Source organism: Desmodus rotundus, chromosome 4 (assembly GCF_022682495.2).
Source record: "Desmodus rotundus isolate HL8 chromosome 4, HLdesRot8A.1, whole genome shotgun sequence".
Lineage (NCBI taxonomy): Eukaryota > Metazoa > Chordata > Mammalia > Chiroptera > Phyllostomidae > Desmodus > Desmodus rotundus.
In genome coordinates, this window is record NC_071390.1 from 21974885 (window position 1) to 22117626 (window position 142742).

At 50.4% G+C, this 142742-nt stretch overlaps 1 protein-coding gene across 15 annotated transcripts; it reads right to left on the minus strand.

Moving 5' to 3' along the window:
- Positions 1 to 18431: 18431 nt before the first annotated feature.
- PAX2 (paired box 2) lies at positions 18432 to 106521 on the minus strand. 15 transcript variants are annotated; one of them, XM_045191623.2, is made up of 12 exons: positions 106200 to 106281; positions 95592 to 95702; positions 91915 to 92083; positions 90932 to 91129; positions 65696 to 65781; positions 64077 to 64196; positions 58549 to 58617; positions 40541 to 40716; positions 38303 to 38429; positions 23671 to 23772; positions 21306 to 21392; positions 18432 to 20815 (listed from the first exon to the last, which is right to left on the minus strand). In XM_045191623.2, exons 1-12 carry the CDS (start codon positions 106222 to 106224, stop codon positions 20694 to 20696), a joined length of 1392 nt encoding a protein of 463 aa, XP_045047558.2. In that variant the 5' UTR covers positions 106225 to 106281; the 3' UTR covers positions 18432 to 20693. The 15 variants fall into 15 exon arrangements, with proteins under 15 accessions (XP_045047558.2, XP_045047561.2, XP_045047564.2 ...); XM_045191626.2 differs by having other exon boundaries at positions 18432 to 20834; XM_045191629.3 differs by lacking the exon at positions 106200 to 106281 and adding an exon at positions 105937 to 106034.
- Positions 106522 to 142742: the final 36221 nt, after the last annotated feature.

The window sequence follows — 142742 nt, forward strand, 5'->3', positions numbered from 1 at the left end:
GCCTGGCAGGGCAATGGCCCAACAAAGCCCAGGTACTTGCATACAGCAGCGAGTTTCAACCGGTGTGCCATGAGAATTTCTGAAACACGCAATACCTGACTATTTATTTAGTCAGGTGCACTGACCTCTTCTCCCTTAGATTGTCAAATAAAAAATGACAACAGCCAACACAATAGTTGTCCAGTGTGAATGAATCAAAATTACACCTATGTTTTTTGTCAGATCGGCAAAAATATATTGTATTTTTTGGTGTGCTGCAGATTTTAATAATAAGCTTCTATGTGCTGTGAGATGAAAAAGGTTGAACGTCGCTGCTATGGAGGACTCGGCGACAATCACAGAGTTGGGCGCTGCCAGGTACCGACATTCGGGGGCTCTCCGATGTATATTGAAGAAGAAAAGCAAGTTACAGAAGAAAATCTTCACCATTTGTGTATGTATGGACATCTTACTTTCTCTCTCTTTTTTCAAAAAAAAATTAAGGACTTTACTAAGGTAAAAACAAGACTCTCCCTGAATTTTTTCATATATATGCTAATCTTTGTAGGACTCAATGTAAATAAGAATCTCAGTCCTAAAAGTTTTTTTAATACATAGAACTTTTCCTTTTTATTGTGGCATATATATATATAAATAACACATTTTGCCATTTAAACCATATTAAAGTGGACACTTTGGTGGCATTAATGATATTCACAATGTTGTACAGCTGTCACCACTATTTCTAAAACAGAAATTCTATATCCATTAAGCAATGACTTCCCACTCCCCCATCCCATAAGCTCCTGGTAACCAATAATCTACTTTGCATCTCTGTGAATTTGCCTATAAGATATTTCATACATGGAATCATACAATATTTGTCTTTTTGTGTCTGGCTCCTTTCACTTAGCATAACGCTTTTAAAATCCATCCAATGTTGTAGTGTGTATCAGAACTTGATTCCTTTTTATGACCAAGTAAGAGTCCATCATATATATATGCCATAGTTTTTTATCCCTTCACCTGACAGGCATTTTCTCTCTTAATGTCAGAAGCCCGTTCCTTCAAATCAAATGTTCTGTGTGGAAACACCACCTGGGAGCCTGTCTTCCATGGTTCTAAATGGCAAAAGTGGTACCAGGTCGCATCAACTCAAATCCCTCCACAGATTTCCTAAAATGTAACTAGATCCCAGTAAAAGGCCAACACTATACAAATAACAAATTATTGTGTTAGGATGTAAAATGCTCAAAAACTGCTTTCTGGTTACTAAATAAGGAATAAGCTTGTCACAAAAGGTTGCTTTGTTAGCCATAATAAGGCCTCTGAGTGTCCGCCACACTCCAGACTCACGCCCCCTTTGGTGGCATGTTGTGAGACCTCTACCCATGAATCTGACACCCTACCAGTTCTATTCGAACTGTAAATTGGAACTTTTCCTGTACGTCATTACGTTTAGAATGTCATATTGAGTTTGGGGGATGCAAATACTGTATATGTTTTCCTTATATAAACAAGTGAAAAATATTATTGCGTGATCCAGGTGTCCTATCAAGTTCTGTTCCTAAAAACCTAGGGATGTCCTGCCACGAAAGTGTTAATGGGGGAAATGTTCTGCAGGATGTGTCAGCACAGATACACAAAAAGCCAAAGCATGTGTGTTTTTATGTGAATACTGGTGTGAAATGCACAGAAGAAAGTACACCAAGCTAGTAACAGTGAAGAATGGACTAGAATTAGAAGGACTGGTCAATGAGAGCTTTAACTTTATCCATAATATGTGTGTTTTAATTTGGCTTGTGTGATTAAATGTAAATAAATGAATGGATGGATGGATGAATGAATGAATAAGTAAATAAATAAAATGTGTTTAATATCTTTGGGGTTGAAGGTCATCCTGTGTTATTAACCAAAGACAGAGAGAAGACCTGCTACCTTTTCCTTTCTTTTTGAGTGTTGAGGAGAATGATTTCAAGTCAGAAACAGTAAGAAAATATGAGAAAGCCCTGGCTGGTGTGGCTCAGTGGATTGAGTGCCAGCCTGCGAATCAAAGGGTCCCAGGTTCAATTCCCAGTCAGGGCACATGCCTAGGTTGCATCCCAGGTCTCCAGTGGGGGCCACTCAAGAGGCAACCACACATCGATGTTTCTCTCCTCTTTCTCCCTCCCTGCCTCTTTCTAAAAATAAATAAATAAAATATTAAAAAAAGAAAATATGATAAAAAGGCCCAGGCCCAGATAGGTGTCAAGATCACATGTGATCAGGAATCTGCTTTCAGTGACATTTGGGGAATCATGGAGGGTGGGAGGAATGCTATGGGATGGAAATGAACAAGCGATGCCTACATTCAGCAAGGAGTAGACAATGGATTTGGAAATTAAAGATTGTCAAAGTCGATGTTGATTCCTGGCAAAAATCTAGAAATTATTATTATGTATGGGGTCTGGCAATGCCTAGCAAGGAGAATGTGTCTGCCTTTCGTGGAACACATACCAAAAGGGAGAATGTCGTGCTTCTTTTGTTGATAAGGATAGGAGAATGGTGAAGATGCTGTTTCTGCTTTCAACAGGGCATTAAGCAGTTAGTCAGATTATGCTGTGGATACAACGAGGGAATGTGAGCTGTATAATGGCCCTGCTTAGAGGGTTCATAACTGGTGAATCACTGTACCCAGAGGAGTGTGATGATGATAGGGTTTATGTCTTGCCAGTGGGGGGTCTTTGAGCCCGTGACTCAGCTCTGGTCATGCAATGTTTCTATAAGTAGCTGATGAAGATGTAGGTGTCCAGCTCATCACACTTCCAGAGGATGCAAAGAGGAGCAGGATCACTAATAGGCTGGATGACAATTGAGGTTCGAAATGATCTTGACAGGCTGGAACGATGAACATACATGAACAAATGACATTTGGAGGAAGGTGGGTGTGGAGTCCTGCAGGCAGGTTACAATAGAGCAGAAAAGCCCTGGTTTAAGAATGAATCACTCGAAAAAGACCTAGTTTATCTGACAGTCAATTCCCTGTGAATCAGGTATGTGGCACTGTGAGGGGTATGGTGACATACTCCCTGGCTCCCACACTTCCTTCGTAGATGCAGAAAGCTTGGAATAAGACAGGCCAGTTGTCCCACAGGTTCCATATTTTGCTGGGTTTAGAGCTGAGGACCCTTTTTAAGAGTGATGTCTAGGGAAGGCAACCCCCATAGTAAAAGGATCTAAACTCCAAGTTCTATGAGTAGAGTTACTACGAAATTTGTTACCTAAACCAGGACACATTTGAGAGTAAGAGAAAGTTATTAATAATGGCAATGTATAATAATTGTACATTTGAGGTGTCATGGGAGGAACTGGGACTTTTTATACCAGAGAAGAAAGAATTCAAATAATCAAATGGTTGTCATATGAAAAGGAGAATAGATTTCTATAGCCCATTATTTAAAAAAAAAAATCATTATTTAACCCTGGCTGGTGTGGCTCAGTGGTTGAGTGCTAGCCTGCAAATCAAGGGGTTGCCGGTTCAATTCCCAGTTTAGGGCACATGCCTGGGTTGCGGGCCAAGTCTCCAGTGGGAGGCGCGCAAGAGGCAACCACATGTTGATGTTTTTCTCCCTCCCTTCCCCTCTCTCTAAATAAATAAATAAAATCTTTTTAAAAAATCATTATTTAAAAAGGAACCCCTGCTCACTGAAAAACTTCAAGTGATAGCCAACTCTTCTCTGTAAAATGGATAGGATACTAGTATCTACCTTGAATTGTTGAGGGTTAAATGAGTGTTTAGGACAGTACATAGCAGAAGAATTTGTAAGATAAAAATAAAGCTGTTTAAAAGAAAAAGAAGTTTCCCCCTTTCCCCACTTCCTCCTATCCGTATATCAGTCATGGGCCTCAGAGGGAGCTGCATTATTAATTTGTTGTGTGTATTTCTAAATATTTTAGTGACACAATTAAACTAATATGCTTACATGAAGCAAGTGTAGGAAAGTCTTCATGAAGGCTAATTCTGACTGATTAGACAGACTATAGGAAATCAGTGTACTATTTTCTCAATTTTTAGATATCTTTGAATTTTTCATTAAAAAATTAGTTACATAGCTCAAACAGCCAACTAATAGAAGTTTATAGTTATCCCCTATTAGCTGCTCATAGGCTTATGTTTTAAAATTGTTTAGCTATATCTTTTGATACTTACACACCTATTTCTATTGAAATATTCCATTTATATTGCTATATTTGACTTTTCACTTTTTAGTTATCTGTTGACTATCTATTATGGAAGATGAAGATGGGGCTCTCTTATACCAACATCTATATTTACTTTATCTTTTTGAATTCTCTCAATATACATATGTCACAATTTGGAGTAAAACCACTATTTTGTATTTATGTATATGAAAGTATAATTTTGAACACTTTGATACAGTTCAGATCACCAGGTCTGATTCATTTAAGCTCCTTCAATGCCAAATCTTGGACAGGAACTGCTTCAGTTTCTCTACCTTCTCTTTGTGATGCTGCATCGAGCTTTACACTTCACATTATCCGTATTTGTCTTGTTCCATTATCTAATAGTCTCCATTGCTGCTGTTGAGAAGTTTGCCGCCATTCTTATTTCTAAACCATTGTACTTTAAACCTTGTTTCCCCTTGTTCTCTCATTCCGAAATCTTCTCTTTATCCCTTGATGGTCTATAATTTTATGATTATGTGCTTTGGTGTGGGAATTTGTAAATCTACTGTGCTGAGTCCTTGGTAGGCTCTTTCCATCTAGAAATTCATGTCCTTAATTTTGGAGAAATTTATTAGATTATTTATTGATAATTTTCTCACCTCTATTTTGTCTTCTTTTTCTGAGACTTTTTAGTCAGACATTTAGTCTTTCTATATTTATCCTCTAGTTTGTTATTTTTTTCTTTTCTAGTTTCATTTCTGTGGCCATTCATTATATTTTTTAGATATTTCCTCAACTTTACCTTGAAAACCTTCTACTGAATATTTTTACTTCTGATATTATATATATGCACACACATATATATTAATTTCCAGGAATTTAAGAATTATTATTATTCTCTGAATGTACCTTAAAATACATTCAGAGAATGTATTTATTTCATGGGTATATTTCTTTTACCATTTTTTCCCTTTTATTCTTTATGCTATTACAGTTGTCCCAATTTTTTTCACCTTTGCCCCCTTTCATTTACTGCTTTGAGGTTATTAATTATAGACAGTTTTTGTTTTGTTTTGCTTTTAGTTTTCTTCTTTTTCCTGAATTGTCTTTGATTTTTTAAGAAAAAATCAAAGACAATTCAGGAAAAAGAAGAAAACTTAACTGGTCTTTTAAGACCAGTTAATTCTGTTCTCTTTCTCTCATGTGAGAGGCATATTTTAAATCATTAATATCCTTTCCTGTCCATCAATACACAAAAGTAAAGCAGTAGAAGACTGCCTGGAAACTCTGTGTGCATGTTTGGGCCCTGTTGATTGGTTGGCATCACTGAAGAGTAATAAGGTGGAGGCCCAGATGTTTTGTGGGAGGCCCCAATTGCCAGAACCTGAAGGTATTTTCTTTTAGGCTGGTCAGTTTCTTCAGAATCTCCAGGTTGGACAGCTGACCAATTGAAGACAGTCGTCAGCTTTCTGAAATTCGAGATAGGGGAGATGGCTACTGCCAACTTTAAGTAGTTTGATTTAATATAACAAAGGTTTAAAACTTTTTACTATTGAAACTGTCAAACATATGTAAACATAGAGAGAACAGTATCATGAACCCAGCTCCAAGAATTAGCAATTTATAGCTAGTTCTGTTCCTACCAGTTTGCCCCAGTATTATTTTATAGAAAAATCCCAGACATTATATTATTCAATCTCTAAATATTTCAATTAAACAATTCTAAAATAAAAGGACTTTTTAAATGACCACACTAACACTAGCTCATCTAAAAATTCCATAATGTGCAATTAGTGCAGTGTTTACATGTCACTGAGTACTTCATAGCTTCTCCTGCTCCTCTTCCTCTTCCTGCCCCTCCTCCTCTTTTTAACTACTTGCAAGATTCAAATATATTGCAATCAGTTGATATGTCTCTTTTGTCCATCCACTCCCCCCTTGCAATTTCTTTATTGAAGAAGTCAGATTATGTGCCCTATAGAGTCTCACAGTCTGTGGAAAATATATAAGCAAAAGCCAAATCAGATTTCATCCTTGTAGTTGCTCTGTCCATAGTATTCTCTGTAAAATGGTAGTTACATTGAGAGGCTTGATCAGATTCAGGTTTGAGTTTTTGGAAATATTACCTAATAGGTTTTTTGTTTTTGTTTTGTGTGTGTGTTCTGTATTTTCATCAAGAGGTATATAATGTTCTGTTGTTTCTCTTTTTTGTGAAATTAACAGCCATTGATGATCATTTCCTAGGTCTATTATTCCACCAGGGGTTGCAAAATGGTAATATTCTAATTCTATCCATCTCTTCTTCATTTACTAGCTGTAAGACATTTATAAAGAGAAACTTCCCCTTACCTACTGTATAAGATACAGTTCTTATAAGAAAGGGGGTAAAATGCTTGATTCTTTCTCTTCATTTATTAATTTCTCAAATAACGAGTTGGTTTCCTGGTGTCTTACAAAGAAGATCAATAAGATATTTCTTTTAATTATACATTCATGGATTTAAACATATTTGATCAGTTTAAATCAATTGTACTTATTATTCTCACTGATGCTCAATTATGTCATTGTTGGTCAATGGCAGCCTCTAAACGACACCTAAGTCCTCGTGACCTGACCCTCACAGTAGTTTTTGATAACTTTCTTGCTTTCTGTCATGGCAAGATTTCCAGAATCATCTTCCATTTCCCCAAAGAGTCCTGGTTCCTTTTAGTGTAACATGGTATTTAAAGACCACAATCTGGGGACTAGAGGTGCTTATTGTTATGGAGTTGATTAACTTCGTGTCTTTTTCAGTGAGTAGAGCGAGGAAATACAGTTTTTGAAAAGGTAAAATGCATTGAGTTATTACTAATGCATCCAATTGACATCCAGGACTACAGGGATTTTACTTACTGTCATTGATCTTCCTTTTGGTTTTGTCTGTTTTTTTGTCTCACACCAAAATCTCCAAGAACGTCAGTATCATTACTTATTTGCTTTATCAGTGCATGGCCCACTAAGGAATGTACTCGAGTCAATTACTAGGTTTTAAATTACTTGAAATAGTTTCTCTCTATGTGGTTATGATTCCAACTCAGTGGATGGTTATGTTCATTTATTTAATTTTGCTTCTGCCTTTTGGGGGATTGCTTATTTATTTACTTAATTTTGTTGGGTTATTACATAAAATATGTACATGGTTCTAAAGTCAAATCTACAAAATAAGATATGATCAGTGATGTCTACCTTCTATCTTGTCCTCTCCATTTCGTTTCTCCCTTCTTTAATAGCTGAACATTAAAAAAACTTTTTGGTTCATCTTTCCATTTTGTAAAGTGTAAGCAAATAAGTATATGTATTCATATATCTCTTTTCTTTTTTTAGATAAATGGTTGCTTATTATACAAATTTTTCTTCACCTTAACATTGGTCTTTTAGTAAAATTTGTGTTTAGGAATGTTACCTGTTTATGTTGTGGCTCAGCCTGCTCCCCGGTTGGCCTCTTATTATTGTGTGACATTATCACCACACTCTGCCAGTATATCATGGCATCATTATGTCAGTACATCATTACTGAGTTGACATGGTTACACTGTCAGGTTGTCATTTGGTTGCTGGATTGTGTGCCTTGTTGCAGTGTCACTGACTACACGGTTATTTCATTACCACAGTACAGCCCCATATTGTTAACTAGTGCACTGACCCATCATTTCCCGGGTCATATTAGTAAATTGTCATATGGTTATCCTGTGTCTGGATTGCATCATCACACAACATTACAAGTGCTACACTATCACTTGTACTATGTGACACATTTTACTGCATTATATTATTTAGGGTCATTTGTTTCCATATTACAGTATCACCTTGTCACAAAATTATATTAACCCATTGTAACTAAATGCAAATTTGGAAGATAGGAGAGTGAGGGCAAGAAGGTATCTCCCAATTCTATACTCCAAGGCCAATTTGCCCCCCAGCTAATACTCTGTAATTCTGTCTATTGGACATCATGCCAAGCGTGTCAAATCAGACACGTGTACTCTGTATACAAAGTCATGCTCATTGTTTCTAGTCTCAAGTCGGCCTCTCTTCTTACCTCTACTGATGGCCCCACCAGCCACCCAGCCTCTTGGGACACAAACCTTGGAGGCAGTCATCTTTTCCCTCTTTCTCTACCTTGCCTTTAGATCCAATTGGCAGCCAGTTCAGATATGTCGTCTTAGTGAGGCTGCGAACAGGCCTTTTGTGCTTCTTAGAGAGAGAGCCCACTCAGCTCACCTCTGCCCTTCGTGGGAGACTTCTCCATCACCGACCTTCCTTCCACAGGCCAGTCTCTCTTTCTCTCTCCCTCCTCCTTTTTTATAACTGCACCAACCTTCTAATGGCCTTCCTGCCTCAATCTTTCCTTCAGACACCCTGTCTAGCAGCCAGAATTAACTTGGCAAATAAAACTGTACCTGGCCATTTTTAGAAGCAGTCAATGACCATGCTCTGCCATCAAGGGCAGGAAAAAGGGCAAACTCAGCCTGACCTTCATTGTCCTGCCAAACTGGACTCTCTCTTTCTCTGATCAGTAACCAAGTCCTGTCAGTCCAACTTCTGGTAAATATATTACAGTCTGTTTTGAACTTGGACTTTCCAGCTGTTTATTCCCCACCTCCTATGATCAGTTCAGGCTTCAGCTAACCCCCATATATGTCCAGAGCATGCTTCTGCCAGACTCTGGCCTTTGCTTTTGTAGGAATTCCTCCCCAAAATTATCTCTACCATTCCAACCTCCAGCTCTCAGGATGTTCTCTTAACACAGCTGGTTTGGGTCCATCAGATGGGCTCACAAGCTGTTTTCTGAGGGTTTCTCTTCTCTCCAGCCATGCCACCCTGTCTTGGCTACTAGGAGAGGTCTGATTCTGGGGAGCTTGGCCCCAGAGTCAGGCCAGGGAGAGAGCCTAGAAACAGTTGGGCCTTTATTCGTTCATTTATCTATTCAACAAATATTTTCTGGTATCCATTAAGTGCCAGGCCCTAAGGATAAAGACATGGACTCCATTCTTGTGAAATTTAACATTTTGGTGGAAGGACAGACAATGAACAGGTAGGGTGACAATGTTGATAAATGAAGAAGTTTGGGAGCTGCAAAAGCCCAAGAAGGGGTCAGGGAAGACTTCCTGGAGGGAGTGAGATTTAATCTGAGTTTTCAAGGGTGAATAGGAGTTAGCCAAATGAATGGTGGGGGTTGTAAGGTAGAAAGAGTTTTTCAGGGTAAGAGAAAAACAGCATGTGCAGAGGCCAAAAGGGAAGGTCAATGGAGCTGGAGCAGAGAGAGCAGGGAAGGCATGTTGGAGGTGAGGCTGGATTGCTGGCAGAGGCTGGGGCATTGTGCCCTCTCAGTCAAGTTAAAAGTTTGAACTTGATCCCCTGCAGGCTCATGGTGGTCCATCAAAGAATGCTAAACTGGATTTTGTGTATGTGTGTCAGGGCACAGCAGAGTATCATTTGTATTTTTAAAGATAACTTTAACTGCAAGTAAGGACCTGAATCAGGGGAGCAGGTAGAGCTGCTGGTAGCCCAGCTTTGGGTGATGGGGGAAACTGGAAGCAAGTGGCCCAGACTTGAAATGTTTATAGAGGTTGAACTGACAGGACTTGGATTCTGACTGGTTGAGAGGGATGAAGGAGAGGGAGAAGTCAGCGATAACCGGTGGGATTCTGGCTTGAGCATTTGAGTGGAAAATGGTGCCATTACCTCATCTTAGGGTCAACGGGTGGGACAATCATATTTTGGGCTCCACACAAAGAGTCACCCAAGATGGTTGGGGGTAATGATAATGAAGTACAGGGAGTTACAGGTTCTAACCCAGTCAAGGGGTCAAAGAAGCCTTACTGCCAGGGGTAGCTAATGGCAAGACCATGACTAAACATCGCTTAGGGCCCAAGATAAGAAGTTGGGCCTAAGATTGGGATCTGGGGGAAGCCTGAAGCTGAGGGGGCAGGAGGCCTGAAGACTTCGAAGTGGACTCAGGGTGGCCCAAGTCCTGGGTGACTCTAGCCTCAGTTGGTGACAGACGGCTTGGCTGGACTGGGCTGCCCTCTCCTCCTCTGATAATTAATCCCGCGCGGGGGCCGCGGGCGATGACAGGGCTGTCTAGCGTGCACTTAAGCATTAAATGACCAATTTCTGTCAGACTAACTTCCCCAGCCTCCCCATCCCCTCCTCTGCTGCCCACTCCCCCCCTTCATCTGCACCCCCTCCTTCCACTCCCTGCACTCTGAGTTTTTCAGCAACTGATGGCTCCTGGTTCATTTCTGTGGAATTAATTGGTCCCTGAATGAATTCTGTTGACAGGGCAATTTATCATGTGTTTGGGCTGACAGTGCGGGTGTCGGGGGGTAGGGGGTGGAGAGATGAATGGGGGGCCTGAGATGAATGGGGGAGGGGTCTGGGTTGGGGTGAATATTGGCCATAGATGGGAGCCTGAGAGACATCAGCCCTAGGGCTTAGGGGGCCATAGAGTGCCCCCAATCATGGCTTCATCCTTTGCTACACATCATTGATCCCACAAGTTTGAGAGAAAACCCCAAACTGGGAGGACCCACCAAACTTCGGCCCCTCCCCAACTCTTCAATCATCTCAAATGGGGGTGTCTTCACTGGGGAACTCAACATCACCCTACATTAACTCTCTAAAGGCTGGAACAGGGCCTGGAGCTCTGGGAAAGAATAAGCCTATGTGTGTGTGCGTGCACACTCATGCACTCAAGGAGTGAAGGACTGATTAGTCTGGGGGGTAAGGGGCTGGTCCCTAGGGAGATGGGCGCTCAGCCGGCCTTGCTAACAGGGGCCTAAGGGACTGGCTAATTAGGGTATTGGGATGGTTGGGCAGGTGGGGGTGTTGGGGGGAGGCAGGAAATATAGTTGGACCCAAATAGCTGCTTCCTTTGTCTTCCTCCCCTAGTCTCCTGCTCTGTACCCTCAATGGTCCCCACTATTCTTATGTCTCCATGCTCAAAGCCCCTACCTCTGGAAACCTTTGGGCAGACACTGGGAAGAGATAGATAAGACAGTACTAACTCTCTAACCCCCAGATGGGAGAGATACAACAAACAAATAAATCGATGCCTCCTCCTTCTCTAGCTTAAAAAAGCACCCCCATCCCTTTCCCCATCTGAATATACCCACCCCACCTCCATAAAACTTTCTTAAACTTCTCCTGGCCACAGAGATTGCCTGAGCACCCACAGAATACAACTACAGAAGAACAGAGGGTCAAATGAGAATGAGTCCTAGAGACCATCTGGTTTTACACCTGAGGAAACTGAGGCACAGAGGGGGGTGCTTGTTGAAGGTTCCACAGTGACCTTGTGAGCCAACTTCTGGGTTCCTTCTATTGGCTTGGAGATGCCTCCATAAACATGTGCTTTCTGTTCTGCCTCTAGGTTGCGTATGGGGACTGGGAGTTCCTGGGGAAGTTGGGTCTTCTACAGGCCTCTCCTACAAGGTAGTTGAGGCCACACTTGGGCACTTGGAGAAGGACAAAGGTCAGACCACGAAAACGGGCCCAAGTTGCTACTGGGGCTCATCAAGTAGGGTGGCCACATGGAGGAGAGAAATGTGGATGAGGTGGGAGAGGGGAGAGCAGTGTAATCTTGGGGGGCCAGGATGCTATATCCTGAGAGATGGAGCCAGGCAGGGCGAGGGGAGCTAAGGACCTTCCACCCTTGTGTGCTCACCCTGCTGCCTCCTGGCAACGAGGTCCTTCTGTTCTCACAGACTTCCTTCTGAATCCCCAGGAAAAATGCTCCCCTTGAGATATCCTCCTCAAGGCTAGACCCAGCCCTGCTGCCCCCAACCTTCAGCAGACAGCAACTGTGTCTCCTGCAGTCTCTCTGTGCAACCTTAGCAGCCCCCTTTCCCTCATGACCTTCCTGTCCCCAGAAGAATTCTCGGTTACTTCCCACCCATCCCTCCACAATATTATTTCAGGCCTCCTTTCATAAGCCTCCTCATGTTCATCTCTAAACAGCCTCCCTTCACCCCGGCTGCCTTGCACCCTCTGCCTCAGCCAGCAGGCTGTCCACAGTCCTTAACATGAAAGAGTCTTCCCTGACACTCACTGATGACGTCATCTTCTGGCCCTTCTCATGTTCCCCTCTCTTCCAAACACTTCGAAAGAATTATTTACACCCTGCCTCCTTCTATTTCCTCAGGTCTTAGCCGCCCTTCCCCTCCAACTCCCAGCAGCCCTGCCTGCACCCTCAGAAAACACTAGCTCTCAGACCACCAGGGATCCCCGCGTCACCAAATCCAATGGCCATCCCCTCAGTCGTACAAAAAAAAAAACACAACATTTAGTTTACTCTTTAAATAATTGTGCTTTATATGCTTTATGGTTGTCTCTGGTCTCTTGTTTTTTTTTTTAAATTTAAATTTTATTTTTCAACAAACTCAAAATTACATTAAAAAGTATACTCACAGAAATCTCACTCTTACCCAGTTCCCATCCGCTCTCTTCCCTCCTTAGAGACAGCCATTTTCGTTAGGTTGTTGTTTATGGTTCAATGTTTATGTACACATAAGCTAATGTGATAAAATTCTCATTTTTCTTCTTTCTTGCACAATGTGTCCACTGTTCTGCATTTTTCTTTTGTTTTTCCAAGATTTTATTTATTTTTTAAAGAGAGGGTAAGGGATGGAGAAAGAGAGGGAAAGAAACATTGATGTGAGAGAGAAACATCTATCAGTTGCCTTTTGTATGTGCCCCAACCGGGACCGAACCTGCAATCCAGGCCTGTGCCCTGAGCAGGAATTGAACCAGTGACTTTTTGCTTTGTGGGACAATGCCCAACCAACTGAGCCACACATGTCAGGGCTTTGTTTCTTTTTTACTTAAAAGCATAGCCTTGTCCTGTCAGCATTCTTCCTGAGGTACTCCTCAGTGTAGACCCACCCCATCATCTCTTGCCTGGCCTACTGTATTGGGCTCCTACAGGTTTTCCCGGTACCCACTGTCTCTCCTTCAACTCCACTCCTCACATTATGGACAGAGAGTTCCTCCAAAAATGCAACTTTGTTACCCTGTTCTCTCACTCAAAAATCTTCCATTGCTCTCATTGCCTATAGAAAAAAAAAAAAAATCCAAAGCCCTTAATAGGGCATTCATGCCCTCCAGAACTGTTTAAGTCAGAAACTTTTTGGTTGCAATTAACAGCTATTCAACACATTTGCTTAAGTGAAAAAAAGAATGTGCTGGCATATGATCCTGGAGGTCTACAAGTGGTCATACTTCAGGCCTAGCGGGCTCCAGGGGCTTTAATGTAACTACCAAAGTTCTTTATCTCTCTTGTGTCCATGTCCCTGCCTGACTTAGCGTATGACTGCACTCTCCACGTGGTGAGAGGGAGTCCTTATCATTGCAGCTCATGGTCCAAAAGAAGAGAAGATTCTCCACTTCTCCTTTTCTGTACCACATAAAAAGCCTTCTGAAAGGACTCAGATTGTTCCTAACTTGAGGCCTATGTGCTTTGGACAGGGACATGGGGTCCCTGTTGGCCAGATGTGGTCTCAGGCCCACATCGCGGTCAGGAGCTGATGGCTCCTCTGATTGAATAGCACTCTGACGGACAGTCGCACAAGAGCTACACAGGACGGTGGAGGACAGTGTCCCAATGGAAGGAGGCTGCAGTCTTGATGCCCCGCCATGGGGACTATGATAGATGCTTTGGGGTGTAAGGGATAGAGAGTTACCCCAGATAATGGTGCAAGTTTTTCACGGAGGTCGATGCTCATGATTCTCAAACCACTGGGCTTCAAAAGAAGTAGGAATAGCATCTGCCCTCCTTCTCTTCCTCCTTGGCTACTCAGCTACTCTTTGGGGGTCATCCCGCTCCTCCACGTGATTGTAGGGCCCTACACTCACTTTTCTTCTCCTCTCCCTTGCCTCCGCCTCCTGCTCTTGCATGAGTTCTTCTACCTCACCACTCCATTTGTTTCTGTGTCCACTGCTTATTTGTTGAATATCTCTTGTGTGCCAACCACTGACCCAGGTACTGGGGATATAGGAGCAAACAGAACAGCCAAAAATCTGTCCTCATGGAGTTAACATTCTAATGGGAGAGGCCAGGACCTAAATCAATAAAACATAATCTTTCAGGAGGAGGTAAAGAATGTGGAGAAGCAAGGGAAGGTAACAGAGAGTGATGCTGGGGTGTACGCTATTTTATTTAAGTTAATGAGGGAAGGCCTTGTTGGAAAGGTAACATTGGAGCAGAGACCTTAAGGAAGTGGGGAGAGTCTGTCTGGGGGTAAAAGCAGATGAAGTACAAATGTCTTGGGAAAGCTTGTGTTTGGTATAATTGAAGCATAGAGGCCAATGGGCTCAGAGCACACTGAGTTGGGGGAGGTAATGGGAAGTGAGTTAGTGGTGGTGGGGATCAGGACAGTGAGGGTGGGAGGGCAGACGGCCAAAACATCTTGGGCCTTGTAGATCAGCTGTAGGATTCTGACTTTGATGGAAAAGGAGAGCTAGCAGAGGCAGGTCATGATCTGCTATACCTGTTGGAGAATCACTCTGCTGCTGGGGGAAGAATAGACTGGGGTGAGTGGGGTAAAGATGGAAAATAGAAAGACCAATTAGAACTTTTTTACTTTTATTTTTTGCAAATCCAGGTGAAGGGACATGGTGGATTGGACTGGGACAGTATAGTGCAAATCATCAGAAATGGTCAAATTCTCAATCTATTGGGTTGGCCAAAAAGTCCTTTTATTTTTTTCCATAAAATAAAAGACACTTTTTCATTTTCACCAATAACTATTGATTTGGATATTTTGAGTATGTTGGCTATCTTCCACTATTGGCTTCTAGTGGGTGGAGGCCAGGGGCACCGCTAAACATCTTCCAGTGCATAAGACCGCCCCACAGCAAAGAACTGTTTGGCAAAAATGTCAATAGTACCAAGAGACTTCGCAAACCAGTTTTGACATGTTCGATCAGTCACAGGACCTTTTTCATGCCCTGCACAAATCTTTTTTTGCATTTTTCAGTTGCATTTTTATCTTTTTTGAAATAAGAAAGCATAATATGCCAAAAAATGTTGTATATCTGCTTTCATCTTCAATATTAAAATGGCTGCACAAAAATTCACCAATTTTGATTTTTTAATGCATGCTGTTATGACAGCTGTCATAAGACAATCTAACAAAATTGTTTTGAATGAAGTTGAAGACAACTAAGCACTACTAGAGCCATTGTATGGAAAAAACTAAACAAATTTTTGGCCAACACAATATTTGAAAGGCAGAGCTGTCTAGTTTTGATGGTGGATCAGATATGGATGGGAAAGACAGAAGCAGTCAGGGAAGACCTGGGGTAGAATGAAGCTGTCCTTGACTGAGATGAGGAAGACTGGGGAAGCCCCTTAGGATCTCCATTGGGCTTTGCTGCTAATGGTTAATGGCCTCATTCTCCCCATACTTCCTCATGCTGTGTCCTGAGAAAAAGGGACTGATGGGCTCCGCTTGGAGTCATTGGCACAAATATGGTGGTTACATGGGCAGGAGGGGGCTGTGTGGGGCAGCTTCCTTAAAGAAGCCATGTAAGTGATGAAAACTATTTTGACATTTCTATCACAGTGCCCTTGCTCTCAACTATTTTAAGCTTCATCTCCTGCCACCTCCTGCATCCCCTCTGTCTCTTCCCAGGCCCCTGATTCTCCAGCCATGTTCTATTTGATATATTTTGATGCCCCCATGTGATTGTTCCTGCTATTCCTTCAATCCAGGGCACCTTTCTTTACGTGTTTCTAACTGTCATACATGGTGTACCTCAGCTATGAGGGTGAGATCAGGACAGGAGTAGGAGAGTCGGAATTGGGGGAGTTATGGAGAACGGGCTCTGTTTACATTTGGGGTATGCTTATGGGGCTGCAGTTAGCACAGGCAGCTGCTCAAGGACTATAGAACATGTTTTGGGGACTCTCAGGCTGATTCCAAGGAGAAACCAGAACCCCGAGAGAAACATAGCATGAAAGCTTCTGAATAGAGGCGGTCACTGTCAACAGTGGGATTCTCACCATCCAATTTGGCATGAGGAGACCAGAAATAGAACAGAAGGTAAGGAGTACCAGTGGGAACCAGGCAAGAGGCTCTGACTCCCAATTCGATGTGTTAGGCAAAGCAGCACTCCCAGTCTGGGGGCACCTGGAGGCAAAGCCAGGCACTCGGGGCCAGGTAGCCTGCTACATATGACGAGGGCACCATTGACTGGGCCAGCCCAGGGTCCTGACAGCTTCCAGGAACTTATCTGCTGGGCCCCCGGCGATAGTCAGGAGATTTGCCATTCTGGGTTTTGCTGGGCTCTGAGCAGGATCTCCAAAGTGGGGTGTAATTTCCCGGGTCAGGGGTTGGGGGGGTGGATACAAGTTAATCCATTTATTTTAGAGAACATAGAACTTCTATGTCTATGTATTCTAATCTCACCCTTTTACTATTTTATGTCTTATAAAATTCATAATATATTAGTTCAGTAGTACATTCATGGAATTTATAAATAAGTAAATATTTAAATAAATATATAATTATATTAGGCATACATGTTAAGAATTCTTTTTACTAACGGAATGAATGATTAAAAAAAAAAAACCTCTGAAGACCATCCTTCTAGAAGAATGATATTTAAGAGGGGCAGTGCCAAGCAGGGTACAAAGTGGGATTGTCATTTGCTGAGATGAGGACTAGGGAGGGGCACAGGTTGGGAAGGAGGAAGAAAGGGGACGGACTAATTAGGGGCTTGCTGCTTTGTTGGGGATTCTGCGTATCCTCCTGAAGGGTCACAGAGGGTAGGGCTGGGCAGACAGGCTTGGGGAAAGAAAGGCCTGTGGGATCCTGGAGGGAAGGAGGTGTCTGTGACACACTGTCCCCAGCCAAGAGGGAAAGTCATTCCTTAGTCTGCCTGCAGGTCCTGCTTGCAGCCCCCACCCCCAGCCGTCCTTGGCACCTCAGTGCATCAAGAACCCTCCAGGCCTCACTGGTGTGGCCCAATGGATTGGGCCTTCTCCTGCAACCTGAAGCCGCAGGCTGGATTCCCTGTCAGGGCACATGCCCGGGTTACAGGCTGGGAGTGTGCCAGAGGCAACTGATCCGTGTTTCTCTCACACATTGATGTTTCTCTCCCTCTCCCCCTCTCTCTAACAATAAATAAATAAAATCTTAAAAAAAAAAAAAAAAAAGGAACCTTCCAAGTGGAAGGAGGCGCAGCAAAGAACTGAGTTGGGAAGGTTTCCCTGGGCAAAGAATGAAAGTTTCCAAGGGTGGAGACCAGGTGAAGGTTGCAACATTTGTGGGAGGGCTGGAGTTAAGAGGCTGCTGAAGCGATAGAGAGGGGACCCCTTCCAAGTAGCTCAGATGCCACCTGGATAATCCTGGATAATCCTGGGCAATCACTCCATCTTTTCCCCAAAACAGGAAGAGAGACACAGGGCAGCCACAGATCCATCACTGGCCCCTCTGGGCTCAACAACAGTAAGAGTGTCTGAAAAACCAAACAGTTCTCCCATTTCCCCATGCCCAGGCCTACCCAGGGACATACAGACCCATAAGGTCGAACAGAAATGTCGAACAGAAATGGAAACCCTGACCTACCAACAGACTCTGGTGCTCCCTCTCAGGGACTCATCCAAACCACACCAATCCTAATTGCTGCTCGCCAGCGCCCGGGGCCCTGCAAGATACAGGGGGCGCGCGAGGTCCCGTGGGCCCGCAGGGTCTCCCCGAGTCTATGCGGAGCTGGGCACTGTGCGCGCGCGGCACTACATGAGCGGCGAGGAAATTTGTGACAAACGCCTGCGGTCTCCGCGGTCTCCGTGAAGACTGGTGGGATAAAATTGCGACTCCGCGGACGTGCAGAGAAAGACAGGACAGCACACAAGCGTCCCCCGTCCTTCCACCCCATCTCGAAAGGGCCTCTGACGTCGCATTTTGAGAGTCTACACGCTAAATCTGGGCGCGGGTGGAGAGGCCGGGCAACCTCATTGGCCTGGTGTAGATGTGTATGTAACTCGAAGTTATTCTGAACTTTTGGAAACCTCCTTGCCCCAAGGGCGGGGCAGGTCGGGGAAGGTGGCTACTGAAGGGCCCACTGGTCTGGGTCTTTGCCTGCTTTCAGCTGCCTCCAAGAGCTTTCTTGGCAAAGGGGCGGGAGGGGGTGGCAGAAGGAGTGTAGTTGGGAGGATCATTGAGGGGGTTATTTGGGACCCACCAGTGTGAGAGAAGGCCTGTCCCAGAGACAGGGAGAGACAAACCTGGAGCCATGGGGAGTGCCATACAAAATTTTATTATTATTTATTTATTATTATTTATTATTATTTATTTCTCATGTGCACAATAAAAAAAGAAAAAAAGAAAGAAAAAGAAAAGAATCAAAACGAACCGACGCGCTTAAAGTGGCCAAGGAGACCAGAGCTGTCAGGGGCTCTCTCGAGGGTTCGGCTGGGTCCTGGCTCTGGTGCCCCTGGCCCGCCAGCCTCGCGAAGACTGGGGTGGGCCTGGGAGTTCGCACCTCGGCGCCCTCACCACCCCGCTCGGGCCACTGGAGCCTGGCTAGGCGCCGGCAGTTCCCTTAAACTATTCTCTTTTCTCGTTTTCCTTTTCAAATAAAAAGGCTGGAAGGGGAGAGAGATCTGGGCGAGGACTCCAAGCCTTTTCGTATTTGTTCAAGGATTTTATTTATTTATTTTCACTTTTATTGACTTTGTTTCTGTTATTTCGAGTCATCACGATCCACGGGTGAGGAGACATGCAAGGCGCATCGCCGCTACCGAGAGAGCAACTACGGGGCGGGGCGGGGCGGTCCGGCCGCCGGAGGCCCAGGGTGCACGGGGCACAGCCGAGAGGGGGCGAGCCCGGGGGTGGAGCTGCCACCTCTGATCTAGCCTGCGAGGGAAAGGCGGCCGGGGCAGGGCTGGGGAGAGAGGCCAGGGACAGAGACAGAGACAGACAAAGGCAGAGAGAGAGAGAGATTGAGGAGTAGAGAGAGATGGAGAGAGGGGAGAGATGGGCAGGAGAGAGAGAATGAAAGAGCGAAAACACGGAATTACAGAGAAATAGCCAACAAAACAGAGAGGAGTCCACAGGACCATGTTCGTCGTTTTGCATAGAGATTTCTTTTCTTTCGTAATTTTTTTGTAACATAAAAAATGCCCCCCTCCCCCCCAGGACGTGCTGTGCTTTAGTGGGCGTGTAGCTGTGTCCCCCCTCCCCCCCAGCGAGCGGCGACTCTCACAGCACAGAGAGCGGGGCGTATCTACAGGCAGGGCGGGCGGGCGTCTGGGACTCTACCGGGCGGGGCGGGGCAGACAGGGCGGGGTTATATACAGAGAGGTTCGCCTTCACACGACACACACCATCTTTCTACAAAGCAGCAGCCTGTTGGGTTTTTGTTGTTTTTTTCCTGTTTGCAAAGACCATCATATTAAATAAATGTAGACCTTTTGCGGTTCTGTTCAGTTCCTGCCGGAGGAGGAGGCTAGGGGTGGAGTGGACAGCCCCCCACTTCCACCCCGCCCGCAGCTCAGATGCCAGCTCAGAACCTGCTCCTGCCACCAGCAGATCGAGAGTCTGTGTCGGGGGAGGGACGTCAAGTGACTGCTGGGGAAGACCAGCGCACATGGCCTACGGAAACTGGTCCTACGCAGGCACCAGAGAGCCTCCCACGGGGTAGCGAGATAGGGAGGAGCGATGCAGAGAGACGTGGGGTGGGACAAGGACTGGCAGGAAGGACGACTGGGAGGTCACAGATGGCAGAGGCGCTGAGGTAGGGGCAAGGTGGGGCTGAGAGTCTCGTCACTAGTAGAAGGCGCCTGGGCCCTGGGGAACTGGGCAGTTCTGGCGGAGCAGGGAAGAGCCGAGAGCCTGGCTCGGTGGGTGCTGGCTGCTGGGGCCTGTGTCTCTTGGGTTCCAAGTTTGGAAAAACTTAACGACCCCAACCTTTGTCCCTAGAGCCCAGTCCCCATGCCCCCATTCCATTCCATCTTCTGGGGCAGGGCACACTCCGCTCGGCGCGGGGGTAAGGACTTTTCCCCCGAGGTTTCGAGGGTTCAGCGGGAGGCTCTTCTCCCTTCTGCAGAAAATCATTTTGTTCTTGATTTCCTTTGCCCAGTCCCTCCAGCGAGGCCTCCTGGCGCCGGGGCATCCGAGTCGGGCTGCTCCAGGGCTGGGCCGCGCTGCGGTCGTCGCTGATTGTGTGTCACAGAATCGTGTCCCCGCGCGCAGCAGCCGCCCGGCCCAAGGCCGGTGATGTGGCCGGTCCACTCCGTTCGCTCGGCGAGGCCAGGGCTAGCTGGGTAGGGTCCTCTCAGCGCACCGCACCTCGAAGTCCAGGCAGGCAGGGAGGGGCAGCGGGCGGGATCCGGGCAGCGGGCTGGGGCCTGAGGGCCCCGCCCGCAGCTCCACTAGTCCTGTCCAGCCTTCGATGGGGTTGACGTGAAGGGCTGCAGGTGTCCTGGGGTGGGGCGGGGCTGGGGCGGTGGCCAGGAAGCTTCGAGTGGAGTCGGTCCTCCCTCCCTCCGGGGTGGGCTGTCAGACAGGGACGATGTGGAGGCCGAAGCTGTCGGCCTGAAGCTTGATGTGGTCCCCGCGGTAACTAGTGGCGGTCATAGGCAGCGGCAGCAGCGGCAGGGGCGGAGCCCCGGGGGGCGGCACTATAATAATAAGGGGAACCTGGAAGTTAACACAGGAGAAGAATGGGCTGGGTGAGAGGACAAACAGGAGAACAAAAAAAGGAAAGAAAAGCAAAGACCTCCCGGGGCTCGGGTCTGGCAGGACCGGGCAGGAAGACCTTGGCTGGGCTTCGGGGGCTGGTTGCCCCCAGGAGAGCTGCATTCACCGGGTGGGAGAGGGACCCAATCGGCGACCACCGCTGCCTGAATATGGATCTTCTAGGGATGCTGAGGGTGGGGGTGGCGCAGGGCCTTTCAGCGACAGGGAGGGAGAAGAGAGGAAGGACGGGCAGGAGGCGCGGGTGTCCTCAAGGGATCCCGGGCCTCAGTGCTGCACTAAACGTCTTGCCCGGCTGGCACCCAAAAGTCAGGTGGCTGGGAGTCGGACGCATCCAGAAGCAGCCAGCGCGAGCGGGGCGAGCAGGGCCGAGCTGACGCACTGAGCCGCCGGCCAGCCAGGTGGCGTACTCACTTAGTAAGGCGGGGTTGCTGAATCTCCAAGCCTCGTTGTAGGCCGTGTACTGGGGGTGGCTGTACGGGTTGCCGGAGAACTCACTCCCTGCGGGAGGGTGGGGATCAGATACATGCAACTCCGAGATGGACGTGACGTGCCAGACCAGCAGCCTCCGCTGCTGCCCGCCCCGCCCCCCCCCCCCCCCCCCCCCCCCCCGCCGCGTCGAGGTGCAGGTGGGGCGGGCAGGGCAATGCCCGCTGCAGGCTGTGGGCCAGGCGAAGGCGGAGTGATCCACGGAGTCAGGGTGGGGAGAGCCGGTGATGTGTGTGTATCGGGGGATGCAGAAGCACCCACGAGCCTCTCACAGGAGTGTGGAGGGACTTGTGGTGTAGTGCCTGCCTCGAGCTCCCCCGCGGAGGTGCCTGGGCCACCCAGGAAGGGTTTGTTCCGGGTCCAGCCACGACTACCTCGCTGCGTTGGCGGACAGGGTCGTTTTAGTGGAGACTCTGGTTCTGGGAGCCGTAGCCCCACAGGATGGAAGCGGGGGAGGGTGGCGAAGAAAGGCTCTCGGGACACTTTGTCCCAGAAAGTCCTAAGAATGGCATCTCAGCACTGTGCCAAAGCAAAGGGGTTGGGGCTGTGCTGGGGAACCCCCCCTCCCACCTTTCCCTGGAGGGATTCCACTCATGCACCATGCAGCAGGTGAGGGAGGTGGCAAGGAGCAGGTGGACTGCCCCTGGGTCAGTAAGCGGAGGTCCCCCATGGGCTGGGAGCTCTCGGAAGCTGCTTCATTCCCTCCGCGGGAGAAAGGCCAAGCCTCCGGGTTTCCCCCTCACCCTTTCTCCTGTGTGATGACCCCAGACTGTTTACAGTGATCCCTAACCGCGGGTTAAGTAGAGGAGAAGGGGCCCCTCTCGGAGAGGGAGCTGGGGTGGGGGTGGGGGATGCAGCCACTGGAAAGCCTGTTTATTGACGAGGAGGGAAAGCATGCGTGCAGCAGGATAATGAGCTTCTGAGCTCAACTGTGACCAAGAGGAACTGAGCTATCTCCTTCTCCATCGCTAATGAAACAAGTGTAATTTCCTCATCAGCACTAGATTCTGTTTAACGACTCCCCCCTTGCCACCATGAGCTCTCTGCGCTCCCCTCATCCCCACCTCCTTACAGACTTCCCCCTCCCTCACCCCATCTCTTCAAGACCTTCTCCAGCCTCCACCAGCTCACTGCTGGGACCTTCCTGGAAAAAATCTCCTCACCCCCAACACTTCTACTCCCCTACCCCACATTTGGGTAGACGCCCTCACTTACGCCTCTTCTCTCTCCTTCCCCAGTTTCTCTCACTCCCTTCAGCCCCTGTTCTACCACACCCTGCAGCAACACCCTCTTCACCATACCCCTCCCCCAGCTCTGCTTATGGGGGCAGTCCCTGGATGGACCCTCCAGGAATGGCGCCAGGCACCGTTTTCTATCCACCCTCCTCCCATGAGAGTTGAGCTTCAGGAAAGGGGCACCCAAGAAGGAGGCCACAGGAGTGGTGCAGGCTCAGTGAGTCCCACTGTCTCTGAGACAAGAGGTTTTTTGGTGTTTATGCAAGTAGGAGTTTCACCTCTCTTTGGCTTCAAGTCTGGCTCCCAATCAGAGGTGAGGGGTTGGGAAGAGCGCAAGCTCAAGCTGCCCTATGAGACCCTAAATGCAGCCTCTGCCTCTTTAATCCACACAGCCTAACCCAGCTGCTCTCAGACGGGATGGGTCTGAGCTCTGAGGAGCAAGGAGAGTCTGGTTCCTCTGAGGAGATATGGGGGTGCTGTAGCTTATCTCTCTGAAGCTAGCCTCTCTGGCTCCTGCCATAGCCTGTCCTCCTCTTCCTCTTTCCTTAGGGATGAGCTCCCTCCTCTCTCTGGGGTGAGGTAGGTTCTTAGTACTGGTCTTCTCTGTGGGTTGGTGTGGACCAGAGTGGCTTTGTCTGAGTGACTGACATGTCCCTGGAAATGGTTCTGGGCTCCAAGTTTCCATGGAAACCAGGGCAGGCTCTTCCAAGCAGTGTCAGCTGGTTGGGGGTGGGCTGGGGGACTGAGGGCGGCGCTGAGGCTGAGTGCTTCCCTGGGCATAGGCTCGGGTGGGTGGGCCTTGTGGAGGGGCCATGACATATAGTGGGGTGTACACAAGGAACACTTTTGCAAGCTCTCTCCCTAGGTTGCTTATGAAGGAGGATTAGGGACCAACTGCAGCTCTAGGGGGAGAGAGGGATAGAATAGCAGTGGTTTGGAGGGAGGGGATGTTGGATCTCTTCCCACCCCCAGCCTCAAACTAAAGACCACTCAGCAGCTCACCCACAATTTAGTTACCCCCACATGAATTAGGCAGCTGCACCATTGTCACCTACCAGGCACCATTCCTGCCAGGGTGGAGGTGGGGTAGCTTCCCTGGCCAGTGGGGGGCACGTGAGGGGGGTAACCAGGCAGAGTGGTGCTCGCCATGTCACGACCTGGAAAAACACAAAGGGGAAGGTGTGAGGCCTGGAAGAGAGGGGCCTGCCTCTACTCACACCAGGGTACTCCATGGAAAGAGAACCCTTGGAGAAGAAAGAACTGTGTGTAGACACACAGGGACGCACGTGATGAGCAGGTCTGAGTGTGCCTTTACAAGTGTGCGAGCTTGTTACCTAAATGTCTGTCCTGTGATCAGCTGTGTGTATGCTCCTTGTCTTTCTCTGTGCATGTGTGCGTGCATTGGCCTTTGCTTGGTATCTCTTTGTAGCCCAAAGCCAGATAGAGAAGGGAGGGAGGATGACCTGGTTCACTCCCCCTTCCCAGCAAGATATTCAGCTGTGGTCTCTCCAATAGCCAAATGGACCTCTATGATCTTGCTCACCTCTCTCCTCTGTTAACACCCCATCTTTCCTACGGGCTTGGAGAACAACCTCCTCCACCCCTCACATGGGCTGATGGGTCTTTCTTGTCCTCTCCAAGTGGTGCTGCAGGTGCTGGGTCTGGCAGGTGTGGAGAGCAGGGACCCAGCCAGTGAGCTATTTTGCTGTTAGTGTTTATGGCATTTAAATGATAGAAAACCACCTCTGATGCGAATCAGGAGCTTTTGAGCCAATAGTGCAAGTGGATCAGATCAAGTTCCAAAATCTGCTCCCCCCCCCCCCACCAACTGCTGGACATTTGTCATGGGAATCCTCTATTAACTAGAAGAGTGGGAGGCAGGGCTTCCCTTAGTGACCTGGAGTGAAGACAAAGCGAGTCAATAGTAGGGAAATACCCATGGCCCACAGACATCTCTGGAACACAGCTGCACCTGAGTGGCCTCCCCTCCTTGCCTGTCCCCTCCATCACCATGAAGGGGTCACCGCTTCCCTTTGAATTTTAGCATGCTCCAATGACAATAATTTGCCCTCTTTCCCCTCCTATGCTTTCATGCCCTCAAGACTACTTCATGCTCTCCTGGGCCTTCTGGATCCCATTCATCCTCTCCAGATTCCCTCTATCCTCCTCTTCACCCAGTGCCACTCTCCCACTCTAGTGCCTCATCCAACCCTGGGAAGGCAAGGCGTGGCTGGAGGAAGTCACAGAACTCTGCATATCTGGCCTAGTGCACTTTCTGTTCATCAGTTGCACCACTCTTCATCCTCCTAATGGCTATTCCAAGTGCCTCTCTCTTTCTCTCTCTCTCCCCCTACATTCCTTCCTTCCTCCCTTCCTCCCTCCTTGCCACTGGACCCTTGAAATTAACCTCACCTCTGACTTTTTTGAAACCTGCGAGTTTCCTCATCCCCACCTTAACATGTGAGTGATTTGCCTTTCCTACCCTCAGCGTAACAGAGGTGCAGTTCAGATTTTGTATTTCTAGCTTCCTGCTGAACATTTTCATTAACTGTCCCACTGTCGCCTCAAACTTGACAAGAATAAAAGCTGATTCATCGTCCCCATAATCAGTTCTACCAACAACCTACTTGAAGACCCTCAGACCAAAAACATTGGAGTCCTTCTAGACATGGTCTTTTTCCTCCCTCTCTATATGGAGTCAGTCACTAAGTGTGGTCGATTCCCCTTAGCAATGGCCCGTCCGTCCCTTCTCCATTTCTTCCACCACCTCCATAGCTCAGCTCCTAAGAGCTGTCCTTGGTTTGCCACAACATTCTTCTTGCTTGTATTCCCTGCCAATCCATTCTTCCCCCTCAGTTCTCTCCCAAATGTGGATGCTTGGCTTGTCCTCTTGAAACATTGCTCTCATCACTTCCCTTGTAAAAACCATCATTGATTCTCTGTAGGCTACAGTTTGCCGCTAAACTCTGCCAGGCTTTCACAGCCTCCCAAGGACTCCTCCCTACCAGCTCCCTCAGCTCCGACTTGCACCTCTCCTGGTTTAGTTTGAGTGTTTTCGCTGGCCTGTGTGCAGTGAAACCTCTGTGCTTTTGCCACACCATTTTCGTCTTCTTACTCATAGTTTCCTCCTCCTTCTAGCTCAAGCCTTAAAATCCCTACTGTTCCCACCCATCAGAGAAGTTTCCTCTCCCAAACTCCTAGAGCGTCTGTGCTCCATGGGTTAGCACGTCGTTATACTTCACTACACACCGGCCCTGTAGTTTCATGTCACGGCCTGCTTCTTCAAGCAGGTCATAATCAAACCGACGGCCCTGTCTTCTGCGCTCTCTTGCACAGCTGAGAAATGGTAGATGCTCCATAAATATTTTTTGATTACTTTTCTATCATTCTATGCATTTATTGACAACAAAAACAATAGAGTGGGTTATATTGTTTTTTAATTGTTTCAAATGTGTTGGTCTCCTTTGAAGAGGTAAAGCCTGGGACAAATGTAAATGTTCGAATCTGCCTTTTCTCTAAAAATAGTTTCAACAATGGATTATGACTTTTTATAGGTTGATGAGAGTTACAGTAAGGGACTCACATATTGTGACTCAGCTTTATCATATAATAGAATGATTCCCTCTAACCTATCTACTATAGCTAGGACCCTACATTTTAAAACTCAAGAATAAATGACAGAGTAGAACTGTCAGACAAGAGATCACTTCAGACTCCCAGAGAGACAGCAGAAAGATTCTGTGTTTACTTTGTTGTGGGTTTTCTTTCATTGAGTTCTACTGTCAATGAATGGTCCACTCCTTCTGACTACCTCTCAGAGGGGCGGGCCTGAAGTGGGCAATGCCGTATTATGAATCTCTCACTTCCTAGAGAGATTCATAATACGGCATTTATTGTTCCAAAGGGCCCAAGACAGAGGGGAGTTAAAGAGGATACAGAAGTTTTGAAATTAGAAAGACATTGAAACCCAATTCCTCTTGGTTTTGCGATCTTAACATCTACAAAGCAGCCAGGAAAGGAAGTATGCTTCTTTTTTAATAAACAGGAATTTAAATTCATCTGAATTCTGATTTTCAGCTGCACAGTTTCTACGACCAGTCACACACGAATTCCTTGTAATCCAAGGTCTTGTCACATGACATCATACTTAGCTTCGAGTCTGGATGACAGGAAAGGTGTTTCCAGCTAACCTGGGAGTGACCCCACTGCACTGTTTATTTCCACTGGCTTTTCCTCTTGCCAACTGCCAACAGATAGCAACTTTTGCATGCTGAAAGTCACACAGAATAATTGATTGGAAGACATAGTCCCAAATTCTGTTTTAAACACGGAATCTGTGAAATGCGGTTCAGACTCTTTTTTATGGTCAAGGTGCCCATCTAGTTATTTTTTTTCTCAAAATGGATTTTTTAATTGAGGTAACATTAGCTGGTAACACTACATGAGTTTCACATATATGTATATGAAATTTAGGTATATGTAAGTTTCAGGTATACGACATTATAATTCGATGCCTGTACTTATCCAAAAAACACCTATTTGAAAAGATCTATTCACTTCTATGTTCATTGCAGCATCATTTACAATAGCCAGGACGTGGAAACAACCTAAGTGTTCATCGACTGATGAATGGATAAAGGAGATGAGATACACGTGCAATGGAACACTACTCAGCCATATGCACAGATGCAATATTGCCATTTATGACCACATGGATACACCTTAAGGGCATTATGCTAAGTGAAGTCAGACAGAAAAGGAAAAAAATTGTATATTTTCACTCATACGTGGCATATAAAGCAAAAGAAGACAAGAAACAAATGAACAAACAAACCAAAAACCAGCTCATAAGCACGGACTGATCGGTGGTTATTAGACATTTTTTAAATGTGAGAGAAGAAAGCCACGACGAGGAAAAAGCACGCAAGCTTCCTGACGTCCAGCATACAGCTGTGCTTCTGCTGCGCCAGAGTCTGGAGCACAGGATCGCCGCCAAGAGGGGCCCGTTCAGGGTGCCTGGGCCCACAAAGGTGCAAGCTGCTGCATACGAAGCACTCTCACTGGCTTCATTAGTACACAGGTGACACCTGAAGAGCAGGAAAAAATTGACCAAACTCTTGCCAGAGCTATATATCCTTCTGGAACACCATTGTCAATAATGGAAAACACATACTGCAGGAAGTTTTCAAATTACTCAGACCGTCATACCATTTGCCCAGCAGCACTCTCTGAGCAAGCCTCTTTCAGTGAGGGGATATGAATGGGTAATGGAATCTGTGCAAGGAAGAATCGACAGAGCACTGGGTCTTCTGTTACTACAGATAGATGGACAAATGGGAGTGGAGACGAACTCTAAAACTGAGAGACAGCACAGCCACCTCCTTAAGCAAAAGCTCAGAAAGAGAAAGAAACAGCTACACAGCAAAATACATCAGTTATAGACTATGTGCCACCTAACAGGAGATAGGAAGCAGTAAAGTTTTTGCTCTGCTCACTGACAATGCCAGTAACATTAAAATAGCACCAAGAATCACAAACGGATAAAAACTCCACGTATTACAAGAGATGGGCATTTCATGTTGGGTACTTGCTGCCTAAGATTACAAAGTTTTAAAGATGGAAGGGCCTTTGAGATGATCAGCCTAACTTGCTTGTTTTAAAGTTGAGAAAGTGGACGCGCGCAGAGTCGCCACGACTTTCCTGTGGTTACACAGCTAGTAGATGACAGAGCCAAAGTCTGAAGCCACGTCTGTACCACACTATGTGTTCGTGGTTACAGGAAGCCAGACACTCCCAAACGAGCCAAAGAAAAGGAAAAGAAGTCTTCCAACAAGCAACATCTCACTTTGTCACTGCCGTCATTAAGATAAGGCAAGAAAAATGGGACACAAAGAATAGCATACTGACACTGAAAGCCTATAGTGAAACTCCACGGCGTGGAGATTATCCTTCGAGAGTTTTCTAAAAAACAAAGAGGCTCTTCAAGAAACAGTAGTAGTTGAGATTCCTAAAGTACCCAGAAGTGTTAGAAGCACTGTACTTGATGAGGACGTCTTCTCAGTTCAACGGCAGAAGTCCCTGAAGATTCTAAAGCCAATTTCTACAGCAATCACTACGTCTGAATCAGACAGTGCACTTTTGTCAGACATTCCCGACCAAATGGGCCAGATCGAATCAACTGTTTTGGAGAATCGAAGTGAAGTGGCTTTTACAAGGACAGAGAAAAGTGAAGTGAAAGGCTATTAAGAAATTGGAAATTTTCAGTCACCAGATAATTTATGCTGTTTTGTCAAGATTGAAGGGCAGACTCGTGCTTCTACTTGCACCTAGACTAGCTAGCTGTCGCTGAGCCCCTCCTATACACTGGGCACTGTCCTAAATATTTTCTGTGTATTATCTCATTTAATCCTCATATCAAGCTATGATGCTCACCTGTTTGTAATCACCATTTTCTAGATGAGAAACTGAAAATCAGAGGCACAAGGTATTATGTCCAAGATTTCACAGCTAGGACATGGCAGAATCCGGACTACAGAACAAGCAGTATACTTGGGTGATTCTAGAGTGACAATCTCAAATATCGTAGACCCAGAAAATAGAGAGGTGTTTGGGTTCAGGAAAGTAGCCTGGGATTATGCTAAGCAAACCCTTCCTGTAACAAACATCTTGTCATATCTTGTTTCTTGCATGTTTCGGGTGCTTCCATCTTCCACAGCAAAGGTTCGCTGATCCTGTCGGGCTCCACAGATGTGCTTCAGGGAGTCCGTTCAAAACCACACATCAAATGTGATAGACATACACGTATTCTATCAAGGTGTCTTTTTATCATAGTCTCAAAAGTATTCATGATCCAAAGACTAATCAGTAGTATTTATAAAAGACCAAACAAACCTCTGTTCTTTGGTGTAGAAAAGACACTGATTTGTTTGAAGCCACTTGAATTGTACTGATACACAAGGTCATACAAAGAACAGCAGAATAACACGTGAAGGAGCAGAGAGGCTTATCTCAAGTCAGGAAAATGTCAGCATTCGGAAGACCAAGGAAATAATAAAAAGGTAGCTGCCAGAGCAGCCGAGATGCTTTGGCTCAGTGATGGCTCAGACAGCAAGACTTATCAGACGTCGGTTTATACAGAAGTCATATTCAATGAGTTTAGAGAGGCTCTCCCTCAGCATCTTTCTCCGAAAATGAGCACGTTTGCTATCCACTTGACACTGTAGAGGACCCTAAGGCCAGAAAACATAACTCTTGTTTTACTATCCTATCCTCAAGTTTGCCTGCTTCTCATAAGGTACCGGAAATGAAGACGTAGGATTGCTGCAAGGTTGTCAGCCTGTGGCTGCATTTGACACAAGCATTTATACGACTTCCAAGAATATACAGTTATTACATTTGTAATTACTGCCTAAACATACCATACACTTACATTTACTATACCAATTATGATCACTTTATGACCAACCCAAGTTACAGAATACACTAAAGTAACAAACTTTAAGTCTGTAAAAGACCACTTAAAATGACAGGGAGAGTTTCTCTTTGATCATTTCATTTCGTTTCTTACTTCCCAGGTTTCCAAATGTTTCCTAAGGTTTCCCCTGGAAGGCAGAAGTGCCCGTGCGCGTTCCCCCAGCCCTAGCCATTGTCCTGGCCCCACAGCTCCTCATCCTGAAGCTTGTCTTCTCCGGGTTCCAGCAGAGGGGGCTGTGCCTGCAGCTCAGGGTGGCTGCTCTCCTATCTGTTCTGGCTTCCCACCAACAGTTGGACCTTTAATTTAGTCCCTGGTGTATCCTAGGCAGATCTGTGTGGGCTCAATGAGGTCTTTGCCTCCACAGCCAACTGGCTGGACACAACCAGGCATGCTGTTCACACCCCTTCTCCTCACAGCACAGGGCCTTCGCCTGGGCCATGGCAGTCTGCTGGTCTAGAGAAGGCTTCCTTCTAACTCAGCAGGACTATGGATGGAGCTGCAGCCTCACCATCCCGGGATAAGGCTAGGGAGCATTGGGGAGAATCACATTTTCAGAAAGCTAATAGGGAGCTTGGTTAACTTCTCGTCTAACTCCCTCATTTTACAGAGCAAGAAACTAAGGCTCAGAGAAGGGGGAGTCGTTCTAGCCCTTTCCTCATTTCACTTCCTCACACTGCCTTCTCTGGCTCTATCAGAGGCATCGCAACTGAAGATTGAAGTTGGGCAGGTGCTGGCTCTCTCGAAGGCTGGGGCACAGGCTCACTGATGGGCTCAGAGCAAGAGAGACCCTCGTGCTGGGTGGGCAGAGGTTAAGCCTGTTTGCACAGTCTCCCGATACTCCAGCTCTCCCAGTTCCTCTCTGGCTTTATTTTGTTCTCTGAGAGCACTGAATTGTCAGCTCTAATCCTTCCGAAAGCGCAGCGTTTTTCAGGCGCTCTGTGTAAGTGAAACCCTAATCCCAAGGAAAACGGCCACTTAAGCTGCTGGAGCATTAGGCTGCTCTCTGAGCCTGCCCAGGATTTCCTCCCTCCTCGCCTGCCAGCCCAGCCGCCACTGGGAGGAGAGGGAAGGATTCCACTCTGAAGGCGTGCAAAGCCCTCTCAGAAGTAACAATAGTGGCAGGGCTTGCCTCCCAAAGCTCAGGGCTGAAAAAGTGCTGGCATGTGTGTCCTGAGGCTACAGCTAAGGTGGGGGAAGGAAGGATTCTGGTCACCCTGGGGAGGGAGTGGAGGGTCTTCCTGTCACCTTGGGGGATGGCTGGCTCTTTGGGGGAAACAGGCTTTCAGATGCTGCTGAGGGGGCTTTGAGGCCACCGGGACATTTCTAAGCCTTTGGTCCCCATACACACCTGTAACGTTCATTGGAGCGCCACAGTTTAGGCGTTCTGGTCATTTAGAACACGCCGGGTTGACTGACTTTACTTTTACTTAGCCAACCTTTTCTTTGTACAAAGTGCCGGATAACGGAGTAAACGAGCTTAGTGCTGGGAGATCCCCTTTTGGAGAACTCTCCTTTGGGACACCCCAAGTGTCCCTCAGCATCTACAGCAGCCTAAACATTCCTTATAACCTAGCTAATCACAAAAGCAGTGCCTGGTGTTTTCTACTAGGTAACCCTGTGTTGGCCTGAGTTGGCTACTACATGCACTTGGAACAAAGATCATTGACTTCTTGAAAGTATTTTGACTCAAATTTAAATGGGGCCTCTCTCCCTGATCTCTAAATGAATTGGTGAGACCACGCTGTGGAGGACCAAGCACAGTCCACTTGGTGTGCTGAGCTTTTGGGTCTCATGGATGGAGGGAAGAGGTGAAGGGAGCAGTTAAAAAAAAAAAAAAAATAAAAAGTATCACCAACAGCAGCTCATTAGTAATCGGGAGATATGCAACAAAGTTAATAGGAGACAGTTAAAACACAGTAAAATCATTATTTCTACCAATGTCATTAAAAACTCCATTTACTTTAAAAAAAAAAAAAAAAAAAAAAAAAAAGAAGAAAGGTCCAAGGTAATAGGCCACATCTGAACTCAGCTTAGAAGACCATAGAATTACAATCTTTGCTAAGATGACTGGGAACCCTTCATACTTCCCCACAAGTCTCCTCCACTCGGCAGCTCCATTAGCAGCCCCAGGTGTTTCTGCCCAAGGCACTTTGCTGGGAAAGGCAGGCATATGGGAAGGCTGGTGGGCACAGACATGGAGCTGGAGATTGGGGTGGTACAGCTTTTATTCTGCTCAAATTTGACCTGACTTGCCCAGTCCTAGAGTAGATTAATGCCTCTTCTTTTCAATATCCTTTCCCTCCAGAGGTGGGTGGGATAAAGGAGGAAGAAAAAGAGCCCTGATCCAATGACTCCCTAGGCTGCAGGCCCAGGGTACCTGCATTATCTGTCACTGTCTCATTGCTATGGAAATGCCCCCATAATTAAATCAGAGCTGAGGTCTGGTGGCTGGAGGTCCTTGGGGATGTGGCTGGAGGCCTTAGGGATGTTTGGAGGAAGCTAGCTTCTTTCCATTGGGCCTTCTCAGCTTAAATGAAGGGTCTAGGGCCTGGGGGCGCCGAGGAGAAACCCTCTGGCTTGCTTCGACCTCCACAGTAAAGGGCTCTCTGACTTACTGCATGTTGATGTTGCCCTAGTCCTCTCTCCTTTCAAGGTTGGAGAGGAACTCTGATGTCTGTGCCCTAAATTCCTCTAGCTAATCAGGGGCTTTGAGCAGACAGACAAGACGAGGAGACTCCCAGCCTCCTTCAGAAACATTTCTCAGCCTTTATTGCCCTCTCCTCCCTCGAGGGGCTGGCCAAGGGCTAAGCTGTTTGTTTTATGGAGGGAAATGCAGTCGCATTGGAAGGGAGTTGTTAACTACAGGAAAAAGGCAGTTCCTGGAGGTCCTCAGGACTCCCTGAGTGGGAGGGGGAAGGTTTCCCAGGGTCCATGCTTCTATCTGCTAAAAGGCCACTTTGCTGACCGTCCCAGACATGGGCAAGGACTCTGAGCTCCCAAGGGCTCACAACCCCTTCTCAGAAGCTGTGCCCACACCATTCCCCCAGGACTCCAGGTCCTGGCGGCCAGCCCTTGATTTTCTTTGAACTTTACCTTACTGGCCTTCCCACCTCTGCTCAAACTGGCATCTTCTGCTCCCTAGCCCTGTCTTGGGCACCTCCCTCCTGGGCAGCAACCACATCTCCTGCTGGTTCTTAGCTCTAGATTCCTTTAGAGAGGCACTCTCTCTCGAGGCATCAAGAGAAGTTCCTCTCAAGCTCTTGAATAAAACTACTTTCTTCCCACTGGGGCAGGAAAGCTAACAAGGCCCTCCCCCCCGCCCACTGGGAGAAACACGCTGCCCTTGTCATGATTCTCCAATGTTCAGAAAAAAAGAAGATTCTCTGCTGAGACCTAGCTGTCTGGGAGCTTGGATAAGCAGGAGAGAGGCTCTACTTCAAGGGCTGCTCATGGTTCATCCCTTTCCATGGCTCCTGAACCCCAAAACAATAAGCTATAGGTGTGGCCTTCTTTTTACCCTTTATTTTCCCCATTCTGTCACAATTTGCTGAGCAGTGGTGGGGGAGGGCAAGTTTGATCTAGATCTGTGATAATCATAAAACTATACTTCTCTTTTATCCTTTTTAGAATAGGAAACATACTTATTTTATAGCGGCTTTGGATTGTTCTGTGATCCCCAGGGCTTGGGGGTGTTAACTGCCCTATTTATTGCTTTTGCAAACTCTCCCTCATGATAGTTTGTGTTGATGTGAGGTGTGTAATTTTTTTATAGGGAGCTTATCTTTAGTGGTGGATTTTTTTTCCCCCGTGGGAGTCCCAGGTGCCCCAGAGTGGGGAATATCTCTGCAGAGGTTTGTCCTTGTTCCTGCTGGGGTTTCTGAGTTGGTTACTATCCTGGACAAATTTGTATGTAAGTTCTTGGCTGGGAGTCTCTGCCACATACTCATGGGATAAATTTGGACTGTGAACCAGGGTCAGTATCAGGGCCTTCATTTCTCTTGGACACTTCTTCCCCTCACTTGCTTCCCGGGGCCAGCAGGGTGAGTTTCTGTACTTCCCTTTAGTGAATAGCGGAGTCCCGCTCTGTTCCTCACTTTACGCAGGGTGACACTCCCTTCTAGCTTCCTGCTTCCCTTGGTCTCAGGGTCATACCTCCCGTCTGGTGTGTTACAAAGCCAGCCTCCCTCTGTTAGGGTTTATGTCCAGTGGGACACCAGCAGCCTCTCGCATACTGCTCTGGCTTTGGGCTTCCCTCTATTTCTGGTACCAGAGAGTGAGATTTGGTTGTGTATTAAGGATTCTTGTTGCTATATTTTACCCAGCTGCATTTGGTGAGTTTCACCTGCCTTGTTTCCGGCCTCAGTCTCATTCCTCCATTCCGTCTCTGGGACTAAAATGACGTGGCAAGAACCACACGGGCACAGAGTTCTCCCGTGCGTGGCAGCGATGCCCACTAGAGGCCAGTGAAGCCCACTCAGTGCAGCAGCTCCGGGGACCGGTGAATTCCTCGGCTTCTAGAGTGAGCACAGACAGCTCGAGCACAAGCCCCTGCCTTTCTCCAGCGCCATCTCGTTCCATCTGGGCTCCCAGGTAGAAAGTCTGCTCTCACCTTCCGGGGAGCCTTTCACCAGGCCAAGGGACACTCTAAGTGGTCTGAAGCATCTCCAAGAGACTGAGGGAATCCTGAAACTAGTACTCATCTCCTCACAGATCAACATTAATGCCAGTGTCCCCTCATATTCCTCTATGGCTGCAGACCCAGCCAGGCACAGGAAGGGAGGTTTTGAGGTGAGAAGGACATGGGGAAGAGGGACTCTTTTTACCAGTGGTAAGAGACTTGAAGAACAAAGGCACCAACTCACAGCTAGAGCCGGTCCTCACAGAAGAGGCCCTGATCCAGGGGTCCCTGGGACTACTGAGGGGCTGATGGCAGCCCCCTGGGGAGTCCTTCAGAAGAATAAGAAGTTAGAAGAAGGTACTAGCCACGACCAGCCAACCTGAGGAAGCCTGGGGCCAGAGTGCCCCCAACCTACTCTCTCATCTGGCTGGTCCCTTTTTCCTTATCACTTAGGAGCTACTCGGCTCCGTTCCAGACCAGCAGCCTAGAGCAGTGGGCTGGAGAGAAGAGATGCCGCTGAGCTAGAGCAGCCCAGCGGCAGAAGAGAAAGTGGGTGATAAATTTAAATAACCAGCTTGACTTGGCAGCTTGCTGAGTTGTGATGCAGTGAAATTAAAATCTCGGCAGAACTTGCAAACACTACCCAGAAAAATTGGTCTCTCTCCTTGGTTCCATGATGGAAGGTGGGGAGGGCGGCTATCGGGCCAAGCCGTGGCCTCTGGCAGCCACCCTTGCTTGCAATGTGATTAGCTGTGTCCTGGCCCACTGGGCCCCACTCTCCCCTCCACACAATAGTCCAAGCTCCTCTCTCCTCTCAGTCCTGACCTTGTGGAACAGCTGTATCAAGTGGCTGGTGAAGTTTGAAATCAGCCTCCAGTGCCAGGAGGTGGCAGGAATATCAATAAGGTCGGCTCTTCAAGTTGGGCTAGGGCATTCTGGGCTGCTTTCCGCAGGACTCACTCCCAGAGGTTTGCAGGCTCAGCTGCCTGTCCCCAGGGCAGATGAGCCGGGTGCCTGGGATGTGGAGGATGAAGAGGGCTCCTTGAGCACCTGGACGTGTAGGATGCCCCCGCCCTCTCACATTGAGCGTGCCCCTGGCCAGAATCACTGATCTGAACGGGCCTCCCTGTTTCCTCCTTCACCAAAGCTCTTCACATTCTCCAACAAAATCAGCTTTTTAAGAATCTTTGAAGGGGATTTCTGCAAATACACCAAAGTTTCTCCCACATCCCAGCCATGCTTGAAGCCTGGTTCTCCAACATGCCTGCATCTTTCTAGAGAACTCTTGTGCCTACTTTCCCTGTGTCACTGTCCGCTGCTCCCCATGGAGTCCTGGCTTAAAGGCCAGCATGCTGGACCCGCTGCTGAGACTGCCCGTGAAGTCTCTGGGCCCTGCCCCGCTTCTCACCTTCACAGTACCTTCCGCAAATTCTGTTTGTCCCCATAATAAACACATCATGAATCATTCATCTTTAATAGATTATGCAAATTAGGAGGACATAAAATCAACAAAGATCAATAACTGCAGCCGTTTAATTGCCAGCAAAAACATTTTAAGAATGAGCAGCCCTTTCTTGGGTAATGGCACCATTCATCCAAACATTGGATCTTGGCCTAAGCGTAGAAAAATCATTCCCGGCCCCCACCCCCTCCTACCTCCCCTCCCCCACCTCTCCACACACTTCTCTCTTTTTGGTAATTTCCAGTTTCTGAGCGAGTTTCCCCGTCATTACCACTGGTGAACAGCTCCGAATGTTAATGGTTCTGCTTTTGTTACTCCTCGCTTGATTGAAATGTCGCATACAGATTGAGATGTTAGTGCTAACTTGCCACCTGGGAATGTCAAGCTGGGTCTGAAATGAACTTTTCTCACACTTGGATCCAGATGGATCAGCCGGAGATGTTCCCAGGCTGAGCTGGGACCGTTCCAGGGCCATGGGGGGGAGGCGGGTGGGGGAGGCTCAAGGTGGAGGGACTTTCAACACGAGCACCGAGTTCTCCTGCACAGGAGCCCTGCCCCCGAGTTCCATTGCTCCTGCCCAGGAAGCCCCTGCCTTCTGGACTGTGTCCCTGGGCCCAGGGAAGCACAGCTGGAATCAGAGCAAAGCCTCCTGGGCTCTTTCACCAGCTGCTTAGGGTGCGCCTCCTTCAGGAAGTGACCACTTAACTCTCAGCGGATCAGGAGAAAGGGGGCCTGGCCTGGGCCATCTCTCTGTCTTGAATGAGGATACCCAGCACAGCTCAGAGAGCTTCCAAGCTGCGCTAAGGAGAGCTAATGCCAAGGGTCAGTTGATAACAGGCTGTGTCCTGATCCAGCTAAGGTTGTCACTCTCAAAAGACCGACCTTACAGTTCTCTGACACTTCCAGAACTCAGCCTCTGATTGCCTAGCCAAAGAGCTCAACTCTGTCCAGGCCGGAAACAGTTGTACCAGGATACTCCTTAAGGAGAACCTGGGAAAGTTCACAACAGGGCTGTCCTGCCCCCCAGGTGGAGGCTGGGTGGCCACACGTGGCCCATCTCAGGCCTGAGCCATACTCAGATCAGCTCCAGGTCAGAACCAGGGCCCTGTTTTCCAGCGAGCGGGCCAGGCCAGCTCCCAGTCTTTGCCACTGGCTGTGATGCTGGATGCTTGCTGCCCTGCTGCCAGGTCCCCAGGCTGCCTCCGCTCGCCTTGCTCGGCAGGTAACGCCTCAGTGTCTCCCAATCCCCACTGAGACCCTTCTTAATCATTCTGTCTCCTAAGGAACAAACGGCACATTGGCTTTAGTGTCTCCAGAATAATTAGGTGAATTTTAATAACACCTCAATGTGTGTCTCTCCCACTTGGGCACTTTCCTGGCCTGGAAACCCTTCTGCAGTGCCAGGCGCCTTCCACAGACGGCAGCTCTGAGGCCTAGAGCTCCATTGGCTGGGCCCTTCCCTGCACCACACCTCAGCCTTCTTCCATTCTAGCTGCCTCTGCTGCTCCTAATGCAGGGGGCCACATGGAATATGTGCCCCTGCACTTGACTGTGTGATAGGCCTGACCCTGCCTGGCCTCAAAATCAAGCCTTGGTCTCTGTGATTTCTCTGGGAAGCCAGAGGAGGGCTGGGATAATTGTGCTTTTCTATAATGACAGAGTTGGATGCCACAGCCTGAAGCCCTAAGCCACAGCAACCCAGGCTGCCCAGAGGGCAAGGGAAGCAGGTCCCAAACAACCTTGGGGAAGTAAGAGGCTGGATGCTGGGCACTCATGCTCCCTTCTTGCCAGCTTGGCCTGTTTACCCTCTGCCCTCTCATGCACAAGTCCCGCTAAGAGGCTTACAGTTCTGAGCACCTAGGTGGACACAATTAAAAAGAAAGAGAGAGGCAAGAGGATGGGCAGAAAGAGCCAGCGGTAGTCCCCGTTCCAGGCAGAAGCACACAGAGACCCTGACCACAATTTTTCATTTGCACATCTGCACACATCTATCCAGAAAGCACTCTGGTTTTTGGAGACTCACTCTCTCTACGGATATGGCAGGGGGTCCACTTGTCACTCTGGGCCCCAGATGGCATGAGCTGGGGTGCTACCCCGAAAGCCATGCCCCCACCCTCCTGGAAGCCCTCTTACCAGTCACAACGGGGTATGTCTGCGTGCCTGACACGTTGCTGGCCAGCTCGGGGTTGGTGGATGCAGATAGACTTGACTTGACTTCATCAAGCCCAGGGGTCAGGGCTGGGAGGGAGTACTCGTTCCCCTGGGAGGAGAGAGAAAAGCGACAGCTCTCTATTGATGCACACACTCGGAGAAAGGGCTGGGTGTGCAGATGGGGAGGAGGACCGGGGAGCCCTCCCAGCTGGGGTGGAAGGAGATGCCCAGGCAGAGGGAGGGGCGGGCGGGAGAATGACGCAGAGTTTTGTGTGGGCGGCTGCAGACCTGACTCTGTGAAGCCGAGGTACAGCCTGTACCTGGCTGGTGGTTATCCCTGCACCCTTCCCATTGCTGTGGCAGCTCCTGCCTAAGAAGCCCCGAGGGTGGAGTGTAGCAGTGAGGATCCCCTGCTTCGAGGCAAGGGGTGTTTTAAGGTCCCCCTGGGGTGGAGAGCCTCAGAGAGGAGGGGCAGACCATGACATGATGGCAGAAGCAGCAGGAGCTGGGGGAAGGGCCTGGTGGGGCCTCCGGCCTGGCACTGCTGGGCCGGCTGATCGGGTGCCGGCGCCCCCTTTTTAAAAACAAACAAAGACAGCCCCACGGGCCCCTCGCTCTCTGCCTGTGCACTGGGGTATGAAATTGGGGAGGGGGAGAGTCCACATGGCTAACAGAAGGGTGGGAGGGGGCCAGTCATTGACTCTGAAAGGGTGTCCTGCCCGAAACACTCGGGTAATTGCCTTTTTATTGCAGCCACCGCCAAGCCAGACCCCAGAGCTGGGCAGGCCAGGAGCCTGCCCAAAGCAGGAAAAGTTGCTCTGATTAATATTACGTTAAATTAAAACTGATTTTCTGCTCTTTCGGGTCCGTTTTTTTTCCCTTCCACTTCCTGGCCCCCCCAGAGGACCCCCTCTCCTCCCTGGCTGGACGGGATTGCCTCGTCATTTCCAATTCCTTCTCGTATTGATCTTCCTGTAGAAATCAGTTTTGTAATTAGCTGCAAATTAGGCCTTCTACTGGGGGTGAAGCTGCCCCCTGATTTATCACCAGAGTAATTCGCTGTGATCGGAGAGAAATTAAAATGAACTCAATTAGGCTTCGGATTTGCTTTATGGGCCCTGCTCCGAGTTTCAGGGGGAAAAATGACTGTGCTGGTGTTTAATAGTCTAATGAAAGTAAATAAAGGTTATTCATTGTAATACAGCCGGGGACTCGGGGAGGGTGCACCGGGCTGCCTGCCTCGGCCGGCTCCTCCTCTGTTGGTTTATGGCTCAGGGCACCTTAAAAAGACTTTTGATTTTTGTTTTATGAAGACAAACAGCTTATGGGATAAAAGGACAGGCGGGGAGAAAGGCGAGTGGCTGCGAGCCATTGGAGTCCTCGAGCGGAACTGTGCTGTGTGAAGCTGGCGGGGCTGCGCTGGGGTGTGTGCGCCGGTGTGCGCCTTGTGTGCATGTGCACTCGCAGCAGTGTGTGTGGTGCTGCAGCTGTGGGCCTGGCTTGGACTGGACTTGAGGGAAGGACGGGGGTGTGTTCCCGTGTTTAGCGTGTGCACTGTGGGCTCTGCTGTGGTGTGGGTGGAAGGGGGCTGGAGGGGGCTGAGCCTGTGGGCGGGACACTGGGAGTGCTGTGGGCTGTGGGGAGGGGGAGTTGGTGGGTGTGGTGGTGTGTAAACGTGTACACACGGGTAAATGTGAGGAGTCAGGAGATGTGTTTCTACATTGTGCTGTGGCTGTGGGCTGTGCCCCGTGCTGTGTGTTCTGGACTAGGGAGCAAGAGGCAGGCACAGCTGGGCAAGAAGAGTGCCATGGGCTGGCACAGACTTCCTGTGGATTTAGGCAGGGGACATGGCACAAGGCAGTTCCTGAGTACTCTATGCCACAAGCAGGGTGTGGCAGGGCCAGAAGGAATCTGTTAGACCCTATGTCCAAGGCCTCCATTTATAGAGGGGGAAACTGAGGCTCTGAAAGGGTTAAGACGTACCCAGGGCCATACTTGCTCCCAGAACTCACCATTTCTAACTACCACATACCACAATGATTTGTCCTAACTCCACTCTAATGTCCTGTGTGAGCATGTTCACATGGGCCACACATGGTGCAATCACATGTAGCACACGCAATGCTGGGTGTGCACACGGCTGCTCGCTGTGCACATGTTCCAGAGGCCTGCTCTGCCCAGCTCCTTTCCTCTTCTGCACGCAGCAAGCGCCCTCCTCACCTGTTCTGATTTGATGTGCTCTGATGCCTGGAAGACGTCAGGGTAGGAAGGACGCTCAAAGACCCGATCCAAAGCTTCCAGCTGTTGCTGGGTGAAGGTGTCAGCTCGCAAGTGCTTCCGCAAACTGTCCACGCCACTCTGGGAGTCTCCATTGGGGACTGAGCCCTCGGACACATCTGGGGGACACATGGACACTTGGGGCATCAGCACAGGCCAGCAGAGGCACAGAGTAGTGCAGTGGGCAAATGGGGCACCTGGCTTGGTCCCTGGGGCTTTGCAAGCCTGCTAGGACCCGTTACTCCCAGCTTTGAGGCTGGAGGGGCTGGCCCAGGGCTGGCCATGCCTCAGAGATCTGGCTGAGGTAGCCAGAACGTCTGACGGAGCTGGGAAGAGAGAGGGAGGTTGTCTCAGTGTGGGGGCCAGAGGACTAGACAGAGGTGGAGCCATAGGGGATCTCAGGGGTCATCTCCCCTGAACTCCTGTACTCTGGCCTGGGTTGGCCTGGAGGAGCTGGGTGTCTGGGACCGGCATTGCCCAGCCTGTGGAGAATTGAACTTGGCTCTGAGATGAATATCAGTTCCACTGGCTCCAAGGGTGGAAAATCATCAAATCTCTGAGGCTGAGTGTAACATGGAGACTGGGTGAAGTAATTAACTTCACCACTGAGGGGGGAGGGACTTGAAGCCAAGCTGAGGCATGTTGCTTGCATTGTGCCAGGACTGAGACCAGAGAAGGAGGACAGCAGGTGGCAGGTGAGCAGTAAAATACTAACTTGGGCAGAGACTGGAGACAGAGTCCTTGTGGACGCTGTGGTGCCCAGGCCACCCTGCTCAGCCTCTGTCCATGCCCTGGACTCTGGCTAGGCCTCTACCAGATGCCAGTTCCTTGGCCACCTCCTTCCTCCTGTGGGTCTCCATGGGGAGCTGAGGCTCGCTCCTCGAAGGAAAGGCCACAGTGCTGCCACTTGGCTGCCTGCTCCCTGGCGCTGCAGGCCAGTGCTGTCCACGTCCTGCCCCACCCAGGCTTTCTCACCGTTCTGCTCCCCCTGCCTCCCCACCCGTGCCCTCCCTCATCAGGCCCGCAGGAGTTTTCAGGGTACACAGTGGGCCAAGCGCCTACTCTGCCACCTCTACCTGGACCCCCACCCTGCAACTTTTCTGGACCAAAGCTGGGTCCTCCCCAGACATAGCTTGGCCACAACCCCTGGGGGGCCTTGGGCCTGGGCCCAGCCCATGTTGTAGGTCCCAGGGTGATCCTCTGGGACTGTTATATATATCAGTTTATAGGTGATTATACGATATGATATAATCAATACTGCATTATATACAGTAACACCGTACAGTATCATTCGGGAGAACATAGAAAATATTACATATTGATTAACCTCAACCTGCAGCTATCCTCTCTTGCTGGCCTCTCAGACGGAGAATGGGGGTCTGCTTTCTTAATGGGACCTCCTGTCTTCCATCCACTTTATTCTGGAGGGGATGGGAAAGCAAAGAAATTGTGTGTGTGTGTGTGTGTGTGTGTGTGTGTGAGAGAGAGAGAGAGAGAGAGAGAGAGAGAGAGAGAGAGAGAGAGAGAGGTGGGAGGAAGAGAGAGAAATGAAAACCAGGCTCAAGTCTGAGGAGGACAGACAGACACAGGGACAGTCTCGATGGTATTTCTGTGTTCTCTCTGTTCCTCTGGACACAAAACTTGGTGGTTGTGTTTTTTTCTCTGTAAGCCTCCGCAATGATTTTCTGTCTGAGAGGGTGTATGCATTTCTTTATATAAGTTAGGGTGTGACATATTTATTTCTCCCTCTTGTGTGAGCATTCTCCGAGGAGATGCATCTCTACGTGTGTAAACATGTAAGTGTCTGGGTATGTGCAAGTGACAGAGTGAGAACTTTTCTGGAAAGACGTGTGTGTGTGTGTGTGTGTGTGTGTGTGTGTGTGTGTGGTTGCATGGGGAGCACGAGCCCACGTCCCCCTGTGTCTCCTGTGCCTGCTTCTCTCCCACGGATGTGCTGTCCTCCTAACCCCACCCCTTGCCGCTCTTTGCATGTTTCATTGTGTCCTAATCCTCCCCTGCGGAGTCCCCCCACCTTTTGGGGAAGCCTGGCTGTAAGGACTGGGGGAGGCAGCGAGAGTGTCTTTGTGTGAGGTTGTTACAGTGTCACCAGTGGGCTCCGGGCAGTAAAGTGTGCATCTGTCTGTGAGCGGGTGCTCACACATTATGTGCACGAGTGTGTGCATATGTGTGGCGAGACTCATACCACGCCCCTGTGTAGATTTGTGAATATGCCTGTGTGTGGCTTGACTAAGCCTGTGTGCGTATGTGTGTGTAGGGGCTGAACTGAAGCTTTGTCCTCAGGGCACTGGCTGGAGGAGTCTCTTTTCCTTCATTTATTCAGGGGCCCTTCAGATCTTGACAAATCTGTCACTCTAAATTTGCGAGAGATTATGGTGCTCTCTCCCCAGCCCGCAGAGAGGTGATATATGATATCTGCTGCCCCTATTGATTGCCTGATCTGGTGGCAGAGGCCGGCGAAATGAACTTGAAATGAACATCATGCCTCAACTCATTGTGCGTATAATACACTACTTAATCCCACATTTTTCAGCCGCTATGGAATTCAATTGATCAATCATGTTCCACTGATAGTACTGTTTTAGGGGTTATTGCTGCTCCCTCCACTCACTGACCTTTTTATTTATTTATTTTTTTGTATACTTGGGCCCTGGTGATGAGACAGGTTACAGAGGCTGCAATGGAGAGAAATGGGGAGGGAAAAGGAAAGGTGAAAGGAAGTCTGCTACTGGCAGAGATGGCCGTGAGAGGCGGGGAAGGAGAAGGAAGGGGGTGGGGAGAGGAAGAGAAAGAAGGTGCTAGAGGAGCAGCAAAGCGAACCGGTGTGATGAAACCATGCAGGGAACCCCCAAGAGAGGCTGCCAGAGGCATTAGCAAACTCCCCACAGGAGAAGGAAGGTGATGGGGAGGGAGAAAGGCAGCAGTAATGATGAGTCATGAGGAACACAGAGAAGTTCCGGGGGATCAGGGAGGTGAGCCACAAAGGCAGGGAGAGGGCAGTGGCACAACTGGTGGGGGACAGGGAGGCAGCCCTCTCAAATCAGCCAAAGGGCCCAAAGGTTCTTCCAGGCTCTCTCTAGAGAACCAGGTGGTACCCTTCCCTCAGCTAGAAACGAAAGAGAGGAATGAATGTAAGGAGGGAGAGTGGGAAGGGAATGAGGAAAGGGAATTGGGAGATGCCTGAGAAAGGGCAGAAAGAGAGAGGAAGAAAGGGAAGAAGATTCCCATGCTAGGAGCCTGGGGCAGCACTGGCTTGGGTGAGGGCACTTGCCACAGGAATAAACCCGGCTGGCTCTGCTTCTCCATAAACCTGAGTATCCAGCTAAGGAGGGCAGCTCAAGGTCCAGATGAGGGTAGGGAGTGAAGCAGGAGAAGGAGAAGAGGATAGAGGAGGAGCAGAAAAGACAAGAGAACATGGAAGAATAGAAAAGGATGAGAAAATGAAGCGGTTGTTAGTGCTGACCATTTGGAGAGACCTCCTCAGGAGAATGGAGAGAGAGAGAGCTCAGAGCGGGATTTCCCTAGGGCAGTCTCAGAGGTGACAGCAAAAGAGGGCGGACCTGGCCTGTGGCACGGCTACTGGGCCCAGGTACTGGCGTGCTCTTTGGCAGAGCTGGGCTAAAATTGAGGAGGAGGCAGAAGCAGATCTTGATCTCTGTTCCAGAGTGAGCAGGGAAGGAAAGGGTGTGAGTAATTAGAGAGCGTCCTTCCCCTTGTGAGCTCCTATGTACAGGGACCGTGACCCATGCATCTCGGGAGCTCCAGTGCCAGGCACGGAGCTGGGCATACGGTTGGTGCTCAATGAATGACTTTAGAATAAATGAATGAGGTTCTGCTGGGGAACACTCAAAGCCAGACCCATGGCAGGGGCCCTGACAGTCTTTGGACTGTCGACCTGACTGGCTTGGCACTCTAGGACACCCAGTCCTTTGTCAGGCAAGTCCCTCTCTTCCCAGCTATCAGAGGCCCCTGGGTAGACCTAGGCCCCTCTTCACTCATCCCCACTGCTTAGCTTCTGGCAGCATCAACTCTGGTCCACAGGAGGCCCTTCCTGCTCTCACTGACACCATCCTGCCCACTTACAGTGCCTGTGCCCAAGGGACAGAGAACACCGTGTTCCCAGCGAAGAACCTTGGAGCTGCAGAACTGCCATCCAAAGCAGGTAAAAGAAGTTGCTTGAGAAGGGGGCCCAGGCGGCCTCTGCTTTGGACTCCCCACACCAACCCCTGGTCACAGAGAGCAGGGTCAACACAAAATGGGTCTATTTGCCCATGGTGGGAGCTGGTTCCAGGGAAAGCCTTTCTAAAATGATGGGAGGAGGCCCTTGGCCTTCACCTTGGTGGAGGGATAAGAAGCCCACCCCTTGTCAGGACTCCAAGAAGAGGGCTGGAGTAAGGTGGCCATATGTCCTGAGCTTTCTGGAACAGTTCTGATTTTCGAAATTCTATCCTACTCTCAGGCCACAGACTGAGGCTGGAAAACGTGGTTGCTGCAGGCTTAGTAAGACCCCACAGAGCAAGGAAGGAACTGTGTGCTAGCCGGTCTCCACAGCTGAAGGATTCAGCCCTGTTCTCCTGCTCTCGCCTGACCAGCCACCTTCCATTAGCAGCTCACAGTACTGAGAGCTTATCACATGCCATCCCTGAACTTCACACAGTTTATTTAATCCCCCCTACCAACACCCCTGGGAGGTGAACCCTGTGATACCTATTTAAAGATAAAGAAACTGAGGCGAAGAGATTAAACAGTTTATCTGAGGCCATGCAGCTGGTAAATGACAGTCAGGATTTGAATTCAGGTCTGTCTGATTCCAGAGCCTGCTCTCTACATCATTTCACTCTGCTGCCTGGGTACCAAACCCAGGGGCCCACCTGGGGACCACTTGGCCCCATCCAGGACATGGTTCCCTTCCCAGTATCCCCACTTCTCTGCTTTGCATCCTCCCTACGCTGAGGCTGCAGCCTGCGGCCCCTGAGCTGGCTGAGCAGACTGTGCCCAGGGTGATTAGGGGACACCTGGTGAAAAGTCCTCATTTTACAGTAATGAAAACTAGTGGGGTGGGCGATGAGGTGGAGGAGGGGAGACAAGTCCAAGGTCACACAGCCAGGTAGTCTCAAGACTGGAGCCCATTCCAGGACTTTTGTTCACTACAGTGTGAACACTTTCAAGGAGAGTGAACCACCGCAAGTCCTTTTTGGAACAAGGCAGATATAAATAAATTAATCAAATTAAACAAAGTGCTGAGTTAAAACTTTGACGTATATTATTCTTTCAAGGGGAACAAAGGCTCATATTGTCTTCTCCTCTAAGTACTTTATATTTGCTTAGCAGTTAACAAAAAGGTTTCAAAGACCTTAGGTTATTTGGGTTTCTCAACCACTCTCCAAGGCAGGTGAGGATTATAATCCCCTTTTTACTGGTGAGGAAGCTGAGGCTCAGAGTGAACCAGCTGGAGATGAGATGAGGGTAAGTGGATAGCTCAAGGGCATATCTCCCAGGGAGCCTGGCACAGGGAAGGTGCTCTGTAACCAGGTGTGGACTGAACCAATGCGCATCAGCTCCCAGGCTCCATGTAAACGCAGTGAACTGCAAAACCAAAGATCATCTTGACTGAAAGGAGAGCTGCCGCACGGTAATTTTAATCTCATCTAAGTTTTTCCTTATCATCCAAGCTTTGTACAGTGAGCCTGCACCACTTCCAGAATCACTAATAATAACCTTTTACTCCTCAATAAAAAGATCTGATCTCCTCATTCACTTAGGCTTGTCACTCCCCAACTATTCGTGGGTTTCCCCGGAGCAGAGCTCTCTACCCCCACCTCTCTGACCTCAGACCAGAACCTTCTCTCTGGCCAATCATAAATAAGGTTGTCCAGTGAGGTCTTAGCAGCTTAGAGAGGGGGCCAGTCACTGAACACCATGTCTAAGAGATGAGGGTTAGGGACAAGGGATTAAAACAAATGTTCTGTCTTCTTTGTGTGTGGGCATTCTATCCAAATTCCCAAAGTAGTCACCTCAAGGGACAAGAGAAATTCTCAAGCATTGACCAAAAGGGAGGTGGGGTAATGGTAACAAACAGAATGAAATACTGTATTTTCTTGGTCAGAAAGTGCCCAGGTTATCAAAGTCTACAAGATTAAAATGGGATAAACAGGGGCTGCCCACCAAATCCCAGGAAGTAGGAAATAGGCATTTGACAGGACCGTTTTAAAGGATATAGTAAAAGACTATACTAATTTCAGTTTTCTAATACCCAACACAAATATTTACCATCATTGGGGAAACGGCCAGTATTAGGGCTTTCACATATGCTCATTAAATCCGTTTACCTTTACAAGGTAATTATTATTCTCATTTTCAGCTGAGGGGCAAAATTATTTGTTCAACACTACCAAATTTGCCTCTTTTGTCAAAGATTGTTGTTATCACCATTTATTGAGCACTAACTATGTCCTAGGCAGGCTTGAGGTGGTTTACACACAATCTCTCTAAGCCTCACAGAACACTTGCAGAAGAGACACTATTAGTTCAATTTTACAAAAGAGCAAACGAGCTCAGGGAGAGTTAAAAGCATGTGCAAGACCACATCGCGGACAGGAAGCTGTCTTGGGGAAAGTAAGTCTTACTTCATCTGCAGGCAAAAAGTGACCTGAAAAAGTGATACAGGAAGAAAAGAGAAAACGTGGAGGCCGTGGAAACAGTGGGTGATGGGCTTCAGGCCTCCAGGGGGCTGGGGGGAGCAAGAGGGGTGGTTGGGAGTGGGGCTCTGGACAGACGTTTGCTCCATACCATTGTGACCTATGGCCTCTGCCCCCCTCTCTCTACACCTTAGCTCCTCTAAACCCCTATCGCCTCTGAGGGGTTCACCCCCAGGCAGTCCCCCAGTCTCCCCAGCTGCCAGTTGTTGCAGTTTCAAACTCAATTGTTCTCCTCCGTACTGAGGCAAATGGAGTCATTAATTACCTTCTATCGGCTGGGCTGAGTTCAGAATGCGATCAATATCGCCGCTTGTCATTCAGGGCAGCCCGCCTGTGCAGCCCCAGCCCCACCCCCACAGCGGCAGGACCACGAAGCTCTGAGCTGCCACCCTGGCCCTCCCATCTGATTGAGAACAGGGAGTGGTGGGGTTTGGGACCAGGAGTGGGGCTGCTTTCAGACTAGGTATAGAACAAGGATGAATGGAATGGGGAGGGAAGGGGGCACAGGGGAGAGGGAAGGAGAAAAGAAAGGGGAGGAGTATGAGAATGAGGAGAGAAGGGCTGAGACAGGGAAAGGGAGGGAGGAAAGACGGGAGGGAGAGAGGATGAGGAAAGCAGGATGGAAAGTATAAATGGAGAGGAAACGGAGCACAGAGGAGGAAAGTGGTGCTGCATGGTGCTGGGACCGGGCTGGGCTGGGCTGGAGACTGTGCTGGTGGAGACACTGTCTGTCCAAGGAGCTGGGGTGACATACCCCATTGCTTCCCATCCTTAAACTGGACAATCTGTGAGACTGCCCTGTCCAGGAACCCCAAGCCATGCTGAAAAGGAGGGCAGGCACAAAGAAGCCCTTAGCAATCTGGCCCAAAGACAAGGTTCAGGTCAGCCTTCCAGCCCTGGCAACCTTTGACCAAGCCCAGCTTCCAAGCACTAGGTGAGTTCACGGTAGGATGAAAGGTGGGCAGGGGGCCTGGCCTGCCTGCCCTGCCTTCCTGTGCCTCTGGGGACACTAACTGCCTTAGTGACCCTAACTGCACATTGGACTAGTAGGAACATCTGGTTGAACTCCTAGTTTTGTCGCTTATGTGCTGTGTGACCTTGGCCAAGTCCCTTAAGCTTTTCTGGATCGAGTTTCCTCAGAGGTACACCAGAGGGTTGCTAGCTCCCTCTCGGCAGCATGCATTTCTCCTTTCTCTGTGTTCCAATAGCCATCTATCCAACCCTCTGCTGCAGAAATAATAATAATAACTAAAATCGATCCAGTTCCCATTATGGTGCCAGACACTCTGCTGAACGTACAGCCACTGATTTAATCCTTACAATAACAGCAGCTAACTACAAGTGCTTACCATATATTAGGCATCCATCTCAGAATTTTACATATATTAACTCATTTAATTTTCACCAGAACTTAAGCAGGGGGTTTCTATTATTATTCCCATTTTGAAGGCAGGGAGATGTTTTTCCATCTTTAGAAACCCAGCATTGGGCCTGACACATAGTAGGTGATAAAAAAGGTTGACTGATTTGTCAAATAGAATTCCAAAAGCAAAGGTTGATAGATTCTTAACTTTGGCTTATTCAACATTTTACCTTTTAGAAGGAAAAAGAAGCAACGAAGGATATTGCTATTCTGGACTTGGTGTCATCATATTTTATAGCTGGAAAGTATCAAGATTATTTCATTCTATTCTAAGAGATTTAAAAAAAAAAAAAAAAGGAGGCTCAGAAAGGTTAAGTAATTTCCCCATGTCACTCAGCCAGTCATCGTTCAGGCTGTGAGCTGAGGTTCTCAGCCCACAGCCACTGCCACTGCTTCAAGCTGCTTAATTTCGGCCAAGAAGGGAAAACTGATGAAGGGTAAGTGATGGGGATCTGGGGAGAAAGCAAGCATGTCTGGAGTTGACAGTAGCAAAGGCAGGAGGCATTGGACAAAATCCGACTTGAGGAAAGCAAACTGCTATGTGGTGAGGGAAAGAATAGCCGTGCGATCCCATGGCAAGAGATCCTAGAAGGGCACACAATTCCGTAAGGGTTGGATGCTCTAAAAACGAAATTCTGCCTCTGTAAGCTCAAAGAATCACCCTGACACAGTAGAGGGAGCGAGGGCGGGGGAGGGGCAGGAAGAGAAGGGCATTTAAGGAAAATCATTGCTGCTGCACACGAATAAGCTTTAAAATATGATGAGCCTAGATTTTAAAAGGACATGTACACCGAATAGGGGAAGATTATGCGGCCATTAAAAAATCATGTTTTCAAAGAATATTTAATGACATGTGAAAATGATTCTATATAATGTTAAGTGAAAATAGCAAGACAAGCTGTATATACAATATCATTCCAATTTTGACAAAAAATTATATATAAAATTACACATGCACAGAAAAAAAAAGACTATAAAAGAATATACCAAATTCCAATAGTGGTTACCTCTCCATGATGAGATTACGGGTAATTTTTAAAAATTTACTTATCTTCAAAATACTTTACAGTGAGCATGTATTATACTTATTATCAGACAAAAGTAATTTTTTTTCCTGTTGTAAAGGACACACAACAGATGGAAGGAGGGGACCAGAACCAAGGATGGATGTGAGAGTAGCGTGAGCCTGTCAGGAAGACAAAAGCTCAGAACAAGCTGAGACAACAAGAAAGGGCCTTGGTAGCTATGTTTGGAGAAAAAAAAATGTAAGGCAGGTTTAGGCTCAGTGCTGGGGAAGAGGAGGTTAGTGCTGAGAGAAAAGAGAAAGAAGGCAGAACTTCTCCACCAAAGAAAAGAATCTTCCAAAAGGAGCCAGCAGGAGTTGCCCAGGTCAGGAGGGGCCAGGCAAGTACTCCTGACCGTTTCCACTGAGTTCAGTTTCCCAGGCCCAGGTATTCATGTAGCAGGACCCTGGGGAGAAAAGGTAGATAGGGTTCTAAAATTTTTTTTGATGATCCTTTAAAAGTCACAATGAAAAAGTGGAACAGTGACAAAGCCAAATGCCATCCTACCTTGCGGGGAAAAAAAATAGGAGAAGGGGAGGTAAGCTTATGCAAATAATACCCTAAGAAATTTAATACTGGGGTCTGGAAATCTTTTAGAAGAAATTATTATGGAGTAAATTCGTTGGCACTAGAAGGGAAAGGTGATACCCTGGAGCTTGCGTGCACTCACCAAGAATCAGTTGTGGATAAGTTGCACATTAACTGGATGTTAGCTCTCAGACCCAATGCCATCCTCACCAAGACTTCCTCAATTGCTCTGGTTGGAAGCAACTACCGCTTTTTAAAAAAATTCATCATAGCACTTCATACCTCGATGATAACACCTATCACATCCTGTTGATATAATGACACACACATTTGTCTCCGTACTAGATCAAAAGCTTGTTGAGGTCAAGAACTGTGTCCTATTTACCTCTGTAAATCAGTCCGGCTGTGCTCCATACATAGCGGGCACTCGATCTGTGCATCAACTTAAATTGGATTTTTTTTATTGATTGATTAAACAAATGCTCTGGATGTGGTGAATGTTAACGTTTCACAAAGCATCTCCTTCCTAACTCCATGAACAAGGTGAAGAAAAGTGAAATGGTTGGTGGCTGCTGGACTCAACAGTACCTAGAGCATCCCTTTTTCACAACCAGGAGGGAGGTCTCCACTGGTGGGCCATGTGGCTCTCCTTTATTTTAAAGGAAAATAACTCTTAAAAAAAAACTTCTAGGGTGATGATATAGAAAACTTCCTTATGATCTTCATCAGGTGGAATTAAGGGTTCAAACCAACAAGATGAAATTCAACAAGGATAAATGGAATGCCCTATGTTTAGGTTAAAAAAATCAATTACACAAGTGCAGCAGGGGGTAGACCTGGCTTGATAGCAATTGATGTGAAAAAGATCTCGAGGTTTTAGTTGACCACGAACTCAATATGAGCTTGAGTCTGACACAGCTGCTAAAAAAATCGAATGTAATCTGAGGCTACATTATGGATGTAGAATCTCCAGATGGGGAATGGCAATGGTTCTCCTGTACTTGGCATTGGCTAGACTGTCTCTAGAGTTCAGTGTTTATATGAAAGGGACTTTAACAGTCAAGAATGAATTCAGAGATGGGTAACAAGGATGATCAGGGTTCTCCTGCAAGTGCAGGGACCACTTCAAGTGAGAAACTGAAATCCATTCAGGGCTCAGCTCATTGTTCTTCTAGGCACTCAGTAAATCAGATGGAAGGAATGGAAGGAATAGAGGGCGGGAGAGAAGAGAGGGTGTCCAATGAAGATCTTTACACCAGTCTATGTGGTTCATGTCTTTATCTCTATTTCAAAGATGAGGAAACAGATTTAGAGAGATCATGTAATTAACCAAAAGTCTCAGAGCAAGTAAGGAGTGCAAATGGATCCCACATCTAGAAATTGGGATTCTAACAGTGACAGCTGTCCATCTGTGTCCCATGTCTGGGAGGGGCTGTGGCCTGTCAGGCAGCACTGCTGGAGGGGAGAGTTCTACGTGAGTGGCAGATAAGACATGATGATGTTTAAGAATCCGAGACCCTGCCTTGATGCCACTCTCAGCCCACTGGTCTCCTTCCACATGGAAGGTGTCACTAGAGCCAGTCTTCCTGTCTTCCTGAGTCTGAGCCATTGCCAGGCTCAAGTCCCATTCCCTTCTTGCTTGTTTAGCTACTTCCCTGGATTTCTAGTGAATACTTAGCCACATGGTTCAGCTTATTGTCTGATGTGTGATAGCTCTGCCTCCCCCAGTAGACTGCAGATTCCTTGAGATCCACGTCCTGGTTCTTTGCTCCTCTCAGACTCCCCAACACGGGGTCCCACATTGACACAAAGATCCCCAGAAAGGTAAGTATAAATTTCCACCTTTTTACATGCCAAAGCAAGATCACAGATTCTCAACAACCTGAAATGACTTACAGGAAATTTGCCCAAGGACAGAGATGGCCCGAGTGCTCATTTAGGGCCCTCATGTTACCTAATGAACCAGTAGAGAAGAAGGAGATACGAAGGAGCCCTAGAACCCCAGATAATTATAGCAGTACAGTGAATTCTCCCATTTGAATGTTAGTCCCCTCCTTCCATCCAAAACACCTAGTTTACCTGCAGGAAAAAAGGGCATGGGCACCCACTGCCAACACAACCAGGCCACGTGTGTGTGGCCCATATGGGAGGGTGAGCCCAGGAGTATATATGGGGGAGAGAGAGGGGAGGCCAGGCAACACCACGGGAGGGGAGCAAACAGGGAGTGGAGAGAAGACAAATGCACAGAACAGGGCGGAGAGTGAACACTGGGTGGACTTGGGTGAATTCCCTTGAGTGATCAAGTTTCCAGCCTGAGAGCATGCGCTGTGCCTTCCTGCTGGCCTGCTGGCAGAGGCTGGGGCTCAGGCTAGCTGGCCGCTGGTGGGGAAGGAGGGCTGGCTGAGGGCCTCTCTGTATGGGACAAGAGTCCTCCTTCAGCCCTTTCAGGGAGGGGCTGGGACCTTCTGCCGGGTGTTGGACTCCAGCTGGGGCCAGAACCAGTTAGAAACCTCTCTGGAGCCAGAAGAGAAGGGGGCTTTGTTAGCTCAGAGGACACAAGCAAGGCGAAAAATTACATACCAGGCCGCTCTAAGTATGCTTGTTTAGAGAAACTGCTTGCATTTATGAAGTCTTTGGTGCGGAAAGCAGGGTTGCAAATGACTGCATCAGAGCGACAGTAAAGGCCATTAATTTCCTGTTATGTTTTCCTGCGTTGGGGGCTTTATTAATTTAATTTTACACTGTCGAACAACAGCGAGAGCTGACACTGCCACACCGCCAAGGCTGGGGTTTTCTTTTTGTGTGTGTGGCAAGGCTTTGCCTGACATGCAAATCAACGCTATTACCGGAACCAATAAAGATGTATGGAGGGAAGAGGGGAGACATGAGGAGGGGGAGGGAGGGAGGGGACAAGAGAGAAGGGAGAGAAAGGGCCAAAGCCATCCTTGGCCAATTTCTGCCGCCCTCCACGCCCAGCATCTCCTGGCTTCCCAGAGGAGCCTCCGCAATCTCAATCTCTGCTTATCCTTCATTTTCCCTTCTACTCTCTTCTTCCCTCAACTCTGTGCATTCAGATGCCTCTACCTCTGTGGTCCTCTTCTGTCCCATATGCTGGCAGAACTTGAGTAAGGGCAAGAAGTCCCCCCAAAGAGGTGGCAGATAGAGGTCTCCCACTGCCTGTCCCCAGCAGAAGCACGTCTTGGAAGCACAGGGGCAAGCGACCAGATGTTGCCAACTCAGCAGGCCGGGGCGGGGGCCTTTGTTATACACTACTGCCCCTTCTAGTGATTCTTCCCCTCCACACAGTCTCTAAAGTCAAGGGTCCTGCCACTTACATACTGTTGGTACCCACACACATGAACCCATGTGCTTGTATACACAAAGAAGAGTCTAGAAAGGCAGATCATCCAGTGTGCTCATAAGTCCCTCTAAGAGCGCCCATATCCCAACCTTGTCAACCATTTGTTTCCTTTGAATTTCCAGAAAAAAGAATACTGTCTCTCATTGTTTCCTCAAGAGACTCCAGCAGCGGTCTTCAGCAGCTGTAAGGTACCTGCTTGGTCTAGACCGAATGCCAGAGAAGAATGGATCCCCAGCATCGGAGAAAAGGTGAGTTCCCAGCAGACCTCATTCTGATCCCTTTGATTACACTGACCTTACCCCCACCACCCCCAGATCACCCACAATGCCCCTCACCCAGAGCGGCTCCCACAAGCTAGCTCCCTCAGTGGTCCACACTGCCCTCAGCCCAGCTTACCACACCAACAGCCCCCCAAGTGTCCACACTGCCCATGTGTCTGGGTCAGCCACAATGCCAAAGGAGATGGAGGTGGGGGGAGGGAAGAGGAGAGGAAAGGGAAGCTCCTGAAGTCACTTCTACCAAATACACAGTCTGCATCCCTCCCTCCATTCTTTAAAGTCTGCTGGGGCCTAGGGAGAGCTGCGTGCACCAATGAGAGAGAGAGAACATGTGTGTGCACATGTATACACATGTGTCGGTGTCCCCCCACAACCCCCCCCCCCCCCACTGTCAGTGGCTTGCCCATGCTCCTGCCTGCACTTTCCGCTTCAGGAGCTGTTTGGCAGGCTCCAGGAGGCTGTTGGATGGAATCCAGCTCTCCCTGGGAGGAAAGCATAAACTTCATAAACTACATTTACTTTAATGCAGGTTCCTGGGGCAGCTTTCCTCGGGCTTTTCTCCCCTCGTCTTGTCTGCTCTGTCTTGATCACATTTTACCCCAGCCCCTGTGTGCACCCAGACTCCCCCCCACACACATACATGTGCTTGCACACACACACATGCATACACACTTTATAGCTAAGTACTCCTGAAAACGAAGCCTCAGCCTGGCTCTGGAAAGACCCCTGTGAGATGCCCACGCACTGGTCTCCGGTGGAGATGAGTACAAAGGATGCTTTGAGGCAGGCGGGCTGGCCTCAGGGAGGGAGTGATGCTGACATTTCGTGGGGATGGCCAAATTAGGAGCTACCTGGAGGCTGGGCCACGGGGCTCTAAGAAGGGAGAAAGAGAAAGCGCGGCCTCCACGCAGGTTGAGGTTTGTGAGGCCTCCCTTGTCTGGGGCTGTCAAGGTCAGCAGGTTCAGGTTCACCGAAGGGTCAGGATGGTTTGAATTACTGGCTCTGCTGCCACTGGGCTCTGAGGCTCGTGATCATCTCCCAGCCCTCCCCCAACCCTCCTTGCTCTTCCACCCCCACAGGGCAGAATGGGGAATGTCCTGGAGAGCTTTCTAGCCTCCAAGGCCCTGAGGAAGGCAGACAGGGAATGGGTCCTTCCCTGGGCTCCAGGGCTCCTTGTCCGGCCCACAATGGTCAGTAGGCTACTTGGACCCATTCCTGTGAGGCAGCAATCCTGGGTTTCCCCAGCCTACCTTCTCTCCACACCCTTTTTCTGAGGGGTCCCCATGCCCCTGCCCTTTCCAGCTGCCCTCTGGCCAGCAGAGGAAGATGTGCCCAGGCAGGCCAGCCCACTCTCAGCAGGGCCTGGGGGACAGCCTCAGGGCCTGGCCCATCCCTCCTGTCCACAGCCTGTGCCTGGGGGCATTGCTGAGGCAGGGATTTCTCATTTCTCTCTTTGTGCCCTTGCCAGGTGGGGAAAGGAGAACGATGCCTACCTGCAGGGCTGGAAGGCAGTTGCCCAGTGGAAGGCTAGGATTTGAGGACAGGGTCTGACAAGGTGGGTGTGCACACAGGTGCCCAGAAAGGCAGAGATGCCTTTGCTGGGAAAGTTGTAATACTGTGCTACACCCACCCCACCTTCCAGTGGCGGAGGGACACAGACAGCTTCCTCCACGGCTTTCTGTACATTGTCTCCTGGGGGGTGGGGTTGATCTATTTTGATGCTTTGGTACTTCATAGGAAAAAAAAAATCTTTTGTGCTAAATCACAACATACTTCCTCAAACAAGGAAATATAACTCTTTATCCACAACAGCACGTACTGGTTAGGAACCTGAGGTGGTTAATGATTTGACTGAAGTCTCTGGGATAAACTCAGGGACTTACCGTATAAACTCACGCACTCATGCCAGCTCCACACCGCCATGGCTAAACCCTGGTCCTTCCCCTCAGAAAAAGGTAAGCCCACGTGGCTTAGGACCCAAAGTAAAGGTCTCACTGAAACACTGACGTAGCCCACACCTACCTCTGTATGATGACATGGTCAGTGTGCAACAGGCTCACAGCCAACATTGCTCAGAGTTTGGCTAAAATATGCGATCCCGCTAAGATAGAGCACCCCACCCCGCCCCCCTACGAATGGTCTGATTTCCCAGGTGACTGGGAAGATAGGATCGTAACAACAAATATGTGTTCATAAGTGGATTTTTTGGGTGTCTTAGCAAATGCTGACCTTCAAATTGTAGCTCTTTCTTAGATTAGCGTGGACACTAGCCGGGGCTTGCATAGTTGTTGGAAAATGAACACAGGTTGAGCTTGTTAGTGCAATTTAACTCAGGTCCTTGTTTAGGTGGATGACTACCGCCCTGTAGATTTGGTTTCTGGACTTTCAGAGGACTTGCCTCATGAGGGGCAGTCTGTGACCGGTGCTGGGTCGGGGGGGCGGGGCACATGTGAAATCATGTGACTCCAGCAATGAGCCACAGCGCACCTGTCCTTGGAGAGACTCAGACCCCGCCAATATGGTGTCTTCTCACAGGGCCTGGCCGCGGCCTGGAGGGCACTGGAAGCAGAGAGAGGCTGTGTGGTTCTTTGCCCACCATGTAAACTCATTTCAGAGCTCTGAAGGCACGCCACCCAGGTCCACACTCCTGGGTGGGGATTCTTTGAAAGGGAATCAGATGACTGTGTCACTGTGTGTGTGTGTGTGTGTGTGTGTGTGTAAAGGTTAAGTGGTGAACAGACATAACTGCCCCAGTGCTGGGTTTAGGTTAAGGAATCTGCGCAACCTCAATTTGTTTTCCCAGTGCCGTGCAACCTCACTTGTCTTCTGGGCCCTCCCCAGTCCCCTCCCAGCTCCTTCAGGCTGAACCTGGCCCACTAAAATGGTGTGTGCTCAGCGAAACTTCCCTAAGCTCTTCCCATGCAGGGAACGCTCACATCCTTCTCTGCTTCTGCCAGCCCCCTGCATCTGGACCAAAAGGCCACAGAGGACAGAGCTGTGGGCCCGAGAGAGTCAGGCTGAGGCTCCTGCTTCTGCCTCTAAATATCCGACCATGCAAGCCTACCAGGGAGCACCCACCTGCAGACTTCCCCCATCAGCCTCCTCCAGGACTGAAGGCTGCACCCAGAGTCCCAGGGCCTGGGAGCCTCTCCTATTCCCCAGGGTCCGCCTTGCCTGCCTTTTCTGGCACCAGCACTCTTCCCGCTGCCCCTCCAGAAAGTGAGCGAGGGAAAAGCGACCGGTGACCAGGGCATGCCTGGTTTACATTAATGAGATACACCGAGTGTAATCCAGCCATGGAGGCAGCCGACAAAAAGAGGCGATCACGGGCGGCCAGGAGCAGAGCTGCTCAGGTAATTGGTTTATCTATCTGGAAGCAGGGGGAGCAATCTCAGCACAGACAGACTAGCAGTAAAGTCTCTTCCTTAAGGCTATTTCCTTTGTCTTTTCAATTGCTTGCACATCCATGTGAGAGAGGGAGAGAGTGTTAAAGAGAGAGGGAGAGGGAGAAATGTTAATTTGTGAATTAATGGCTTTTCTCAGCGGAATTGTAAATTCAAATGTCACCTCACACGGTGACACCACGGCTGGTCTGCTGAAGAAGCAATGATAAGATCCCCCACCTCCCTTGGTGCCCCTCCCTCCCCAAAGATAGCTGTGGAGTGGAACATGCTACTTTTAATTTGCAATAACAACAACAGAGGTATGCAGTAATGACCGCCTTCTTCCGCCCTCCTCCTGGCTTCCTTCCCCCCAGTCCAGTTGGCTCCCCACTTCCTCCCTCCTCACCCTTTTGCTCTTCTGAAACAACACCTCACCCTACCCTGGCTGCCCCCCACCGCACCCCAGCCAGGGCCTGATCACATGGGGGGGTGTCTTTGGAATTGACGATGCTGCAACCCTCTCTTCTCCTTCAATAATCAGGGAATTAATGACCCTGAAGTTAAAGTGAGGCTGATACCGAGGCCCTGCCCAGTGTTGGGAAAAAGCCTTCATTGTTTTCAAGCAGGAGGCGGGCAGCAGTGAGGGAGATTCATGGATGGAGATTGAATATGCAATTTTCTTTCACCTTGCCAAGAGCTGCCCCTGGGCTGTGCCTGGCCTAAATTTTTCCTTTTACCATCTCTGCCTTATCCGGCCCTCCCACCTCCCTTCCATTCTTTCCAGAAAATTACCTTCAAAATTGATTTCCACTTTTACAAACAAATATAATGGGAACACAGGAAAAAACTTGGGCTGTGATGAATTAGGGCTGTCAGGTGCTTCCAGGTCTCCTTTGCTTTTGTTTTACTACCCGATCTGCTCTTTGTTTTTCCAAGGGCTGAAAAAAGTGCCCCCCGTCCACTGAGTGCCTGACCCTCCAGGCCACCGGGGTCTCAGCCCCCAAACCCATCAGTGGCCTGTGGAGAAAGTGATACAGTCCCTGAGACTCTGTCAGCCTCTTGGTTTCCCAGCAGAAGCCTGAGCCGCCACCTCCTTTTCTGCTCACTGGCCCTTAGGAACCCACTCTCTGAAAAGTCCCTGACCACCCCCCAGCTAGTGCCCCTGGCCCCCACACCATGTTCCCTCTGGCCCCCATACCTCTTAAAGTCCAGACCAGATGCAAACCTCCACCTCCTCTAATGTAGGCAGGATCAGTGTATACCTCGACTAGAGCAAATGAGAGACAGACAGACACTGAGAGATCCCGAAAGACAGCAGGTAGACCCCAAGATTGGGAGACCCGGCTCCTCTTCCAAGGGGACAAGGGTGCTGAGTGGCAACTCTCGCATAGCCTGAGGGTGTGAGGGCTCCCAGCCTCAGTTTCCCTTGCCTTGAGCCCCAGGCTACCACTGGAGGCACAATCAGTACAGCCCATCCATTTGCCAACGGAACACAGGGTGATGCCTGTGGGGCCCTTTGGGCAAAAGTCTGCGTGCACACCTATGCCTCAAGACCAGGGACCCTAACACACTCAGGCCTGGCTTGAGTTCTCCCTGCTCACTGGCACTGATGGACCCACACCTGCTCACATCTGATTGTCTCTTCACATGTACACACAGTCCAGAAGACTGCATGCCTGCCCAGTGCATGATGTTCCACACCCCCTTTCTCAGACCCAAAGATCTCAGAATGTTGAAAAACACACACACACATTTTCATAAACTATGTAAAAAAACTACATGCGTGCCCATAAACAAACATACATTTCCAAAGGGAAATAAACAAACTTGCGCATGGCGGTGGAAATGCGCAGCAGTGAGTAGAAGGAGGGTGCCTGCGTGTTAGAAAGGAAGGGGGTCCTATATTAATTCACACACAACTGAAATGCCTGGTGGATGCTAAGAGAGGACGTGTGGCCCAGCTAGATAACCGCAGAGCCGGTGAGTAAGTGGAGGTGGACAAAGGTCCTCCCGATCACACATGGGGGGCTGACATCTTTCCCCCAGTGCCCTAGTTGCCCTACTTACCAGGGGCCGTACCAAGATTAAGGAGGCTCTGCCCAGCTAAGTTTCTTTCTGACACGACTTCATTTTCTCTCAAAATACAAACCTGCCAACTAGGCCTTCCTCCCCAGACACACAGTGTGACCCATCCTCCAAGACGGGTTGGCTCAACACTCTATATCCATGATCTCGTGTGGAAAGACTTTTTCCATAGTCCCTGTGAAGTGAGTGCTGTGACCATCTCCACTCTACAGAGAAGACTGAGCTAACGAAGATTAAGTGCCTAGACCAAGGCACCAGAGGTCAAACCCAGCTATGCCTGGCTCCAGAGCTCACACCATTTCCCACTGGGCCACACCGCCCATGCATTCTGTGCCTGCTGGCCCCCACCCTGAACTCTCCTTCCCGGCGGGGGTCTGCAGCCTTCTCTTGCCTGAAGTCAGGGCTCCTAGATAGGGGAGTTGCCACTCATTTCCACAGCTTCATCCCCTCATTTGCACCAAGTCTAACCTGAGCCACACCCTTGGGGACCTCTAGGAGGGAAACTAAATAAAGAAATAAACTGCTTCTTCCAGTTATAGCTCTGCCCAAAGCAGAAGGGAGCTACTAAAGGCAGTGACCGGACTGGGCCGTTTGCAGCCATGCAGCCTGCCTTGCCTGCAAATGCACAACTTCACCGGCTTGGCGTCACCCAACTGCACAAGTCGTTGTGCACCTAATTAACGGAATGCAAAACCACAGCCCCTGCCATCCCACACATCAAAGGAAGACCAACACCCCTCCCCTCCCACAGATTAATGGACTCAGACCATATGACTTCATTTGGATGTTCGGACAAGTTATGTCATTGCTGTGTTTCAAGGCCACCAGTGGACAGCAACATTTGGGGCCATGGCTGAAAGCAACTGGGCGAAGGCAAAGGACTTTGATTTTTCAGCCTGAAAAAAATACAAGTCTCTATTCTCCAGCCACATAAGCCGGGGCAAGCAACATCCAGGGAAGCAGTGTCCTTCAAAGGACCCTAAAATACCCTCTCATAGTTGTAGCTAAAAGGAAGTAAAGCTTTTAGCAGGGTGCTGAATGGGGCTTTACCTTCTCAGACTGTCTTCTGGGTGCTTCGTGACATAACTTCCTCATCTATCACTAGCCTGTCTACCTGTCTCATTCTGGGAGCTCCTGGACTCTTGGGGGTTGAGGGTCAAAGTTTCTTGACTAGCACATTTCTCAAAGGAAAGTCTAGGGATTCTTCCATACTTCCAAAGACCAAGGCACGGGAAGGCATCTCAAGCAGACTCACAGTTATTGTCAGTTTCTTTTTCCCCAGAGTCACAGCTGATCGACCCTTTACTAATATCCCCACAGATATGATTGCTGCAGATACTAATAACACTGTCCATATTCCAAGTGCCAGTGCCAATAATGCTCTGGGTATTACCACTGTGAACACAGATAACTACTGCTGAGATTGTCTACAATAACGCCAGCACGCGCTGCAGTGATTGTCCTCGCTCATGCCCACCACCATGACATTGTTAGAGCTGAAGAATAGTCTGAACTGTACCCAGAGGCAGGAGAGGGAATGGCTTCCTTGAGGACAGAAAGGCTCACAGCTTGGCCTCGGGGTGTGACACTTCTAGGGAGATGCCACAGTAGGAGGGGCCAAGGGAGGTCCCTGGTAGCGCATCAGGGTTCTTTTGGAGGGAGAGGTGGCCGTCCACTCCCTCAGCCCACTCCCTTGACACGTATACCATATACCTGTTCCCATCCCAATGCCCCTTAGAGCCTCAAGCCAGTTTCTGTTTTGCCTGCGGTGCTGGCCCAGTAGCTGAAGGACACACCTGGGTGTCAGTGCAGGCCCGAGCCTGAGGCCGCCTCCTGCTGCCGGCCTGCCAGCTGCTGAGCTACCTTGGCCTGACTGCAGAGTTGGGCTACATCATCTTGACACATAATTATCTCCCCTATTCTTAATCATCTGAGCTGCTCCCTAATGCAAACTGGGCCTGGCTGCTTGGAGGCACCCAGAGTGGGGGAGGGGGAAGACAGGCTGTGAAAGGTCTGCCTTTGCTCTTGCCTTCCTTTTTCTCTCTTCCCACCTGGGCCTGATGGATCAAGGGTGTGTCTTGTGGAGACAGGTGTCAGAGAGAACTGGCTTCCCTCACAGGTTCTGGCCTCCACCCGGGAAAGGACGGCTCCATCCGGTCTGGGCAGTAGGAGGGGAAAGTCAGGGCAAGATACCCTCCCATCCCCCAGAAAAGAAGTAGGGCCTCTGATCCTTCCTGCCACCTAGCTAGGCCCAGCAAGCATTTAAGCAGTAAGAGGAAACTTGGAGGCCCCCACTGTCCCTCGCCTAGAGGAGTCCAACTGCTGCCACCACTGTCAACCTGCTGGAGGATGATCTCCCCAAACCTAGCCCTATCCTTCTCCCTTCCTGCTCAGACACTTTCAGGGGTGCCTCATGCCTGCAGAAAAAAGCCCAGCCTCCTTATGCGGTCTGATCTTAACCTGATCCGTGACCCTAACCTGTCTGCTTAGCCTGGCTTCCCATGACTTCCCGTCCTACCCTTTCATCCCAGCTGAAGCGCCCCTACACTTTCTCACCACAGAAACTTCTGGTCACAGGCTGGGACTATCAGAGAGAATTTTGCCCCACCGTTGTCTTTGAACATGCCCCTCATCCATCCCTCAGGCCCCTCCTCACAGAGCAGCCCTTCCTGGGGTTTACTCACTCCTCACCCAGACCTCCACCGCAACACAGGTATCTGCTGGGCCTTTCTGCTCTCTGAGCTCACATGTTTTATACGCCCCACTAGACTGTAAGGTCCTTAAGGACAAGAATCGTATCTTGTTCTGCTTTGGGACTTTATAGCATCAAGCCTTTCTTGTGACTGACGCACAGGAAGGGTTCACTGAATTGAATTGACTTGAAACAATGAATGTGATCAATTGCTCAGAGAGGAGAGTGCTCTGTTCTGGGCCAGTGAGGCCCAATGTGGGGGGCCACACCCTCATGCCAGTGCCTCCCTACCCCTGGCCTCCCTTCATGGTCCATAGGAGCCCAGGGAGCAAAAAGCATATTTGTGTCCAACCACAGAAAAACGGGAAAGAGAGGTGAGGGGGTCCTGTGGCCTGCCCTTCCCCCTGGACATCTCTCACTGTGAAAAATACAGGGGTGGTGGTTAAAGGAGAAACCCCGTACAGTTTGGGGCAGAATCATCCAAACTACTCAGGGTGCCGGGAAGCGTGGCTAAGGCCTGAGTGTGGGAAACCCCCAGGGAGAATTGAGACTAAGGGTCTTTCACACAGCCTCCCCCTGCCCATCAGGGGCTGTGGCCAAAACAACCACAATGAAATTTAGTGAGTGGCAAAGGCCGTGGCAGCCAAATGGGTTTGGATATTTGGGAAGAAGGAGAAATAGAGCCAGACAAGCTGTTTCCCTGTGAAACGAGGCCATTAGGGCTTCTGGAAGGAGGCCAGCACCAGGTCATCACTGTCTTGCCAGACCCAGGCCTCTCCTACACTCCGTCCCTTCCACTGGAGGCCAGGGCTCTCATACTCTCTTTTCCCGGGGCCCAGGGAATGTCAGCTTTGCCTCTTTTCTCTGTTCCTTACCCTCGAAAGCTGCCCCAATCAATGGCTTATCTAGGCTTAGGATGACCATATGATTTATTATCTAAATAGGACATTTTTGAGAGAAAAAGGAGATGCTGACTGGCCAAGATGCAGAGACAAAGGCATAAATTGGGACCTTCTGAGCTAATGGGATATATGGTCACTGCCTTTTGCTCATCTTTAGAGGATTCTGTCTGTTTCATGTTATATACCCTTAAAACCATACACCCTTCCTAAACCAGGAGGTTACTGCCTCCCCAGCAGGTACCACGAGACTGCAGCCAGCAGCAGGTTTCAGGCACTGGTGTCTTCGTTTGCCTTGGCCTGCCAACCCTGAGCCCTGGCCTCATGCATCAGAAGAGAACCAGATGGTCACCAAGGGACCTCTAATGTCACACATATGAAAGACACCTTCTCCCAAGCTCATCGCCACCTTTTACTTCCTCTTACTTCCTTTCCCCCTCCTCCTCCTTATTCCCCTCTGTACCTGCCTGCTCAACAGCTGGCTGCACCGTGAGGTTACAGGGAATGAGGGAAGGCCACAGAGGAGCCCGTGTGGTGTGTCCTCCCATGGGGAAGCACAGGGAGGAGCCCATGTCCAGCTCCCTGAGTGGGTTTACTGGGGCCAGTGTCCATGTGTCACAGAGAAATGACCCCAGGGTCAGGAGCATGTGACATCCCTCCCCTATCTCCTGACGGGTTGGGATCAGATGAGGACAAGGCAGGTTGGCCTTTCATCCTCAGGTCAGAGACCAGATGTCACCCCATCTCCAAAACCTTCCCAAGCAAGGTACATGGTTCAGGCATCCTCTCCTGGCATCCCACAGGGACATTGGGGGTGAGTCCCAGAGGAAGGTGAGGCGGTTGAGACTGCTGAGCAGATGGTGAAGCTGATTGCCCCACCAGCAGCCTGCCTCCCTCTCTCCAGGAGCCAGCAGGGCAATGGGGGGACCTGGGCTTTGCGACTAAAACTGATCTCATAGCAGAGCAGCTGCGAGGCCAGGCCGAAACCGGAGCCCCGAGTCCAAAGACAAAGCATGCACAGGGAAGCCAAGCCTCTTCCCTCCTCCCTACCTTCATCACGTTTCCTCTTCTCGCCATTGGAGCGAGGGATCCCCAGGATCCCGTTGATGGAGTAGGATCCCACTGGATCATTGGAGGCGCTGGAAACAGGAGGGGAGGCCGTACTGGGAACTGAACGAGAGGAAGGAGGAAATGCTATCAGGATAGCAGTTGTGATCGCAGGCCAAAACCCCAGGGCTGGGGTCAGAGAGAAGCAGAGGGAATAAGGAGGGAGGCGAAGCCCATATTCCCTTTTTTCCTCTGAGGTTTAAGGGGGAAGGCATTGCTACATACAGAGCAGGCTATTCACTTCTGTCCAGCCCTGGGCTGAGGGGTGACCAGTCAACCCCCAGCCTTCTCTGTAGATGTATAGATTTACTGGGGCCCGTGAGTTCACTCCCCTGAAGACGAATGGAAATGCCAAAGCTGACTCAATCTACAGAGTGACTCAGCAGTCCTGTAGAGAGCACAGCTCCTAGGAGGCCTCCTTGCACAGCTCATCCAATCCCCGGGGCTGGGAAAATCCTTCCAAACAGACCCAGCTCACTGTCTCTTAGTCTCCTGGGCTGAGTCTTTACCAGTCCTGATTTAGAGTCTGTGGCTTTCTAAGATCTGTCTCTGAATCTCTCGGAGACACAAGAATGGTCTTGATATTCTCCAGGAGTATAGTGCATACTTCCTATCTCTCCATTGTTTCTGGTCTTGAAATCACTTGAGAAGTTCCCAATTTTCCCCTCAGGGCACAGACTAGTGAACACATTCACTCCATAATGATCTACTCAGGTACAGCCCGGCCCAACCCTCCTTCCCAGCACACGCTGTAATACAGGTCTAGTAAACAACAGATCCTGCCAACTCCAGGAGGGCTGGGACCTGCCATTCTACTTCCTGCTGGTCAACAGAGAAGGGGACAGCTGCCAAAAAGGGCAGTAGGAAAAGTATGATCACATCTCAGCCCCTTAAGCCCTGGTACCAAGCACCCTTGGGCCAAGGAGAAGACTGTATGTTTGGCGGGGGGAGTTGTTTGCAGGTGTTCTGGAAGGGCCTGGGTCATGTGTCTAGGAGGCCATGAGCACGGATCGATCGGTAAATAAGGAGGTTGGAGAGAAGTGGAGAGTTACTGAGTGGATGACAGAGAGACAGAGACCAGGGAAGACAGGCCATGAAGAGGGAGAGAGACAGAGGAACAAACCCAGAACCACACATACAGAGAAGAGAAAAGAGAAGCAGAAAGGCAGAGAGAAGGGGAAAGAGGAGAGAAGAAGAAAGAGGAGGGGACAAGAGAGAATGATAATTTTAGAAATTAAAAAAAGCAACATGGAATAAGAAAGTAGATATGGAAGAAAGAGGGACAAGCAGAGAGACAGGATCAGATAAAGACAAAAGGCAGAGAAGGAGGAGGAAGGGAAGAAGATAAACTGAAGGGGAAATGTTGACTGGTGGTGGGGGAGAGATTGAGAGAGAGAGGGATCCTAGTGAGCTAGTCTCTCTCAAGGAGCCCCCTGTCCCCCCTCACCCCCCTCAGCCTAGGAGCTCAGAGAAAGCACAAATGGCGGGGGGAATACAATACTGGGGTGGAGCTGCAGACCCAGCTCTCCTGGGTGGAGCCCTGATCCCCCCAGCCCTCTTACCAATGGTGTGGCCAGGTGCTGTCACTCCGGTCCCAGTCCCATCTGGCGTTGGGTGAAAAGGTTGCTGAACTTTGGTCCGGATGATCCTGCAACAGAATCACAACGGCATCACACATCACATGCCCCCTCCGTCCCCACCAACTCTAGGCCAGACCGGCAGAGAAGCTCTCTCCAACTCCTCAACTCCTTCCTCACCTGTCTGCTCCCTGCACCCTGCCCTCACTGACAGGTTCGAGCTTTCCCTCCTGGTAGCTGTGCGGATCTAGCCTGCTGCAGCTCTGGGGGGGAGGCAGTCTGCCTTCCGTGCAGGGGCCACATGTGACTGACCAGAATTGCAGCTTGATTTTTGGTAGCAGGGATTGGGGCAGCGGAGTGAATACAGCATACTCACTCTGGCATTGGGGACCACCTTGGAGGCTTGTTGTCCACCCTCCCCTCCCTAATCACATGCAAATCTTTTCCCAGGAGCAGGACTCTCTGGGTCTGGAGATCATTTTGGAGCTGGCTTTCCTGTTGGGACTGGACCACGCATCTCCAGAGGTGAGGGAGAGGGTGAGATTTTCCCATTTACCGAGCCAAGGAGAAGCAGCCAGGGAAGGGGACACAGCTTGTGGTAGCCAGGATTCCAACACGGCATGCGGTCCCTTTGCCAGATGTCAGGCCCTGAACAACTTCTTAAGTCCACTTACTGTTCTCAAACAAGTCAAAGCCCTGTCCCTGCCCAGCTCGCTGGCCTGGTGGCCTCCTTTTCCCAGGTCCTCCTTGGATCGCAGCTTCTTTACCAGTCTACTTGAAAAGCCTGGTGCCCCCCGCCCGTTCACTCTGGGGTGAGTCAAACACCCCAGGGCTGGGGATGAGCTGGCTTGTCGGTGATCCTAAGGACCCGGGGCTATATGATACAAAAGGCCAGCCCTGGGGCCAGGACTGACGAACACTCCCTCCCACCCACTGGTCAAATCAGGTGCCCTTGGAAGCAATTTTTCCAACAGCGTTGCTCCTCCCTGCAGAGATGTGTGTGACCCACCTTCACCTCAGGTGGACGCTGCTCTCTCCAGCTTTTACTGAGCACAGCCAGGCAATAGAAATAAGGCCCCCACCTCACAATGCTGGATATAAAGTTAGGGGAGGAAGACACGCACTCAAAGAAAGCTAAGTAACTCCAAGGGGGCCGAGCTGTAAATGCCAGAAGGGGGCAGAGGAGGAATCATCCCGCTCGCAGGTGGGGGATTTGGGAGAGAAGTCACTGAGGAGGTGAAACTCGCAGCTCTACACAGCAGAGTAGGGCTGACCATACAGATACATACAGGAACCAGAGGCATGGAGGATGGTGGGCTGGGCACCAGGCTGCGTGGCAGGGGCCCCAAGTCCTGCTTCTGACTCTGCCGTTATGTGGCCACATAGCTTGGGGCTCATCATTCTACTCTGGGACTCAGTTTCTTCAGCTCTAAAGAGCTTGGACTACAGGATCTCTAAAGTCTCTTAAAACACGATTCTAAGATGAACGAAGAAGCAGAGGACAGGGTGGTGTAAGCAGGTGCTAGAGGAGGGTGGATCAAAGCATGGAAGCCAAATGAGCTTGGTGTTCAAGGGGCCCATCCGCAGACCGGACAGGACAGGGGAGGTATGGAAGAGGAAGTAAGGCTGCAAACTCGGAAGCGATGAGAGTTGTGATTTTCTGCTTACTGAGCACCTATTATGTGCCTACATTACATGCAGTTTATACCACTTATATATACTTCTCTTAATTCTCACAACCTCCAAAGTATATACTAATATCCTCATTTTGCAGATCGAAAACCAAAGCTGATGGAGGTTAAGAGCTTACTGGAGATTACATCACCGGTTAGGGTAGAATTAGAATTCAGTCTCAAAAAAATGTATGCTTTTGTTACTTTGTCACACATACCCCCATTTATAGGAACCGGGTTTAGAGGGTCCAAGCCACGAGTGATTTCTAAATTTAGAAGAGCCATGTACAAACTGTTTCTGGTAAAGCAATGTAGAGGCAGGTGGTGATGAGGGGCTGACCTCAGGAAAGAAACACTTTACGAGACAGTGTGAAGGCAGACTGGCCAGGATTTGGCAATTAATTGGAGTCAACCTTGGCTCTAGAACCCCAAGTCTGGTAACTGAAAAGCTGGCGGTTTGTCCCACTGTCAGAAAGCGGGATGCGGGGAGGTGACTGGTTTTGGAGGGAGGTGGTAATGTTGGTCCTGCACCAACAGCGTTTGAGGTGGTGGAGGAGTGTCCAGGTGGACATGCCCATGCCCTGGCTGACACAACAGATATGGATTTAGGAGATTGTCAAAGAGAGGAGCATTGAAATGTTCAAGAGGCCTGAGGAGTGGATACTACTTTCAGAGACGGGGCGAAAGAACCTGACCTTGCAGGGGGGTCAGAACTGGCCACACAGGAAATGACAGGACCAGGGTCTGGCAGTGTCACCTAACTCAATGGAGAGGAACATTTCCAGGAGGAGAACATAATCCAGAGTGTCAATGGTGACATAAGGATCAGAAGGAACTGGGAATAAGAAGGGGCATAGGTGTGGGAATTTTGGTGACTATTAGTGACCTTGGGGAGAGCAGTATCAACAGAGGGGAAGGGCCAGACAAAAAGAGGTTAGGAAGTTCATGTGAGGAAAGGGAGGCAGTGAAAGTAGATGAGTGCCTTCAGAAGTCTGTAGAAAAGGAGAGGAAAGTGTGGAAGCCAGGGGGTGGAACCAGAAGCTGGGTGGAGGGAAGGCTTTCCAAGGTAGGAGCAACCTGGATGCGTGTGTAGGCTGAGGAGGAAGAACTGGCGAAGAGGGAGCAACTGAAGTTGGCAGAGAGATTGTGAATGATGGTGAGAGGAAGGCGGACCAAGGAGAGAATGGGATGGGAGAGATGGCCTATTCTGAGGGAGCCAAATGCTTTGAAAAGGAGCTTTTGTAGCTGTTATCACTTATCCAAGCAGAAGGCAAGGCCATCTCCCGAGTTGGTAGTGGTGGTGGGGGCAGGGGGCGGTCTTTGGAGCATAATCACAATGGGAAAGACCTGAGTAGCTGAGGGCGTTGTAAACTGGTCTACAGGAAAGGTGTAGAAGGAGGGAGAGCAGTTCAAAGCAGCTGCTTCTAATTCATTGCAGCAAAAGCTTCTGGGATCTAACTGACCTGCCCGTATCTCTGGCTGGAGCACTGATGGGCTCTGGACTAAGGAAGCCTCAGAGGTGGGGCTGGATGAGATAGATAACTGCTGGCCTTGTGGAGTTTCTGTCTTTGTTCCCCAGCGCCTCTGACCCCTGAGGCACCGGTGCAGATTTAGCTGAGGCAGCAAGTGATGGAAAATCACTACTCCCTGACAGCGGCCTGGTGGTGCCCAGGAGAGGGGCTCGGCTGGGCAGGGCGCCTGCTGTGAGTTGCTAATACTGTTGGTGTCCATCCATGCCCCCCAGGCTGTGGGCACTTCCGAATCCCCAGAGCTGATCTCAGGGAATGAAAGAACTGGGACTGTGGAATTCTGATTGTCATCCATTGCCCTTCTACATCCCGTATGCAACCCAACTGATGGGAACATCACTAGAGATTAAAAGGATAAAGAAAAGCAGTTGCTTTGGGTGACCACCTGATACTATTTCCCCTAGTCCCTCCTCCTCCTCCTCCAATTCTGTGTCATGCTTGGCCCTACGGAGAGCCAGATATATCTGCGGTCTTCATGGTCCCAGGCAGGTCTGGCCTGAAAAGTCACATCTGGCATAAGAATCTTTGGAGGGTGCAGTCAGGAGCCCTGGAGAGCACATCTTTACTTGAGGGCAGGGAGATGCTATTTCTTGTTTCTGGAAAGACTGCCCTGTCAGGGTGCCTTCTTCCACAGAGATGTTCTTTCTCCCCCAACTTTCCTGGAACCTCCAGGCTCTGCCTGGGCCCAGCACGGGGACTTCAGGCACTTAGCATCTCCCACACTCACAAGAGTGTGACTAGAGCGAAGGGAGAAGGGGCTCGGTCTGCGTCCCAGCTCTGTTACTTATTGCCTGTGGATAATAATGCTCTTCACTTCCTAGGACTGTTGTGAGAATTAAACAGGATAATCCATGTAAAATGATTAGCATAAACCTTGGCTCAACAAATACTTGCCAAAAAAATAACAACTAGTATTATACCTATGGTCCTATTAGCATTGAAGTGACCTCAGACAGCTCACCTTGACCCCTAGGCCTGGCTGTTCTCTATGTGGGGGCTGAGCCAGGTGCAGGCAGGAGGCCTCTCAGACCGACATGCCCCAGCCTGGTCCATGCAGCTGCTACAGAGACCCTGGGAAGAGCGCTGAGGAGACAGGAAGCAGCAGCAGCAGGTGTCACAGCCTGACCCCAAAAAAGAGGTTGCATCCGAGAAGACAGACTGGGGACCTCTGCCTGGGGGCACTGGGCAGGCTTTATAAACAGTATGAGCAGCAGCTTCTTCTGGACCCAAGAGAAGCCAGGGGGTGTGGCAAAGCTTTGGGGTAAAGGATGACAGGGCAGGTGGAATCACTCCCTGTTGGGTAAATTCCCAGGAGGCCTTCACCCCGCACCAGCCTGGAGAGGAAAACAGTCTAGTAGCCCTGTGAGTTAGAATGAACACAAGGAACCAGTCTCCCGGTGATAGTCCGTTAGACTGGTGAAGAAACAGAGAAGCCCTCAATGTTCCTAGAATGCACCAGGGCCATTCTTACTCCTCCTCGGGTTCTACACCCTCTTCTTCTTCCTCCTCCTCCTCTCATTCCTTCTTCTGTGTTTCACTGTCTTTCTCTGCCCTTCTCTCTGTCTGTCTGTCTGTCTGTCTGTCTGTCTCCCGGCACCCTGAAGTCCCACTGTGGCTGTGTGAGTTTATTGATTCCTGGGAGCTGGGGGAAAGCGGGAGGCAGGGCTGGGGTGCAGGCTCAGGGATGGAAATAGAAGGCTATAAATTATTTGTGACAGGAAAGCAATAGTGGCAGAGTGCTGAGCACAAGTCCTGTGTCACTATTAGATTCCTTTTAGCCTGATGACACTGTAAAAAAGGTTAAGTGTCTGCTGGAATCGTACACCTGGGGGGCCGGGGCAGCCTGGGAGCAGAACAAGCCACTGAGAGCAGGTATATCAATTCTCCAGGCCAATAATATTCCTCTCATTGATCGCCACGCAAAGTTCAAAAATCTCATTACAGCCAGGCAGACCGGGAACTTTTTACAAATCAATAGAATGATATAATGTATGTATACTTAGTACAAATGTATCTATTCATCTATCCATCCATCCACAGTCTGCCTCAGGGTTTCCAAGTTAACCTACCCATCATATTATGTTATGTTATGTATGATATTATATTGCGGTATATTATATGATAATAAATGGTGTGCAAAAACTCCCCCCGAGGAGGAGACAAGAAGAGGCCCTATTAGCATTGAAGTGACCTCAGACAGCTCACCTTGGAGGGCGTGGTCAGCATTTCTAGGAGCAGTGCTTCCTCGGTAGAGGCTCCAGTAATAAAAACTATTGTGCTGACTATTTGCCATGCGCTAGGCAATGTTCTAAGTGCTTCAGACAAATGGTTCACTTAATCCTCACAACAAACCATTTTACAGATAAGGCATATTATAACTTGCCCAAGGTCAACTGTTTAATAAATGGCAAATTGGAGGTTTGAATTCAGGTGGACTAACCCCAGGGCCCATACCCTTAACTACCAAGCTATACTGCTCCCGGGAGAGAGATACCCAAAAGCCCCAAATCCAAACCCCTGAATTCTAGTTCTCTTGTTCTGTTGCGTTCTGAGCAATGAAGGATAAGGGGCTCCCTGACCTTTAGTTTCCCCTCTGTAGAATGGGAGTAGTAACACCTGCTAGCACAGCTGTTGACAAAGTGACATACACAGGCTCTTCAAGCATGTCCCCATGAAATCCTGCCCAGCTGCCCAGTGGAAAGGCAGGTGAGGCGCAGGCTCGGTCATATCACTGGTTTGCTCAAAGGGTCTTTGGAGCCAGATATCAAGTGTCTTCATACATGTGTCACATACATGTATGAATCAGTTTAAATTGTCCTGGGGCAGAGAGCCCACTTGAGAGTTTTTGCAGAAAATATTGAGTCCCTGGTGTGGGGAAAGTCTTTCCTGATTTGGTAAATGACCGGAACTCCAGGGTAGAGAATGCTGTAGACTAGGCGACCCCACTGCCTGCTGGGTCAGGAGCGTGGTAGGAGGGGCCTCTGCCAGTGACTTCAAGCTGCCTGGGTATTATCATAGGCTGGATCACTCTAGAGGACAAAACAATATTTGCCTCAGCAGAGGATATTTTGCCCAACAAATGCAGGTAATTGTTTCAACTCGGGCCTTTTGAGAGCTGCCAACATTAGGTGTGTGTCCCTGGCTCAGCCCCGAGGCAAGTCGGAGCAACGCAGACAGCTGGAGACTTTTCATGGCAGAGCCTCAAGTGAGGTATCACAGATCAGCCAGGAAAACTTCACCTCTCCCCAAAATGGTTCCCACACCTCCCTGCTCCTGAGGACTCCAAGGACCTGGAATCTCTCCTCTGTACATCCCAGGAACGGAAAAGCTGAAATTTGCTGCCTCCTCCCCACAGAAGAAACGGCATCCACCCTGCCCACCCCACTAGTAGCCCGGAAGTGCTGCAATATAAACTTTCTCCCGAGGCCCTGGCTTTGCTGTTTATGCAGAATTTGGAGTCGTTTGCCCACACCCACTCACATGCCCTGCAGACTTCAGTCTGGACAACTGAGCATGTGTCAGGCAGGGTTCTGGGCATGAGAATGGCCACTGATGCTGGGAAGCTATCGGCAGGACTTCCTACCCTGGATGTAGCAGGATGTAGCTGAAATACACAGATTTCAAGGTCAGCAGGGTTCCTCCCAGATGTGTCAAGCGCTTCTCTCTCTTGTTCCTTCTCAAAAGTCATCACTGAGCTCCAAGAGATGAGAGTCCTATACTAAAAAGCTTATAGAAGGATTTCCTCAATCCACTACCCCTAAACTGCCTGCATTAGCATCCCCTGGGGTCTGTGCTAAAATGCAAATCCTGGGGCTCCCCTCAGACCTCCCTGTTAGAATTTCTGGTGGTAGTCAGGCCCAGGAATCTGTATTTAAGCAAATTCTCCAAATTATTCTTAAACTCTCTAGTATTTGAGAAGACTACCTTCATTCAGGGGGCGAGTGAGGAAACCATCCTCGTGGTTAATAGGGAAGCCCGGAGAGAGCTGGGAGAAAGTCTTCGTGAGTTAAGAATGCTGAGGATCCTTACTCATATTCTAGCAACGGATTTTCTCCCCAACTGCTAATCCTACTCCGACTGACACAGTAACTGAAATTCAAGAAGCTCTCAGTTCCTCTGTGGAAACTAAACTATAGGTTATAAATAAAAATAATTTCAAGATAGTTTTTCGTACATTCCAGGGCAAGAGACTCCTAGTGGGTTCTTTAGATACCTGGCATATTTCCTGAATCAACGCAGCCGTCCAGGACTGGCACTGAGGGCCATAATCCTTCGACCACGTGTCCCCGGGAGCCCAGGCCAGATACAATTTACTGGGCTAGATGGGCCATGGGGCTGGCCCAAGGGGGCAATAGGGATGGTTTAGATGATGAATGGTAAGCATATGGATTGATTTAACTTCAAGATAGGCATAGGTTTGGAAATTAAGGGGCAATGTGTTTAACTAACCATTTGGAAACCAGTCTGCAGTGCATGCCAAGCCCAGAGCCGTGACCGGACTAGCTCCTCTCGCCACTGGCCCTGCCCTCATCTGTGAGGGCTTCCAGGCTAGGGCTGGGGTTCACACTCCTGCCTGCAAGGCTCCGGAGGCTAGAAGACTGCCTTACATGATGGAGGATGCTGCTGTAGACTCATTCCTAGGACTCCTCCCTGTCCCTCCACTGGCACGCTCCTTCCCTCCTCAAGCAGAAGGAAGCCTAGAGAAAAAGCCTTTTAGCAGCAGCAGAGGTGGGGCCTCTCAGAGACTATGGGTCCACCCTGCCTCTGGCCCTGCCCCCTCTCACCTAGTTACTCCAGTATTCAAAAACAATTCATGGTTTCTCTCTGTGTCCGCCTGAAAGAATGTGATGTGGTTAAACCCTGTAATTGCTTCCTTTGAGCTACAGGATGAACTCAAAATTCCTCAGCCTGGCCTTCAAAATCTTTCCCAATATGGCTCCACAGTGGCTTTCTAATCTATTTCTCTGTCCCTGTCTTCCCCTCAGGGTCTAGTGTAGAGCTGGAACCTCGCTTCCTTGCTTACTCAATTCACATCGGATCCTCTCCTGGACAGGGAGCTCTGCAAAGGCAGATGTCATGCCTAGTTTCTTCACCGCTGTATTTCCAGCACTTAGCAACAGTGCCTGGAATAATGTAAATATTTAAAAACTATTTGTTGAATAACAAATGTGTTATTAATGATAATAATATACTATTCAGGGATATAGTGAGCTAATGTATGTTCATTATGTACCAGGCAGTGTGCTAAGCACTTTACATGGATTATTTCATTTATTTCTTATAACTTCTTATGCATATTATTAAACTTATCCTATCGATGTAAAAGTTGAGGTTCAGAAAGGTTAAGTAACTTGCCCAAGGTCACACAGCCTGTAAGTAGCAAAGCTAGGACTTAAACCTGGGAGCCTGACACTGGACCCCATGCTGCTAACCACTGGGCAGAATAAAGTCAACTGCGTCAAGAACAGATGGCAGAGTCTGTGAGAGGCTGCGGCTGAATGGAAGAGCTGCATATAATAATAGGAAAAATAATAACTATCATTTATTTCTTATTCACTATGTGACAGGCATTGTAACAAATGCATTTTCTCATTCAAATCCTAACTACAACTTTATCAAATAGACACCATACCAAGGAGACAACAGAGAGGCTAAGCAACGTGCCCAAGGTCATGTGCACTAGAGCCAGACCTTGGGTCCAGACCTATCGCTCCAATATCTGTAGGCTGAACCATATTATCTCTTCTGGAAAGTTCTATGTTAGTAGTTCTTTGTGTTTATTCCCTAATTGGGAATGGGCAAGTTTTCCTTTCCGTCTCTTCACATCCATGATGTGGACAAGGGAACATTTGTACATGTAGACAATGAACTGCGATTGCACGTGGCTGTGACCCTAAAGATGCGGACGCTCTCCCCTGCACATGCCATAGTCGTGTTTGATAAGCACCACGTCTGTGTTACAAAAGAACCACGATGTTAGGAGAAGTGGTTTGGCTGCCGTGTATTTTACATGCACTGGTAGATTTGGGGTGTAGATGTTCCAGTTCCCTACATCTGTCTGCCTGGTTTTCTAATTGTGCACATGATTATGTGGAGACCCTGCATACAGGTGTGTTTCTCAGTTTCCGTGTTTCTTGAAACTATTTCTATGATTAGTGTGTCTTTATATTCATGTCTGCTCTAATACATTGATCCAAGATTTAAAATACTGGACATATTTATCAAAACCTACTTCGTGAATTTCTGCTCAGTTGTGCCTATTTGTGTCAAGTATGTAAGTCACGCTCATACATGACTCCACAACCATTACTGTTCCCTTCCCGGGGTGTCTGAGATGATCACATCACAATCGGGTTTTTATATTAGTCTGTGCACCAGTATTGATGTGCATAAATGTGCATTTGTATACCTGTGTATCTTTCTGTCTATGGCCCGGGTGGGGGGGTAGAGTGATGTGGAAATGAGAGAATTATTAAATGCCAAGTAGATGTGCAATAAATTCCATTGATTTTATAAACTCCAACTTGTCTTCAGTCTCCTTCCATTCTTTATCCTGGGGGCATTGCAACAAAAACCTATTTTAAATACCTTTACTTCCCTCTCCCCCTCCCCAAAAAAGTGTCAATATTTTATTTGGATTTTTAACTTCACTCCATAACAGTTGTTTGACCTCCTGACTCGTGCGAGTCACATAAATTCTGGGACTTTATTCAGGAGCCATGTTCCTGCTATTGAATAAGCAATTTGGGAGGGTGAATTAATGACTTGTGCTGTTGCCGGAAAGTCCCTGAAGAAATATTAAAATTGCTTGCAGACTGAATCGATACTCAGTGAACACCCAGCAAGAGGGCTACGGTTCTGGAATGACCACAGAAGGCAGGGCTCAGTGGAAGGAGGGGAATTCCTGCACCCAGCTTGGCCAGCCCCCTCCTAGCCCACCCCCACCTTTCCCTCCATCCCTGGAGCTCTGTCATTTTCCGTAACAGCAAAGTCTGATTAAACCCCAACCAAGATAGAGCTGATTTGTTCTTTCTCGCAAAGCAGGCTCAGGGGACAGTTTACTCTCTCGCTAGCAACGAGAGCCTGGAGGCCATGTTGGAGGTGATGGTCTGGACACATCCACCTGCTGGAAAAACAGGAGGGCGCTTTTCCTGGCAGGCTGCGCTGTGCTTGGGGCTCAGGAGAGCGCTGGCTTGGGGAGGCTGGGGCTGTGACCACTTTGTGCCGGGGTGCGCAGAAGGGTTGGGTGTTGCATTGCCGGCTCCATCTCTCTGTGTGTCTGACCAGGGCTGCCTATCACACAGATGGCCGCATGCCATCGGCCTTTGTGTATGGGTGTGCCTGTGGAGTGGGGAGTTGAATTGTGTTGTGTTACGGTGTATTGCGTTGTGACTCATTCCTCTGGCAGCCGGCTTAAGGTTTGTTACTTGGCGTTTTGTGGTATTGTATCAAGGAGACTGCACTTTGTGTAACACTGAGTTAGAAGAATTTAAGTATTGTTTGGTGGCAATGTCCGTGTTTCTGCTTTGAATTATTGTGTTCATTGATCATATCAGCAACTCTCTTTTTTGTAATGTATGTCTCTCAAAGACTAGGTTAATGGGTGTCTCCTTGGTGATGTGGGTTGAGTAATGACGTTGGAGCTGGGGGGTGGTGTATAATTTGGTAATTGCTTTCTCGGTGTGTTTGTGGGTGAGAGGGCCCATCCTTTAATTTCTTAAAGCTTTTCTGGCTTAGTTATTCGCACTGCTCCTTTCCAGAAGAAAGATTCTAGAAATGCAGAACAAATCTCTTCTTGGCCAAATGCACAGTTCTATTCTTGGAAGCAAACTTTTTCTGCTTAACAGAACAGTTCTGATCTTATCCCACTGACACAGGTCCTGGAGCCACCCTCCCTACATCTGCCTAATTTGGAGAGTTAAGCCCCTTAGGCCAAACCCTATGCCAGTAGAGAGTCTAGATCCCTGATGGGGCTAGGGGAGGCTGGATGGTAGAGAACTCCCCAATTTCAATGGGAATAACGACATAAATTCTGGCTCCAAGAATCCCCAGTTTGCTCCACTCTGTAGCTCTAGCCATCAGCATCTTCTTCTTCCCCAGTATCCCCAGAGGATGTGGCTCAGCACTCACAGCATGGGAGAGAACAGGAAAAAGTACTAGGCATGACTTTGTACTAAGGAGCAGGGTCTCTGTTCTGAGCTTATGACTAAATGTATTAGTACATCGCAGGGTATAAGACTGCAAAATATATAGAGCTCTCCAAGATATTACACATGCCTGTACTTACTTTGATCAAAAGTTGATATGAAGTATGGACTGGTGGATAAGCACATGGGCTTCAGAGCCAGTACTACATGGGTTCAAATCCTTGTTCTGCTACTTAGCCTGTGGCCAGAGCAAGTTATTTAACTTCTCTATACCCCTCATCTATAAACAATCTTGCAAAGACCTATGGGGTTGTTTATGAAGCTTAAAGCAATTAATACATGCATCATGCTTATAATAATTCCTACTGCAGTGACCAGTTGTTAGCCATTATTATTATTATTATTATTATTATTATTATGACTTACCAAGTAAAACATCCATAAGATTGGCCTATTCATGTGTATAAACATGTACACATGTGTGCTAATGTGCATAAAACCTAACATAAATCAAGGTGTTTGTGTGATTTAAGCAGAGAAGTGCAAAAACTATTGCCAGCTAGGGGCAGTGAGGCAGGGGCAGGAGGTAGTTCTCTCCTTGGCCTTCTGGTCCACTGGGTAGTGGCAGGGGCTGATAAAGTTCTCCATCTCCATACCAGGGCTGCAGCCAGCCCTGAGGGAATGAATAGGCAGAAGTTCATTTAACACTTATTTTAAAAACTTAAGGATGACTGAGCTCTCAGAATTCAAATTTAGCTCACTTAAAATATTTATTTTCTAACTTAAAAATCATAATCTTTACCAGCTAATAGATGTAAATGAGGAATAGTGGAATCTAGGTGTTAAATTTGGGGACTAAGGAAGAGGTATGAAAGGAATCTGCTAAGTAAGTGAATGTTAATGGCGTTTGGGTGTGGATCTGACGGAAGTCCATTGAGCTGATACTTGGTCCCTTAACTAGGCCAAAGAGGCTGAAAGAATCTGGGGCTTCAGCCTCATTCCACGGGCTTTCCCATGAAGATGGGGAGTCAGAACACATTACGATGAGTTTGGGAAACTGGTGTTTGTCTTTGCTCCCACTGGGCACAGCGAAAAAGGGAAATTTGCAGCTGTCTAGTGACTTTGATGCATTGCACTGAATGCAATGAGCCCAGAGTAAATTTTTTTCTTAAAATATTTTTATTCCTAAGTAATGGAAATAGCTACAATAATTATCACGCTTCCCTGGAACATATAGATATGCAGTACAATTTGGTAGACAGATTTGGTTTGAATTTGTCAAATATTTGCTCACTTCTTCCCATCCCCTTTCTGCATCCTTTATCTTATCTCTAGTCTCTCTCTTCTCTCCCCCTCCTCTTCCTGTTTCCCTCCCTTTCCCTTCCCTCTATGACATTTAAGAATCAGGGGAACCCTTTAAACCCATCAGATAAGGAATTTTTTCCCATTACTGTTTCATTTTATCTTTAAAAAACTCTACAAAATGCAAAGCACCACAACACATGAAAATGCCACGAAGCCCCGAAAATGCCAACCTTCACCTCCTCAAGCAATAGTAAGCTCATCACAGAGAAGTGTGCAGTCATACCAAGTTCAAGTACACACTCACACACGTGCATCCAGAGGCCGGCAGACCTCTCAAAATGGACAAAGGGGAAATTAAATAACTAATTCTGCTCAGTGGTCAGATAACTGAGTTGTAGAGTTTGGGTTTTTTTCCTGGATGTACACAGAGCAGGTCCCCTTTCTAAATTCATCTGCACTCACGGTGGACCACAGTTCTCAGTCATTCATGATATACAATTCTGTGCACAGAATATCCTTTTGGCTCCTCAAGCATTTTTATATAAAAGATTTCGATGTTTATGCACACTACAGCCAGAACTCATACACATTGACACAGACACATAACAAGAAATATACACTTGATGAATACTATCGCCACAATAATAACTAACGTTTATCGAGCACTTGATATCTGCCGGGTGCAATTCTAAGCAGGTTTATGTGGACTACTCATATCACTTTCATGAGAACCTATGAGAGAGCTGCACCATTATCCCCATGTTAGGTAAGCGAGGAAACCAAGGTCCAGAAAGGACATGACACTTACCTCTAACTACACAGCCAGTGAGTAGAGGAGCTAGATTCCAACTCTGGCTATCTCTCCCCAGAGCCTGCTTTCTTACATTTTCTATGCCACAGAGGTGTATGTGAGTTGCCTCACACACGGCAGGTGCTTAGCAAGGCTTTTCTGAATGGATGAATGCGAGAATAAATGAATGAAACACCATATCTACTAAGACTTCTGACACTCTCCTTCCATCTAGCAAAGTGGATTCCCTTATGGAAGCCAGGCCTAACAGTCAGCTTAAGCTTATTTGGATAAAGTGATTTGCCCTCCCAACCAACTTTCAGGTGAAAGGGTCTATCAGCTGTGGTTGCTCAAACACTAAATGCTTTAAGCTCCAGCTCTCCACTTGGCTTTCAGGCCAAGCCCAGTCTCCCTTCAAATCAGGAATGAGAACAGGTGTTTCCCAATAAACGAAACACCAATGAAATGAAAATGGGTGTTAATTCTGTGCCTGGATAAAAACTAAGAAATCCAACCAATTACTTAGACATCTCCAAATCACCAGATACTTGACATCGTATCGGCAACTTTTATTAAATGACTGACTAAAGGTTTTGGTTTTCGCCCAGATGTTTAGGAGTTGCTACAGTCATTAGCCTACTCATCAGCAGGTGCTCACGGATTTCTAGGAGACATAAGCGAACATCAAAGAGGGGGAAAAAAAACCCAACCCAGAATAAAACAGACTAAAGAGAACAGGGGTAGCAGCTATTGGACAAAACTAGTCAAGCAGACTCCATTCTGGGGATGGGCTGCTGCCTTGGAGATCTATCAGAACATGGATCCAGCTCACAAGAGACTCATGTGCTTGAAGAGCTTTAAAAATCTCATAAGGCTATATCCTCGACTGTCTACAGAACTAGGCCCAATAAGATCCCTGCATGACGGAGCTGATGGATCAATCCCAGCATCTGGTACAGACAGCCGACGCTGCAGCCAGTCCCCCCTCGTCATACCGACACGGCCTCGCCTGCGCTCTGGATGCCTCAGTGGCTGGGTGCTTGGCATCTCTACGTATCAACAGTCCAAGCTGAAGATTTTGCAAAGCCAGGCGTAAATCTGGTTTGTGACTTTGTACATGCACCTCTATTTGTGATTTAGTGCTCTTCCTTTTATCATCTCTCCTACTTCCATTTTCTTGCCCTCTCTACTTTTTAATGCTATTTACAGCTTCCTTGTCCACAGAGCAGCACAGTGATCTTTCAGTGTCTCTATTGATATACCCAAATGATTTTTCTTACCCAGGTTTTCTCTCCACTTGACTTAATTGAGGCTTCGGTAAACAGGAAATTTAGATCATCCCATTCAGTAGTATTGAGGGTTATCGCTTTTGTCAACGGGATCATGGCACTGAAGGGCTCCTTGCAAGGGACATTTGTTTATTCTCATGAGAGCCCAGCTCTCCCTACGTGAGAGAGGGCTGTGGGCATGTGGGCGTGCACGCACGGCATCCTCAGTTTGACCACTATGCACCATTGCCCGATGCCACTTGGCACTGGCACAAAGAGTCCGGTGAAACCATCATATAGACAGAAGCTGACCTTCAAACCACTGGAGATAAATCCAGCCCTGGGCCCTCCCTGCTGAGGACAACTCAGTTCTTTTAGGACCAGGGCCATATACGTGTGGCCCAGCTGCTTCCTCCAATATCTCTTCCTCCCACTCACACCCTCCATCCCAGAGCTGCAGAGGAAACTGTGATGACATTACTCACAAACAAGGTTTGTGGGGGGCCCCTTCTCCTAGAAGTGAGAGTTGGACAGTAGGAGACCAGGATAATGCCTCCTTATATTTCTGGGTTATCTATTGCCTTTTTTCTTTCTCCTCAATCCTTTCCACACCTTTCCCTCATTTCTAACCCTATTTGACCTTGAATGCTAGCCTCTCCCTTCTTACCAGAGTGTTTCAAGGGGGAACAGCACCTCCGAAGAAGCAGTCACCTGGCCTGACAAGCCTGGAGACCAGCAGCCAGAGGGGCCAGCCCATCACTCCACTCCTGGAAATAAATCCCATTGTATTTGCATTTTAATTTTCCACATAAACAAAGGCCCAGAGTACTCGCTTGGGCAGCATCACTGGATGAATTTAATTAGAAATGAAAAGTTTATAGGGCCCTCTTTAATGCGATTAATGCTCAGTTAACATTTATCACATTCGTATGCTGGAATCGCCTTTTCTGAGCAGCCACTGGCCATGAAATGAATTTTTCTCAACTTTTCTTTGCACCCACCCTGGGAGGTCATCTCCTGAGAAGTCTATACAGGAATTAGCTGGACCTCATAGCCAAGTTCAGGGGAAGTGAGAACAGGGGAAGAGGCACCCCATGTGCAGGGGTGGGAGGGCAGGGGGTGTAAGAGTGAGGTGAACACTCTTTCTAGGAGGAGCTGGACCTGAACCAAGGTGGTACTTTCTGCAAACAGCTGAGTGCTCTGCCCAGCAGACTGGCTTAAAGCCTTCAGAGTCTCTTCCCTAATAATAATAACAATAATAATAAAAGACCTTTTTCCTAATACACACACCCAAGTGCATTCCTGCGGCCACAAATCAAGTTCCTGCTGGGGCTGGTCAGTGGCAGTCTTGTCTGGCTCTCACTTCTCTTCTCCTGTCATCGGCTCTCTCTCTTCTACCATTTTCCCTGTCTCATCCCGGGGCTTGGTGAGACTGTCCCTTGCAGGCCCTTGGCAACTGGGGAAGGAACCTAAGACTCAACCCTGGGGAATGCACCCTCTTCTCCGGCTCTCCCAGAGGCCAGACGCCTGCAGTCAGTGGGAAGGCCGCCTGCCCTGCTGTCAGCTCCTTAGGGAGGCGGAGTGTAGTGGGGGAACGTGAAACCTCTACTGGTCCCCAGAGGAACCTTGGCCTTCCTTATCTTATCAAATTCTCTTCAATCTTCAATTAGAGTCTACTGAGATTGGCCTCCTAACCCAAACCAGCTAACCCAAGTGATGATGGGGAAGATGGAGAGGAAGGAAAATGTAGAGGAGGTGGGGGAAGGGAAGGAGGTATCCTCTCTGCAGATGATAAAAGGAGATAAGTAGCTTGGTCTTTGTCCCTACCTCCATGCACACTCTCTTTGAGAACCTCAGCAGACACAAACAAGCAGTGGCTACCTGTTTTCCTAGTAGCACGTTACACACACCCACCACCCTGGCATCACACGCAGCTCTGCACCCTCGCCTCCAGCAGAGCAAATGCATGTGTACATACAGACTAAATGTGTCTGGACCCTCTATGCACCTGACAGGACCCCCACTCATCAACCCAGCAGGACAACTGCCACCTATTCAACCCCATGCTCTCCCAACACCATTGCTAACACCCCAATCAGACAGGCCGTCCAAGTGATGGCAGAGACTTTTGTTCTGGGACCAAACAATCCCTTCAGCTGGAAACCCTCTGAACAGGGAACCACTAGCTCTCTGTTCGACAGGACTGACTCCTTTCAGAGCTCCCTGGAATGCCAAGGCCATTTAGATGGCTCCCCAGGGCACAAATGCCACACTCAGCGAGATACCATGAGCCCACACACTCTTCCCAGAACAGAACCACACAGATGCCCCTACCACATAGTCACCAACTTCTCTTGGTACATACACAAGGCAGGCACCATCTTGTTCTCTAGAATTAGGACGAAAGGTCACTGTATCAGGTGCAGAATTAGGACCTCCTCCCTGACCATCTCTGTGACCTGTGAAGCAGGACACTGCCCACGAGGCTCCTGATTTCCTTCAGTTTCTTTCACCAGCCCAGAAAAGACCCTGGGGCCCAGAGGGAGCATCAGGGCCAGGGAAAGCTGCCCCCAGTTCAAGCTCTCTAGGGCCACTGCTGATCTCCCTTCCCGCTCTCCACCTGAGTCCTTCCTCTCTCTGATTTCTTGACCTTACGGTACCTACAAGGTGGGTACAGTTTCCTTTCCAGCCTGTGGCCCTGTGTCACAGCCTTTCTCCTCCTGCCAGGAGCTGCCAAGAGCTGCCAGGAGCTGCCAGGAGCTTCTAGGAGCTGCCAGGAGCTGCCGGTCATGTCCTCTGGCTTCCTCTGTTCCTGGATGGCTGCAGAGGGAGCTCACTGCAGAGATGCTTGGGCAGAGCTGAAGGCAGGCAGAGGAGGAAATTCAGAGCAAAGTGGCCAGAGGCTTCTGAGTGGAAGGGGCTCTAATCTGGAACACCCAGGAGGTGAGGACCTCCCTCCCTCTTGGTCTCTTTTCCACCTGCCTTCCTGCCAGGGACCAGGCTGGAGCAACCGCACTGCAGCAGCCCCACTGTCCCTGCCGGCCTGCCTTGCGGGGTGCTGTCTGATACAGGCAGTGGCCCTGAGCTCCAGGTCCTGTGACTTTACCTTCCATGCCACTTCCTTTGCCACCTTTCTCCTCCCTGGCTGGCCTCCTCTTCTCTTTTTTACCATCTCTGAGCCTCCTCAGTGCCCCTCAACCTGGTCTGCCAGCTGCCAAGAGCCCTGGCGCCCTCCAACCTCCTCCAAAACTTTGCTTAGCTACCAAAGGCCCTTGGCTCAGATGCATACATCCTACCCCACTTTTTAAGCTCCTGTTGCTCCCTGCCCTCTCACCACATACTCCATTCCCAAACGCCTCTGTCCAGGCTGAGCCAGGCCCCAGACCCCTCCCTTTCCCCTCTCAGCTTCACCACCTCTTTCTCAATCTCCTAGTCCTCTGTCTGACTTTTGTCTTTCCCTTTCCATCCACATCTTGTCCCTTCCTCCCCCAGCTGCGGAGAGCCACTCCCCACCTCAAAGGCTTCTGGACTAAGGACCTCAGGAAATGTCACATTGCCCTGCTCTTGCACTGGGGTTACTGTTCTGGTCTGAAGCAGGGAGATAAGTTACGTCCAGTTATGCAGACTGGGGACTGCAGACAGCTGGCCCATGAACTGAGTCAGGCCTGAAGATGCATTTTATTTGGCCAGCGCAGAGTTTTTGAAGACCAAATCTTACTGCCTCTACGCTGGGCCTGCGCAGTCCAGCTTCTGTTTGTCCAGCCCTCACCACCTCTGTCTCATCTCCTGTGGCCGCTCCCACTGACCCTCCTGCCGTGGCCCCTGAGAGGCATTTGTACTGGTGACCCGTACAGCCACATGGCATCTCCATCACTGTCCCTCACTACCACGTTTCTTGTCAATCTAAACTTTTGGGTGCTGCTCTTCTCCCCTCACATCCGCAAAATAAGCCTGACCTCGCCAGAATGCCAAGGACTCTCTGTTTCTCAGGCTCTCCGTTTCTGTCTGTCACACACACATGAAAAATACAAAATATCTTCTTATCATATTAGCTCTTAAAAAACAAGAAAGAATCCAGTTATTTTTGTCGTTTTTGAGGATGAGCTGCAAGAGGAACCTGACTCTATGACTCCTCCCATCTCCCTCCTCCTTTCCTTGAGAGTTCCCAGGTCCACACAGGGACTTGCTCCTTCTCCTGCAGTGCCAGCTCATTCTTCTCTTGTTTCCCACACCCTCAACAGCTCCCCTATGCCTAGCCCTTCCCAGGATACCCAGGCATCTGCATCTGCCATCACACTCCTCCTGGTATCCAAGCCTTCTCCAGTCTCAGCTCTGCGTTTCTCGCACATAGTTTCTTCCTTGTTTCCCTGGCACCTGGGTTATTGGGGGGAGGGTTTTGGAGGATGGAGCCAGGACCTGGCCCCTGAGAGAGCTCTTCCAGTGACTGTCCCAGTGCTTCTGCCATGCCTGGTGCTGGGGCATCTGCAACCTTTGGTGGGTCACTGCACCACAGCTCTACAGGAAGGGGACTCACCAGGAAGAACATCTTTTTGGCTGCTTATACAGTTGGTCCCTGACTTGTCCTGCCAACTGGGCCAATGCTCAAGTGTCGAAGTGAAGATGATCAGCTAATCACACAACTCTCCATCACAAGGGTTGCATCACTGTAGCAAAGCTCCTCTTATTGGGGGCTAACTGGACTAGGAAGTGTTACAACACCAAAAAAAAAAAGAAGAAGAAGAAGAAGAAGAGAAAGGAAAAGGAGGAGGAGGAGAAGGTAGAGGAGGAGGAGAAGGAGAAGGAGAAGAAGAAGAAGAAAGAAGAAAGAGGAAGAGGAGGAGGAGGAGGAGAGGAGGAAAAGACAGACAGACAGAAAGAAAGAAGAAAATTGGCTTCAGTTTGCCCAAGTTCTGAAATAAAGAATCTTTAGCCCAGCCCCATAATTGCCCAATGACCCAATGACTACCTCACTGACTGACCTGATGGGCCCAAGGACAAGGTGTGTTCATCCTTTGTCTGTGAGTGTGGGTCACATCCTATGGGCATTCTTCCTTTTCCTCCTCTTGGCCTCAGAACCCTTTCACCGAAGAGCAAATGTAGGTTGGTGCACACTCACACACACACACAACTTAAAATCTAGAAAGCTAGGAGCAGACAGTGGAGCCCCTGGCTTAAGATGTTCCTTTATCAGTCCAGTTGAGAAGACCTGGAAGCAGGACATCTGTCCCATGTGAGCTCATAAGAAACCGGCTCTTCAGAGTGTAAGCTCGGGGTCTTGGTGGGTGGATGGGGTTGATTCATCTTCTGCACCAGTTACTACCATTGCTACTCTTTCTCTGAAAGCTGTATCCAGTCCATAAGCACATACCATCACACAAGCAACCACATAATCCCATGTGTACCAAAACCAGCCCATTTCCCAACTATTCCCTCTCACCCCAACTTCCAATGATGCCTTCATCTCCTGGATCCACTCTGCACAATAATTCTCCCCTTGTGCCAATATGCTCACAGAGCCAATGCTCTCCCCTGCCTCACCCCACTTCCTCCCCAATACTCCCTTCTCTAGGCACCCTGTTTCCCTTCTCTAGGGGCTACTCTTGCCTGGCCCCATCTCCACTTGGCTAATTCCCCCTGTGGCCCCTGTATTGAACTGTTGTGTTGTCCATTTCCCTGTGACAGGGCTCTGGTTACAGAGTTATTGATTGGTTTTCATGCAGACAGATGGGCCCTTCCCCAGCTTCCATTGAAATCCCTGCCTGTATGGGCTGATTGTTGCCGCTCAGAGTGTAGGATTGCACTGGAGACCACCCTCCGTGCAACCTCCACGGCCCGGGCTGTGGACGGTAATAAATGGAGGCAGTCCAAGCGATAATAAAAGCAATTGAGTGGGTTACCTGTGCAGACACAAGATTTATGCCTCTTCATTTTGATGTGATTGTTGTATTGCGTTCTCAGAATAGTTGGGGCACCATTTATTTGTTTATTTATTTAGGGGTTTCCCTTTCTTTTCCACTTTTCGTCACCATCCAAAACCCACCTGGAACTTTCACGAGGGACAACCCTTCCTGTCTGCCTCTTCCCAAGAGTTGCCAGCTGAGGTAAGAGCTCAGGGCAACCAGCCATCGCTCTCACCTGAAGGCCATTTTGTGGCCTGAACGCCCACTCGAAGCCAGTCAACAGGGAGACAGACCGATATGACAGCTGGCCAAGAAGTCTAAAATGACTAAGAGAACTAAAGTGGTTTTTCCAAAGGACAATGCCAGCTCATGTGAAGGAATAAGAGGACCAACAGTGATGGCTGCTTCACATGTTACTCAGCAAAAGGAGACCCTCTCTGGGGAGGGACAGGTGAGCGAGGCTTCTCATACAGAAACTGACACGTGTGTTTGCTGTTTACGACCCGATCTGGTAGGCCACAGAAGGCAAGTTCTCTGTCCCTACTTTTCCCATTCCTCTGTTGGGAGAAGTCTTCTTAGCCCATCAACTTGCCTTGGCTGTTTGCCATGAGCCCAATAGCCTTGACCACCAAACAGCTGCAGAGGTATGAAGATGTGGCAGGAAAAGCTGTGCTTTGAGTTCAGCTTCGTGCCACGCCAGGTCCAAGAGTCAAACGTGCAATGTTCTAGCACCTGAGTTTCAGAGAGAGAGATAAAACCCTAGCTCTGGACTGTCCTCAGCATTCCCTTGGCTAGGATGAGTGGCTCCCAGCTTATATGGAAAGGTCTGTGAACAGCTGGTAGACCGCTGTCACCCACTGCCAGAGCCCTGATGACGACCTGTGGATGGCACAGGATGGAATGCTTTAACAGCTTTGCGGCTGTAGCCTTCTTAAAGGCAGTGCTGCCCCTGCTAAGACAATGAATGTGCTCACTTAGAGCCAAAGAGGGTTAAGGAAGTGTGGGTAGCAGGTGTTCAGTGAGAAGTGGACCCTGGAAGAGTCCACACCAAAGATCTAGGGGCAGGGAGTACCCTGGTCCCAGAGTGTGCAGGGCAGGCTGAAAAAGTTAGGAAAGTGAGGGCCTTCTTGTCAGCTCATTCCCAGAGGTTGCCCTCAGGGGATCTTCAGGAACCCTAGACTCTCCTTGCAGTTTGAGCCTGTTCTTTCAAAGGAGCTGCATTGTTTCTGCCCAGAGCAACAGCCAAACCAGGAGGCCTTGGCATATAATCAGGAAAATCCTTCCTACCTAGTCAATTCTGATGTAACTAGGTGACTTTTCCCCTTTCAGCAGCATGGATCTCCCTCCATCTTTTCCCCTCTCCAGGCCATTTCCCATATCAGGTTTCAACTTAAAGTTACCTGTTTATAAGCACCTGCCCTCCCCAGCAGCAGCGTACTAGCTAAAGAACTGGCAACTCCATGCTCAGTGATCAATCATCCAATATCAAGAATGACTCAAACACTAAGAAATGATCCACATGTTAAGCAGTCTGGTCAACTCTGGATTTTTGACAGTGGTCCCTGGGGGTTGGGGGGGGAGGCCTCCCTGACCTACTCCACTGGCTCAGAGAAGTATTTCTATGAGGAGTTGCCAGTGCAGAATGTGGGTTGGCTGTCTACAGCTTTATCACGACAGGATCAGAGAAAGCCAAAACCATTTTGAAAGCATGAAAAGCAATTTAGTTTATAACCATAACAGCATATTTCAAGTGCGGCGACAGCATCTGTTTTGAGGAGAAGAATATGAAAAACCTTACGATTTGGCTCAGGTAGGGGAGCATGTGTGGACTTCCTTTCTTGCCCACCACCAGTACATGCACATCCTTACTCATAATGGTTATAAAGTACCCAACACATGTGGGCATCCCACCAACAGTAAATCTCTCAACTCAAGAACTGCCTGTTCCCCTAATGCACCACACTTTCTGCCCAGGGGGAAATCTCCGGGTTCTTCCGGAAGAGAATGAGAATTCACAATGTTCCAGACATCACCAGCACCAGCAGAAACACCTGCCTTTCTCGGGCTTTATGCTAAAACAACACATTTCAGGTAACTCTTCCCCCTTCAGAGCAAAGAACCGACGGGGCTGAAGCTATGGGTGTGTGGCCCAGATGCATCCCTCCAGCCTCGACTCAGCATCACACTGCGGAAGCTCCCGTAATTCTTTCCAAAATATTAACCACGATGGGATTCTGTCCCAAAACGAAGTGGAGAATACCCACTGCTCCTTGTTGACAAAGCAAGCCCAGGCACCTAACTGCTGACCCAGGGCTGTCTGCCCATACTGCCAGTGGCTTCCCCGTTCCTTTCCTCCCACTCCCTCTTCATCTACAGCAACACCTGCCCACAGATGGTTATTTCTCCACACCCAGACGAAGCCTCCGTGCCCCTCAGGTGATAGGGCTCCACACTGCGCAGATTCTGCAGCAGATTCTGCAGCTGGCAGAGCTGTCAAGCTGAGGCCATTCTTCCTGCACTCTCATATCAACCTAGACTCACTTCTCTCCTTTTTCCCAACTCTGGCAGATGCACCCCAAGGCCTCTAGAGCTTGGTCTTGGGGTCATCCTGTTCTCCATGGCTTTTCAGGAGGAGAGCATCCCCAAACTTTTACCTAAGCCAGCTTCCTAAAACATCTCAGCCAGTGACACGAAGTATATTTGGGGTGAGGGGAGCAGGGGGGCTAGAAAAGGTACTGGACAAGGGGTGCTGCCACCACACGTACCTTCATCGCTCCGATTCTCTACCCATTGAGAGAAGCAAACCACCTTAACCGTTGTTCATGTCTCAGGTTCCTCCGAAGCAAATCCTACCACTGACAGCAGCACGTCTCTCTAACACTCTCCAGAATACCAGCACCCAGTCCCAGCACCACTGCTCCTCAGGCAGGGCTGCTCTCCTCCTAAGACCTCAGTTTCCACTCACACCAAGGACCAGCAGTGGCTACATCTCCAGATGGCTCAGAAAACAATGCACTGTCCCCTTTCCTTCCCTAGCCACCACTCCTGCCTCTGACCCAAAGCATCCCCAGACTCCTCCTCTAGCTCTTAAATGCAAAAGACTCATTCTTCTCCCAAACCACCCAGCGTCTTTCTCCAGCTCCTTCGGAAGGTGTCTGAATGTCAAACTGCTATGCTTTCAATACCTAGCTGAGCCAGGCCCAAGGAGCTGGAGGGTTTTCGGAGGGTGTATAATTAGCTGATCAGTATTATGTTACCCTGTTCATAACTGAATAACCATTTTAATACAGATGGCACACACTGGGATAATTTCTGGGGTCGCCTTGCAGTACGTTACAGCACAAGTGTGGCAGAGGGAATCTTCTTTAGCCAAGGTACATTCTACCGGCTAATTCTACCTGCTGTTTTCAGGATGATTTGGGATAATTCCATATCATTTGCAAAATATTTTTTTAAAAACCTTGACACATGATGCCAGCTTCAGAAAAAAGGCATCATCTGAATTATTAGTTGTCCTGATAATAAGCCTATGAAGAGTGCAAAGAACAAGGGTATGAAACCCTTAACCCTCATCTCATCTGGGGATTTGCCTTAAAATAGGGGGCAGGGGGTTAAAGGCTGGCCAAGGTTATCTGGAACTTGTACAGGGTTTCTGTTAATGTCAGGTTGTACAGTTCTCTGATTTGAAGCCATCCTGGGTTGCTGCATCCACCTGCTGCTTATGTGTGCTATACCCACAACAGACAGACACACATTTGCACGCTGGCTGGGTGTACATACATGGATGGAGTATGTACATGTGTTCTTTCAGGGGACATGCTGGAGTGGCTTGGGGCTTGGGAGACTGACTATCTTCTGCTACTCTATGTCAAGCTGACTCTAGCCTGCGTCATCCACAGGTGCCTGAGCCTGTCATCAATATACTCTTAGGCCTGGACATAGGCACTCCAGGTGGTTAGCAGCATCTCCTAAGGTTCAGCCTCAGAATCCTGAGTTCTCCCTCCCTGAGAGGCATCCCACTCCTTGTCCAGCTTCTCTAGTCCCTGCAAATTGCTGGCTAGTGGTTGGCATTTGCTCCACAGGCCTGGATATTCCTGCTTGTAGGCCGGAAATTTGTGCGAAGCTGGCTAGCAAAGCCTGGGCTCCGGGGAGGCAAGCTTTGTGGGAGTTGGCAGGGAGGGTGGGGGAGCCAGGACAGGCTGCTGCCCCTGGGGAAGGGAGCATGCCTTTAGAAAGGGAAGTCTGTTTGGAGGCGATGAATAGACACTGGTCATTTTAAAGGCTTCGGCTGTGGGCTGTGATTGTCTCTAGATACTGAGGCGCGTAATCTTGGAGTCTTAATTACCACAAACACTTGGATTCATTTCCAGGACGCCGGCGGGAGAAGCCTGGCAGGGAATACCCAGGCCTAAGCTGGAGACAGCCCTGTCTGTCTATCTCTCTGCCTCCCAGGTCCCCGCTCCATGCCCAAAAGACTTTGAGGCTGAGTAGGGAGGAAGGGCAGAGGCTGGAGAAAGGACCAAGATCCCAAGATCGTGTGCTGGTGTGCCCCGGTGGGCAGGAGCTGGGAGCTGGAGCCCTGCCCTGCAGCCCAGGGTAGCTTGCTCACCTGTTGATGGAAGAGACACTGGGCACTGTGTCATTGTCGCAGATGCCCTCAGCCAGGAGCCGGTCACGGATTTCCCAGGCGAACATGGTTGGGTTCTGTCGCTTATATTCAGCAATCTTGTCCACCACTTTGGGTGTCGCCACTTTGGGCTTGGAGCCACCTATCACTCCGGGCTTGATGCTGCCAGTCTCGTAGTACCTGCGCCGGGAAGGCCCGCAGGATCAGCGAGAAGCAGCCGTGCCAGGGGCAGGGGTGGGGAGCGGGGGCTGTAGGTTCCAGAGCCACTGAGCCACTCTCCTGCCTGAGGCAGATGCGCAGAGGGAAAAGGCCCAGCTCGGCTAAGCCTGCTTCCAAAGGGAGCTTGGCTAGGGTGAGGGACACAGAGGAGGATGAGGGAGAGCACAAGGGGGGCGCTCCCTCCAGGAGGCAGTCCTGCCAGGGGCTGGGTGCACACCAGCCTAAATAGGTGCCCCTGGGAGTGAAAGCCTGACCTTTCCTTTGGGAAGAGCAGAAGGAACTGCGCTTCCAGGCCCCCAGGCGGCCCAAGGCTGAGGCACCACCTCCAGCCCTTTCCCACTGAATGCAGAGCCCCTGTGGGAATCAAGACCCTCCTTCCAACCTCCTCGGTGCTGATTTTTCTCCTCTTGGGTATCTGTTTTAGCTCCTCTCCCTACTTCTCCAATCCCCCAGTCCGTATAACTCTGCTAAAAGAGCTGCCCCCTCCTTTTCTGAAGACAGGAATCAGGTTGCCTCTCAAAGCTGGGCAGGTGCTGAATGACCCTGCTCCAACCTCGCTCCAGGGACTGCAGCCATCACCTGAGTGCCCTCTCCAAAAGGAGCAGCTCTCCAGATACCCGGAATCAGTCATTTCCCTTTCCCGCTGGTATCCCCAGCTTTTAGCCAGGTTCTCAGGCTGGAGACGCAGGACCCGCAGGGGAGGGAGGCTGGGCATCCCCCTAGGGCAGCAGCTCCGAGGCCCTCACCTGCCCAGGATTTTGCTGACACAGCCGTGGCTGACCCGCAGCTGCCGGGATATGTCGCAGGGCCGCACACCCTGGTGGGCTAGCTCCACGATGCGCTGCCTCACCACGTCGGGCAGGGGTCGGCCGTTCACAAACACCCCCCCGAGCTGGTTCACACCCCCGTGCCCTGCTGGGGAGAGACAAGAAAAAAAAACACAACACCCCACACACAGCAGGGACCAGCCATTAGTCAGGGTCCGCGGCCCAGGACGTGTGAAGGGAGCAGGCAGGGCAGAGGGGCATGTTCCCGGAGTCGCGGGAGGATGGTGGCCCGCAGACCACAACGCGGAGGATTGGGGACTGGAACTCTCGGGCAGGCAGAGACGCGGCAGCGCAGACGCTCGGCGGAGGGCTGGGAAAGCACTCGGCTCGGACCAGTGGGGCACAAGGGAGAAAGTGAAGGAAGGAATGGAGACGCAGGGCGAGCGAAAAGAGGGGAGAAGGGGGAAAAACAGCAAAGGGGGAGTTAATGCCATCAGGAAAGAATGTAAAAGAAAGGAAAGGCCGGGCAGAAGACGGAACCTGCGTGGAGCGGATCCCGCCTGAGCCGCAGGCAAGATGGAGTTGTCGCTGCGTGTGGGTGCTTGAGAGGGGTCTGGGTCCGGGCGACTACCTAAGGACTCCGAACACAGAGAGGGCCATCAATAAGTCCCTGACACCCTCAGGTCCCTGACACCCCCCTTCTGCTCTCTACCTTTTCCCTTGTATTTCTTTTTAATTAGATTGGGGCTTTCCTACCTCTTTCTCTCTGTTTTTTGTTTTGTTCTATTTTTTTTTTGATCGAGAGTTTTCGTTTCCTTTATGTTTTCTATCTTCAGATATTTGGGGGTCCATTTTCCCCTCTCGCCTCTCTAGTGTCTAAAGTTCAAAGAAAGCCAGGTGGAGGAGGGAAGGCCGAAGAGGCACGGGCCCGGAGTCGGCCGCGCTCAGAGACAGGCAGGCAGCGGCGAAGGGCGCAGCGCAGCGCGGGAATCAGCTGGAGGACGCAGGCTGCTAAGGGCTCGCCTGCCGCGCCGCGCCAGGCTCCGGGCCCACCGCCTTGCCCAGGTTCCCTGTTACAGGTCGCCCTGGCGGGCTAAGGGCCCACGGGGAGCCCTGTGCAGCCAGCCCCCGCCAGCTCGCGTCCTTCTGACCTCTCAGACCTTGGCAGTCGCCCGCAGCAGGGCGTTTGCTCGCTTGGCCAAGAGGAAGGTGCCGGGGCTCCAACCGGACTCCGGGACTCCGGCTCCGGCTTCCAACCTCAGAGCCCAGGTGGTTCCAGGTGATTACTGGCTGCCAGGCCTGGGGGCGCTTGCTGACGCCCCCTTCTCCCTGGCCTGAAGCAGTCTAGAAATCCTGCACCCAGAGCGATCAACCCGCAGCCGCAATTCCTGATCAATCCAAGCACAGAGACTTCTAGCGGCCGAGTTGGGCCAGATCGGGCCATCAACCTGCAGCCCCTGCCCTCCTAGCCTCAGGCGACTTCGGCGAAAGCGGGGACGTCTGCGTCCCGCTCAATTCTCTCCCTTCCCCTTCTGGGGGGACCCACAGCACAGGCGGGTAAAACCCCTGGGGAGAGGCCTCGGAATCTGGAGGCTGGGGAAGGCCGGAATCTCTCATTTTACTCCCCATCTCCACTGGACTCCCCTCCTCGAGCCCCACTCTTCACCCCTCCCCGCCCTCCAAACCCCGACCATCAATAATTTAGGCCCCGGGAGAACTCGCGTTACCGGTATGAAAAGGCGGCAGCTGCGGGCAGATTAAAGATGAATAATTCAGCCTCCCCGGGCTCTGGGCCCGGCCCCTCATTCCCAATCTAAGGGGTGGGAATGGAAGGGGACGCGGTGGGAGTCCAGGGCCGGGGGCCGGAGCCAGCGCTGAGTCGGGCCTGGATGTGCCACTGCCGCCGGCGCCCACTCCGGCTGCGGAGGCTTGCGGGTCAGTCCGCCGCCCGCGCCGCGGTCTCTCCCTTCCTCCGACCACCTTCAGCTCGCCTCGCTCCCCTTTAGGTTTCGAAGTGGCACCCAGTGAGCGGCCAGGATGCGGCAGGTTCCCCGCAAGATCAGCCAGAGAGGAGAGCGAGAGCAGAGGCAGCCGGCCGAGAGGCAGGCGGGCTGGGTGAAGACAGCGTGCAGACCCGGCTCCACTCGCTCAGAAAAGGAGCCTGGGTTTCTGGCTCGGCTCGCGGACAGTCGCGGCAGCCTGAGGCCCCTGGCTCGGATCTCCTGTGCTTGGATATCATTTGGGAAAACATATTTTATCCCAGGGGTATTTTTTAAAGCTCCCCCTGTAATGCTATATATATGTTTAGAGAAAAAACTCTGCTCTCTCTTCTCGACTCTCTTGTCCGGAGCACATATCCAAGCTAGTTCTAAAAAGTTTCCCTCTGAAAAGTTACAAATCATCCTTAATTATTAATCTACAAAGGAGGAGATGTTTTTAATTTAGAATCTGTTTACCTTTTTAAAAAGCCGACAAAAACCTCTGAATTGTTTTCCAAGTTAAAAGACATATGACAAAAATTAAATTCGAATTTAATTAAAATAATTCCCTTTTTCTTATTTTTTCATTTCTTTCCTCTCCATTCTTTTTTTTTTTTCACATCCTTTCTGTTTTCTCTCTTTTATTTTTTTCCTCGTGTTTTGATTTCTCTTTCCTTTCTCCCCAGCTTTGGCATTTGCCTTCCTTTTGTTCTTTCCTGGCTATTTTCTCCCTCGTTTCTTACCCCCTGGCCAGGTCACTGGCTCAACTGTCCTCACCAGGGAGCGGGAGGTGGGCAAGGAGCCTCCAGGACTAGAAGCAGAGCCTTGCTCTGCCCAGGTCCCTCCTGGAAGGCTCCTCTACTCCATCTTTTGCTGATTTCGATTTCTCCTTGGAACATCTCTTTGTTTTTAGAGCATCTCCCTGGGAGAGGTGGGAAAAGATGACCACCGCATCCTGCCAATCTCAGACTCCCAACTCAAGGAGAAGAGAAGGAGAAAGAGAGGGAAAGGAGGGTGGAAAGAAAAGAAGAGGAAAGAAGTATTTCAAACCAGCCCACAAGAAGCCTTGGCTAGACTGGCAGGGCACGGAGATGCTGGGAGCCGAGGGTCAGAAGGGGGCACCCCACCCCCATACTCTTCTGCCTGATAGCCCTGACACTGAGGCTGCGGTGCTCCCAGGCTCATCCTGGACAACCACACTCTAAGTTGGAGAAAGGTAGAGATGAGGGGAGGGGGGTGGGGAGGCAAACAGTGAGAGGCAGAAGAGAGAGAAGACAGAGAAATCACAACACAACACAAACCCTGAGAACTGCCAGCCCATTTGTCACCCAGCCCAGGGCAAGAGGGTGAGTAGGGAGTGGGGTTCCTGGAGGGGGTGGGGTGTGGATCCACAACTTAAGAAGAAGCAGGTGGAAGGAAGGCAGGTGATGGGCACAAGGGAATGTAGGAAGGCAGGTAGAGGGAGAAGTATGGGTGACAGAAGGCAGAAGGAGGGAAACTGAAGGCTTCAGAAACACTGGGAAATGAGAGGGGAAGAACGAAAGGGGAGACTGGGAGAAGCCAGCCTGGCCTCCAAGATGGGACCTGAGAACCGGGGGTCTGGGCCGTGCCAGGAAGGAACCGGGTTGGGACAGGGGGCCCCCCGAACTGGAACAGAAGCCCGGCGCGGGTACTCACGGTGCATCGCGGAGAAGGGGTCTGCTTTGCAGTGCATATCCATGGGGAGGCAGAGGAGCGGGAGCAGCGCGGCCGCCGCCGCCGTGTCGCCTCGCAAACTCAACTTCAGGACTTGAGAAGAAAAGGGAGGGACGATGGGGGTGGGGGTGAGCGGGCGCCCAGCTGCGGCAGGGCGCACCGGAGCGGGGGGCGCCTCGCTGCTTTCCCGGCGGGGACTTGTCCCTGGCCGGCCGGAACTGGCAACCGCAGCGCCCGCAACTTCCCGCCGTCGGGGCGCGGGGCTGGTTGGTCAGCAGGATGGCCCCGAGGCGGCGGGCCGGGCCGGGGGAATCTGGGGGCGCATGGCGCGCGCGGCCGCTGCGGCCCGGGCAGAAGCTGGGAGCGGGAGGCGGCTCCCTCAGCTCCCCTGGAACCTGGTCATCGAGAGGCGTCAGTCGGAGAGGGCGAGGAGCTGGGGCGGCCGAGGGCGCCGGGCTGGGAGTTGGGCCGCTCCAAGTGCCGGTGAGTTGGCGAAGTTGGCAGAGAAGTAGCAATCCTCGGGATGTCTGGGCTGGCGCCTTCGGGAGGGAAGAGTGCGGGCCGGGCCCCCACCCCTGGAAAAGGCAGGCGCACGCCGCGGCCAAAGGGCCGGGAGGGAGGGAGGGAGCGAGCGGCGCCCGCAGCACTGGGCTGGCCCCAGGTGGGTTGCGGCCGCGAGAAGACTCGGTCGGAGACTGGAGCCTCGGCTCCTGGTGTGTCTCTCTCTAAAAGCTGCAAAGTCCCCTCCAGACCCCCTCCCCCTCCCTGCGCTGGGAGATGGATGACTTGTCAGACAAAGGCAATAGATTCCACCACTCTGTGATTCGCCAGCGCCGGAGCCCCGAGCTTCGGCGAGGAGGGCCCCGCGCCTGTCACTCCGGTGCCGGCGAGGGGAGGGTAGGGGAGGGGGAAACGGGAGGGAGGAGGGAGCGGCGGGCGAAGGAAGAGAGAGGGAGGGGAGTGGGCCAGGGGGAGGAGGAAGGGGAGCCCAGGATTAAAACTACGCTGAGAAACGAAACTCGCCGATAAGATAAACGTTAGATAAGGATAAAGAGCGGCCAGTCTAATGAATATTCAGGCATCGACAGAGGGCCGCGGAGCGCACCGCGTTTGGAAGCCAGGCTGGAAGTCCCAACTCACCCAACCCTGCCATCCGCCGGCCAGTGCCCGCGTGGGCCACGCCGCCCCGAGCCGGGTCCGCATCTCTAGGCTTAGCCCCCTATTCTCCGCTCTGAGTTCCCTTCCGCTCCTTCCTTGTTCTTCCTTCCTCTCTTTGGTCCTTCCCTTTCCCCTTTCCCTCCTGAGGTACCTCCCCACCCACGCACCCCCAATTCTCATTCCGGGGCAAAGTGCCTGGCAGTTAGTCCTCTCCCGTCCCACGCACAGCTGCGCGTAGGGCTTCTCTCACCTCCCTGTCCATCGGGATCCGGGCATCCCAAAACATTCGGTTGAGAATCTAGGTGGAGACCTAAGGCGAGGACTTGTCTGCCTCAGTGGGACCCAACGGACAGTGGGAGAGCCCAGGGATGGCCCGGGAGGAGGGCTTGTGGAGGGAGACAGTGCGGAGCTACTGGTCGCTGGCGGCAGAGAACGCGGGAGACCAAGGCTGGCTCTCCCCGGCTGGGGAGAAGAGACTGCGAGCGAGGCTGAGCGCCGCCCGCCGCCAGCTCCGCGGATCCCGAGCGAGCACAGGGGGCGCAGCGCGCCTGGCCGGGCCCCGCTCCTACCCGCGCCGCGGGTCCAGTCTCCGCAGCTCTCGTCCGCACTAGCTCCCTCGCTCGCACGGGTCCGCTTGCACACACCAGGCAAGAGAAGCCCTTTGTCTCCTAACTGGTTAAGTACAGAATATCCAGGAGATCTTTATGAAATATTTTCCCTCGTCTCATAAATCATCTTGGCACTTCAGCTGATGTTTTAACTCTCTCTCCCTCCTTCACTCCCTCCCCCCCGCTTCCCTGGGCCTGCGAAAGGGCAGTTCAGGGAAGCCCGCGCTGCGCTCCAGCCTCGCGGACTTAAGGCTCCTCTGGCCCGTGCCTGCAGACCCTGGCTTTCGCCGAAGCGCCGCAGACCCACGCCACTGTCCGGCTGGCCAGAGCTTTGGTGGCAGCTAAGATGAGGCCACACCCCCCGGACTCAGCCAGGAGACTCCTACTGGGCCTCTTGCACCCAGATTTTAGGGCGCCTTTAATCTTCTTGCGGGGCTAGGGCCAGGCTCAACCCGACAGTGTTTTGAGCCTCCCATTCCTTAGGGGACCCGGCCTGCTGGGATCCTAGCATTGCCCTACTTGCTGGATCCTCCTGAGCTTGATCCGCTTAATACACCTGCGGAGTAACTCCTGGGAGAGGGGGGAAAAAACCCCTCCTCGCCTGCCTCCTCCCGCTCGGCCCCCAACCCACTTCCCTTGGGTGGCCAAGCCGATTCCCTGAGGCGGGAGGTTGAAGGCGCAGGGTCCAGCCCGGAAGGTCAGTCTCTTCCTCTCGAGACCTGCAGATGGCGCTCCCGGGTTTGCTTTGGTCTCACAACCCCACGAACACGCATTAACTTAGTGTGTGGAGTGGGAAAGGAAAACAGAGTTCTCGCAGCCTAAAAGGGAAGGTTCCCACTCCCGGGACTGGGAGTTAAAGGCTTTCAGGTGGTATTAGTTGGTACAGCCTAGGGCTTTCTTCAGGGAGGTAATTAACCCAGAACTGGGGGGAGGGGTGGGAAGCATCCAGGAAGGGTGCTCACTGAAAGGAACTCAGAACTCAAGGAGCCCTTTGCCCCATGTCCCCCTATGGTGGTTCAGGAAGTTGTCTTGGGGAGGCTGAACTTTGGGGGAGCAAGACTGTGGGCAGACCCCCCTCCACACATAGACTCAGATTTTTCTGTAACCAGCTGGACACACCCCTAGGTTACACATACGATGAAGTGTGGGTGCAGACAACAGGCATTTGCAAGAGGCAGTTTCACCTTTTGTAAAGGAGACTTAATGCAAAACTATGCTGGAAGTTGTACTCACACACCTATCCTTCACATGTACTCCCTGAAAAGTGAAGACCTTTTCAGGATAGTCCAATTCACAGCTAGCTCCTGAGATTCCAGAACTCCACTCACCCATCCTAGTTCAGTCCCTCCTGGGACCCTTTCTCCACCCTGCACTAGCTGGACTCACCCTCCCACCAGGCCAACCCCTGGCAGCTTCCTCCTTAGCTCCAGCCCATCCTGGGTTTAGAAAGTCAAAGAGCCCTGCTTCTTAGTGATTTTAGCTAAGACTCTGCCTTCTCCTAGGGCTCCAGGCTGAAGGGCTGGCCTCTCCCTCTGATGCTCTCTTTTCTGTTTTTCCCTTTCTTCTTCTATAGAGCCTAGTAGAGAAGAAAAAAAGCAAGAAAGAAAAAAGGTGAAGAAGAGAGAAGAGGAAAAGAAAGAGAAGGAAAGAAAACAACCCAACCCCAAACACAACCGGGGCTACGACCTGTCAGGGTTGGTTGCTTTTCCCGTCTGCCTCTAAATGAACCTTTTCTCTCTGGTGTTTTCAAAGCGGCCCTTCCACCCCCCAACCTAGGGACATTTACACTTCAAACAAGGCGCCCGCCTCCCTGCGGAAATTTAAAGGCAAATAAACTTTTGGGGAGTTGCTCTGATACCCATCTCGGGATTTGCTTCATTAGCCGCCTCTGTGCATCTGATCTGCCCAATAAATCTTCCTTGTGGATCTCTGCTCCTTTACCTTCTCCACTCCCTTCTCTGCCAGGCTTGCCTGGCGCCCAGCGCCCCCACCCTTGCCTCCTTCCTCTGGCAAAGATGTGGCCCGCCTCAGCCTCTGGCTGTCTGGAGCCTGCTGTTCCAGGTGCGCAGGAGGTGGTGGTGTCCCTTAAGCCCCTTTCTCCCCCCCCCACAGGGTACACATGTACAGGCCCCCAAGCCAAACCAAGCCCGACTAGCACCCCAAACTCCCAAATGAGTTTCTGGGCAGATTGTGCATGAAGCAAAAGGCTCGTGGAAATCCTGTCCATTGCCCCCAATTGCACCCGTTCCTTTTGCAATCCTTCTGCTCATTTTCCAGTTTCCCCTTCCTGGCCCAGGGCTTTTCTCCCCACTGAGAAAAAGCAGAGGTGTCTTTGCCTCCCCTCCACAGGCAGGGCCCTGACCTGGGTCCCAGGCACCCGACCTCGAGTAGTTTGGGAAGGCTGCTGGGTCTGGGGAGGGGGGTAAGGGGGTGCGGAAGACCCCCAGCCGTGCTCTGTTGGCCAGGGCCTGACTTCCTCCTTCCACTCCTGACACCTCCCGGGGAGCGGCAAAGGGAGCCAGGGCCGAGGCTCTCAGGGAGGGGATTAGAAATTCCGAAATTAAATGCATCTCCCTAGGAAATGCTTCCCACAGCGCGGACCAAATTAAACGCATTAAAGTTCAGGGGGGGAAAGAAGCTGTTTAGAACCAAGGGGGAAAAACTAGTCCGAAGGGAAGAGAAGCAGAAATGGAGGAGGGAAGAGAAAAGAGTAGTGCAGAACAGCAGCTCCGCAGCTGGGCTCCTTTTCCGAATTATTCCCAGTTTTGGAAGTCATCACCACCAGAAGAAAAAAAAAGAAGAAGAAGAAAAAGTTCGTCTGGCAATCCAAGTTGGGGACCACCAGCAGCCCACTCTCCCCACGGGTTCCCGCCCGTCCCGGGGCGCACACTCCGAGATCAGATTCCAGGCAGTGGGCGCACGCATCCGGCCCCCTCTCCAGCTCGACCAGACCAGCTCCCGCTCGGCCCTTTCCCCTCCACCTCCCCATACTCTCCCGTCCCTCCCCCTTCCTAGCCCTCTGGTCACGTTGGAGGATGGGGTTTTTTTTTTTTCCTTTCTTTTTTTTTTTTTTTGGAAGAGCTTCTGGTACAATATGGAGCACCATGGGCTGCAATTTCACACTCCACGGCACATTCCCCCTAAAGCTACTTTCTTCTTCTTTTTTTTCATCTAAGACCCCCTAATTTCTGCTTCCTCTCTCCCTCCCTTGCTCCCTGTCTCCCTCCTGCTCTCACTTTTCTTTTCCCGCTTTTGTTCCCAATATTTGGGCTCCCTGCATGAAGCCCGGGGGGCCAGACTCCCGGCCTGCTCTGCCCACTTGGTCCATAGGTCTTGTGGCCACCCGGTGCTAGTGCTGCGCCTTTATCCTCCCCTGCCCCTCCCCCCTTTAACCCGGCTTCTCCTCACCAGAGGTCCTAGGGACCTGCCTGGCCCTTCGCAGTCCCTTTGAAGGGAAACGACAATGCAACCCACTTGGCCACCAAAGCTGCCTCTTAGCGTCCAGGCCTGCAAGGTGGCTGCGGCCGGTGGGCCACCCGGCTGTGGAGCAGAAAAAATGGTCAAGCAAGGAGAAATTGGGCCAGCAGGTCTATAGGGTAGGAGTGGAGGGCTCTGTCCAACAGAGAACAAGCTACTGGGATTGCGGTGGGGCGGGGAAGAGGACCAGTGAGGTCCTGGTCAAACCTGGACACAGCCAGTCCCTTCACTTCTTCCCCCAGCCCCAGACACTCATGGACCTCTGCACATCCAAAAGGACCACTCGCTGCACTCCAGAGGACCACTCCGGCCATGACCTGCACAGTTCCTTTGCCTCTTTGAGCCTCAGTTTTTTCTCCTGTAAAATAGGGATAATTACACCTGTCTAGCCTACTCTGTGTGGCTAGCCAATAGGAAAGCATTCTGAAAACCAAACATTTCCACAGTAGTTGAAGGAATAAGTGCCTAGCTTTCTGAACACTGAACCCTACACGAAGAGGGAAGGAAGGGATCCAAGCGTTTAGGCAAGGCAGGGGATGGTATTTCCCATCCACCTTCTATGCTGTAAGGGTAATTAGAGGATCCGTCACTGTCTCCCTTCCTGTGTTCCTCCCTTCCAGGATTTTTTCTCCTTTCCATTGACTACACTACACTCCGTCCATGTTTACCACTCTGCTCTCTGTCTGTCCTGCCACTCCGCCATGACCACTTCTCTCTGCACACTTGCCCCACTGCACTAGTGCAGCTGCCAGAGGATCAGTTAAACTCCCCCACCCCCACCCTAACAGCCGGGTTAATTGTGGCCTCCGGCGCAGTCCCCTTTGGGCGAGTCTGCCAAAACCGTCGGGAGGAGCTGGCCGGTTGGCAGAGACTTGGGGAAGAAAATCCCGTCCAGTCCGGTTCCAAACAAAGAAAGTTGGTCCTCCCAGGACCTGCAGTCAACCTGCCAAAGCCAGAGCGGAGATGAGCCGGTGCGGGGAGGCCTGACCAAGGGGAGGCTGCAGGGGGAAAGGGGCGGGGAAGAAAAGGACGGAAAGGGGTGCCGAGGAAACGGAGAAGACACCTGTCTCTGGAAGGCCTGCAGAGGCGGGTTTGGGAGAAGCCCAGGTTACCACCCGGCCAAGTACCCCTTCCCAGGTTCCTCCCCAAGCCGGGGTGAGAGAGTCCAGTGAGGCTGAGTGGCGGTGGCAAAGTAATGATTAACCCTTTTCTCAGCCAGGCCTCGAGCCCGCAGCCTGACCTGGCTCTGGTGAAGGGAGACAGTGCCAGTGGGCCCTGGACGTCCAGGGGCTATCTGTCACGGCAACCGCGACAAAGGGGGCTGCGGAGTCAGGAGACAGGCGGTAGCAAGGGGAAGCCGAAAGGGAACGGAGTGCTGGGCAGGGGGAGCGCAACTCTAGATGCAGGGCAGTCCTAGGAGAGGGAAATAGCCACAGCCGGTGCACAAGGAAAGGAAGGGGCCAGAAGCGGGCGAGGGCACTAGGCTCTGCAGCGCCGAGGAACAGTTGGAGAGGGGCGGGAGAAGCCCGGCGGGCTGAGTTGTCCCACAGTTACGAGCAAGCACCAAATCTACTCTCGGATCCATCCGCGGCGCCCGCCCTCCCTTTCTCCTCTGCCAGCAGCTGTGCGGGTGTGAGGAGCAGGCGGAGAACGCGCCAGAGCCGGGAGCGGGTAAGGAAGGGGAGACCCGCCAACGACCCTGGGAAGCGAAGGGCAGGGCCGCCCGGGCGGGGACGGGCTGCTTGGCGCCGCGAAGTGGCTGCAGACAAAGGACCGGAGTGGAGGGGAGCGGGGAAAACGGGGGAGAGAGGGGATGGTGAGACAGGGAAAGAGCCAAGGAGAGGGGGCTCTCGGGGGACCGGCCGAGGTTGGTCTACTCCTGCCGCCTCCGCCCACTCCAGCCTGGAGTCGGACGTCCTGGGGGCTCACTCCCGCTTGCGTTCCTGCCGATGGGCCTGGGGTCGGGGCCTGGGGTGTTGCTGCGGCTGCGGCGGGGGGCGGGGGGCGTGCAAGTGTGCGGGTGCGTATGCGCGCGCGCGCGGGTTGGGCAGGCGGGGGAGGGCTGGGGAAGGGCCTTCGCTGTTAGATGAGCCCCCTGGCCCGGCGGCTGCAAGCCTCTGCCCTCCACGCTCCGCGGGCCAGAGCATTCCGTCCCCGAACTTGAAACAAAAGGGCTGAACAAAATCCCTCAGGAGTCGGGGCAAAGGCTCTTTCTGGAAAAAGTGCTTTGGTTTGAGACTTTAAGGGTCGCACCCAGGAATATTGCTTAACTTTCGGTAACTGTTCCTGGGGTGGGGGAGCAGATGCAAAGCAAATCTCGGACAGAAAACCCCAAATCCCAGTAATTCCATCCGCCACGTCTGGACCAGCGGTGAAGTCTAGACCCGCGGCTAACGAATGTATTGAAGAAACCGACTAATGTATGGAGGAAGCCTCTTTCGATTTCTAAATCGATTAAGGGGAATTTCTTACGTGTCTCCTTGGGGGCTGAACGTCTCTTGGGGAGGGAATTGTGAGAGTGTGTTTGGGCGTTGTGAGGGTGTGTAAAAGGTGTTACGTGTCCGGGGATGGAGAAGAGTGTCTAGGCGAACAGCTGTGTCCCAGGCGGGGCTGAGTTAGGAGCACAGGACCCGTATCCAGCACCTCCCCCTCCTCCCTCTGCCTTCAGCTGAGGCTGCTCGGAGGCCAAGGCCTCCTCAGCCTCTTCCAGAGGGGCCGCCAATCAATCCTGCAGGTCAACACAGCAATTAATAACAGGGTGAGGAGGCCTGGCCAAAGAGGGAGGTGAGGCGTCAGGCTGTGTCTCCCCCAGGCTCTGAGGGCTCTGTGGCAGGGCCAAGCGGTGAAAGGGGTCTCAGAGGGCAGAAAGGACCATGGGAACTCAGTGTGGGCCAGGGAGTGGGCCCAAGGCCCCAGGAGGGAGAGGCAAGGGACCAGCGACAGGGAGCCGCTGGGACAGGCCAGAAGAATAAAAGGGAGGACATCAAATAAAGATCTTGTTTTTATGGTTCTGGGGCTATAGGTGGTGATGGCCAAAGACCACAATTGACTTAGTTGCTGATTCTCTCCCCCTCTCCCTTCCCTCCCCCTTTTCCTTTTGGTTTTCGCTACTCTGGAAGCGGCTCAGCGACACTAAATAAAACCCGCATCCTTCGCAAACCCGGCTGCGGCGGTGGCGCCAGGGCATCTGCCAGGCACGCTCGCTCGCTCGCGGGTGTCATTGTCATTTTGAACTAGCCGGACGGGGCCGAAAGGGGCGTGGGGCCCTGCCTGGGGGACACGGCCCCCCGCTCCCCGCGCAGCTGTGCCCAGCCAGATGTGTGTAAGAAAGAGGTGACGGGCAGAGGAGCGGGAGGGGGGCGGTGAAAAGAGAAAGAGAGGAGGCGGCTCTGAGGGCGGAAGACCCCGGAGCTCCGTGGGGCAGCCTCAAAGGGAACAGCGGTTTCCTTCTCGCAGAAACAGTCTCTCCTCCGGTCCAGTTCCGCAGCTCCTCCCCACCCTTCCCCAAACTGCGACTGGCAGGGGTGCGATAAAAACGTGGGGGGGGGGGAGGGCGGTGCTGGGGCGAAGGGAAGGGAAAGGGAATGCAGTGCGCAGCTAGTCGTCCTGGCGGCTCTGCCACGCACGCCCCGGAGAGCCGCTACTGGGTAAGCGCCCCGTCCCTTCTGCAGTGTCCCGAGCGCCAAGAAACTTGGGATGAGGACCCTGACAGGCGGTCAAGGATGCCCTCACCGCGCTGCCTTCTCCTTCCCCAGGCGCTGCGGAGGGGGCCAGGCTGCCTCTTCTGGGAGACTTGCCGGGGCTGGGAACCAGGTCTAGGCACCTCAGGCCTGCAAGGCAGGGAGAGCCGCCTTGCAAGAGGGAAAATGGAAAAGTGGGAGTGTCGGGAGCCTGAGCAGACGGGTCAAGGAAGGAAGGAGGGTTGGGGGCAGGAGGCAAAATAGATCCAGAGTGAGGGAGAGAGAAGCCCGTGCAGGAGAGGAAGAGAGGGGGAGACAGGTTCCCAGGAAGGCCCAGCCATTAGATCTGTCCTTGGGCTGCATATTTATACGGTCGAGGGGGTGCACAGATGGGCTCTCAATTGAATTCCATCTTCAACACCATCAGAGATTGATTTTGTACTCGCTTTTAATTTTGCCATAATTAATTAGATCATTACAACTGTTTGCTATTGATCTCCCTACTTAAACCCCTGGTGCAGAGGGGTGGCCGAGAGCCCTAGAAGCCCAGGAGGCCACAGTTGACACTTCTGGGGGCCCAGGTTCCCCAGTGGGGACAAGGCCCCCGAGCGGAAATGGAGGGAGACAGCCCAAGGACTGGGCCAAGAACCTAGAGGAAGGGCAGTGCTGAGGGGCAAACTGTGTTATTAGCTGAAAGAACTAGAACCTGAGTTGGTGGGGGGAGTGAGGAAGGGAGGGGAGGAAGAAGATTTGAGGAAAGGGGGGAGTGAGGCAAAGGGGGGGGCATGTGGAGTTAGCCCTTGACCTCTGTGGGATTATTTGGAAAATTCTTGGAAACCTGATCCAAACTTCTCCCTCCCCACTAATCCAAAACTACACTTGGGTCCCTAGTTTCCCTGCACTGCACCAGGGCGCCTAGTAGGGGGACAGAGCTGAGTTGGCAGGCCTGGAGGAGAGGGAAAGGAAAGAGAGAGAGAGAAGCCCTCCACAACCTTAGCTTTTTGGGTGAACAGTTCCACATTTCCCCACACCTGGGTCCCCTGGGGTCTGCCATCTTCCCCCCCTTATCCCAGGCCTCCCTTGAATTGTTTATTTGGGGGGAGGAGCAGAGCCCTCTCTCCACACGTGTTGGGCACTTACAACAGCACTTACGCTTTGGCTCCTACTCAAATACACAAGACTTCACACACGTGCACACACCATGTCCCCACCCACTAGCGCACATGCACCCACACCCACGCACAGTTCCCACTAGAAATTAAGACTTTCCCAGTGCTCTCAACTTAGGGAAAGTTGTGCAAAATATTTATACACGGAGGGAAAGTGGAAAGATAAGAATCCTAAATGCGTAACAGAAAGGAAATGCCAGGCTCTGTAAAGAGACCAAGAGAAGTTGTAACTTACGTTTCTGGGTGGAAAGTTTTAAGTAGATTTAGAGGACACTGGGAGGGAAGGCCCAGGAGGCCCCAGTGGTGGGAAGGGGCCACAGAACCCCGTCCCCGGCAGTCACAGTGGCTCCGCCAGGCAAGCACAGAGAGAAAGGGAAGTGAAGTCCGTCCTTGGCTTGCTGCGCCCATCCCTCTCCGCCACCCCCACCTCCCCGCCCCCCCCCTGCCCCCCCCCCCGCCCCCCCGCCTGTGGCGCTGACGGGTAGTTCTGGCTCTCACCTGCCGGGCCTGCGTGCTGTTCCATGCTCTGCTCCCACCGCTGCTGTCTGGGACTGGGTCTCGCTTCTCCACTCCTCCGCGGCCCGACAGCACGTCTCGCCTTTGCCGCCGCTGCCTCCCAGAGATCTGGGCGCAGCCACCCAAAACCGAGCGGCTCAGATAACCCAGGCTAGCCGCCGCCTCAGCTGTGCGCTCCGCTCGCGCTCGCGCTCACACACACCCCGCCGCGCTGAGGCACAGCCACGCGCGGGGGAGCCCCCGGCTCTCGGCCAGCGCACAGGCGCACACACGCCCCCAGGCCCGGAGCCAGCCTCAGGCAAGCGACTCTTGCGCTTGCAAGAGGCACCCAAAGACCATATCCCTAGCCTAGACGCCGGCACTCTCTCACCCACCCCCTCTTCACTGTGATAAGTGCTCCCCTACAGTCAGCAGCCTGGAACGCAGGGGCGTCTTCACTCTTATGCACTCCCCAATTTTGTGAGGTTCTCCTCCCCGGTGACTCACAGCACTATCCCCATCCTATTTTCTCCATCATCAGTTTCCGCACCGGGTCCTTAGCCTCAGTTTCCAAGATCCCTCTCCACATCCCCTAACTTTCTGCGTCCACACAGTTGCTCCCTGGAGGTCCCTGTCACCAATACATTGTGGATCTGCTTACTAAGTCCCTCAGAAGCTCTCCTGCTCCAGATTAAATACAGACGCACAAAACAACAACTCCTAATAAAAGGAAAAGTCCTGGTTTCCTTGTCTTAAGGAGGTGATGAGAACCCCAGGGAAAAGGAGAGAAGACCGGAGTCTCCCAAACTCCTGCCACACTCACATGGCCACTCGCTTGAGCCACTCCATTCCGCGGCAGTCTGGTCCTCTCACCGTCTCTTGGACCCTCAGATACACACCCTGTCCAAACTTCTCTTATCAAAGGTTCACTTTAGCTAAGGTTAACTTTAGCTTTTTCCCACAGTGTGCCTTTTCAATCTGGAATTTATACCCTCACACCTTTGTCACAAATTCTCCTTTGAACCTCTTATACACCACTTTCTCATGTGCACACTCTGGTACTCCTACTTCTTACACATTCAGACACCTCTCAAGTACTACAGCTGCCACTCCTACCCCCCAGGTACCTAGCCCTTTCTCATTTGCCCCACTTTATACCCCTTCCCACTTGTCCTGGGCTTCCCACCCTCACACAGCCTTGCTCATGGGTGCTGAGTACCACTGAGAGGCTGTCAGGAAAAGCGCTGGGTAAGCCCCAACTTAGATTAGTACCTGGAAGTTCTTCACTGGCAGTCCCATCCACTTCAGCTGAAGTTCTTCTAGAAAAATTGTGCAACTGGGGACAGGAAGCTGGTGGGGCACAGGAGTCCAGAGGCAAAACCTATGTCATTGTTTCCCAATTAAAAAATGTTTAATCTTTCTGCAGGAACATGAATTTCTCATCTTTCAGGCAAATCATGGCCAAGTTACCACCTTACCATTATTTGTGAGTTAAAACATCAGACTTTTCCAGTGTTTCTTTTTTCCCCTTTTTAAAAATCAAACAGTGATTTTCCAATCTAAGAGCACAAAAACTTAGAAGCAAACAATTTTTTTTTCTTTTTGTTACACACAGAGCAACATCCCCAAAGACAAGAAGGGAGAGCACATACAAAATCACTCTCACGTGGTCCCTTCGTTGCACACAGGCGAGATGTTCACACACATAGTTAGCCTCTCTGTCACCAACTCAGAACCACACCCAAGGGCCAGGACCGGCTGAGTCCTACCTTCACGGTGCAGCTTTTGTGCCTTTGCTAACCTCTTCTCTAAAGTGGCGATAATCCTTGTCCTTCTCACAGGTTTCTCACAAGATAACTTGAGTGGAAGTGATTTATAAAATGTAAAGTGTGACCAAGACACATTCATTCCTCTTGCTCCTATATTATCAAAGACAGGACCTGAGACCCAAAGTTCCTCCCACACGCGCGCACACACACACACACCCAGCAGAGAGGCACCCACAGGGGAACCAGGTGTTTTGAACTGCAGACACACACACACTCAACTCAGTGTCCCTGCATGCTCCTGAGCCAGCTGGTCACAGTCACCTGAACACAGGGCCCAGGGTTGGGGCAGTGCCAGGGCTGGGGCCTAGGCCCAGGGGAAGGCAGCTGAGGCCATTGTGCTAAGCAGCCTGTCGAATACCAGAGGGACCAAGGGGAGGAAGTAGCTTTTTCAGCTCTTGGCTCTGATATACTTGGAGCCTTGGGGACTCCGGAAGCCTGCAAAGTGATGCCAGTCGGAGGGCTCAGCTCCATACCTCAGCCTCCCTCCATCCTCCTCCCTCAGGCTCTGCTTCTCTTTGTCCTCAGCCCTCAGCCCTGTCCCGCACTGTCTCTCAGGCCCTTTCGCTCACTGCCTGCCCCATTGATTGAGAGTCTCTCTCGGGTTCTCCAAGGAGTCCCAGGAAAAATGATCCACCAGCCTATTGATTCTTCATTAGAATTACATTTTCACGTGTGCTAAATTGGTTTTAAAAGCTTTTTCTGTTGTTATTGTCTTGTCAGACCCTGCGGTCCAGGGCAAACCAAGTTTAAACGTTGTGGCTTCTTAGGGGGAAAAAAAATCACCAAGGCCAGGTCTGTAATTACTCGCTTTCCTGCCTTATTCTTGTCATGATGGCAGCCGTGATTTGGTTTAAGTATCTTTAGGGAAAGGGCCCTGCAGGAGGCTGGCTGCTCAGGTCGGGCTGGGACTGGCTGGTGAGCTGGCTGGTGTGCAGGGTGCTCTGAAGCCCCTGGAGGAAGGACACCACAGCAGTTTTTCCTTTCCTTGAAAAGTAAATTTAACACTTGCACTTGTATTAATTGCTTCTGGGACAAGAGAAAAGGTAAAAGTTTTAAACCTTTCTTTTTTTCCTCTGCGTTTTCCAGATTGAATAGAGGAGAAATACTAAACACCACCCCATTTATTCCAGATCCGTCCCCTTTCTCTGGAATAGCTGGGGAGGAGATGTCAGCCTTTCACAAGGCGCTGAGGGAGACTTGCGGCCTCCTGCTATAGAGCAGGGCACAAGCTCAGGCACATGGACGCTTTTAACCACTGCTCCCTGTACTGGGGGAGGAATGAACCCAAATGAGGGTGAAGAAGTGGGGGACAGAGAGGTAGAGACCCACTTGGGGATTGATAGGGAGGGAGAGAGAAAAAACACCAGGGACAGTGTGAGAAGCCGAGGACAGAAAAGAATGAGAAGAATGAAAGGAAAGAAGCAATGAAGACAGAAGAAAGAAGGAAAGAAGCGAAAAGGAAATGTACAGAGGGAGAGGGAGGAGAAAGAGAGGAAGAGAGGGAAAGAGACCAAGGCAGGCAGAAGAGCCAGCCCCGGGGAGATGGCAGCCTCCTGCCCCGCCATTCTCCTGGCCTGGCAGCCAGCAGGCCATGCTGGGGAATGGGCACTGGGCGGCGGCGGAGCCCAGGCAAGGGAGCCGAATGTCTCCGTGATGTGTTTATCCCCTAATCAGTTCATTAGTTATAAACAACATGACATTAGAAGTTAGGAGGCAGTTGATATTAATTTTTATTTAACTAGTTGATGTTTAATCCGTCACGCCAGGCTGGGTAGCAGCGAGAAAGATCTTCCTGACACAAAACCAGTTAGAACTTCATAAGGCGCAATCAGTGTCCGCGCGCTGAAACAAACAAGAGAGACAGAGACAGAGACACAGGGAGAGACAGAGAGACAGAGGCAGCCCCGCCAGGGACGGAGCCGGCGAGGAGGACGGAGAGAGAGCTAACTCCGGTGAGGGCCGGGGGGGAAATAAACCAGAAAGACAGGACGCAGAGAGGGCGGCTCGTTGGGGGGCTGGCAGCCCTGACTTGGCGACACAGTAGTGAGGGGCCGGGCCGGGCGCCCTGGGAAGGCCCGGCCGGGGAAGCCGGGGAGCGGCCGGCCAGGGCCCTGCCAAGCCTCGCCGCTGCGACCTTTGGCGCCTTCCTCCGTGGAGCGAGTTGGGTGACCTGCAGCCGGTCGCACCGCCAGGAACTAACGTCCCAGCTTTTGGAAATTGTCCTTTCCCAGGTCCGGAGGCTGAGAAACGCCTTCCCGTCCTGCTCTAAATGAGCCGGCCGGGCAGGAGAGGGAAGGAGAAAAAGGACAGGAGTTTGTGACCAGCGGCTCAAGTCTGACGAAGTTGGCAGCGCTCACAAGTCACAGCGGGGCGCGTGTGCCCGTGGGTGTTGAGTGTGCTCGGCAGTGGCGAAGAGGGAGGAAGTGGGGACAGGCTGGGGGTTCTGCAGGCGGGAAAGACTTTCCGCCGAGTTTGCCAGGGCCTCCACCAGCGTCCCCGTGTGCGGGTCTCCGAGTGGGGACCAGGCTGTATTGGTCGCGGGCTCCGCAGGGGTCGTGCCCCCGCCGGTGCCCCGGGCTTGCCCGGGTTCGCCTCTCTCCCCCGCCCCGCCCCCAAGCTCGAGCGCTCGGCTTTTTCCACCTTCGCTCCGGGCACCCGCCCGACTCTGGCTCGGTCACGGCTCTCTGCGCCGGCAAGGGGGGGTGGCCGGGGCTGTAGTTTTCCGCCGTTGCGAAGGACACTGTTTAGAGGGGCAGAGGCATCCTCGCCGGCGCGCAGACTCAAGCCGAGCATCTCACCATTTGCATGTTAATCTGCCTCCACCGCAAAAAGGAAATCGCTGAAATTCCGAAGAAAATTGCCTCTCGCTAGCGGTTAATAGTTAACTCAGACAGGAAAGTTCCCAGGGAAAGGCGACAGCCAGGGCGAGAGGCTCGGGGAGGCGGCCTGGGAGGACCGTGGCCCGGCCCCGGCCTCTCCCCTCGCCCGGCGCACTCTGCCCGCCCGGCGTGCCTCCCCTCCACCAGCCGCGCGTCTCCCCACCCTGGAATCACTGTCGTTTAGTTCACAAACCCCTTCCTGGGAGAAATCTGTCCCCTCGTTCCGGGGCTCGGTTCAGCACCTGATTCCGCCCGGTGAGGAAAATAAATCACTGCGGCGGCGGCGGGGGAGCCGGGCCGAGCCCGCCAGACTGGGGCCTCGCGAACGAAAAAGCGAGAACGAGGCGGCGGGGTCGGGAAAAATGGTTCAGGGAGGTGGAGTAACCCTAGCCCAGGAACAGTGAATGTCCCTGGAAGACAGAACCAAAGAAAGAAAGGGACCCAAGGGCAAAGAAGGGGCCAGAGTAGAAGAGAGAGATACAGAAAAAGATGGACAGGAGAGAGACAGAGTGTGGGAGAAAGAAAAGTGAACGAAAGGAAAGAGAAAATGAGGAGGGGAAAGAGAAGTTCGAGAAGAAAAGTGTGGAGGGAGATTAAGGAAGGGACAAAGAATAAAGAAAAAATTAAAAAACCCAAAAGAGCAAACGCTTTTACTTTATCTACAAAAACTTCCCCGCGAAGCTCAGGGGTGAGAGCGCGCCCCGCGGCGGCCAGGGCTCCGGCGCAAGGGCTCGAGGGCCGCAGACGCTGGAGGCCTCGGTGGCAGCGCAGCCTTCTCGCGCGGGGCTGTAGGCCCCGTCCGGTGCAGAACCGGACTGCGAGTTAAGTTCCTGGGTGCAGGGCGCACAGGAACATCTGTCGCTGAAAGGAATGGTGTTTGAGTGGCGGGTGTCATCCTGGATCGCGGACTGGGAAGGGCATGGATAGATACAAGGCGCAAGGCTCTCTGTCGGGCACGCACTGGGTACCTGGGACTTCCTGCTCTGGAGCGAAGGGAGGCGGGGACCGGGAAGGACAGGCTTGGGCCTCCTTGGTACAGACCACCCAGCGTCCCGGCAGCTAGAACCCCACCCCAACGTCGTCCTCCTCTGTCGAAGGGCCTAAGAGGACTCTCCTCCCGCCCCCCCCCGCCCCCGCCCCCTTGCAGATCCCAAAGCTGCGAGAATTTTAAAAAAGTAACGCAGTGAGAACCGCCAACTGGGCGCCAGCGGAGGGCGCATTTCCTGAACCGCCTCTCCGCGGGGATGGAGGGACTCGGCGTAGATTCTGCTTGCTCTAGGGGTCGGTACCCCCCCAACCCCCACTCCACCCCCGCGCGGGGCTGCCGGGGCTGGAGACTAAGAAGGATGAAAGGAAAGAAGAAGAGAAAGGAGTGGGAGAGGGGGCGGGGGCGGTGCAGAAGAAATGCAGAGAGGAATGAAATATGGAAACTCTGACCAGAGGGAAAGGAAGGACCCAGGGTGATAGGGAGCGTCTCTTCTCCGATCTGACGAGGTCGAAGGCGTCCCCAGGACACCAGGCTGGAGACTGAGACCCCAGCAAAGCCTTTGGAAGGTTGTGTGCAGTGAGAAGTCTCCTGTACCCACCAAGCAGCCCCTGGGATGACAAAGGCCCTGAAATTTTCCAATCTTTGGGACTTGTAGGGCGATGAACAACACTTCTTTCCTTCTGCTTCCTCCTTCCCTTCCCTCCTGCCCGTCTAGAGGCCAGGTCAGCCACAGAGCTGGACTAGAGGAGAGCAGAAGGGGAAAGCCCTCCAGGAAGGAGACAGGCAGCTCAGTCCATTTCTACTTTTGCACGGAGACAGAATTAAACTGATATCTAGATCAGAATCCTTTGGGCTGGGGAAATTGGGAAGACAATGATCACGCTGGTCCAGATGCGAGGGTGCCAGTGTCAGTCCATAAACCTGGGTCAACTCCATGATGAACACTGGAGTTACAGAGGTAAATCAGACACTGGCCCTGCTTCCAAGGAGAGCATTACCTGGTGGCAAAGAGAGAGCTATAAACCAAGGAAGTGTGCAAGATACCGGCTGGAAGGGTGCCTGAGACACAGGGAAACACAACTGGGGGAGTAGAGAATGCTTCATAATGGGGATGGGGTCTTGCAAGATGATTGGGGTACACTGAATACAGAGGATAGCTGGGTCAAGTATGAGTATTCCCAGGCAGGAGATAAGGAAGGAAGGCATGGGGAGGGGCGACAACCCAGCTAGTTTGGGAACTGCAGAGGATTCTGCAAAGCCAATATGAGGGCTAGGGGTGCGACAAAGGAAATAAGCCTGGGAGGTGGGCAAGGCCAAGATCCAGGAGCACTTTTGGTAAGGAGTTTTGATTTGCTACTTTAGGCCATGGGATGCCACTTGAAGGATTTTAAGCAGAGAAGAGAAAAGATCTGATTTGGAGAGAAAAGACCACTCTCGAGGTGAGGACAGTGCACTAGAGGTGGACTGAGCAATGAAGACTGGGAAAACAGGCTCAGCAAGAGGGGGTCTTGAAACAAAAAGTCTGAGGGAGACAGAGAGGGTGAGAGTGAGAGGTGGAGGAGGGATGGTCAGGAGTAGGCCACAGATTGTGTGTGTTCTCAGGTGAGATGACAAATTAATGTCCATCTAGGCTTCTGGGTGACTTAGTCTCAACCCTGACCCTCCCGTCACTCTCCACCCCCCTCCCTTGGTACCCTGCCATAGTGTTTGCAAAAGTGGAAACCCACATCTAATGCCTAGAGGCAACACTTTCTCGCCTGGCAAACGCAGGGGAAGGATGTGCACCACAGAAAGGGATAACTTCTCACTAACCCCAAGACACAGAAAGCAGCACCCCAAGAGTGGAAAATGGAGCCAAATAGTCCTGAGGTAGATTGCACCTTTCTCAGATCTAAAACATACCAGTTATGAGACCTTAGCCACATCCCTTGAATTCACTGGGCCTAGGTGTCATCTGTAAAATGGGGACAAGAACACCTGCCTTTCTGAACTGGGTGGTATTAAATAAGGGATATATTGACCTCTGGCACATAGGTGTTTGTCTACATTAGTTCATCCCCCATGCTACCTGCAGGCCTGGACCTCTGCATACACTGATTAAGCACTGTCTTCTGAGCAGGCACAGGAGGTCAGAGGTACGAATAGCAATAAAATGGAGATACTCTGGAGAAGTCAATCCAGAGGGAAGGCCAGGGGCCCAGCTGGTGCAGGGTTAATAAGAACCACGACAAAACAATGAACACATCTGAGGACTTACTGCATGTCAGTACATATATTAATTCCATCATTCCTCACCTGTTATCAACCCCATTTTAAAGATGAGCAAACTGAGGCACAAAGAGTGTTAATACCTTGTCCACAATCACAGAGCCAGTAGGTGGCAAAGGTAGGATTTGTACCCAGATACTGCCTTCATGACTTACACTCTTAAGCACATGCTATACTAGATATTCCTACTGCCCAAAAGGAAGTCACAGGGAGAAGAGACGCAGGATGTGGCTCTGAGTTTAGGTGGGTCTGAAGGGACTCACTCCTTTGGGACATCCATTTGGTAAAACCCAGGAGCCCTCCTCCCCTCTCTCTTCCAGATCTTCACACCAGTCCCGTTTCAGCACCTCCACGCTCTTCTCTCTTCTCTGCCCAGGGCCTCTGAATCTGAAAACTCAGACCTGGGTCCTGTGACCAGCCAGAAGGCTGTAAGGCTTTGGAGCTACTAGCCCTCAGCAGCCCTGCAGGAAGCTCAGAGCCCCACCCTATGAGCTGTCCTTTCCATTGGAATGCTCTGATATTTTTCCAGGCAGGCCTCGCCCCTCTCCATGGGCATCAGGCTTTTCCAGCTTCCAGACCTACAGCCCTACTGTGTGTGTGGGGGGGGCGGGTTGCGCTCCCTGCCTCACCTCAGCTGGGCTCAGCTTCTGATCAGGCCTTGGTGGATCCTGCTTCTCACTCAATGCCAGCCACAGACAATAATTCCCTTGACTGATCCTGATGCACCGCATTCGGGTCTGACCTGAGTTGTTGCATACAGATCCCCATGAGCTGGGCCAGTGTGCCCAGGGCACTGCAGATAAGCACAGAGGGCTCTGTTCACGAGGCCACCTTCTCTTCCGGCTTCCCTGGGTCCACACAACAGGCAGTTCTCAGAGCTGACCTCCCGATGGCCAGAGAGCTGCCCTCCCCCTCCTTATATGCTGGAAACACCCTCCAACCAGTCCCTCCTTTCTCTAGCCAGCAGAGGTCTTTCCCCACCCCCATCCCCCTGCTTTAGACAGGAGTTATCTTTGTCAAAAGACAAGTTGAAGGTGTTCTGTAATGATCTGTGCCTGTGGAGGCTCTCTATGGCTTCCTTTAACCCATCCAGGTAGATAGGGCAGGAATGATTATGTGTGTATGGGAGGAGGGGTCTAGGCCTATATTTGGAGGGTTTCATTTTCACTGGAATTTAACCAATTCTACGCAGAATGGCCTCTTCTAAACAACCTGTGAGTTCTTTAAAAGAGTCACTGTAGCCCTGGCTGGTGTGGCTCAGTGGATTGAGTGCTGGCTTGCAAACCAAAGGGTCACCGGTTTGATTCCCAGTCAGGGCACATGCCTGGGTTGCAGGCCAGGTCCCCAGTGGGGGGCACACGAGAGGCAACCACATATTGATGTTTCCCTCTCTTTCTCCCTCCCTTCCCCTCTCTCTAAAAATAAAAAAAAATAAAAAAAAAAAAAGAGTCACTGTAGCCCTGGCTGGCGTGGCTTAGTTGGATGGGCGGTGTCCTACAAACCGAGAGATCACCCGTTCCATTCCTGGTCAGGGCACATGCCTGGGCTGTGGGCTGCGTCCCCAGTACAAGTGCTTGCATAAGGCAAACAGTCAACATTTCTCTCTCACATCCATGTTTCTCTCCCTCTTCTCTCTCCCAACCCCTCTCAATAAGATAAAATAAAGTAAAATGAAATGAAATAAAATAAAATATAAAATAGTCACAGTAGCCAGGCAGGTATTCCAAAGTGCTGGCACCATGGAGCAAAACCATTTATGGACCTCTTTTAAGTGTCTGCCTTCCTGGTTTGCAGCCTAGGCTTTTGAAAATCTTCCTTTGAGATGGACAGGGTGTTAGGCAATCCGCCAGATCATTCAGACAAGACACTGGGATGAAGGTGACTGGGTGGATGTAAATTATGGAGGATCTTTCTCTCTTACTGTCCCCTTCTATCCACCCCCCAACCCCCCTCTATCTCTTCCTCCAGGAAAGATATGGTTGGGAGTGCCTGGAGCAAATATAGCCCCTCCCAAGGACAAGTAACTCTAAATTTCCTCATCTGAGAAGTGGGAAGTTCATTCCTTCTCTATGGGGATATTAGAGCATTAGCGTCCCCAGCACCGTTCCTGGCACACAATAGGGACCCCCATGAATGCCACTGTTAATACGGTATGCCTTTAAAAGATCTCGCACTGAGTCAGTCGAGGGTTCACCGGCACTCCTCAACACCTGTGGGAGCCGGGAGCTCGGAGGGTGGCTTTGTGCGGCACAGCAGTGCTTCTGGGTCCTGGGGTTTCTGAGCCACTTGTCTCTTGGGCACAGAACCGAAAGCTCTGGCTAGGCCAGAGGCTGAATGGCCTGGTCGAATTGGGAGTAGGGGTGAGGCGTGCGGAATGCGCGCAGGAGGGCTTGCGGCCCCGAGCTGGCGTCCAAAGCGCGCCTGGCCGCCACCACCGCGGAGCCCACGGGGCTTGGAGCTGTCCCGGGGCCGCGAGCAGTCCGAGTACTCCGCGCTCTGAGCGGGCTTGCCCGCGGCTCGCCCCGCCTGCCGAGCGCCGGCGCTCGATTAATAATCATAAACCCCCCGCTCACCCTCCTCTTAAAATTAATAACTCTGTAATTAGAGTCATTTCAGAAGCCTCCTGAGCCACCGGGGCCGGCCGGGCCGCCGGCCGCCCGCGCCACGGGCAGGAGGGAGGAGGCCGGGCGCGGCGGCCGCGGCATCTGCAGGTACAGAATGAGAATTAAAATCGCTCTCAACAATCCAATACACTTTTTATCAGCCATCTATCTGAGAGCCGGGCCCATTCATCATCCGAGGCATTCTCCCTGAAAACAAGACCCATTCAGATTTTATACAAATTATCATATTTATCATCGTCTCCAACTCCGGAGTAACATCTCCGCAAAGTGTCTGCCGTCTCCCCGGGGAGCCGCGCGGCTCGGAGCGCCGGAGCACCCGCCCGGCAATTCCCCCGCCAAGCCCCCTCCCTTCGCCCCCTCTCCCCACCCCCACCCCCCATCGCGGGCCACCGTGGGCCGTCTCTGGCCTTTGATCTGCTGTTTCTATGTTCCCCCACCTCTCTCTGTTCTCCCCACTCCCCATCTCTCTGTCTCTCTGTCTCTCTCTGTCTCTCTGTCATGGCTTTTGATCCTCAGTCTCTCGCTTTTCCCCTCCCCCCTAACAAGCGCTCTTCTCCCCTCCCCTCCCCTCCCTTCCCCTCCCCTCCCCTCCGCTCTCTCCTCTCCTCCCTTCTCCCCCACCTCCAAACTGGTTTCCAGGATGTGGGCAGGTCATCCTTCTCTCTGTGTCTTCTGTCTCTATCTCAATACCTGTCTCTGGGTTTTTGTTTTCTTCCCACCCAGCATCCCCATTTCCCTGCCATAACCAAGAAGCAACAAGGGCCATTGTGACAGGACAGCTGGAGCTCCCCTGCTATTGGACTGAGGAAGTTTTCCACAGCGGGGATCTCCTGGTTGATTCCAGGGGTAAACTCAGGCCCACATCCAGGAGTCTGAGGAAATGGAACAGGGCCACTCTAGGCACATGTTTGTGCCCATCACACACTACAAACTCACACACACAACCCACAACACATGCACACAGCCGCACACACACCCACAAGCCTCCACCACACGTATCACACACACACACAGCCCCCAATATACTCACAGCCCCTTACCACATATATACCATACACAGCCCCCAATACGTACCCCCTACAAGTCTAATCACACTCATGTAGCCAATCCCTCTGTATACATAGCCCCCCTTGTACCACACAATCCCTGATACATACACAGCTTGCTACCTCACACACAGCCCCCAATACATACAGGAAGACACACACGTTTCAAACACACAGGTGTGCAGGTACACACTGTCCTCTCAATGTTCCCACATGTAGATTCTCAGCCCCCTCCTTTCCCTCTCCCCTCTCTCTCTCAGCACATACATTCAGCTTAGGCAGGAACAGGTCAGGCACCACAGCCTCTGGAACAACTTCTGGCTTAGGTAGGGGGTCTGCCTGCAACCAACAAGGGCTCAGCTGCCCCACCAAGCTACTAGAAGAACAGCACTTGCTCTGCACCGACCCCCAGGGTCAATGAGTTCTCCCTAGTTCAGGCTCACAGATACTGAGATGTTTTAGAAGGGGGTTTGTTCAGACTCTAAGGAGGAAGACTTCACAAAAAGTAACAGCAACGATGTTCAGAACACAGGTTTCTGACTCAAAAAGCAACCCATGGGTGACTGCTTTTTTCTCAGGCCTCAGTCTTAGGGGTGACCCTGCTGGCCTCCCTGAGGGGAGACAAGCTCTAGCATTATATTGAAGTCCCCTAGCTTATCCTCAGTTCCCCCTCAAAAGCCTGCCTCAATGCACTGCTGTGAAGGAGGAGCCTGTGACTCTGTCTCGTGTGGGCTGTTGGTTAGCTGATTCATTCATTCCTCAGTATTAATTCAACAGCCATTACTGAGTGCCTTCTCTGTGTCAGCTCTGGGCTTGTCATGGGAGTTACAGTGGCGGGCAACAGATACCCAGTCTCTGCCTCCACGGACTGCTGTCTGGGGCATTGCTCTCCCATGGAGCTTTGAGTGATGGTGTGAATATTCTCTCTCTGTACTATTCAGTATGGTGGCCACTAGCCACGTGTGGCAATTGGGCACTCAAACTGTAGCAAATGTGACTGAGGAACTGAATTTTAATTTTGTTCATTCATTTAAATTTGAGTTCATTTGGTTTGATCATTTAATTGTGGCTAATGGCTACTGGATTGGCCAGCACAGGCCTCTCTCAAGCAGGTGAGTCTTTATCTCACTCAGTGGAGCAGGATACATATGAAAGCACTCCCTCCCTTCTTCCCAAGGTGTGGACGTCCTGCAAGTGTGAGTGGGGGGCCTGTGAGCCTCTTCCTGTTTGGACCGCCAGTTCTCCCCATGTTACAATGCAACCCACCGACACGCGTGTGAGCCAAACAGGCTCCTTCTAAAATCTATAGATGAGTAATTCCCCATGAAGGAGTCACAGTAGCATCTCTTGAGTATCGCTTGGCTACCAGACACTAAATACAGATGTCCGCGAGGGCGGGAAGGGTTGGGAAGACAACACGGACTGGCTTCTGGGACAACCCCGGAGGGCAGGGACTCTCTAGAGGTTGTGATTGCCGTGCACAAACGGGGGCCAGTGATACCAGGTTGTCTGATTTTTTAAAGAGCAATCAGGAATCTTGGTCTTTGTTCGAAATTCATTGGAAATTATTTTTTAAAAATTGTTTAAGCCTCACCAGGCAGATGGTCACATGGAGGTGTGCGGGGATGGCCACTGCAGCTTTGTTCGCAGGTTCGAAGGAATCTAACTGTCCACTGGTAGGAGCCTGGTTAAAGTACTTGTGACATTTACATATGAAATAAATCTTCATGTATAGATATGGAAAGATCTCCAAGGTGAATTAAGTGAAAAAAATGAAACAATGTGTGAGGTACTGCTTATAGAGAGAAAAAGAGACACACAACATACATGCATGCACACATGTGCACCGGTATGGACTACCTCTGCAAAGATATACTAGAAACTGGAAACAGTAGTTGCCTCAAGGAAGGGTGCAGGGGTAGAAGCAAGATTTATTTTCCCTGTATACCCTTGGGCGTGTCTTGACTTTTGCACTGACTGCATGATTTACATGTTTAAAGTGTAGGCCAAGCAAACCCAGCTATAGACCAGCTGTGGCTTTTGGACCACATATTTATAACTCTGATCCTCAGGGGGGCCCGTTTGAGGTAGGTACTACTGATGAAATTATACAGATGAGGAAGCTGAGGCTCATTTGGATTAAAGTTACACAGTTGTTCAAGTTTATACAACTGGTTAGTGGTGGGGCTTCGAATTTAATTAGGTCCCTCTAGCTCACAGGCCACAGTACCACATGCTTCCTCCCAGAAAGAGGAGGAATAATGATGCTAATACCGTCATCGTTGTCAACAACATTTTTTGGGAACTTATGTGTCAGGCACTGTGATAAATATTTCACATCACACTTAAAACTCATAATAACTGCCTTGGCTGGTGTGGCTCAGTGGACTGAGTGCTGACCTGCACACCAAAGGGTCACTGGTTCGATTCTCAGACAGGGCACAAGCCTGTGTTGTGGACCAGGTCCCCAGTAGGGAATGTTCAAGAGGTAACCACACATTGATGTTTCTCTCCCTGTCTTTCTCCCTCCTTCCCCCATCTTTAAAAATAAATAAGTAAATAAAATCTAAAACTCACAACCTTATGAGTTAGACACTATTATTATCCCAATTTACAGAGAGGTTAAGTTGCTCAGAGTTCTATTGGCCAGGAAGTGGTGGAGCTAAGATCCTTACCTGGGTATTCTAACTCCACAGTTTGGTCCTTAACCACCTCAATTCACAGAGAACTCCACAATCTATTTTTGTACCCCTGACTGGCACCTCCCAAGAATGCTCTATCACACCTCTCAGGGTCCTACCACAAGTGTACACTGACCGGTATAGTGTGGACTTATGCACATGTTTGTTCATCTAAACACATCTGCACAGCCCCAGAGCAGATGCCCTCGGGGGACAGACTTCCTGCGTCCTCTTTCACAATAAGAAGAAGTGAATATCTCCATTAGCAATGGACCTTCAGATTCCTTGTGACCTGCCCTTTCTACGTATACCCCTGCATTGCCCATGATAGAGAATAACCAGAGTGGCTTCTTTTCTCCGAGTAAATGTGAGCAAAGCGCCCGGGGCCCCAGGCATTAACAATAGCAAATGATTGAGGAGGATTCTCTTTTGAGTCTCTTAACACTCAGTGAGGAAGGCAGGAAAGGATTACTATTCCCTTTTTGTGGATGAAGAAACTGAGGCTCACAAGCACATATATATGCATGTGCACACACACATATGTGTAAGAATTAAAAATATATTGTAGTGAAAATTAATACACTTATTCCATTGTCTTATGGCAATGTCACCAAAGCCCCTGTCCCCATCTGGGAACCATGGGAGGAGCATTACTCAAGGGTCTCAAACTGGAGACGAAGACAGCAAAAGAAGTAGAGAGGTAAGGGGAGAACAATGGCCTTTGAACAAGAACTCTCCCTATCGGTGGCTTCAATTCTGTGGCTAATATTGTGGCTGAGTGTGGCCAAGGGTCTGGTGTAGCCCTCTATGCATGAGGACACTCCACAGGCTCTCAAGGCACCAACTTCCCACACAAGTTTCCCTACCCCACAAGAACCTTGTCTTTCTGCCGAGCCTGAGCCAAAGAGCCAGTGAACCGGAAGGTTCAGAGATTGTCGACATGCCCCCAGTCTCCTCAGCCACAGGCTTAGATCCCTAGTATGGGTTCCAACCCCAGCACATGATTAAGGAAGGAGAAGCAGGCAGATATTGCGGGAGTATACACCCCTCCACCCCATGTGTCCATACTAATGTTGGCAAAACAGGCTCTGGCAGAATCCAGAATCTTGGAGGGCCCACGGTGGCCAGAGGCAGTCTTAGATGGGGATGGCAAATTTGGCAACAGATTAACCAACTAGGTCTCCCTGAGGGCCTCAAGCATCACCTCCAAGGAATTTATTTTCTTTATTTCTTCTTTTTTTAAGTTGATTTTTAGAGAGAGAGAGGGAAAGGGAGGGAGATAGAGAAACATTGATTTGTTGTTCCACTCGTTTATGCATTTATTGGTCGATTCTTGTATGTACCCTGACTGGGGATGGAACCTGCAACCCTGGTTTATCGGGACAATGCTCTAACCAACTGAGCTACTAGGCCAGGGTAGGAATTTATTTAATAAGTACTTATAAGGTACTTGCTGTATACTTTGCACTGTTGTTAGCACTTTACAAGTTTGTTAGTTTCCTATTGCTTCTATAGAAAATCATCATAAACTTAGTGGTTTAAAATACCACATTTATTACCTTACATTTCTTGAGTTCAGAAGTCTAAAACTCTAGGTCAGCAGGGCTGTGTTCCTTCTGGAGGATCGAGGGGAAAATCAGTTTCTTTGCTTTTTCCATTTTCTAGAAGCCACCATCATTCCTTGGCTTGTGGCCACATCACCCCAATCTCTGCTTCTGTTCTCACCTCTCCTTTGACTCGGATGCTCTGTTGCCTCTTCTAAGACCTTGTTACGACACTGGGTCTGCTCCGATAAGCCAGGGTAATCTTCTCATCTCAAGATCCTTCACAGAATCACATCTTCAAAATCCCTTTTGGCATAGGTTTTGGGGATTAAGATGGGGTCTTTGGGGGGGAGGGTATCATTATTTTTCCTACCACAATAAGTATTAACTCATCTAATCCTAAAAACCACTCTATGAAGTAGGTGAGTTAATAATCCTGTTTTACAGATGTGGAAGCTAAAATAGCCAGAGGTTAAGTTTGTCCAAGATTATACGTATAGTACATGACAAAGCTATCATTCAATCCCTAGCAGCCTGTCTCCAGAGTCTGTGCTCTTAACCAGCACACTACAAGTGTTTGGGGGCCTGACAGAAACAGATGTTCTGGGTCTGCCCCTGCAGACACACACACTTTACATGCTCAGACATCCCACATAATGTCTGTGTATTTTTCATACACATGTAAGACACACATATATATACACTTTCACATTTATAAATTCTGTTCACATATACAAGTCATGTATACACAAAATACCTGGACACACATTCAGAAATATCCACTCTGCTTACATACACTGACACTACACACATGTACACACACTCTGAACACACACATACAAATGTATGCACACTACCCCAGAGCTTATGCATAAATACACATTCTGCACACATAGAAGATATACTTTGTATGCTATTTGCACACACAAACATTCTGTGTTCACAACCACATAATGCCCTGTGATATATATACACCTTGCATATGCGTGCACACTTAGCTATGTAAACATATATCCTCTTTATAAACACATCTTGCCAAGAGATATATAATGCCTGCAATGCCATACACATTCTGTACATGAATACATGACACACACATATACTCACAAATGTCTATGCTGTCTAGACACATATCTTACCCACACATAGATTCTATGCATACATACATATACCCTACAAAGAGACTAACTTGGCACTCATACATCATATAAACAGAAACACTCTGCACCCCAAAGCTCTGTGCCCTGAATACACATTTACATACCATGCACATGCTCTCAGGAACTGTCCACATACACACAGGGACTGTGGGTGCACACATACTGTACATGCACACATATCCCACCCTGAATGTATACTTTCACACACACGTACAGTCCTTTCTGAATACATTTTATATACCCAACCTGAAGTTACAGAGATGTATATCCTACTCAGCAGGATGAAATGCACGCTGAATTGTCTGCTTTAATTAGCACTTCACACACACAAAATAACCACACAAGTGTACAGCCCTATCCTAGATTTTGAGGTGCTTCTTTTGTCAATTACCAACACTCGCTGGGGGTTCTCCCCATATTCCTGGGGAGGAGGCTGCGGTCGGGGGGCGGGCCTAGCCCGGGTGGACCCGCCCCCTGCACGGCCCCGCCCCCCATCCGCTGCAGAGGGGCGATCGGCGCCCCCGGCTCCGTATCCCTCAGCCCCAACAGAAAGTAGTTCCAGTACCATGTTTGTTAACTAGGTTATCTAGGCTGTGGAAGATTTTAATGTTGAATTTTATAGCTTTACCACGCTCTGCCGTCCTTGTGAATATTGTAATATTGCATTTTTTACAAGTTACTCTTCTGTTAATGTTCCAGCTAGTAACTTTTATAATCCTCCTCAATGAAATTTTTTTGTATTCTTCCGCACCGTTAACCCCAATGGCGGCGCCTCGGCCCCTGGCAGGAGGCAGATACGAGATGAATTCCTCTTTAATCAGAAATAATAATAATAAAAACACACACGCAGCTCCGCTGCCTCTCACTCCGGCTTCCCTTACCGCCGCCGCCACCTCTCAGCGCCGCCTGTGCGCCCCGCGGCCAAGGCCCCGGGTTGCCAGCAGCCCAGGAGCTGCCAGGCTCCGGGCCGCCTCCCGCAGCTCGGACCCCGGCCGGCTGGCGGCTCCCTCCCCGACGCCGCGGCTTCCAGAGTCCGAGCCTGTTCTTTTGCCCTGAGTGTCCAAACCCCAGCTCACCTCCCTCGTTTCCATCCCTTTTTCTTCCTTGTGTCTGTCTGTCTGTCTGGAACTTTTCCGCTGCCCCTGCAATCACTGTTCCCCCTCTTTGGGGGCCACTGTCTTGTGTCTTCCAGGCGCTCTTCCTTCGCCTCAGGCTGCCCTGCGGTGTTCCTGCCTCTCTTGTGGATCTCTTCTTCCCACTGTCCAGATTTCCTCTCAGGCTGTTCTCCTTCCCACCTTTTTATCTTCTGCATTTCCAGTCTCTACATCTTTCCCTTCTTTTTTTCATCTCAGAAGACCAGAAACCATTTGGGGTGGAGTGGAGTGTCCCAGAGAAGGATGGACCCTGCTTAGTGAAATGAGGCTTTAAACTAGGTTGGTTGGGGCTGGGTTGGGACTGGGGGTACATTTGGAGCCAGTAGGGAAGGGGCCATGCAAACAGAAGGGGTCAGCAGGGGGGAAGGGAAAGGATGTCCAAAAATTGGGGGTGAAGGCTAAGTCAGAGGATCTAGGTCCTGGAGCCCATGGAGGGAAAGCAGCTGGCCAAAGGAGCCCTGGCTTAGTGTCAGACATACTCTTGCCCTGGGGTTCCCTAATACCTAATGGGAAAGACCTACCAGGGAGATAGGGGACAATGAGGTGTCACCTAGAGAGACGAGGCCTGCAGTTTGGGAAGAATCTTGCTGGAGGGAGACGGTGTGTGCATGCTTAGGTGCGTGGGCTGAAGGGCCTGTCTTCACTGGCAATGGCACAAGAAAGTATGCTCTGAGATTACAGCAGAAAGCATGAGTCCCTTCACCCAGTAAACAAACATTTATTGAGCACCCACTACGTGCCAGGCCCAGTGCTAGATCCAGGAAAAATAATGAGTGAAATACAGTCTCACCTCATGGAGCTTATGGGCTAGTGAAAGTGACAGATATTAATCAAATAATCACACAAATATGTCTTTGCAAATTAGGATCACTGCTAAGGATTTTAGAACTGGTGGGGGGTAGGGGGTGGGGAGTATATATCCTTGTGGCTTTCAAGAATCTTATGGGGGCTGGGGGGAGAAAATTAGACTCAAGACTTGATAAGGTCTTCATCTTCCTCTTGGTGCTCCAGCTCCCAAGAAGTGGGAGGGACTCCTGCCCCAATTCTGCAGAGGGCACAACTCTCCAAATTGTGAAGTGAGTTTTTATCAGCTGGTTTTCAAAACTCCATCCAGTCAGATTTCCCTAGAGCCTTCCAGGTCTACTAAAGTACTCTCCTCCCTCATCATGCAGAGGGGATAGGGGCCCACACGTGAGAGGTGCCCAACATCTGGAAATCAATTGGAGCTCCAGCACAGCTGAACATCTGGAGCGCTAATCAAGGAGCCACCAGCGGCCTCCCAAGGTGGGGTAGAGCAGGGAAGGGGATAGAGTGATGCGACAGCTCAGCTAGGGGGGCACTCGATGCCCCTGTGCCTGCGCCTCCCACTCTGGACCGGGCCCAGAATCTGCCTCGACGCCATGCTGAGCGCCGCCCCCGCCGTTTCAGTGCCCCCGTCCGTACCCCCACCAGCGGTGCCCCAGGTCAGCTAGGAAGGGTTAATGGCCCTGCGCCCCACTCCCACCTCCACTGCGGGTCAGGAGCGTGCAAGTGATGGGGAAATTGTTAGATGACTACCAGGGGAGGGGAGAGGAAGAGGGACCCGAGGGGGAGGCAAGGGAGTGGGGTGGGAACAGGCGGGGCTGGGGCGCCCGGCGCGCCTGTGCAGAGCGCGGAGGCTTCGAGCGCCCGCGACAGTAAAACATCTGTAATGTGCCATTCGCCGCTGCTCGCTGATTGCTCATGGATTAAAGATTAAAATCTCGGCTTTGGCAGATGGGGAGAGAGAGGAAACTCTTACGAGCACGTTTTGCATCTGCATTTCATTCTGCTCCGTTCCCTGCGCCACGCCTGGTGGCGCCCGCCCCACCCCCACCCTCACCCTCACCCCCACCCCGCTCCCGGCTCCCCCTGCGCGGCCAGGCTGGGCTTTACCTCTAAAGCCCTCGGTCCTTTTCCCGCCCTTCCTGTCACTCCGAGCCCTAGGCATCTGGTTTCCTTTATCTCTTTCTCATCTGGGGTTCTCGCTTCTGATCCAGTATTGATCACTCTCCGGCTCCCACCCAGACTCCGGGCAGGACACCATAAACCTCCCCAGAAAAGGGGCAACCTCCATTCTATGGGTTGGGGGCGCCACCCACATGCCCGCCGTGCTTGGCTGTCTACCCACGGCGACTACTGAGGCCGGGAGTGCTGGGGCGTGGAAGGTGGACCCAGTCTTGGTACTTCTGACTATTGGAGATGGCGGAAAGTAATTGCGGGGTGGCCAGGCGGACTCACCTGGGCGGATGTGTCCCCTTTGTGTTTTTCACACTGAGCTGCTGTGGGGGCAGGGAGTGGGGTGGGGAAAGGGAGGGGGGTCAGGAGGACTCTTGGGAGCTTTTAGGGCCAGCAGTGATACTCTTGTTCTGGCTTTTAGATCATCCTTGTAAATTGGCCTGGTCCTGGACCACTGAGGACTTGAAAAGTGTGCTCACGTGCTTGGGGGCCTGGGGGCAGATCCACAGGCTTCCTCATTCTCCTCGTCTCTGAGAAAGTGTCCTTGGCATCAAACTTCGTTGGGGAGGAAAATCCAAGCAGGGAGAATTAGAGACAAAGGACTGTCAGAAAGACAGACAGGTATTAGGGAAACAGAAAAGGGAACAAAAAGCTGCAGAGTAGAGTGGCAGATGTGAGCACCTGCATCTGGTGGGGGGAGGGGCAGGCTGGGGAGGTGGTGGGAGGGGGCCCTGCTTGGGTTCTCAGGCTCCAACTGGGAGGAGGAGGTTGATTCAGGGTGAGCAGAAGAAAAGCTGAAGAAGGATGAACGAGAGGAGGGACGGTGTGGCAGATGTAATTAATTACCGCGTATTAAAATGTTTGTTTACAGAGATGAACAGCGTCCGAGGTCTGATGGTAATTAATTCACAGTATTTCCCAGCCCTCCTTGAGCCCAAACCCTTCTTGGGAGGTCTGGGGGTGGACTAGCCTGGGTAAGGCGCTGGCTTGCTCTTTCCTTCCTCTCACCAGAGGTTGGAGCCCTGATTGCTGACACTGGAGGGAACCTCAGGGAGCAGCTACTCAAGTCCCATCGTAGGGCACACACATGGGGAAAGCAAGGCCAGATGAGATTTGTGGTTATTGACTTGCTCAAGGCCACCAGCTAGTCAATGATGGAGCCAAGAGAGTAACTCCTGTTTTCTTGCTTCTGGAAATGTGTTCAAGACCAAAGGAACATTGAGGAGACAGCGCTCTTGGGCAGAGATGATATCACGGAGAAGGCATAATGGGGAATTAGGGCCGAAGTAAGGGTTTGAGAAGAAACAGACTTAGGGCCTGTGATTGAGAGAAGACCAGAGACGGCCTCACTCTGGAGAGGTGGAGGGGAGCATAGTTATCAGAAAGCAGCTCCTCCCCACTCCACCATCTTGGACCATGATGAGGGAGTGGGAAGCAGTTAGTATCCCCAGCCTCATAGAGCGAGGGTCTGGCAAGCTCTGCCGCTCTCAGCTGGGTGACCTTGGAGAAATAATGTAAATTCTGTGAGCCTCTGTTTCTGTATAAATAGATACCTCCAAGAGTAGTTGAGAAGAATGCATTGATCGTTAGTACTTTCACAGAGGGACTGGGCAGTGGCACTTACACCATGTGGCTGCCTCCTCTTCACTCACACACTTCACACTCAACAGCAGAGACACAAGCCGTATTCACAAACATTCTTTAGTTCATTCATTCATTCACCAAGGGAACAGCTGACTGCTGGGCAGATATGAGTGGGGGATGAAAGATGAATAGATCTGCCCCTGTTTTGTAGGATGTCACAGGATTCACAACTATGAGAGAAAATCAAAAGTGAAGGCACAAAAGGAAAGTCACCTGAGTGAGGGGTACAATTCGGGGACAGGAGTGTCAGTGGACAGCCATGCCTTAGGCTGCTGGCTCCAGGAGGAAGGCTTCCTGGAGAATCTGGGCCCCAGGCTAGGCCACAAAGGATTCCTGGGTAGGAGTGAAGCAGGAGTGGAGGAAGGAAAGGCTCTGTGGGCAGGGCCAGCAGTCCATAGTGGACTGCAGTGAAGGCAGGAAGAGCCTGCCCCAGACACAGCCCTAGGAGCCCAAAGGGATCTCACATAGGCCTCTTATTTGGGAAGTTTGGTAGGGGGTCCCTCATTTTCTCCTTCAGGCCCTCCTCTTTCCATACCAAACCCAGGACTGAGGCCAGGTGGTGGAACAGGCAAATTTTCCCCCATTTCTCATGACTAAGAAGTAGAATAGGAGGAGCCTGGGCGAAGAGGGATAGGAGAGGCTGATAGCAAGGAGGAGGTTGCATGGAGTTGAGCAGAAAAATAGCTGGAGGCGATGACTGAGGCATTCACTCCCTGAAGGGTCTGAGCTGGTGGAAGGTTGAGAACAGGAGGCCATGACTACGAGCGTTCGTTTGTCTGGGGCTGTGAGGGACATGCGGAGTGTGTGAGTACAGGAGGGCCGAAGGGCTTGTCTGAGTGGCCAGATCCACAAGGATATGTTTATAGGTGTGGGAATATGTGTGGGAATGCGTTTGTTGTGTAGCCAGTGTGTCAGCGTGCCCCAGAGAATCTGAGGGTCCGTGCGTGAGGAAATGCTGACAGGCTGCTTTTGTACATCTGGGCCATTCTCCTACAGCAGGGGCCCCCCCACCCCCACATATGCTTCCCTTCTATGGGCGAAGTGGGAGGAGGGACAGGGCCCTTGAAGGTGAGGGGCCATTCCCCGGACCGCAGGACACCGGGGCCCACCCAGAATGCACCAGCCTCCCTCCCTGTGGCTGAGTCAGTGGCAGGGCCTGGAGTCTGCGGGGAGCTTCCCCTCGCAGCCCCTCAGCCTGGCTTTTTTATACCTGTGGGGGGAGTCATACAAGATGTGTTTATTGCACACAAAGAGAAAAAAAGAAAAAAAATAAAAGAAGCTCAAGAGACTCGGATAAGCAAAATGAAGAAAGGGAAGATGACCTGTCAATTCACACCCAAGGAGAGGCCCCTCTACAAGTTGGTATATTTCTTTCCAGTCTTTTTCCTATGTGAACATGGTAAAAACAGAAGCAGAGCCCTGGAGGGAAACCGTTTTTTGTTGCCGTCTGCTTCCCTCCTGCCGACACTGACGGCTGCCATGTGCCTCGTCTGGTGCCCCTCTTGTCCCCACTTCCCCTCAACTCAGCCCTTCCTCTCTCCCCGCCCTGGAACACACGCGAGGCTTGGTAGCGACTTGTTGGACTGGGTCGTGGGGGCCAGGCACCTGCTGGGGCGCCCCAGCCAGGCGGGGCCAGGAGCGGCGGGGGGAGCGGCGAGCAGGGGCGGAGCCGCGGGAGCGATGGGAGCGGAGGGGGGCGGAGCAGAGCTGTCGCTTCCCATCAGGCGGAGGATTGTTCCCGACACGCGCAGGCCCCGCGGCGTTTCTGTGTCAGGGAGTTTTGCCGGCGCCGTGACCCGTGCGACGGGGTCGGGCTGCGCGCGGGGAGCGGCCAAGAGTGACCAGCGCGGCCGGCCGCATCATCACCACCTGGCCGGGTCACTGCTTCGCTCTCCTGCCGGGAGAGCTGCGGCGCGGGGGAGGGGCGCGAGGGTGGGGGCGGCGGGCTTCTTCTAGTATCACTGACCGTCCGTCCCCCTTGAGGAAGGTCAAGTGGGAGAAGCATTTCCCACAGAGAGGGGGAAGCGGGGGAAATCACCACCTTGGGCCTCAGTTTCTTCCCTTTGGAAAGGAGGGGCGGTCTTTCCTGGTCCTGAATTCATGATGTCCTGTGTTCTGAGAAGTGGATGAGTCCACTGCCTGGAGAATGCAGAGCTCGAGGGTGGGCAAGTCTCCCAAAGAGGACTGGAGGGGCCTTGCCAGGCCCAGAGTTGGCCCCAGAGCCAGAGCGGCCCAAATAGGACTGGAACCTGGACTCTCGATGGAGTGAGGCCAGGGACCTGGAAGGCTGGGGGTGGGGTGTCTACGCAAATGAGATGATAATGACATGTGGGTGGCTGAGTTTCCTAAGAGGGGGTGCAGAGAGGGAGGGGTAGGCTCCTAACCGCTTCCCCCTACCCACTGGTCCCATCTGAAGTCAGATGCTCCCATATTCTACACTTAATGATTTTGACAGGCCCCACCCGCACACCATCGGGGCCTTTGTGTCTGCCAGACCAATGGCCCCTCTCCTGGGCCCACCCATCAGTCACCCGGAGCTCCAGCTGTTCCCAGCCTTTGGAGCAACCTCGGCTGCCACCACTACAAATTGACTCTCAACAGCCGCTTGGAGCCCCCTTCTCTCCCATTGTCTCAGGACAAATGGCCCTTCCCCTGCACACTGCCCCACAGGCCCAGCCCAGTCTGCCTGCTGCTTCTGGGAAGGGGAGGAGAGCCCACTGAACTCTTCCAAAAAGCCCTCCTCCTTCTCTAAACTCAATAATCTAGCCAAGCTGGTGGAGCAGACAATCCCACTGCCCAGTTTGGGCCTAGACACGCTGTATCCTTTCCTCAGAGCCGGGCTTCGTGAGGCTAGGACTGAAATTGCCCCTCCTGTTTCTCCCACAGCCCTTTGAGTTGGAGAAGTCTCACTCTGTGCTAGCTGGCAGAGGCTGAATCAAGAGGTAAAAGAGGAGAGAGGGAAGGATTGGGGGGGAGACATGGGAACTGGGAGCCAGGGTTCCCAAGAGCCACCACGGCCAAGCACAGAGCCAAGACAATTACATGCCTAGTTTTGCTGATTGCATCAAAATCATTAGAATGAGGGATCTGAAAAATTGTACATTAAGGGTAGAATTAGAAAGGGCTTTAGAGACTGGCACAGGCATCCCCAAAGTGAATCTGGTACAATTAGCTCAAATTGTGTTATACAAACAGATACTTTCACATTTCATCCCAATGACCTTCTCACCACACCATCCCCATCATTCTTTCCTTCGTGTTCTCTCATTGACAGGATCTCTGCTCGCAGTCTTTCTCCTCACTCCTCTTCCTCTTTTATTCTCTTCCTCTCCCACACTCCACCTTGCTCCTCCGCTCTGACTTGCTTAGGTTGTATTAATGAGTAGGCCTGAGAGGGCACAGTGGGTGGGGTCTTTGGCTTTTGGGAGTGGGAGACAGGCAGACCAAGACATCCCTCATGGCACCTGCCCTTAGTCAAAATGCCCATCCCAGCATCTGTACCAGGGCAGCAGGAGAGTTAAAATGTTCTGCTTAGGCGTGAAGTTGGGGGTGGGTCTATGCACTAGTGTCTGCGCAAGGGGAAGCCTGAAGGTCAGTCTGGATGAGTCTGTGGCTGCCTTTGTGTGCATGTGTGTGTGTGTGTGTGTCCGTGCTGAATCTTGACCGTATTGGTCAAGCTAGTCTTCCTCCAATGGATTGGCCAGAGTTCTGGAGAAGGGAGCCCGAGGGCCTCTCTTCTGATCCCAAGGAGCAGTGGGCTAGGTCCTGAATTGCCACCAGGTGGGCTCACACCTGGCTAGACTGGGCTGTGGCGGGGAGACTGTTACAGCCCTGGTGAATGGGCCTATCTGGTTAGGGGAATGGTGGAGAAAGGACGGGGCGTGAGTGGGGGTGGAAAATGAAATTGCCAGCCTGGAATGAATGAATGGTGGAGTTTCTCTTTTGTAACCGGGAATAATTAAGATAGATGTGCGGATGGATTAGCTGTCCTGCAAGGTCAGGAGCGCATTGCCGGATCACTCTATTATTTCGCTGCGCCACAGCTACCCGACTAACACCTTTTTCATGATATTTTGAACATCCGCACAGAAAAAAACCAAGTGAGTGCACGAGAGATACAAATGGATCGTTTGGTGGAGAAATCCGTCTTCGTCACCGCCGCCAGGCTGGGATTAATGCGATTGAAGGCTCCTCCAGGCTCCGCCAGGGAGACAGGCTCAGGAAAGCAAGAGAAATTGGTTTGTACCCCTGGGAGCACGATTGATGGGCCTGGCCTGCCAGGCTGGGCTGGGGGCAGGGAAGGGGTCTGGGGCCTGGCCTTGGCCTGGGTGGGGCCCTGCCCTGAGGGAGAGGCCTAGACTGGGCTGGAACCTGCAGGAGTTTGCTTTGGAGGCTATGGATGTGATCGTGGGGAAGATCACAGGCTCTGATGCCTCAGGTAGGTGGAGAGAGTTTAGGGGAAGAACAGGAATGGAGGGGTCTAATCCTTCTTTCACGAGTGGCCAGGGGAGGCTGCTGACGTCTATTAGGACGATCTGAGGAGAAGGTCTGAACAAGGGCAATGTGGCCCATTTACTCTCAGAGCAAATATTTACTGAGTCTGAACCTCGTGACAAGCACCAGGCTACGTGTGATAAATGAGTGCGGTTCCTACCCTCATGGAGCTGGTAGTCTGATCAGGGATGCAAACACTGGACAGGTCATGCCCACCGCGTGTTATGGGGCTTGCGATGGAGAAGCCCCAGCGAGAGCACAGGACCTCAGCTAAGAGATTTGGGAGGTCCTCTCTTGGGATGTCACTCTTTCTTCAGGAGTGACATGAAGCTGAGTCTGGAAGGATAGTTAGGAGCTACCAAGATAGGGAAGGGAGAACAGTGTATTTTATAGGCTCCGAGCAGCTGTTCAGAGGGGACAGACTGTTTGAAGGTCTGGAAGTGATGGAGAACTCTTCACCCACCTGATGGAGAACTCTTCATCCACCTGATGGAGGAGAAAGAATCTACCATCAGAGGTGAAATGACTTGTCCAAAGTTACACAACTAGCAAGTGGCAGAACTAGTGCTAAAACAAAGCCTTTTCCTTGGCGTTCAAGCGGCTGCAGGATCCTACTAGTCTGGTGGAAAAGACAAAGTCTTTGGTCTCTGAAAATGGTTGATATGTGAGCCTCACTTGGGAGGCCATAGAAAGAGGGGAGCAGGGCACACGCATGCACCCAGACAGTCCCGTGCACAGAGTGAAGATGGCCTCAGTGGGACGATTGGAGAAAACTTGGCAATTTTTGCTTTTGTTTTCCCTTTTTTACTTATTAAATGTATGGGTATGGTAACAATGTAAACATTATACATGGATATATAGTGAAAAATAAGTCCCTTCTCTCCCTTCACTTTCAATCCTTATATTCTCCTCCCAGAAGCAAATAACTGGTATCGTTTCTGTGTTTAGAACTGTTGTACACACATAGAAATATTCTCTACATTCACAAATGATAGCAAACTATACACTTTTAGAAATATTTTAGAATATTTTATTTATTTAATTTTAGACAGAGGGGAAGGGAGGGAGAAAGAGAGTAGAGAAACATTGACATGCAAGAGATACATGGATCAGTTGCTTCTCTCACGTCCCCAACTGGGGACCTGGCCTGCAACCCAGGCATGTGTCCTGGAGAGAGAATCGAATTGGTGACCTTTCGGCTTCCAGGCCAGCACTCAATCCCTTGAGCCACACCAGCCAGGGCACTACACATTTTTTATTTAACAAATTATTTTAAAGATTATTCCAGAGCGATGCATGAAGACCTCCCTTATTCTTTAGAGCAACAGTGTAGAATTTCACTGTGAGGATGTGCTGTTACTTATCAAACCAGGCTGGTATGGATTTAGGTTGATAGTGGTCTCCTACTGCAAAAAATACCAAAGTGATTATCCTTGAAGTAGAATGGTTGGGTTAAAGGGAATGTGTTGGGGAGGGTTTGGGCTTTGGCCTTGAAGAGAGAAAGCAATGATGTATGAGGAGGCAGTGACGGGAGATAGAAGGGCTCAGGGGGAAAGTGGGCATAGCAGAGAGAGCAAGGGGCTAAATCGTCAAGACTGAAGTCTTAGGCCCCAATCTGGGCTCTTTTCTAGTTCTGAGTGACCTCGAGCAAGTTATTGAACTTTGCTGAAAACCTTTTTTTTTTTTTTTTGGTAATATGAGAACAATATGAACCTCATTCATTTGTGGTGAGGTTTAAAAGTTTTCCATGGTTATGCACAGAAAAATGGGTGGGGAATAAGTAGGTTTATGGCTATAAGTACACAAAACAGAATTAATTCTTGTATTATTATTTGTTAACTTTTTAAAGAATGTTTATTTATGTATTTATTTTTAGAGAGAGGGGAAGGGAGGGAAAATAGGAGAGAAACATCAATGTGTGGTTGCCTCTCACACACCCCCAATCTGGGACCCCGGCTCACAACGCAGGCACGTGCCCTGACTGGGCATTGAACCAGTGACCCTTGGGTTCGAAGGCTGGCACTCAATCCACTGAGCCATGCCAGCCAGGGCTATTATTTGTTAATTATCGTATTGATTTCCATATGACAATTGTAAACCTACTTTTGCCCCACTTTTTACAGTAAAAGCCGCAATTATCATTGGGAAGTGGTATTTGAAATGTTCTTCTTTTTAAAAAATATTTTGCATTATCTGTTATCTAAAATTTCTATGATGTGCATGCATTATTTTCATAATCAAGAAGAAATAATACAAACGATAGACACTTTTGGTGGGGTAGGGGGAAAGATGGAGGTAGAAGCCAGTGCAGGCTAAAATACTGGGCAAGATTACCTGGCAGAGAGTGCCAGGGGTGGGTTGAATTTACAGAAGAGTAGAGTTGGCAAGAGAGCATATCAGGCGGAGGGACACGAGTAAGCAAAGGTGTGGAGATGAGAAGGCATCTATGGGAAAAGCAGTCCAGTATAGCTGAAGCAGAGTCCTTGTCCTCATTTCATTCATTCGTCCCTTTAACAAACGTTTATTGAGCGCAGACTCTGGGCCAGGCACTGTACTCTGCTCTGGGGACACGAGGTGATCAGAAACAGAAATAGCCCCAGTTCTAATGGAGCTCATGGCAATTAAATAAGAGGTATAAGTTACTCCTATGAGAAGTTTTACAGAAGGGCCTCTGAGAGCGTCTACTAGAGGGGTTTGGCCTAATCAGGGAGGTCAGGGAAGGCTTGCTGGAGGAAATCCTCTCTAAACTAAAAATTGGAAGGAAAAATAGGTGTTAACCAGGCAAATAGGGAAGGGAAGAGTGTTAAGGAAGAAGGAACAGCAAGGTGGATGGCCCAGTCACAGGAGGGAGCCTGATGAGTAGGAGGGATAAGTGCCAAGAGCGAGGGCAGGGAGCTGGAGACATTGGTGGGCCAGGCTGTCCAAGGCCTGGGGGGTTGTGGGAAGAATTTTGGACTTTATATTGAAAGTAATGGGGAGCCTTGGAAGGGTTTAAGTTCCACAGGTGACATGATTAGGCTTGTGTTTTCAGCAGTTCCTGCCGGCCACAGAGAGTGGAGGTGTGTGAATCAGTGAGGAGATCCCTGGGTGATAATGTGAATGAGAGGAGTGCTGATGAAGATGGAGGGTAAGGGATGGGGCTAACGGAAGAGGAGTGGGAGAAAAGGCTTTGGGGTGTGTGTGTGTACAGCTTGTGGGGAGTGGGTATAAGTCCAGGCTGAAGAGTTCAATCAGTTGGCCACCTGGAACCCTTGACAGTGCCATATAAAGAACCACCATTCACACACAGTGGAGTTCCTGCCTATGCTGGGCTGTGCATACCTATTTTGCATGCATATCTCACTTAACCCTCCCAAATACCCTATGGAGATGGTATTTTTATTCCAAAATTATGGATGAGGTTGAGCAACTCATTCTAGGTTATCAACTATTTAGAGAAAGAGCTGGGCTTTACACCCTGCATTCTGGTTCCAGAGTAGAACCACCAAGCTACACTGTTACCAAAATTTTTTGATCAGGATCTGGTAGCAATGGATAGATGGGTTTAGGGAGAGAGGCCCAGAAATAAGTATTTCAGGTAGGTATAAATATTTCAGAGGTCAGAGGGTCTAGCCATGGTGGGACCAAAGTGAGGGGAAGGAGGGTGGAGGCAAAGGCCACTGAATATACAGGATTTAAGATACGTATTAGTTGTCTATTACTGCTCTAACAATTCACCGCAAACCTAGTGGCTTCCAACAACACTTACTTTAAAATCTCTGTTGTATAGGTCAGAAGTCTGGGTGGGCTCAGTGAGTTTCTTTCCTTGTCTCACAATGCTGAAATCAGGTGTTAGCTGGTCTGGGCCCTTGTCTGGAGGCTCTGGAGAAGACTGGCTTCCAAACTCATCTTGTTGGCAGAATTCTGTTCCCTGCATTTGTAGGATTTAGGTTCCTGTTTTCTTACTGGCTCTTATCTGGTAGTCACTCTCAGCCTCTTAAAACCACTCACCTGTCCTTGCCTGTGGTCCCTCCATCTTCAAAGCCAACAACATTGCAGTATTCTGCTTTGAATATGTCTGGCTTCCTTTCCTGCCAGCAGCCAGAGAAAACCCTGCTTTTAAAGATATCTGTGATTATATTAGACCCCACCTCCCCCACTCTCTCTTTTGCTAAATAACATAATCGGAGGAGTAACGCCAGGTGGTGAAATTCAGGGGGCCATCTTAAAAGTTTGCATAACCACAGGACCACTTGTGTTTATGTGTCTTGGAAACCTGGGTGAGGCGGGGTAGAAGAGGTGGCATGTAGATAAGGTGGCTCTGAGGTTTGGAAACTAAATGATTGGGAGCATAGTGGTGCCAACACTGGGAACAGGAACTCAGGAGGAGAGCTGATTTGGGAGGCTGGGAAAGATCATAAGCTGGGCATCTAGGTGGACACATAAAGCAAAAAACCTTAGTAATTCCCTCTCAGGAGAGTGGCGATATTGCATTATTTTCTACCTTCCTATTGAGATGCCCCACACATACAGTAAAGAACGTTAATCCTAAACTTCCAGATCAATGAACTTTTACAAATGCAGACACCTGTGTCACCACCGCTCAGATGGAGACTTCCAGTCCTCCCACCCCCAGTTCTCCTGTGCTCCCCCCAGTCATTGTTTCCCCGCAGGTAACCATTGTTCTGACATCGATCACCAGAGATTCTCATTTTGCCTGTTCTTGAGCTTCATATAAACAGTCATATAGCATACACTCCCATCACATAATCTGTCAGGTGCCTGCTGTGTGCCAGGCTCTGGGGATGCACCAGTGACAAGACAAAGTCCCAGTCCTCATGGAACTTGAGTTCTGCCCAGAGGATGAGATCAATTTTGTTGGAGGCAACAAGATGACCAAAGGGGAGAGTGTGGACATGAAGAAAGAGGATGAAGATAAAACGATGAGAAATGCTTACATACGGTGGTTGTGGGGGGAGGGGGGTTGTCGGAAGATGCAGAGAAGCCAGAACATGCAGCAGCACGGAAGCCAAAGAACTGGGCTTCCAGAGGAAGGGAATGATCAACAGCGTCACATGCTGCTGAGAGGTTAATCAACACATATTTATGGAGCACCTGCTTTGTACAAGGCTAGGCACCGAGTGGAATACACAGTGGCATAAAACTCCCTGTAATAATGATCTCTATGTCTATAGAGACAAGGGAAGGCCCTGGCTTGGGGGGAAACACCATAAAATTCAAATATGAATATGTCATTGCCCTGCTTAAAACCTCCCTCTGCCCTCCCCTTGCCAGTGGAATTAAAATCAAAGCCTCACCACTGCCTCCTGGCTCTTGCGGTCTGACCTCTGTGGACTTCAATCGCCTCGTCTTCACCTCTCTGCCCGTCACTCTGGCTCTCCAGGCACGCTGGTTTTATTCTTTGTTCTGCTCCCTCCTGCCCCCCAGGCCTTTGCACACATCATTTCTTCAGCCTAAGATGCTTTTCTCCTTCCCCCTACCCCTATAAAGACCTAGTGAACTCTACTCACCATTAGTCACATCTCTGCTCGATGGTCATCTCCTCAGGGAAGCCTTTCCTGACTCTCCTGCTTACATTAGTTCCCTATGTTTTGCATTCTCACAACTGGCATTATGGAACTTTCTTTCCTAACGCTTATCATGGTGAGTAATTATATATTGGGTTGATTATTGCATAAATGGTTATCTCTCTTACAAATCAGAGACCACGGTGAGAGCAGAGACTTTATCTGCTTCTGATCATTAGTGATTTCCCAGCACCTAGCTCAGTGCTGGGCCCATAATGAGGGCTTGATAAGCACTTGCTGAATGAATGAGCTTTTATGAATTTGAAGTCAGAAGGGCTGTCTTTAAGCCCTGGCTATGTGACCTTGGATAAGTGGCTTTCTTTCCTTTCCTGGGACTCAGTTTCATCATCCAGAAAATGAAGGGATAGACTCTCTAGGGGCCTCTATGGCCTGATGTCCTCAGATTCGATGACTCACACTCATAAAAATGTCACTGGGCTGCCTGCCAGCACATTAGCACTGATATTAGTTACTGCTGAGTAAGAAGGTGCAGAACATCAAGTGCTGTAGAGACAGGACAGAGAGAGCAGTGTGAGCTATGATGATCAGAGAAGACTTCCTGGAAGAGGTGGGTAGAAATGAATTATAGAGGGAGGAAAAGGGATTTTCAAGAACTAGAGAAGCACAGAGACGTGAAATGTGACGGGAGACAAGGAGACTGGACTGGCTGGCTCCCACAGGAAGGACGCAGCTCCCTTTAAATATGAGAGGCTCCCTGTATTAGTTTTCTGGGGCTGCTGTGATAAATTACCTTCAACTTAGTGGCTTAAAACAACAACATTTATTATTTTGCAGTTTTGGAGGTGAAAAGCCCAAAATCAGTCTCAAGGTGTTGACAGGTGTTCTGGAGGCTCCAGGGAAGAATCTGTTTCCTGGCCTTTTTTGAAAACCTTCTAGATGCTGTCCTCGCTCCTTGGCTCACTCGTCCCCTGCATCACACCACCTTTTCCTCTGCCTTAGACCCTGATGCCTCCTTCTTACAAGGGCCTTTGTGATTGTAGTAGGCACACTCAAGATCATTAACAAAATCACATTTGCAAAATCCCTTTGACTATGTAAAGTAACATATTCACAGGTTCCCGGGATTAGGTCCAGGACATCTTTGAGGGACCATTTTTCAGCTTACCAAACCCTAGTGGTTACTTCTGTGGTCTCTGGAGCCAGAATGCCTTGGTTTCAGCCTTGGCTTTGCCACTCATTAATGGCTTAATCCTAGGTGACTTATTTATCTCCTCTATGCCTCTGTTTTCTCATTCGTAAAATAAGGAATATGGTCGACCCATGAACAACACGGGGGTTAGGGGCACCGACCACCTGCAACAGTGGAAAATCCATGTGAAACTCCAGCTGGCCCTCTGCAACATGGGTTGCCAACCACAGATCGAAAAGACAGTGACCCTTGAACAGGATTGGAACTGTGCGGGTCCACTTTTATTAGGAAAATTCATTGTCCACGGGTCCAGTGTAGTAGTACACACCTTATTCGTTTGGGTTGGCTATTGCTATGTCACAAAGCACCCCACATCTTAGTGGCTAAAAATGTTTTTGTTTTTGTTTGTAAGTTCTTCATGGTGGGCGGTTCTTCTGCTCTCTGTGGTGCTGGCTGCATTCACTCTGGCAGCTGCATTCATCTGGAAACTCGGCTGGGGGCAGAACATCCAAGTTGGCCTCCGTGGCATGTCTGACAGTTGGCGCTGGCTGGCTGTTGGCCAGGAAGCCTTAGCTTTTCTCCAGGTGGCTTCTCATCCTTCAGGGCCTCTCTTCCTCTACTGGCCTCTCCAGCAGGAGAGTTCAGGCTTCTTCACATGGTAGCTGACTTCCAAAGAGGTGGTTATGGAAATGGCAAGGCCTCTGAATGCCTAAGCCCAGATGTCACCAAGTGTCATTTCTGTCACATTCTATTGGTCAGACAAATCACACAGCCAGCTCAGATTCAAAGGGGAAGCTGACTCCGCCTCTTGGGCAAAGCCCCATCACACAAGTCTTATGGGATGCACAATTTGCTACAGCAATTGTGAGGATTCCATGACTTAAAACATGTAAAAGGACTTAGAACAGTACCTGGTACCTAGTCAGTGCTCAATATTAAAAAGTGCAGATTCTAGTGCTTGGCTAACTAGATTCAAAACCCAGCCCCACAGCTATGGCTTTGTGATCTGGCAAATTCTTAATGACTCCAAACATCAAGGTTTTTATCTATAAATGAGATTAAGGGTAAAACTTTACAGGGTTGCTGCAAGAATGAAATGCAATAATCTGTGCGAACTCTTAGCTTGAGGCCCGGCATAGAGTTAGTCCTCAATAAGTATTAGCTTGTGCTATTACCAAAGTTCCATCAGGTGTGGTGTTAGGCATTTTCTCATATATTCTTTATTTAAGCCTATTGTCAACCCTGTGTGCATATGGAGAAGCAGAGGCCCGGCGTACTTAAGGGACTTAGGGAAGGAAGCAGCGTACTTGGGGCTGGGACAAGGTCTTTGTGACCTTTTCCACTTTATTAATTATTTCAAATGTTTTTTTGGTAGAAAGTCCCCCCGCCCTTTTCAAACAAACCCAATATATAAAACTGAGAAAGACAGTATTTTATTAGCACATACTATGAAGGCTCAAATTTTTGCTTTCTAATTATTAAGAAAAACATGTCAATTAGCACACGCGTTTATCATGATAGTAACCTCTAATGTGCTATACTTCAGTTCATGACATTTCTGTGAACATGCGACCTTTTATTAAAGTTTTTAAGAGTATATTGTCATATGAAAACTAAGATCAAGACTCTGTGGGCCCTCCAAATACCTCTAAATAATTTAGGGTATCTAGGGCCCTGGGCTGGAAATCCTTCCATCACACCACATTCTTTCACACAAGGAAGAAGTGGATGGCGCTTCTGAGCTCTGAACAAAGGTGGGGGATGGGTCTCAAGAACCTAGCTAAGGAGCTTTGAGTCATTTTTATAAGCAATGGGGTATCATTTAGTGACTATTAATCTGTTATTTGTTGGGTTTTTGAAGATTTGCAATCAAGAAGAATAAAGGCAGAGAAAAATAATAACAACCAATATTTATTAAATGCTGACTCTGTAGCTTGTACTATGTTCTTCCTTTGTTTTTTCTCACTGCTGTGAGTTCTCAGTACTATAAGCTAGGTGCTATTATCATTTGCATGTCACCGATAATGAAATTGAAGCCCAGACTGAATAAGTCACTTATCGAGCTAATAAATAATGGAGCTGGAAGTCATCGAAACTTTTTTTCATGAAGATGTTGTTGGTGACCTGGGGAGTGGGAGCAGAGGGCTCAGGGAGGGAACTGGTGGTGGGAGGCAGAGGCAACAAGTGTGTATCAGGAACTGGGGATATTTGTGAGGGGAAGGGAAATACACGGTACCAGATCCAGAAGCGGGGCATGGAAGGAAGACCCTCAATGCTGAGAGGAAGGAGCTAGGGGAGAGGGCAAGATGGGGAAGGCTGGAGGGAAGTGAGGGTCACTGCAGGAGCATGTGCTTGAAGGACTGCCTCTCCCTGGGTCCCTGCTTCTCCTGAATTTCCAAGGGTGTGGTCAGCAAGGCTGAGGTTCTTTGTGCCAGGAATGGCTTTGGCAGTCTCAGAGATGGTGCAGCACTCTTGCAGGCAATGTCCAATGTGGGGCGGTTTCCACTTCTTCATATGCTTTATGCTTCAGACAAAGTAGGCTGCTCCTCTTTTCCTAAACACACCTGGCACCAGAGTGTAGAGGAAAGTGCGTGGGTTTCAGAGACAACAAGTTCTGGATTCGAGTTCAGACTCTATCTCTTACTAGATAGGTGGTCTTGGGCAAGGAATTTAACCTCTGAACTTCAGTTTCTCATCTATATACTTGGAGATAATGACACCTATTTCTAAAAATGATGGGAGGGGTTAATGAGATAATATGGATGAAAGCTTCCAGCACATGGTTGGCACAGAGTGTGTGCTCCTTAAGTACTGCATGCCTGTTCGTGCATCTCGTTTCTCTGGCCTAGCTGTTGCCCATGGCCCCACCTGTTGAAGTTGTACCCCAAACCTGCCCAGCTCCAGTGGCACTTCTTCCATCAATACTACCCCTGACCCTGCCAGCTTGTGGAGACTGTCCCTCCCTGGTACACCAGAGTATCTGTATTATTCAGAGGGAACTTATGATTCACTCACTGCTTTGTAATACAGAATATTTGTGTTTGGCTTTAGTAGGCATATAATGAATATTCACAGAAAGAAGCAATGGATGTGTTAGCTTGAGCTTTGAGAGAAAACATTCCTTGTTCTTTTGTGGCATTGGGAAGGTCTCCACCAGAAGTGGGGAGAATTGGCAATGATAGTTAGTTGACTTTTGCTGGGGGGGGGTGGGGTGTGCAGACAGACCAAACTTGCCCTTGATCAATTCAACTGGGGAGGAAGGTGTTGGTTTCAGTGAAACTTTATTCTGGAAGAATTAATGATGCCTTTGGCTGGACTGAGGGTTCAGGAAGACTTGATTAAGTGGGACGAAGTACCAGGGAGGGGTCTGTGTCCCTAGAAATTAACCAGAGACCGTGATGTTAAATTGACTTAAAGTGGGGAGCAGATTGGAGACTGGTTGGAACTGGGATTGGAGATGACACCTTCCTATGGGAGCACCTTCTGCATCTCAGGTAGAGCTGGAAGTTGTGTCCACTCGGCCTCTCTGGAGTGGGGATAG

What these genes read in the sequence shown, in the direction of transcription:
- PAX2 (XM_045191623.2), bottom strand. Translation starts at nt 106,224, where the DNA reads ATGGAACAGCACGCAGGCCCGGCAG. An exon ending in ACAGCACGCAGGCCCGGCAG is followed by an intron (nt 95,703 to 106,199) that starts GTGAGAGCCAGA and finishes TTTCTTCTCAAG; the next exon opens with TCCTGAAGTTGAGTTTGCGA. An exon ending in AGTGTCTCTTCCATCAACAG is followed by an intron (nt 65,782 to 90,931) that starts GTGAGCAAGCTA and finishes ATTCTGTTGCAG; the next exon opens with GATCATCCGGACCAAAGTTC.